This window comes from Rhinolophus sinicus, linkage group LG10 (assembly GCF_036562045.2).
Source record: "Rhinolophus sinicus isolate RSC01 linkage group LG10, ASM3656204v1, whole genome shotgun sequence".
Lineage (NCBI taxonomy): Eukaryota > Metazoa > Chordata > Mammalia > Chiroptera > Rhinolophidae > Rhinolophus > Rhinolophus sinicus.
In genome coordinates, this window is record NC_133759.1 from 67897421 (window position 1) to 68023687 (window position 126267).

Sequence of the window (126267 nt, forward strand, 5' to 3'; positions counted from 1 at the left end):
GTGGTTACCCTTAAGTTTATGTAAAAGAAAGTTTGATATTTAGAGTATTCCGTTTTCTTCAGCATGCTTACTTTCTCCATTCCCATATTCCGGTTCAGGCCTTTACTCTCCCCTTTTTTATGTTTTGGTTGCCACAAATTGTCCCTGTTGATGACGGTCGAATAGCCTCCTTTAGTATTTCTTGTAGTGCAGGTCGTGTATTAGAAAATTCCCTCAGCTTCTGTATGTCTGGAAAGGTCTTTATTCCTCCTTCATATCCAAAGGATATCTTTGCTGGATATATTATTCTTGGCTCATAATTTCTCTCTTTCAATAGTTTGAATATTTGGTTCTACTCCCTCCTGGCTTGTAGAGTTTCTGCTGAAAAATCTGATGATAATCTAATGGGCTTTCCTTTGTAAGTTACCGTCTTCTTTTCCCTGGCTGCCTTGAGGATTCTTTCTTTGTCGTTGATTTTAGACAGAGTCAATACAATGTGCCTTGGAGAAGGCTTGTTGGGATTGAGGTAATTAGGTGTTCTATTTGCTTCTTGGATTCGAGGGTCCAGTTCTGTCCACAAGTTTGGGAAGTTCTCATCGACAATTTGTTTGAATATATTCTCTGTTCCCTTCTCTCTTTCTTCTCCTTCTGGTATGCCCATTAGTCTTATATTGCTCTTTCTGATGGAGTCAGACAGTTCTTGTAGAGTTCTTTCATTTCTTTTAAGTCTCAAGTCTCTTTCTTCTTCCATCTGTGTAATTTCTAGGTTTCTGTCTTCGATGTCACTGATTCTTTCCTCCATCTGGTCAACTCTACTACCTAAGCTGGTTATTTCATTCTTAATTTCTTCTATTGAGTTCTTAATCTCCAGAAATTCTATTTGGTTCTTTTTTAAAATTTCAATCTCTTTCGTAAAATGCTCATGCTGCTCTTTGTGTTTCTGAGTTCATTTAACTGCCTATCTGTGTTTTCTTGCATCTCGTTGAGTTTTTTCAGAACTGCAATCTTGAATTCTCTGTCATTTAAGTCACATATTTCTGTATCTTTAAGTGCCTTTTCTGGAGATTTTTCACTTTCTTTCTGAGCTATCTTGTTGCCTTGGTTATTCATGGCAATTACTGATTTACTATTTCTCTTCCTAGACATCTACAGGAGTGGCTTCTGCAACAGGTTGATATGAAGCGGTCTTTCTTTTGTTTTCCAGTACTTATTGGTAGAATGTTTTATTTTTTCTCCAACTGCAGCTTATTTTTCTTCTCCCACATGGTAGTGCTATGTTTTCTCTGCACTATTCCAGCTTCTTACACAATGGGGGGATTCCCTGGGAGACGGGCTTCTGCTCTGTTAATAGTTCTCCTAGGTCACAGGGCACAGTGTCCTGGTGGGTATGCGGAGAGCTTTTGATGTTCCAAAGCTCTTCCAGCTCCAGATTCAGAGCCCGTATGTTTTAGCAGCTCTGTTTACTCCTGCAGGGATCCACCCAGATAGGTGGGGTCAGGGGCAGGGTGAGTTGTGAGAGGTGGCCCAGAGCAATGGCGGTGACCACCACCACAGCCGGTCCTGCTTCCACAGCTCCCTCCCCTTTGCCGGAACTAGTTGGGGTGCGAATCTGTGTCTGCGGTCCACAGTTCTCAGAACAGCAAATATTCTGTTCTTTTGATCTGACACTGCTACTGTTCCGCTTCTAGCACCGGGCAGGTGGGGGTGGGGCGAGCTCTGGGAGGGTAGGGAGGGGGCGGCTAGTCTCAGTGCCTAAGGTTTCCGTTCTCTGCTCGGCAGTGAGGGCTTAAACCACCGTTTTCAGCCTTCTTCCCTCAGTCTTTCCTCCGAGGTCTCTGCCATAAGCGTTGGTTTCAGCCGTGTTATATGCTGCCCCCTTAGCCCTGTGGGGCATAAGCGGAGCCCTAGCAGTCCGAGGTCTTCCCTCTCCCGCAGCTGCGGTAGTTCCGGGAAGCAGTGAGCTCGGAGCACTGAGTTAGGTCTGCGTCCTGCCCCCGCGCGCCTCCGTCACCACACTTCTCCCTTTCCTCCTCCCCCCATTCGCGCGATTCTCCCAACTGTAGGTGACTTTGGTAGTGGGCCTCTTCGTCTTGCCTGTCTGCTGTGCAGGGAGTCCTTTGTGGAGTTATTGTTGTTCGATTTGTTGTAAATTCCATGGGAGCTTTATGGAGGCTCACCTCACGCCGCCATTTTTCCTCCTCACTCACTAGTATTTCTTTAATTTCTAATGAGACCATAGTGTGTCCTTATCACCCATCTCGACTGAGTGTGTCTCTCTGTGTCTCATTGTGTCTGCGTGTGTTTCTGTATCTGTGTTTATGTGTGTTTGTGTGTCTGTGTACATCTATGTATATCTATTTGTATTTGCATGTTTGTGTGTGTGTCTATGCATATCTGTGTGTTTGTGTATCTATATGTGTGTGGATGTGTTCTAGGTGTGTCAGTGTGTCTTTGCGTGTCAGGGTCTGAGTGTCTGTGTGTGTCAGTTTGTGTCTGTGTGTTTCAGTTTGTGTCTGTGTAAGCATGTGTTGATGTGTGTCTATGTGTGTCTGTGTGTTTGTGTGTCTGTGTATGCTACATGTGTCGGTGTGTTTGTGTGTTTGTGTGTCTGCAGTGTTGGTATGTGTATGCATCTCTGTGTGTCTATGTGTATGTCAGTGTGTGTGTGTGTGTGCTTGTGTGCGTTGGTGTGTGTCCAGAATGCCCTCCAACTCCCTTGCCGGCTGGTTAGGAAAGGACCACAGTGCCCCTGTGCTAAGGGGCACAGACCTGAGGGTGCTGGTCTCAGGGGCCATGGGTTCAGAGAGCCACCCACAGAGGGGTCACAGAGAGGAGAGACAGCAGGGAGGGTCACCAGCTCTTCAGTTCATTGCCTGGACTCCCCCCAGCTCCTCCGCTTACCCCAGCTGACCACTGCACGCAAAGGAGGAGAAGTGTTTGGGGATAGCAGCAGAGCAAATGTCCAGGTAAGCACTACCCCTCCTGAGATACTAGAGTGAGTTGGATTGTGGACCCCAAAAGACATTCCCACCTGGGACGTCAGAGTGTGGCCTCATCTGGAATAAGGTTCTTTGCAGATGGAATAAACTGAGGATCTGGAAATGAGCTGACCCTAGGTTAGGCAGGCCCTGCATCCAATGACAAAGGTCCTTACAGAGCGAGGAAGGGGAGATTTGAGACATAGACATGGGGAGAGGAGGATGGAAACAGAGATGGGGTGGCATGGCCACAAGCACAGGGACACCTGGGGCACCAGGAGCTGGAAGAGGCAGGAAGGACTGTCCCTTGGAGCCCCCAGAAGGAGCTCAACTCTGTTGACACCTGGCTTCCATAACTGTGAGAAGATACAATCTGTTGTGAACCACGCAGTTCGTGGCAATCAGCTGGGCAACCCCAGGAACCGAGTACACATGTCTTTGAGTCTGAGTTTGTGCAGGATGGATGGGCCTGTCCACAGCAGGGCACAAAGAGCAGGGACACCTTTGGCCACATCTGTGCCAGAAGAATGAGATGCCGGGATTTGTTGGATCTGGGTCACAGCTGTGAAGCAAAGGCCCATAAGCATCTGTCCCCAGGATCCCCACGAGGTCCTGGGTTTCCACCATTCTGAGAAGCAAGTGCTCAACAGCCCTTTCAAAGCTCTTATGTGTCCACCTGAGGGGGTCCCGGGTCCCAGAGTTTGTGGGTGTCTTGAGGGGGGTGATTCTGGATGAGATTCACGTTGAATCAGGGGACTGAGTAAAGCAGATCGTCCTCCACAGTGTGGTGGGCCTCGCCTAATCAGGTGAGAGCCCAGATAGAACAAAAGGACTGTCCTCCCACAGTGATAGGGGATTCTGATTGGCCACAAAAAGCTTTCTTTCTGCCCTCACACTTGAATTGAAACATCGGTTCTCTTGAGTCTCCAGATGACCAACTCACCCTGCAGAATTCATGACTTCTAGCCTCCATAACTATGTGAGCCAAATATAATAGATACTTATATAAATATATAAATAATAAATTATTTATTTCGATGAATATAAATAATCTATAAATATTTGTACAAATATTTATATTAACATATAAGTAATAAATATTTATATAAATATTTATAGATTATATTTATCGCAACACATAAATATAAATATTCATCTACATATGTAAATATAAATGTTTATATACATATTTATAAAACATTTATATTGATGCAAATACATTAAATTGTTTATGTTTATATAATTACATAAATATAAATAATAAATATTTATAAAATTAAATATTTAAAAAATTAAAATATTTATATGCATATAAATATAAATATTCCTTATAAATAACACATAGAAATATCCTATTGGTTCTGTTTCTCTGGAGAACCCTAATCCAGCTATTTTGGGTTGAGTTGGCCAGTCTGTTTCTATTGTTTTCTAGTAGATTGGATACTAAAAAGAGAGACCCCTATACTCAGGAATAGAAACCAGGTTTGTGCCTCCTGCCTGCAGTAACTTGCAGTTGACACAGGGTCCCCCAGGTGTGTCCTGTGAATAGAGAAACAATTGCTACCAGCTGGGGAGCACTTCCTTGAATTCAGTAATGACTGAAGTCTACGACATCTATCATGGCTCCGTGCCAGGCAGACTGTGGATGAAGACAGGACAGACCTTTGTGTGAGTGTGTGTGTGTGTCTGCATGTGTCACATTTTCTTTATTTATTCTCCCCCAGTGGACCTAGGTTGCTTCCTTGCTTTGGCCATTATGAAATTATGAATAATGCTGCAATGAACGCAGTGGTGTATCTCTCTCTTCAGTATAGTGATTTTCTTTTCTTCGGATAAATACCCTAACTGGAATTGCTGGGTCATAAGGTAGTTCTATTTTTAATTTTTTGAGGAACCTCCATACTATTTTCCACAGTGGCGGCACCAATTTATAATCCTACTAACAGTGCATGAGGGTTCCCTTTTCTCCACATCCTCACCAATACTTGTTGTTTGTTGATTTATTGATGATAGCTGTTCTAAAATAACAGGTGTGAGGTGATATGTCATTGTGGCTTTTATTTGCATTTCTCTGATGATTAGTGACACTGAGCTCCTGTTCATGTATCTGTTGGCCATCTGTATGACCTTTTTGAAGAAATATCTACTCAGGTTCTCTGCCCATTTTTAAATTGTTTTTAATTTTTCTGCTATTTAGTTGTTATTCAGTCTTTTTAAAAAAGGAAACCCTGCCATTTGTAACAACATGGATGGACCTGGAGGACACTATACTAAGTGAAATAAGCCAGACAGAGAACAAATAACCGCATGATTCCTCTTACATGGGACATCTAATATAGTCAGATATATAGATGTGAACAACAGAATGATGCTACCCCAGGACGGGGGTGGGGGTATTATTCAATGTGCAGAAACGTGAGTAAATTACAGAGTTCTGCTGTCCAGCACAGTGCATGGACTTAACAATATGCTACTGTACCCTTAAAATCTGTTAAGAAGGTAGATCTCGGGGTGGCCAGGTGGCTCAGGTTGGTTGGAGCCCGGTGCTCCTAACACCAAGGTCAATGCTTCCATTCCCACATGGGCCGGTGAGCTGCGCCCTCTACAGCTAGATTGAGAATAACAACTCTCCCTGGAGTTGGGCTGCCATGTGCTGCCAGAGTGGCCAGCAGCCAGCGTGAGTGGCCGGCAGCCAGCGAGAGATGCCTTGACCAGCTGGCCTGTGGCCAGCGACCGACTGGCTCAGCTGGGTAGAGCACAATGCTCATAATACCAACATGGGTCAGTGAGCTGCATCCTCCACAACTAGACTGAGAACAACGGCTTTACTCAGAATTGGGGGGAGAAAGAAGGGGGAGGGGGAAAAAAAGAAGGTAGATCTCATGTTATGTGTTCTTACCGTAATTCACACACACACACAACAAAGGAACACAGGAAACTTGAGGGTGATAGACATGGCTATTATCTTGATAGAGGTGATGGTTTCATGGGTGTATGCATCTGTCCAAACTCAGTAAATTGTAAGCTTTAATTATGTGCAGTTTTTTGTATAGCAATTATACCTCAATAAAGCTGGGGGAAGAATGTATTTGACCTCATGCTCCTTTCCTCATGTGATACATAATAAATATGTCTTGGACCCGGTTTCTCAGAATCATCCCGTGGGAAACATGGCTTGAGCCAACAAAGAGGTCTTCTAATTTCTTGAACACAAAATGAAGGTCAGTGCTTGAAGAACACAGGGCAGAACCACTGAAGAGCTAGTGCAGTCAGTCGGGAATGAGTCAATGGGAATGAGTCAGATCTGGTGATGACATTAATGAGAAAACAGGAAAAGAAAGATGAGAAGGTCTGTTTCAGATATTTCACTTCTGATGGCCAAGGTTCTAGGTCAACTGCCTTCCTAACTTTGTGATGCTGGACAAATCTCGTAACCTCTCTGAGCTTTAGTGGTTTCATCTGTAAAGAGGAGAAATTAGAAATTACTCATCGGGCAGTTGTGAGAATCAAATCAGATAATCCATGTAAAACTGTGCATGAAACTTAGTAAGAATTCCATCAATAAGAATTATTGTGATTTTGTTTACAATAATTCTGATCACCTACATGGAATGTCTCTAACTATTGGGTGTCTAAATCTGATACTTAGGGAAAGGGTGAGTTGTGCAAATCCTGATCATGCCTTTTTTCTGTGCTAAGGCCCTATATGTCTACCTATGACCACCAGGTGGAGACAGTGTCCTCCTTAGTCCTTCATTTCGCTCTAGGGCTCCATCCCCATGAAATAAGCCCCACACACGTTCTCGGGAGCCCACGACGCTCTGTTTTTGGTTCCTCATTGCTGTCAACTGCTGGCCACCTCCTCATCCTGTTCATGTGTTGGGTATTTTGCCACCTGGCTTATGGATCATTTAATCTGCGCATTCTTCCAAGCAACTTCATTCTGTTCATTGTCTACCTTGTTCAATCATTTCTTCATCACTTAAATCACCTAATATCTTTTTATCTTGGGAGTGTATGTTAGGTTCCCCACCAAGCCCAACTTGCCTCAAATCAATCGCCTGGGTTTACATCTCCTGTTTGGGGTCATTATCATCAACCCAATCACTCAAGCTAAAAAGCTTGGAGTCATTCTTGCCTCCTTTCTCTCCATCATTGGTTCACCACATCAAACAAATGATCGACTCCCCCCATTTTATTTCCAATGTGAAGGAGTGTATATAAATATTAAATGCACCATTTGTAAAACAATGTGGACACATGTGTAAAGGTGATGTTTAATTACACAGGTAAATTATATGCTTGAATTCTCCTTCCCACTGTCACAGTTGAAGTCTCATCTTTCCTCAAGCAAACTTCTTAAATTGTCTTCCAGCTCACCTCCCTGTCCCGGCCATATCCCCTCTCAGTCCCCCTTCCATGACTCTAAAGCCCAAATCTGAGCCACCACTTTCTCACTTGACATATCCAGACACTCCCCACTGACTCTGGACATGACCCTGAGCACTTTCCCTGCAGCCTTGGGTACATCTCCTGCCACCTCATCCTTCATGCTTCACTACTGGGCTCTCGAGTCCATGGGCCCATGACCATGGAGGAGGAAAAAGTAAACTTTTCATCCCCACTACCCTGTAATAAAAAGTTAGCATTTCTTTGGTTATGATTGTAAACAACAAAGTGCAGTAGGATTAGCAGTGCCTATGACTCTGTCACCCACCAACACCACAGACATCTCCATAAAGGATTTAAAATATAGTTATTGCAGATCTGTAAAAATAGCATTTGCACGCCTGGCTACTGAAACTCACATGACAACCAGGTCTGGCATATGCCTCCAGGGACCGCATCTTTTTGTCTGTGGGCAGCACCCAGGCAGAGCTATGTCACCAGATACGGAGTTCTGTGCTCTTCACAGATGGCAGGTCTATGCCTTCCGATGCTCTCTGTCTATAAGTTCTCCATTTGTTAATTTGAAAAGGGAGTTTTGTGAATACTTGGAAACTCCTCAGAGCTCATTTCTGTCTTGAGGGCATCAGTGGCACCAGGAACCTGTAGCACTTTTCTTTCTCACAAGGTACGGATGACGTTGCCAGGGTCAGAGATGAATGCCTCGACCTCAAGGTGGAATATTTACTGTAACTGAAATTCAATATCTGTGGCCATCACATCACAGCATGAAAATAATGGGTGGCCAACATGACGTGACTCCACACAGCTTGATGGTTTCATTCAAGCTAAGCACCAATAGTTTTCACACTCTCTTTTAAAATATAGATTTTAAATTGCCTATATTTTAAATGTGTCATCTTGTTATTTCATGAGTTAACAAAAAACACATACATGATATTACAAAAGCTGTTAAAATATATCACTGGTGAGGATGTATTTCAATACAATTGGTTTTTTGTGTTGTTTTTTTTTTTTAAAGCTCATGTATTTACTTTTGTTACCTGAATGTCAAAGGAACTGTTACACAGATAGATCACACTGCCACCTGTGGCCATAATCCCGCACCTTCCCCCACCTGGTTCTCTCTAGAGTGGGGACTGTCTATTCTAGAGGGTTCGTGGGTCCTCATCCTCCCCTGGAATGAGGTACTACTTATGTGTTCCTGTGACATCCTGTCACACTCTCCTACTGTTGCACCTAAAAAAATATTTTCCAATAGTGATTTTGTCAACCTGTCATCTACATCAGGAGAGCTGAGCCCAGCTATTCTTTCTTCTTCATCTTTGAGCACCCAACACCCATATCTAACCTGTCATATCATAGTTGCTACATATGGTGACAAAAGGGCGCTTTGCTCCAACAGAGACACAGAGCAGAGCAGACTATGGGTTCCTAGAAATGTGCAAAGTACCAACAGTAACAGAAGGATCCCAAAGTCTGAGACAGTGAAGGAAGGCCTGACTGAATCAGAGATTCAGGGTTAAAATTTTTTTTGGGGGGTTGCTTAGTCCCTTCAGGCTGCTATAACAAAATCCTACAGATTGTATAACTTATCAATACTCATTCCATAAAATAACAATGAAGAAGACAGCTGAGTAAACACCAGTAAATGGTATAAAAAGAAGCTGAGAACGCCGCAAGGACTCTACATGTTGACTACTAACAACTCTTGGTCTGCGGATGATGGCCTTTAGAACTCAGACAACTTCTCCCTTTCCATAGCTCTCTTTCCCCTGTAAAGAGCTTTTGGGACAGTGAAATGAGAATAGTGAAACAAAGCCCACTCCCCCACAGTTGTGCATCCCAAGCTGGGGGTTCTAGGGCGTGACACTGACGGGCTTGGAGGGTTTGACACACAGGTAGGTGTTGCGAGAGCCCCTGAGGTCAGCCTCACACAGATCCCAGCCACGTGCCTGGAGGAACCACGAATTTTCCGTAGGTCAGATGTATATGTGTGCAAGCCAGAAGACATGAGACCCAGCCTGGATTAGAGGGTCCCTCTGAGGAAGGCGGACAAATGCTGAGATTGAGATTGGGTTACAGAGCCAGCTGTGAGTCCTCACGTCCTCTGGGTAGTCACCTCAGTGTGACCAGGATCAGAGTCTAAAGTCATACTACCCAGGGCCGCTTATGAGCTGAGTGGCTTGGAATTCAGCTTTTATTTCTTGTTTTTTGTAGTCCTCATTTGGTAAAGGTGCTGTCACTGGCAATCACGTGTTTTGCAGAGCTGTTGAGAGGGTGAAGTAAGCTCATCTAAGTGATAAGGTTGAAATAGAGCTTGACACTGAGAATTGCCAAAATGCAATTCTTCGGCTCAGAATAGGGAAGACCTTTCTGACTGATAAGACCAGCTGACTATGGAAGGGCTACGCTGGGAGGCAGAAAGCAACCTGTCCCTGGGAGCCTTCTACCAAGATTTCTTGCTGACTTCTTCAGGAGGTGAAAGATATTTACGGTGTCTCTTTATGTCCCTATAACTTTTGTGGAAGTGAATCATTGCAGGCAAGATTTGGAGCATGGTAATGGCACTTGGCTCTCCCTTTCTTGGTTGCAAAAGGATGAGCAAGGTTGAAAGGACCATGTTGGTACTCCATGCATCTGTAAAGAATATGGGAAGTGGGTCACTTGTTTTCTCAGCCCCAAAATGTGTCCACTGACCGAGCTTTAGAAATTTATTAGTTAATAAGAGTATTATTTTATTTATTAATTAAAACGTAACATATGTGAACGCAAACTGACTTATGTCATTTTCATTTCTTACTGTCTATAATGTTACCCACACCATATATATTTTTTGAAATCTGGGTACAAATTGTGAATCCAAGAACAAAGAACAAACTACAGTACCCGTTTGCTCCGGAGAGGACGCCAAATGTAACAGGCATTGTTTGCCAAGGAAATCGGACCTTGTGTTTGTGGTTTTCAATCCGGTCGGACAGCTCCTTATAAAGTTAGGCAAGAAAATAGGCGCTGTGTTCTGTCGTTCGTGGCTCCCGTCGTGTCTACCCTTATAGGTGCGTCGAGGAGCGTCCGGGGCAAACAGCACACATCCAGCACGACAACGAGTTCCAGAGAATGATCGGTCTAGCATCCACCCGTCGCGTCGTCTTAGGTTGCAAGCGCTGTTGGAAAGCTGTTACCTGCCCTGACCGCGCTGAGCTCGCACAGCGGTCGGGGTCACGGAAGCGGTGTGGTCGCAGTCCGCGCCAGCATACACGCTCTCGGACCGGCAAGTGTCCCCTAAAGGGTTCTCAGGACTATCCGGGGCACACTTCCCAACTCCCCAGCAGTGCGTTTCTTTGGGCGAGGGTCGGTCCCGCCCTCAAGACTCCTAGCTGTGTTTTTCCCGTAGACTTTAGGGACTTTCTCATAGCTAGTGGTTTATGGTCTGCGAGTCCGTTCATCATCTGTTGAGGGAGCGGCCTCAGTTAACAAACTACTACAGTTTGACCGAGACTGGACTATTGTGTTCTGTTTTAGGCTAACCGAGCGGCCTCTGTCTGTTGTTTTCCATAAGGACCGCTGTGCCCCCTGCTGCGGACTGCGAGTGCGCAGGCAGGACCGGGTTCTGTCGGTGAAACTGGTCTTCGTTGGGTCAACCAATCAGTTTAGATTTTGTCAACACTTTATAAAAGTAAAATGTATAGGAGTAAAATTGAGGTTTCAAGTAGCGTTTACCACCGAAAGCAAAAACGGCTTTTAAATTTGGAAGCAGGGAAGTTGAGACTGGAGCGCGGCTCTGCCATTTGCAATGGCGAGATGACCTTAGCCAGCGCGGTGTTTCTGCCCCAGGTCAGGAGGCACCACCACGATCCAGGGATCCAGGGCGGGCAAAGCCCATGAAAAGCAAAACTGGAGTCCCAGAACAAAAGTTCTTCACATTTAAAGTTAGGAATCTTGTATTTAAAATGTCACTTAGAATGCATGCCTTAGATATGAGAGGCGAATTTGGGTGTTTTTTGTTTGTTTGTTTGTTTGTTTGTTTTTAAGGTAATGTTGAACTCCAGCCACCTGAAAGGCGCTAGTGAGGAATTTGTCACAATGTAAATGAATCCAATCCAGCATATACATAAGAGTGCAAGACTCCAGTATAGTCTGCATATAGTTTGACAAACTCACAGCAACTATTTTCTGTGAGAGAAACAAAAGCCAATTCATCAGCTCTCCAGGATGGACGTCATGCATGTTTTAAATTTCAATAACTTGGTGTCTTGGTTCGAATGGGAAATCAAGTCATTCGGACTGGAGAATCAGTGAAGAAAAGTCACAGCTACTCAGATCTACCTGCAGATCTTGACACCATTGTCCCCAATGAGACAACTGTCCTCCAGATCTGGACCTGAAAGAATTACAGACATGTTATGAAAAAGAGACAGAGCAGCCTGGGCTCTCCTTGACTCCACTCAGAACCATCATCTTTGTCTAGGTCAGATATGTTGGTTCTGCAGACCAGAATAGGTGAGACCCAGCAGCTCAGGCATGAGATTTGTTGGCCCATCAAAGCACATGGTGATTTCTCCTCCAGCTGCCAGCAAATATCCAAACTTCACCAGGCCTGAGAGAGACAAGGAAGTTCCGGTGACTTACCTCTGCTGAGACAACTGTGCCATCATCTCTCTGGCCTGAGAACCTGGCCGTTTTCTTGGTTGCAAAGCACCCATCCTAGAAAGGCTGGAGAGCAGCCAGCCCAGGTCAAGAGGTGGTGGAAGGGGATGGATGTGTGTGTTAAGCATTCCAAATATGCTTGAGGACACCATCATGATGAGAAACCAGGAAGCAATAGGAGCAGAGGGAAAACAACACTGAGGCACAGTCTCTGCACACAGCAAGTGAGTTGTGCAGACATTTCTTGGCCACCAGGAATGAGGATGATCGGAAGGTATGTGCCACCAGGGAGAAATTCACAGCTGAAGTAGGGCTTTCCTGGTGGCTGGAGGGTGGGGTTTGAGTGGGTTAATATTATGCATGAAGCAAACACTGAGAAATGTGTCTTGTGCTGTTCTTTATTCCTGGAACATGCTTCCCTTTATCAACCCACAGTTCTTTTTATTCTGAACTGAAAGCTTTCCTGGTATTTCTAGATATGAGCCAGCTGCTCTTTTCTGACACTGAAAATTTCACGCTCCTTTGGGGACCACACAGTGGAGGATTCATTGGTTTTAAACTACTACTGCTGAGTGACTATTCACCCACGCTCCCATTGCAGATTGAGTGACACTTCTGTGTTTCTGACCGAAGTGTTGAGTACCCTGCTGGGCATAAAGCACAACACTTTCCCCCCACCCTCCCACCCCCGCAGGCACCCACAGGATGGGCAGGGATGGCCAGCCCGAGAGCACTTGGACCTTTCCTGGGCCCATGTCATTTTGGGCCCTGTGTAGGAATCCAACAGCCAAGGGTCATTTCAGCAGTTATCTGCTTTTAAAGACTGAAAAGTCAATTTCCTGAGAAATGCAGGTTTTGCTCAGCCGTTTAGTTAGTGGTAGTCCTGATTCCTGTGATTATTCCATCCTCTAGGTAAAAAATCAAAACCTGCTTTCTCTTCTCCAGCTATTTAGAGCAAAACCCTGCAACAAATATCTTAATTGATAATATTTTATTGCTTCAAGCTTTCTACCATTTCTCGCTCTTAAACACATAGTAAAATATACCCCATTTTTTCTGCTTTACATGATTATCAGCAGAATCACAGTGCAAACTGTACACACATGGGACAAGAGTTGTAATGTTCAATAACTCCGTATTTCCTGTGAATGTGTGGGTACTGCTAATTTGCTAATGTTAAAAACAAAGTTTCTTAGACAAATCAACTTTTAGTCCATGTAAAAGTGCTAGCGAGGCAACCAGAAAGGTTACCATAGGTGTGCCAGTGCAGAGGGGATGAAATGGACAGGCGATACAGTTGAGAAACAGAATGCTTACAAAAGCAGCCAACTGACAAAAGAAAGGAGAAGCAGCAAATCAGATCAGGATGGCAGTTTTGTTGTCAAGACAATAAAACAGCTTGTTCTAATCAGTTATCAGGAGGAAGCCTTGGAGCAAGGTGTTCTGAGAAGCCAGAAATGTTGGCTCTTCCCCAGGAAAATAACTACATATATAAATATAAATGTGTGTGTGTGTGTGTGTGTGTGTGTGTGTGTGTGTGTGTGTGTTGCCTCTGAGACTCTCAACTGGTCCTCAGCTGTTTTTCAGCCCAGTGAGCCTGGAAGAATGCCACTGTCCTGAGGCAGGACGCTGAGCGGGCAGGAGCAAGTTTGGGTTCCAACCGAGCTGCTGACACTGAGTCTTCTCAATCTTCAAACCAAGTTATGAAAGGCAGTTTGCCCATTTCATAGTTTCGGAACAATTTTGTTTTCCTTGGCACTAAGTATTATCCATGAAACTTGTTGATAATGCACCAGAAAGTTAGCTCATCTATTCGAGTATGAATCCAGTATATTCGGGTAGCCTGTCCTTTGGTCATTAGCCAGGAGCAAACAAATTTCATGGTTTTCTCTTGTAGTACTTAAGCCTGTGGCTTCATGTCCAGTCCCTCCCATAAATGTAAGATGCGGGATTTCCAACCTCTAGTGTTCCAGCCCTTGGGTGTTAAATTCCCCGTGGAGCCTGGTCTAAAGCCACATCCTGCAAAGTCGTACTTTAGTCATTCCAAAGCAGCTTCACATACAACAACCCAGTAAAGTTGGTAACATTTATCCCCACTTTTACCAAGACCTAGATGTTTGGTGGAGAGGGGGTATAGGGGTCAGCCGTAGGCAGAGAGAACCCAGCCTCCAAGGCCTGTTTCCCAGGCCCTGTGCGTAGCAAAGGGATGAAGGTGGTCTTCCCAGGATGCTGGCTCTCCAGCTCATACACAGCAGTGCCTAGCTCATCGAGGCCACTAAGCATTGTTAATAACACAAGTCTGGAACTGACTTTGAATTTGTGACTTCAAGAAGGTCCCTCCATCTTTCTGGACCTTCACTTCCTCATCTATAAACTAAGTGGGTTTTGCCAATATCACTGTAAGGCTCTACGTTTCATTTTTTTCATGCATTAAGCATCTTTGATGTGGCAGATAGCAGCAAACAAAACATGCCAAAAGTTATTTTGTTTTGTTTTAATTTTTAAAGCCCTGCCCTTATTCTACAGGTGGGAATTTCAGTAACTGAATTAAATTTGTTCATAAATAAAGCAGTAGGTGGTGATAAGTGCTGTAAAAATGTACAGAGTCTAAGGGGGAGGAGAACAAGGAAGGTAGGACTTTCAGTGGAGAGGTCATGGAAGGCCTTGCTGATGGCACCTGGTCACACACCTTGGGGAGTTGACCCCAAAGTCAGCCAGAAGGGGTAGAGCAGAAGGGAAGTAACTCAGGAGGGCTTGGGCTTCCAAACGATCTGAGCTGGGCCAACAGAAGCTGCCCCAGGTGCCCGAGCCTATGACAAAGTTTACTTGTCCCCACTTGCAGCCTCACCTGACTTTATTCCCTCCTGGCAAATTGGGCAGGCTTTGAGGATAAAGGAACCAAATATCCCACTGTAAACCTAATCCTGGGACCAAAGGTCCCCTCGGCAGGGCTGTCCCCTCTGCGCCGGGAAGGGTCGGAGGAGGCTGCGCACCTGCCTCCTGCCACATCTTATGCTTTTATGTAGGTGCTCAGCACCCACGGCCCCCCTCCCAGACATCTGACTCCCCAGCTGGAGGGGTGCGAGGTCTGAGAGCAGAGAGGGCGACCATGCCAGGACGGGGCAAGCCGCACGCAGTCTCTTCTCAGAAGCCTGGCACCTGCAACAATGGTGAGGTGCATGCTGCAGTTGGTGCGAGCTGGGACTACACAAGGAGAGATAATGGGGTGGCCAAGGCTGGTGTCAGGGCACCGGCCACTCCTCGGGGGTCAAGTCCACAGTGACCGTGTACATAGGGGCCAGGATGCAGTGTCCTGGCCGGCAGGAAGCTGGGCTCAGATGGGTCTCCATGGAAACCACCCAGGGTCACCCAGAGGGAGGCTAAGTACGAAAAGATGGGGGCCAGGGGCCCAGATGAAAACTTAAGTGATATATATATATATATATATATATATATATATATATATATATCAAATATCTTGATTTATGTATAGTATTTTTATATATGCTATATGTTTTACATATAAATTCTCTCAGTATATATATACGCGTATAAGCAAGAGTGTTCTGGAAGAAGAGACCTACAGGTCACGTGGAAGGCAGTGCCATTATACTAGGATGCGGGACAAATGCAGAATGCAAAACCAGGACCAGTGGCAGCTGGGTGAAAAAGCCATGCAGAAAAAAATTAAGCAACTGTTAAAAGGAAAGGGAAAAACAGATTAGCGCTACCCTACCTACATAAGGCCGTCTGGCTGCCTGTAGTTGAGACACACACAGGTTAGCACAAACCTTTCAGAAAGTTTCAGGTTCAGATATGACCTGTAGAATGCAGAAGGGGCATCTAGCCGGAGAGCAAGAGCAGCTGAAGCACTAGGGGCCCAGGAAACCAATAGGAGGCAGAGGAGCGAGGCCCTGGAACTACTCGTTTTAGTAAAAGCCTGTTTTTTCACAGACTGGCGAGCTGCCCTGTGTTCCTAGGTTTCTTAACTAACTCCCAGCATTGGATGACGGGCGCCTACAGATTCTCAGCCTCTGTCCAAGTTCAGGACCTCCCAACATGAGTCACAAGGGAGAGGAAGATTCTGGAAGAGCTCAGACCTTGAGTGATGGGGACACTGGAGGTCAGCAGTACAGAGTAAGGTCGTCTGGACAGCAGTTTCTGTGTCCTGCTAAAAACAGTTTTATCCCTTATGCATGAGACACCATCCTGGAAGCTCAGTTTCCGGCCTAAACTTTCTTTGCCCTCGCTTTGCCTCCCTCTACCCAGTGGGGCCTACTGACTCCAGGAAGGGGGTTACACCTCTGGGGTGACTGGTAGCAGACTTCCTTCAGGCCATGGTCAGGTCTACATCGTAGGGCTCTCAGCTTCGTGGTTCACAACACAGTGTGGGAAAAGAAGGTGCTTGAGTGTAGGTGAAGAAAAGGTTTTCCTTGACTCTCCTACTGTCCCTGTTTGGGTCTGAAAATTAAACTGACAGATTAACAGGACAAAGGCCTACTAAGTTATTTAAGTTTTATGGGACGTGGGGACCTTTGTAAGGAGATACAGACCCAAAGAAACAGGCCTGTGAGTTCAGAGAGTGGGCAGTGGTGGAGGGCTGTAACAGGTCAAGGAGTGTGAGGTAAGATAGTGAACAGGGAACTTAGAGAGGCCTGTTAGGACTCTTCTTGGTGTCCCTTTTGTGTTCACTTGAGGGTTCAGGGCCTGTTTCAGGGGAGAAGGGCCAGGTGGAGGGAGGTCAGTGACCTTCCTGCTTCTGGCATTTCCTCAAACTCCTTCAGCTTAAGATATTCAATATGCAGAAGTGCTGTGTTTGGAAGTGCCGTGTCCTAAAACCCTCCAGGAGCTAACAGAGAGCTTTATATTATAGATGTGGGCATTAAAAAGAAGCATTAATGAGAAAAGTGTACGTGAACCAGTAGGAGAGTGGAGCCCAGCGCAGAATCTGGCACTGAGCCAAACTTTCTCAGGAACGACTTCTGCCCTAAGTTCGTTTGTAGACAGACCCAGGCCATGGAGGGCACCCCTTGGGTGGAAAGTAAAGCACCCCGGGGAAGCCCATTCCATACCTCTGCTGTCTCATGCCCATCCATGTCCCCGACTCCACACAGCATTATTCACGGTGTCTGAGGCGCACAACTCGCCTCCCTAGTCCCGGCCCAGAGCACCTGCTGTGCGTCAAAGGTGATGCGTATACCAGTCCTACCTAAGGGCTAGGGCCATTGCCAGCTCGTGTGCCAGAAGCAAGGTAGGACGGGCGAGAAAAGACTGGACGAGACGCAGAAGCAGCTCTTCTCCTGCCCGTGTGGGTGGCTCTGAAAAGAGCCTTTGGTGTTGTCGCGGCACTATGGCCTGGATGTTGGGCAGGACGCCTCCTTGCGCGATGGTCACGCAGCCCAGAGCTTGAGTTCCTCCTCCTTGCAGACGGCCAGCTGCAGGTGGCGCAAGATGATGCGCGTCTTGTTGGCACGCGCCCCGCGGGTCTACTTTCGGAGGCCCGATTCAGAGGCCGGACCGAGGGGAGACGAGAGGGGCGTTTACATTTCGGGAGCGCGCCTCTGTCCTGAGCCTGCCAATGGGATGAAGGCGCCCTGCAGCCCGGGAGCCCCATTGGTTGCTCTGCGGCTCGAGGAGCCCTGCAACTTTTCCAATCAGGTAAGCCTTGGAAAGTCACCTCATTTGCGTAGGGCCCCAGAGCACCGCGCTCTCGGCGTGTGCAGGAACAGGTCCTGAGATGACCGAGGCCCGAGAGCCACATGAGGCCCTCTGCTGACTGGAAGGCCGAAGACTAGGCCCTTCTATTCACCCACACTACTCAGACCCCTCACGCTCTGGTTTTCTCCGGCGCCGATGGACGGCTGTGGGCAGGTGACGCGCACGGAGTCCCCCTGGGCTGCGGCCGGGAAGGGCTTTCAAGCAACACCGTGGAACCCCAGCCGGGCTGGCCTCGCCCATGAATGTCATCTTACTATTGGGCACCGGATCCCTGCTGGTGCTGCCTCAAGCTCTCGGCAGAGGCGCTGTCAGCCCTGCGCTCCGCGGGGCAGGGGAATTCCCCGTAGCCCGCCGGGTTTGGGGAGGAGAAGGTAGTGGTGTTCCGGAGCTCAGCCGTGAGACTCAAGTAAGGGAGTCTCTGGGCAAAGGCAACCAAGAGAGATGACCTGTGTAGAGGGACAGACACCATTTTTGGGTCACAACGAATTTGGTGGCTGATTCAAGGTGCGGGCCTGAACTTTTACAAGAGGACAGCCTTGTTCTGACAAACACGAAACGCAAGGAGTCGTTGTTATGTCTATGACCAACGTGTTCCTTTTTCTGTTAATTTTTATTTAAATCTGCTCACTCTAATTTGTGCAAAACTATCTTGTAAAAAACAAAAGTAGAGGGTGGCCAGATGGCTCAGTTGGTTAGAGCGCAAGCTCTCAACAAGGTTGACAGTTGGATTCCCACATGGACCAGTGAGAAACAATGGCTTGAACTTTGAAGCTGAGCTGCTAGTGCAACCGGTTGGCTCAGTGGTTGGAGAGCGATGTCCCTAACACCAAGATCGCAGGTTCGAGTCCCACATGGGCCAGTGAGCTGTGCCCTCCACAACTAGATTGAAAACAAGGACTTGACTTGGAGCTGAGCTGCACACCCCAACCCCCACAACTACCCTGTTTTCCCGAAAAATAAGACCTAGCCAGACAATCAGCTCCCATGTGTCTTTTAAAGCAAAAATTAATATAAGACCAGGTCTTATTATATTATAGTAAAATAAGACCCGGTATTATTTTATTATATTATTATGTTATACCCAGTTTTATATTATAGTAAAATAAGATTGGGTCTTATATTAATTTTTGCTCCAAAAGACACGTGAGAGCTGTTTGTCCAGTTAGGTCTTATTTTCAGGGAAACTGGGTAGATTGAAAAACAACTTGACATGGAGTTGATGGGTCCTGGAAAAAAACACTGTTCCCCAAATATAAAGTAGAGGTTAATACTGTGTCCTGTTAAAGTTTAGTTCTGATCGATTGAGTTAATCCTGTGGTGTTGATGACAATGTTTTAACTGACACGTCTTCACTGCCAAGTGGTTTCAAAAATACCTGCAAATCACTATCACATCCTTCTTCAAAAACGGAAGTTTAATAAAACCTAACAAGCCCAAAAGATTATCTTAAAAAGAAAAAGGAACCTCGGGGTTTTTGCCTCATTTAAATTACCTGTCTAAATTGAGTAGGATTCCTGCTAGGAAATGAGGCACCCCAGCTCTGAGCCACCTGACTTGAAGGTGAGGCGGGTGGGGCTCCAGTTCCGCGGATCCACTTTACCGCTCCTCTCCTCTCGCCGCGTGAACCTGCGGAAGCTCCCTGCCCAGTCACGTTCTGTTACCTCTTCAGTCTCAGCCCCTCCCCCTCCCAGGCCCAGTCCTCCCCTGAGAAACGCCGGTGGCGTCGGGCGGGTCTTCTGACCACCGGCGGGAACAGCGGCTTCAGCCCCTCGCACAGCTGAGCAGAAGCGGGGGACTCCCGAGGCGGATGGCCTCCAGATCGCTGTCGCTGGGGCTGCCACAGGGTCGGAGAAGTTCAAGTTAAGGTGGGGGTGGGGGTCTCAAAGTGGGGACCCAGAGAAAGTGCCCCTGCAATCACCCGCAATCCGAGTGACGTCGCGAGGACAGGGAGACCCGCCAAAACCCAACCAGTGTGCTTGCAAATTAGATTAAGGAAAGCCTTTGCTGATGGCAGGGACCCAACCGTTTCCAGGACGCACACCGCTTTAACGTTCCAGACCTTCTAAGGCCTTACTCACACTGGCGCGCATGTATTTGATAGGGAGATAGTTACGGGACTAGTTAGCCATTTTTACATAAAACCCTAAGGGACTTAAGTACCATGCAGCCCGGTTTTCTTCCCTGAGTCCTGAGGGAGGGCAGCCCCAGGACGACCCAGAGAGTCATCTCCAGGCCCCTTTCCCACTCGCGGTCCTTCCTGTATCCCCTCGGTTCTTTCCTATTTTGTTATCCCGTTCACCACCCTGCCCACCCCACTGACAATTACCGCCAACAGGCCCCGTTTGTCAGCTTTTTAGAGTGTTTTTACAACCATGAACTGTTCCGTGTGATTGCATTTCAAATTTAGGTTAGTGAGGTGTTTTATGCTTTACTTTCTCAGCACGGTGCCCTCAGTCCCACTGTGTTGCCATGTCGAGCTCCTGTGTCCCAGGAGTTGGGCATTCTCCATGGCCGGCATCCCCTATTTGATTTCCCACTTCCCCCAATGGGGGAACCCACACCCCTCTGCCATCTTCCACCACAATGCATATACTCGCATATGCAGGGGGCCAGGAGAGGAGTATGATGGGAATGCCTAGGAGTGGGGTCGCTGGGTCTGGGGGTCATTAAGCCCTAAATAGGATGACATCTGGCAGCCGGTGCTGCAAAACCCAGCAGCAGTGCAGGACCTGGCCAGGGACGGACAACTCTCCCATCTCCTGGGGTCCAGCAGTGAGTCATTACTTGTGGGCTTGTGATTTTCCACAAAAACCTAATGCTTTTGACCCTCCCCCTGGGCTTCTGGCTCCTCCTCTCACTGGTCTGTCCACACCCTGGACTGTGCTCCCTCACTCCTGCTGCTTTAGGCTGATTTGTAGTACTTCCTTCCCTTGTCTCAGTATGAACCACTACAAATAATTTCTACTATTCTGTCTTTACTCTTGCCCTGGTACGCTTGGTTGAGCAGAAGAGGCATTTTTTATAAGCCTAACCACCTTAACTGTGTAAACCATTCCAAGCACCAGGTGGCCCCAGGTGGGTCACTGGTGGCAATAAAGCAATAACAGCATTCTCATCAAACCACTGTGGGCAGTTCAAATGTTCCGTGATCCCACTCCCGAGGGCAGGGCAGAGCTAGGGGTACACCCTACCACCAACAGCCAGAAGTGGGCACCAGTTGACAGGTCTGCAGGGTGGCCTGCTTCACCTCCCCTGCAAGTCCTACTCCTGCCTGAAAGACAGGACTGCAGCTTAGCCTCTCCCAGGTGTTCTCTGATCCACTGGGGCATGCATGTCTGGTCCGGGCAGTCGGTGCACCCATCTTTCAGCAGAACCAGTTCCACTGCACAGCTTCCGGTACTGGCAGCCCTGAGTCTGCCTTTCCACTCCCTCAGTACTGGGGACCGGTTCACCTCCAACATCTTGACATCACAAACTATTCAGTAATCGTCCTGTGCTTGCTACCCAGTGCTGGGATTGTCACACTGCAGGTAACAGGGCACACTGTGTAATCAAGTGCCCTGCCTGGTAGAAGTATGCCTGGGGCATAGGCCAGACTATGCAACTGGGATGGGCGCTTTGAGTTCTGCACCTGAGAGGCCACCGGCTGACTCCACATGGGGAGTCAGCGTGCGGCTGCAATGACCCAGTGAGAGCTCTGGACACCAAGGCTTGGGGAGCTCCCCCTCAGGCAGGCCGTGCTCCATACAGGTGGTCACTTGCTGACACTGGCAAAGCACACTGTCTTGACGCCAGAGAGGACAGTGGAAGCTCCTGGTTTCCCACATTTCCTGCTCGGCACGCCTCTCCCTTTGGCCCATGTTAACTTGTCCCTCTCCCTGTGATAAACGTCACCATGAGCAAAAGGCCTTCAGTGAGCTCTGGGAGCATTTGTAGTGCATTATTGAGCTCCAGGGTGCTCGGGGAAACCCTGGAACTTGCACATGGTGTCAAGAGCAAGGCCAGCCTTGGGGACTGGTCCCAAGCTCCTGCTGGCCTCTCAGTTTGACTCTCCTGAAGGGCAGCACCAGCCCACGCCACTCAAGGTGTCCTCACTTGTATCATGTATCAAGGGTGTGAGCATCCCCTCAGAACCTGGTGAAATAACACCCCCACCAGGAGTATGGATTTGTCTCTGCTCCCCTTGGACTAAGGATATGAAATTGAAAATGGGCTGCAGGTCCCACTTACCCGCGACTTTCCCACTGAGCTCTGATAACAAGGAACTGCACCTCGGCACTGAATACGTGAACCAGTAAATAAAAAGGCCATCAGAAAGAACTCTCACCGCCAACATTCATTCAGAGGAGCTGTGACCTCTCTGGAGCCCAACGCCATTCATGCTGGAGGCGTCCCAACCTACTGGACACAAGGCAGGCGGCTCCATCCTGGGTCTCACGTCAGGTGACAGGGACAGGGCCAGAGGTGCCAGTACTGCTGACCCCTGATCTGAGGGGTCAGGATTACTTATTAGGGTTATTTGGCCAAGGGGATGACTCTCTCTTTTGATATACAACCAGGCCGCTTTCGCTCTCTGCCCGTCATCCTTACACAGACAGCATGTGAGAGTGGAAAGACACCCGACACACCGTCAAAAAGCAAGCAAGTCCATGACAGCATCAGGACCTCCCATCTCTTCCCAGTACCTAGTACCACTGGACACTTTCTGGGCTGCCCCTGGTCTCCAACTGAGAGTGGAAGAATGGACAGGCCTCCCGGCAGGTGTCTATACACAAAAAGCAGGAGGCAGACAGCTGAGGCTCAGGCCCAGGGGGCCTGGGGAAGCTCTCTGAAGTCACATGGTGGAAGTGGGAGGTGGGGTCCCATTAGAGAGAAATCTCACCTGCAAAAGCCCCATTGGAGATGGAGGGATGTGAATAAACCCTCAGTCCTGGGCTCAAGCACCAGCCCTCAACTCACAGCAATGCGAGGTCAGCACCACCCAAGTCTGAGAGGCTCTGTCCAGAAATGGCCTGCTGACCACAAAGCCATCGTTTAGGGTGAACACAGCCCCAGCCATCCTAAACAACCATGTGTGCCAATGTGCTGGGACCCTCATCCTGTCACTGTGCAATGCTCTGCCACTTGGACTCATCTACACATTGACACTGCCACTAAATCACAGGGCTTGCTAAATTCACCTATCGGAGGAATTACAAAGGAAGGGGAGCTAGGGGCATGGAGAGACTGACAGTGCAGAGAAATGCTCAGGTCAGCAAGAGACGACAGACAATTGAGAAGTGAGCATGGCAGGCGGACACACTGAGAGGCGCAGGGGAACAGAGCCTCGAAGTGAGGTGCCGGAGGCTGACCACCCAGACCTACAAGGTCCCAGGAGCTGTTCCTGCACACAGACCGCGAGTTGTGGGTGGTCTGTGGGGGACACACGCTGTCAGCGCCTCGAGCAAGAGTGACAAGTTGACCTGTCCCCCCACCTGCCCTACCTGAGAGTCCTGGGCCTCTTTCCCTTGAGGTTCACCCCAAATTTAACATTAACTCGTGTGCCCAATGTTCAGGAGGGGGTCTGTGGGCCTGGATCGGACAGGCCGAAACGGAGCATGTGCTAGGTCTGAACAACCTGGCTGTCCCGGGGCAGAGACGACAAGACTCCAGGCAGATCTGACGAGACTCTGGTAACGACAACAGCTTTATGAAGAGATGGAACAGGGGACACACTTGAGTTACCAACCCACCCCACTCCCCCCCTTTCAGAACTCCAGAGAGGCATTTACAGCCTGGAAACAGGAATACCCAAGGAAAGAGAACACAGACACTGCTGAGGGTACAACCCAAAGTGGCACCTACGGTAAGCAACCCATCCACACCTAGATGTAGGCCCTCCAGGGTCCTGAAGGAGGTGGTCCTGAAGGAAGGAGCTGCTGGGGGGGTGCTGGGCCAGGGTGGGGCCAGCTTCCTCTGCCTGGCATCACTGCAGGGAGACAGAGAGGGAGAGAAGGAAGAGAAGGGAAGGAGAGGATGGAGAGGAGGGAAGGAAAGGAGGGGAGGGAGGAGGAGAAGGAGGGGAGGAGAGGGAAAAAAGGGAGAGAAGGGGGAGTGAGGGAGACGGGAGCTGCTGTCCTCAAACCAAGGCAACAACACCCCACTTCCACCAGCCACAGATGTCTCCGAAGGCTGAAGCCTCACTCCCCACAATCATCATCCCAAACCCCCACCCACCAGGAGCTGATTACCCAGCATTCCTGGAGCAAAATGACACCTCTCCACCCAGAGGGAAGGCTGGGGGCTGCTGGCTAAGGATCAGAGAGGGCGCAAAGAAACCAGAGCCTTGAGGTTTAGGCAAGGCCTCAGACAGAGGCTGTGAGGACATGAGGGCCAGATGGCCGCCGCCCTCCTGGGGATCCCTATGCTCCTGGACTCCACAGCCAGCTACTGCCTGCAGTGCCAAGGCAGGACAGGGGCCCGGTCCTTCAAGATTGGGGTGCCACCCCCCTCATGAAACGTCCCCTCCGACATGGAGGCCGGGAATCTCCTGGATCCCTTATTCCTGAATTTTAGCCCCAAAAGGAGGCTGGGCCTAGCCTTAAGCCCTGTCTTGCTAGCTGCCCCCTGCATCTGGCCCGCGGAAGGGGGTGGGGGCTCACCTGGAGCAGCATGCTGAGGCCCAGGTTGCGGTGCCTGCACTCCAGGTCTGACAAGGCCTGCAGCAGGGACCTGAACCTCTCGGCAGGGTCCACATCCTCATCCTCGGGTGACCCCTCCTCTTTCTCTGCCTCATGCAGGAAGCGCTCCTCCTCCTCCACAAAGAAGGTCCGCAGCTTCTTGTAGTCGGTCAGGGCCTTCTTCCTACGGTCCATCACATGTCCCTGCAGGACACGCAGCAGGGAAGGACACCTGTGTCCTTGGACCACACCCAGGACCCCAGCCCCATGTGACCACCTTGAGGTGTGCTGCAGAAGGCTCAGCTGTGTCCCAAGACCATGCCAGATAGAGGCAGGGTGCACACCTCTGTCCCCTCATTCACGCAGACCCCAGGCCCACCTCCACTTGCCTTCCAGACAGCAGCAGCGGACTCGGCCTGGCCATGCAGGTCCCGAGCATCATTCAGATCTTTCCTCATTATCTCCACGGACCCCTTGTTCTCCTGGTGAGAGATGCTGGTTACCAGGTGGGTGGCCACACCTGAAGGTCTGGGACATCTTCCCCGTTAGCCCAGTCTGGGGGACACTGCACCCCCGAGTCCACTAACAGTCTGACCAGAAGGCCCCACCAAGTGGTCCTGGCCTACCAGACTCATGAAAACAGGCTGCAGATACCAGAGGGGTCCTAGCAACTTCACTAAACTTGCTCCAGGAGGAAGGCTCATAGAAAAAAACCCCATTAAGAATCTAACCAGATAATGACATGAGATTCCCCTGGGGTCCCCAGTGTTACTGTCACCAGCACAAGGATGGAGAGTGGTATCTGCCAAAAGCACAGCCACCTCATCTTTTCAGGAGGAACGGCACTGGCAGTCACTCTGGAAATCCCACATGAACCAGCACGAGGCCTCTATGGGATGGGCACTGCCATGCCCAGGGCCTGCCCAGCACTGGCTGTGCACTGGTCCCACCAAGCAGGAAGAGCCACCAACAGGAGGAGCGCCCAGCTCCAGTGGGCTGGGTATTCTCTCATTAATAATGCTGAGCCCCCTCAATCCACAAGGGCAGGTCCCTGAATCCCGGGTTGGTGAGTTTCCACCCAGGGTCAGGTGCCACATGCAATGCAGTTCAAGTACCAGTATAGAGTAGGTGGAAGGACCCTAGGAGGGCTGAGAAAGCGTGAGAAGGTAGACGGGGTGGGGGTCACACCTGACTACAAGCCTCTCTGTTAACACATTTTGTCGGGATGGAGGGATTTACCCACGGGGTGGGGTAAGGGTGCCTCAGGGTGACATCACGCCCATAGGCGGGGCAGTGAGGCGCAGGGGAGCGAAACCGGCTGCAGGATGCTTTCTGCGGATGGGGGGAGGGTAAGGACAGTCCTGAGAATGGGCGTGAGGAGTGGGAGGGACCACAGACACCTTTGGGGAAACAGGGCACTTGTCCGAGGGTGGGGGTTGTGGGGACCAGGATGTCTTCCGGAGAATGGGGAAGGGGTTACACTGCGCCGTCCGGAGAAGGATGGGGGGAAGACAAGACGCCGTCCGCAGGGGGATAGGGAGGCTCAGGGCACCGCCCGGGGGGGCGGGGACTCAGGTCGGGAAGGGGATGGCAACGCACAGGGCGCTGCCCGCGCGCACCTTGCCGCGCAGCGCCTTCCTCCAGCGGGGCTCCCACTCCGGCGGCTCCGGCCCTGCGGCCATGCGGCAGGCGGCGCACAGCGGGCCCGCGTCGGCGCGGCACAGTAGCTGCAGCGCCGCCTCCGAGGCCGGGCCGTCGCGCGCGGGCGCCGCGGCCGCCTCCTCGAGCGCCAGCAGGCGGCGGCTGAGCGGCGGGCGGCCAGGCTCCACGGCGCGTTGCCAGCAGTCGTCGGCACACTCCGGGCACGGGAAGGGCCCGTCCTCCTCCGCCCAGAAGCGCACCACGCACGCCCGGCAAAAGCGGTGGCCGCAATCGGCAAGCACCGGCTCGCGGGGCGCGCGCTGGCACAGGGCGCAGGCGGCCTCGGCGGGGGCCGCGGGGAGCGCCAGGGCGGCGACCGGGGCCCTCGGGAAGGGCGAGGGCGGCGGGCGGAGAGGCCGGAAGACACGAGCCGGGATGGAGACTGGGAAGGAGAGCGCCGAAGCAGCGCAGGACGGGGACAAGGATGGCGACGGGGATGCGCGGGGCGAGGACGGCGGGGCGCTGCACGCACGGTCCTGGCAGCGGTGTACGCTACCCGCGGGTCCTGGCAACTGCGCTTCACTCTCTGTACCCGTGGGCCTCCCACCCAGTCGCACTCCGATCTCTTGCAGAGATTCTCACCCCATAAGTGACTCGTGGGCGAGAAGGGGAACAAGTATTATTTGGAGTTCAGTTTAAGTCTCTTTAAGCTGCTAGGACCTGAGCTGCAAGCACGGCCTCGCCACCGCCCCGGCGCAATGCCCACGGGGGTGGGGGCAGGGCTCAAAAACGCGTGCGTGCCCCTTCGTCGAGCGATGCTTTGCACGCTCCTCCCGGATGCGGGAGGGAAGGCCTGTACCCGCTGTTTGCGGAGCGGAGGAATCCATTGATACAGAGTGAAGGTGTCCCGGGACACCCAGAGCTACAGGCCCAAGGGCACTTGTTAGCATTTCTTCAGTAAAAAAAAGGTTTTCAGGAGCAATTTTTTTATTTTGAGCACAACCAAACATGCAGGTTTTTGTTTTTTTAAGTCACTATTTAACACTACGTAATTTAAAAAATTTTTAAAAACGAATTCGCTATTCCATTCAAGTGCAAAATCTTTCAAGATACTGCTTTTCGATTTTGCGGGTTTTTAAAAATCTGGTATAGACTTGAAAATGCAGGAAGCCGGAGTCTGAAGTGCTACTGGTAAACCCAGGTTAGTTCTCTGGAATAATGGTCAGAAGGAGGAAAGCGCTTTAAGCCCAATTAGCCGATTTGTTGTGTAAACTAGAAAGTAGTAGAGAAAATAATAAAAGAAAAAAATCAATTGAGGAAAGTCCGTGATAATCCTGTGAGTAGGAAATAAGCAAAATAATTATAGACAAATAGCCAAACTACGAAATTCCAGCCACAAATACAGAAGAGTTCATTAATTTGGTACAGAAAAGTACAAAGCAAAGATCATCCCCGTGAGATTTCTTAATTCACCAAGAAAACATAAATGCTGAATAGACACACAAAAAACCAAACACATACTTTGACCAGTTACTAAGAAATAGGAACATATAATGAAACTCCTTTTTTTCACTATTGTTAGCAGACACGCCCGCCCCTTCCCCCCCCCCCGTAAAAAAAAACCAATTTTGCAGATGCTGCTTCTATATTAAAGACCTTCAGATTTTCATTATCTTTGGCATTCCTTTTCTCAAGATACACTATAAATATAACCTAACATGGAAATAAAGCCTTTTGTGGTTTGGTTTGGAGAAATGTTTGTGATATCACTACATGGAAGTGTCGTGCAGGGCGACCTGCGGGGCCTCTGGTCCCGCTCCCCACATAAGAACGCAGGATATGGCTAGGCTTAAAAGGAACACCCACGGAGACATAGGTAGGGGAGTCATACCACTATAGTCTCACTAGAGGCTGGATTCACACAGTGTGCGACCTGCTGTCTGCTTCTCTGCCTGCCAACCAACCGGCTCGACTCACCAACCAGCGCAGCCACGTCAGTTATATCAGTGGCCAATTGGCTAACCGGCCACAGCTGACGGCCAACTAGCCACAGCCCACGGCCATCTACTAACCGAGCCAGCACCTTTCCACGTGTGATCGAGAGCCTGGAAACTGCTCTCTGGGGCTCTGTCCCCACACTCCACCCCTCCAGGGGCTCGCCTTACAATCTATGCAACAAGCATAGAAAAAAGCATTGGCCAAGTCCACTACATAGTGATATGTTCCCAGGCAGACAGACGATCCATCAAATCATGTATTGAAGGTACTACCACATGCAAAAGTGGCGTCACCTTATTTAACTCCCTATAGTCCACAGTCATTTGCCAGGTTCCATCTGGCTTCTTGACAGGCCATACTGAGGAGTTAAAGGGACTGTGGGTTGGCCTCACAATATGTGCCTTCTCCAATTCCAATATTGTACGACCAATCTCCTCCTGCCCTCCTGGCAGGCGGTACTGTCGCACTGTAACCACTCACCAGGGCTGTGGCAACACTTGAGGAGGGTGGTGAGCATGCCCGCGTGTCACTGCTTTCACCACCCAGATCCGGAGACGGAACTCTCCGACCGACGTCTGCAAGCTGAGGCCATGTAGCACGTCCACCCATAGAATATACTCCGGAACGGGGGAGACATAAACCTTGTAGGTACGAGGAGGGAGCCTTCCTATACCCAGTGGTAAGGAAACGGCTTTCACAGTCACAGTTTTTCCCCCGTAGCCATCAATGCAGATTGCTGGTCTGGGGAACAGGTCTGGGCTCCCATAAACGAGACTGCAGTCTGCGCCAGTATCAACTAGGGCCAAAACCCTCTGCATATTAGAAGGGAACCAATGTATGGACACTTCCACGTAGGACCTCCAGTCCCTGCTGTCCCCTCTGACTGGGTACCTTGGCCCCACCCCTAATCAAGCTGAAAGGAGTCTGCCTCAAGCGGGCCGCATGAAGTCCTGAAGGGACACGGGTCGCGCTTTCCTAGACTTCTTCTTTAGGCTTCTCCGGAATTGCTGTTTGGGATGCAACTGTTTCCAAAGTTCCAACAAGAGTGCATTGGTTTGTCGGTCTATTTTCTCCCGATGGACCCCTGCTGCCACGAGATCACACCACATCTGTGCACGTGTTACTCTCTGAGGCCCGAGACCTCGCCCCTTTAATTTTGATTTGGGCTTCCAGGTCTCAACTGTGCGGACCTCCTGTCTTAACTTCCTTCGCCTCCAGATTTCAACATCCCCTAGGGTGGCCATGGCAATTGTAACTTCATGGATCCGCCACCCCACATAGGGCGTAAGAATGGCAACCAAGCATCCAAAAGCACTCCAGGTGCTGTATCGAAAATCAGATCTCTCATGCTGGCTGTAAAGAGCTCGTCATCCGGCCCCTGCATATTAGAGTTGAAAATATCACGTCTCATACCCATTTCACGGATGATTTGAGTAAGTTCCGTATATGACTGCCATTGACTCACAGTGTCTGGCAGCTCGCAAGCCTGTTCCCAATCTGTGCGTACCACAGCAGTGAGCCATTCCATTAGAGAGTGTTGCCCTGGTCTTGGGCCAACCTATGGCAGTTCTGTAACCTTTGTCCCAGGGACAGATGCACTGTCATGAAGGCTAGCTTTTCCATCTCGCCTGGGGAGCAGAGAATGTTGTCTGCTCCCTCCTCCCATAAACATAGTAGCCAAGCTGAGACTGGCTCTCCAGGGCACTGTCCGTACCACCGCCCCAGCTCCTGCAACTCAGTGGGAGTGTAAGGGGTGTAGGTTGTGAACTTAGTCACAGCTGGGTTGCCCCAGGGCCCAAAGGTTGCTCGTGCTTTAACTTTTGTTTCAAGACTGGCCCAGCTTGGGGGTTAGGAGCTACATTGTCTCCACTCACTTCCTCTGCCTCTCCCTCAGAGTCTCCACCATGGAGCCCCTCTTCTAACAGGCGGACCTGAGCTTCCAGCACCTCCAAGTGGGACACCAGGTCCGGCACCCGGGCTATTTCATTAGGCGCGTTTTCCGTGTTGAGACTCAAGGCCATGAGGAACATCCAGCCCATGCGGGCAGCTGTAGCTTTCTCCTCCTCCAGCAACTGCTCAGCCAGAGCCTGCAGGGCCCTCTCCACCCTGGCTGGAGAGCCATCCATGTCCTCCCATCCCTCCTTGGGGGTCCAGCTCCTGAGAACAGTGGCCATCGGGCACCACACACTGTGTGGGGGTCACACATCCTTCTGCCCAGAGTCAGATTCCATTCCTACCTGGCCAGAATTTTGCTCGCCATGCCAGGCATCTGATTGGGTGGAGGCCTCAGTGCAAGATGTCCGCAACCCTTGGTGCCTACAGCAGCAGCACGTTACTAAAAGGAAGGTGACGTCTTCTATGGCCAGGAGGGGAGGTGTACCATCTGGAGGCTCGAGTCTCCCAGGCAGACCGCGCCTCCCATTCCTGGTGCAACTCCTCTTGGGCCTTCTGAAACTGCACTTTTACACACACAAACTGCTCCACCATGCTTTGGTAGGTGTTGGCTGGCACCATACCCTGCTCGCTGCGCCATTTGTTGTGCGAGGTGGCCTGCGGTGTCTATGGTCCCGCTCCCCACATAAGAACGCAGGATATGTGTGGGGACAGAGCCCCAGAAAGTAGTTTACAGGCTCTCGGACTCACATGGAAGGGTGCTGGCTCGGGTGGTGGATGGCCGTCGGCTGTGGCTGATTGGCCGTCAGCTGTGGCCGGTTAGCCGCTAGTATAACTGCTGCGGCTACGGAGGAGAGCCGAGGACTGCCGAGGATTGCCGAGGAGCCGAGCAGAGGCGAGGAGAGCGGAAGAGGAGAGCCGAGGAGAGCAGAAGAGAGGAGAGGAACAGAGTCGAGAGAGTGGAGGAGAGTCGTCGGTCGGTTGGTTGGCGGAAAGGCGGATGGCAGGTCGCACGTCCAGTGGGCCCAGCCTCCAGTGAGACCATAGTGGTATGACTCCCCTACCTATGGCTCCGTGGGTGTTCCTTTTTGACCTCACCATATCCTGCGTTCTTGTGTGGGGAGTGGGAGCACAGGCCACACCGCCTGAAAAATGGCGCAGCGAGCAGGCCTCCGCGCACGACAAATGGCACAGCGAGCAGGGTCTCCCGCACGACAAATGGCGCAGCGAGCAGGGTACGGTGCCGGCCAAAACCTACCGAAGCATGGTGGAGCGGTTTGTGCGTGTGAGAGCTCAGCTTCGGGAGGCCCATGAGGAGTGACACCGGGAACGGGAGGCGCGGTCTGCCTGGGAGACTAAAGCCTCCAGCTGGCACACCACCTTCTAGGCCATGGACGGCGTTGTCCTCCTTTTGTTGATCTGCTGCGGCCTTAAGCTCCGAGGGTGGTGGACATCTTACAAGGAGGCCTCCATCCACTCAGACACCTGGCACAGTGAGCAAGATTCCGACCAGGTAGCAATGGCGTCTGACTCTGGGCAGGAGGACGTGTGGCCCCCACACAGTGTATGGTGTCCAGTGGCCACTGTTCCCAGGAGTTGGACCCCCAAGGAGAGGTGGGAGGATATGGACGGCTCTCCGGCCAGTGTGGAGAGGGCCCTGCAGGCTCTGGCTGAGCGGTTGCCGGAGGAAGAGAAGGCTACAGCCGGCCGCGTGGGCTGGATGTTCCTCATGGCCTTGAGTCTCAACACGGAAAATGGGCTGAATGAAATGGCCCAGGTGCCGAACCAGGTGTCTCGGTTGGAAGCGCTGGAAGCCCGGGTCCGCCTGTTAGAACAGGGGCCCCAAGGTGGAGACTCTGAGGCAGAGGCGGAGGAAGCAAGTGGAGACAATGTAGTTCCCAACCCCCAAGCCCTGCCAATCTTGAAGCAAAGGGTAAAACGTGAGCAACCTTTGGGCCCTGGGGGCGTTGCTGCTGGCAACCCAGCTGTGACTGAGTTCACGACCTATACCCCATACACTCCCACTGAGTTGCAGGAGCTGGGGAGGCAGTACAGACAGCGCCCTGGAGAGCCAGTCTCGGCTTGGCTATTACGTTTATGGGATGAGGGAGCAGACAGCATTCTCTGCTCCCCAGGCGAGATGGAAAAGCTAGCCTTCGTGACAGTGCATCCGTCCCTGCAACAAAGGTTACAAAACTGCCATAGGTTGGCCAACAACTAGGGCAACCATTCTCTAATGGCGTGGCTCACTGCTGCGGTACGCACCGTATGGGGACAGGCTGGTGAGCTGCCAGACACTGTGAGTCAATGGCAGTCATATACAGAACTTATGCAAATAATCCGTGAAATGGGTATGAGACATGCTATTTTTAACCTCAACATGCAGGGCCCAGATGACGAGCTTTTTACTGCCAGCATGAGAGATCTGGTTTTGGATACTGCACCTGCGAGTGCTTTTGGATGCTTGGTTGCTATTCTTACATAGTATGTAGGGCGACGGATCCATGAAGTTACAACTGCCATGGCCACTCTAGGGGATGTTGAAAGCCGGAGGCGAAGGAAATTAAGACAGGAGGTCCGCACAGTTGAGACCTGGAAGCCCAAACCAAAGGTAAAGGGGTAAGGTCGCAGGCCTCAGAGAGTAACACGTGCACAGATGTGGCGTGATCTCGTGGCAGCAGGGGTCGATAGGAAGAAAATAGACCAGCAACCCAACGCACTCCTGCTGGAACTTTGGAAACAGTTGTGTCCGGAACAACAATTCCCGAGAAGTCTGGGAAAGCGCGACCTGTGTCCCTCCAGGACTTCATGCAGCCACTTGAGGCCGACCCCTCGTAGCTTGATTACGGGTGGGGCCAAGGAACCCGGTCAGAGGGGAGGAGCAGGGACCTGAGGCCCCACATGGAACTGTCCATACATTGGTCCCCTTCGAATGTACAGAGGGTTTTGGCTCTAGTTGACACTGGCGCCGACTGCAGTCTCGTTTATGGGAATCCAGAACTGTTCCCTGGACCAGCAGTCTGCATTGATGGCTACGGGGGGGAAAACTGTGACTGTGAAAGCCGTTTCCTTACCACTGGGTATAGGAAGGCTCCCTCCTCGTACCTACAAGGTTTATGTCTCCCCCGTTCCAGAGTATATTCTATGGGTGGACGTGCTACATGGCCTCAGCTTGCAGACGTCGGTCGGAGAGTTCCGTCTCCGGATCTGGGTGGTGAAAGCAGTGACACGCGGGCATGCTCACCACCCTCCTCAAGTGTTGCCACAGCCCTGGTGAGTGGTTACAGTGCGACAGTACCGCCTGCCAGGAGGGCAGGAGGAGATTGGTCGTACAATATTGGAATTGGAGAAGGCACATATTGTGAGGCCAACCCACAGTCCCTTTAGCTCCCCAGTATGGCCTGTCAAGAAGCCAGATGGGACCTGGCGAATGACTGTGGACTATAGGGAGTTAAATAAGGTGACGCCACCCTTGCATGCTGCAGTGCCTTCAATTCATGATTTAATGGATCGTCTGACTGTCCGCCTGGGGACATATCACTATGTAGTGGACTTGGCAAATGCTTTTTTCTCCATTGACATTGCACCCGAGTGTCAAGAGCAGTTTGCTTTTACGTGGGATGGGCGGCAGTGGACTTTTTAAGTCCTTCCACAAGGATACTGCACAGCCCCACTATCTGCCACGGGCTCGTGGCCCAGGATTTGGCACAGTGGGATCACCCATCCTCTGTGGCCTTGTTTCATTATGTTGATGACATTCTGTTAACCTCAGATTCTCTTTCTGATTTAGAGCAAGCAGCTCCCTCTCTTCTCCACCACCTGAAGTCACGCGGCTGGGCGGTGAATGAGGAAAAGGTCCAAGGCCCTGGCTTATCCGTCAAGTTTTTGGGTGTTGTGTGGTCGGGTAAGACAAAGGTTATACCTGAGGCAATCATTGATAAGATACAAGCCTTTCCCGGGCCGACCAAGGTCTCTCAACTGCAGACATATTTGGGTCTGCTAGGATATTGGCGGGCATTTGTACCCCATTTAGCACAAATGGCAAGGCCCTTGTACAATATGATAAAAAAAGGGGTCTTCATGGGATTGGACTGAGGCTATAGAGCAAGCCTTCATTGCCACGAAACGGGCAGTGCAGCAGGCACAGGCTCTGCAAGTAGTGGACCCCGGCCGCCCATTTGAACTTAATGTTCACGTACCCCAAGAAGGGTACGGATGGGGCCTCTGGCAACGGCAGGAGCGTCTCCAGTTGCCAGTGGGATTTTGGTCCCAATTATGGAAAGGAGCGGGGGTCCACTACTCTCTAATAGAGAAACAGCTGGCTGCTGTGTATGCAGCCCTAGTGGCCACAGAAGCCATCACAGGAACGGCACGCGTGTTGGTTAGAACAACGTATCCTGTCCAGGGGTGGGTCCGTACGTGGACCCAGGGACCCAAAACGGGGGTGGCACAGACCACCACCCTCGCCAAGTGGGGTGCCTACTTGGAGCAACGTAGCACCCTTAGTTCAAGCCCTTTGAGCACAGAGCTACAACAGGTCCTGGGGCCTGTGGAGCTTGTAGCCCAGGCTGAGCCAAGTGCTCTGCCTAGAGGGGAGGACTTGGAGCCCTCGCCCTACAAAGAAGGACAGTCCCCAGTACCTGAGGATGCCTGGTTTACTGATGGCTCTAGCCGAGGGGCTGCAGCTGTTTGGATGGCTATTGGTGTGCAGCCCAAAACAGACACCATTTGGTTTGATACTGGGACAGGCCAGAGTAGCCAGTGGGCTGAATTACGGGCTGTGTGGATGGTAACCAGCCATGAGCCTGGGCCCCTAGTTATTTGCACTGACAGCTGGGCGGTGTTCCGGGGCCTAACGTTGTGGCTCCCTACATGGAAACACCAAAACTGGTTGGTGGGACACTGTCCACTGTGGGGTCAAGCCATGTGGCAGGACCTCTGGGACCTAGGGCAGAGAAAGGAGGTGACCTTAATGCATGTCACAGGTCACTCCCCCTTAGTGTCCCCAGGTAATGATGAAGCAGATGCCCTAGCACGGATACGATGGTTAGAGCGGGCTCCTGCCACTGATGTGGCCCACTGGCTGCATAGGAAATTGCAGCACGCTGGAAGCCGAACCATGTGACAGGTGAGAAGACGCTGGGGCCTGCCTTTGAAATGGTGGGAGATAGCAGATGCCTGCTATGACTGTGCCGTCTGTGCCCAGGACAGCCCCCAAAGGCGGAGGCTCCCCTGGGAGACACAGCAGATTACGTGAGAGAGGGTGCCCCTCACTCGCTGGCAAGTGGATTACATTGGACCCCTGCCTAAGGCCCGCAATGCGATATATGCATTTACAGCAGTGGACACTGCTACGGGGTTGATGTTTGCTTGGCCCTGTCCGGCTGCGGATCAGCGGCATACAGTGGTCGCCCTTACACGGCTGTGCGCCCTCTATGGGCGCCCCCAAGTCATTGAAAGTGACAGGGGTACCCATTTTACGGGGCAAGAAGTGCAGCGCTGGGCTGTCAGGATGGACGAGCAATGGTTGTTTCACACCTCATACAATCCACAAGCAGCTGGCATGATTGAACACCACAACGGCCTTTTGAAGCAAGGTCTCCGGGTGTCAAAACACCCTCCCACGATGCGTGACTGGGCCTCGCATCTATGGGACGTCCTGAGAGTCCTGAATGAGAGACCACGGAAGGGAGGGCCTGCACCAGTAGAAGCTCTGCTACATCGAACGGCTGCTCCCATTCAATTACAAGTTACCACGAGTGAGACTCTGTTAAAGCCAGGCTACGGCAGAAATGGGAACATTTTGCTGCCAGCACCCACATGCTTGAAAGCAGGGGAACGGCAGCAATGGACTTGGCCCTGGCAGGTCAAAAGCCCCCACTGTCGGTGGTTGGGCCTGATAGCCCCATGGGAGGCCGGTTTGACTCATGATTTGCAAGTGACGCCAGAGGTGGTGGCTGAGTGGCCACCGCAAGTGACTGTAGTATACAAAGGTCCCGATACCGGGATGATTTTGCGGGGAACCTATGTGCTCTCACTGCGGCCTATTATAGGGTCCCCTGTTCTGTTACATGTTGAAACTATGCAAGGGACCCCAAGCACTGCCATAAAGGTCTGGTACCACAAACCGGGAAAGGTGCCAGTGGCAGCAACCTTCCTTTCTCAGGACAAAAAGCTAGCGTGTATCCTCTCAGATGGAAGGGATTTGCCATTGTTGGTTCCTAAGACTACCATTTCTTTTCGTCCATAGGTGCCTGTAGGCTAACATGGCACAGGGACCCTCGCGGAAGACGCTTGTCCCGTAGATTGTGAGGCGAGACCCTGTAGGGGTGGAGTGTGAGGACAGAGTCCCAGAGAGCAGTTTCCAGACTCTCGGCCTCACGTGGAAGGGTGCTGGCTCAGGTAGTAGATGGCCGTCAGCTGTGGCTAGTTGGACGTCAGCTGTAGCCGGTTAGCCAATTGGCCACTGATATAACTGCCGCAGCTGTGGTGGAGACTCAAGTCGTTGGTCAGTTGGCAGAAAAGCGGACAGCAGGTCACACATCGTGTGAATACAACCTCCCATGAGACTATAGTGGTATGACTCCCCTACCTATGGCTCCGTGGGTGTTCCTTTTTGGCCTCACCATATCTTGTGTTCTTGTGCGGGGAGCGGGAGCTGAGACCACGCAGGCTGCCCTGCGTGACAACTGCATAAGTTCCTTCTCACAATTCAGTCTGTTATAATGATATTAATGAACTTCTGGGCACATGCATGATATTATAATGATGGTATAATGAGGCCCAAGTGAAATGAAGGTCATTGTGGGCTTTACTGTGCAGGTGTGAGTGGCCGGTTTAATCTAGTTGGGTATTTTGCACCCATTTGTTTCCTCATAGAGGTAGATAAATACAATGAGAAGGGGTAGTTTTGGGCTGAGAGGGGTCTTTTGGGCAGTCGCATTCTGTGGGTTGTGCAGGAATGCAGAGACCCGATGCCTGTCTCTAACTGCCTGCCTTGTGTTCCCCTTGAGAGACATGATCCTCATAAAATCTCTATGGGAAATCGAGGGACAGGAATTCTTTTCTTCTGTATCTGCTTCCTGCTGGGCAAGGGCATTGAGCTGTCCCTACCTATTGGAGGAGTCACAGAACTCTCTCCCTATCTGATCTTAGATAAGAGGAAGGGGTCTCAAGATCCACCTGGAAGACCGTACTGGCTTCTTTGGTTGGAACTGGTAATTTTGCTGGGGTATCTTCTGTATCCCCAAGGTCTCTAGATGAGGAGAGATCAATTTTGGTTAGACAGAGTTCAAAGTGTTGGCCCATGATGCAGGACCCAAAGCCATCGACGCAAGGAGGCTGTGTGATAGAAATTCTGTTTAGCTTCATGGAGCCAGTGGTCTTTTCCTCTGTTTAATCGGGTCATTCAGGTGGTGGTTTTCACCCAGGAGCTGGGCCTGGGATGGCCTCCAGCAGGGGCCAGGGGACTTCCTATGATTCAGGCTAGGAACAATATTCTGTTTAAGATTAAAAAGCTGATTTAAAAGGTGATTAAGATCAGGAACTATGGAGCTAAGAAACTGGGGGAAAGGAAATGTAAGAAAAGGGAAACTTAAAACCCTATAGGAAAAAAGCTTAAAATTTATTCAGTGGGGGGGGTAGAGGGGGGCTATTCCCTTGGCCCCTATCACAACGATGAAAACACATCCACAGTAGCCCTGGCTGCGTCCTGTCTGAGTCTGCAGGACGCTGTCTCCAGGCAGACCCTCCCTCCCTCCCTCTCTCCCAGCAGGCTCCTTGTATACCAAGTGTTACTTTAGCTATTCCAATACTGAAAGAATCAGCACTCCTTTGGGTAGGTGGTAAATAAAAACCAATGTGTCATTTGCTTGCCATTGCAATGATTCATTTATAGGAAATGTTTGTTTGTGATGTAAATGAAAAAGCATCCAGCTTAAGAGAAAGCTTATAAGAGTTTATTTGAGCCAAACTGAGGACAATTGCCAGGAAGCAAAGTCTCAACGGATTGAGAAAATGCTCTGGAAAATGGCCGTTTTTCAATTTATTTTATACATTAGAATCAAAGGAGGAGGGTTACATGAAATCCATTGGTTGTAGATTAAGGGGGTAGGAGAAAGCAAACCAGGGAAATCTCTGGGATTGGATAAAAAGCAAAATGGAGACACACACATTTCTTTTACATTGGTGGGTACAGGATAGTTAATAGCATTTTACAGCACAGAGAGATGGTATTTGGGGAATAAGATAACAATGAGGGATTTTGTAGTTTCCTGCTCTGGTGTGGTGGGTTGTGCCCCCGGGGGGTCCAGAAAAGGAATTACCCTGACATTCCAAGGGTATGTTATCTTAGATGCAAAAAGACAACAGATGGACTCACTTAAGGTAAAGACTGACCTTTGTCAAGGAAGCTACAGGCCAAGGATGTGACTTCCCGCTATGGCCCACCTTAGTTAGGAATTTTTGTGTTCACGCCATCCTATGTGGTTATTTTCAGTCTCCTGAGCTTGTTTGGTTTCACATGTGGCCCCTTTTCCGTTCACAGTGAGAATTTACAGGGACCTGGCAGAGTGAGGAGGGAACTAAGTGCACATCGCCCCAACCTAGTAGGAAAGGATGCTGCCAGACATCCAGGCTGGTGAAATGTGCTCTTCATGCTGGTTCAGCATCTCTACCAGCACCAGGCACTAGAACTGATAAAGGGGGCAGAATGTGGGGTGTTTGTGGTTTTTGTTTTTCATGTTTTTATCATCCAAACTCCTAGTTAAGTTAATTACTCTTCTAGGTCATTACTCCCAAGCACAGCTGTCTGTCCCTGGTGGCTAAGCCACAGGCCACAGTTTCCTTGCTTTCCTTTCTTTTCCTGCTCTTTCTTAGCCTTTTCTCTCCATCCCACCCCACCCCCTTTCTTTCTTTCCTTTACTTACCCTTTCTTTCCCTCTCTCGGAATCTCTGGAAAACCTGAAGCTTGCCTTATGCTGTTCCTTCTGTCAAAACCTCACCTCTTAATTCACCTGGGCTGCTGTAACAAAGCGCCACACACTGGGCATTTAAACATTTACTTCTCACAGCTCTGGAGGCTGGGAATTTGAGATCAGGGTGGGTTCTGGTGAGGGCTCTCTTCCAGATTGCAGACAGCTGCCTCTTACTGTGTCCTCACATGGGGGAAAGACTAGGAGGACGAGAAACAGCAGCAAGCTCTTTCCTGCCTTATTGGCAAGCCACCAACCCCACCATGGGGGCTTACTCTCATGACCTTGTTCACAAAAGAAATGTCCAAACCTGTAGAGAATTTTTATGTCAACAATTTCAGGAAAGCAAAATCTCAACGGATTAAGAAAATGCTCCAGAGAATGGCAGTTTTGCAGCTTATTTTATACATTAGAATCAAAAGAGGAGATCTAAGGAGGTTTTATGTGAAATCCACTGGTGGTAGATGAATGGGGTGGGAGAAAGCAAAGCAGGAAAATCTCTGGGACTGGATAAAAAGTAAACCAGAGAGACACATACTTTTATGCAGGTGGATACAGGATAGATAATTAACATTTTCAGCACAAAGAGATGGTATTCGGGGAACAAGGTAATAATGAGGAGTCCTGTGGTCTCATACTCTGGTGGGCAGTTGTGCTCTGAGAGGTCCAGAAAAAAGGATTACTCTGACATTTCAAGGGTATGTTATCTTAGATGCAAAAAGACAATAGACAGGTTCACTTAAAGTTTTACCTTTGTCAAGGAAGCTACAGGCCTAAAATGACTAACAGCCATGACCGCTTTTGGGAATTTTTATGTTCAGACCATACTATGTGGTTACTTTCCGTCTCTGAGTTTGTACAGCCCATGTGGAGACAGAGCCAGGAGTGTAGTATCCAGGCCCTCAGTCTCACGTGGAAAGGTGCTGGCTCGGGTAGTAAATAGCCATCAATTGTGATCGGACGGCCATCAACTGTGGCTAGTTGGCCATCAGCTGTAACCAGTGAGCCATTGGCCACTAATATAACTGCCATGGCTATGCTAGTAGATGATAGTGGCTGGCAAGTGTGGATTGCAGTTGGCAAGTGAGGTTGGTTGGCAGAGAAGTGGACGGCAGGTTGCAGATCATGTGGCTCCTGCTTCCTGTGTCTCCAACCCAGCCGCCAGTGAGAAGCTAGTGGTATGACTTCCCTATCTATGGCTCCGAGGGTGTTCCTTTTTGGCCTCATCATATCCTGCATTCTTGTGTGGGGGGCAGGAGATGTGACCCTGCATGACAGCTGTTGTGCAGGGCGGCCTGCAGTGTCTCTGGTCCCGCTCCCCACATAAGAACGCAGGATATGGTGAGGCCAAAAAGGAACACCCACAGAGCCATAGGTAGGGGAGTCCTATCACTATGGTCTCACTGGAGGCTGGTTCCACCGGACGCGCGACCTGCCATCCGCCTTTCCTCCAACCGACCGACGACTCTCCTCCACTCTCCTCAACTCTGTTCCTCTACTCTCTTCCGCTCTCCTTGGCTCCTTGGCAATCCTCGGCTCTCCTCGGCAATCCTTGGCTCTCCTTGGTAGCCACAGCAGTTATACTAGCGGCCAATCGGCTAACCGGCCACAGCCGACGGCCAATCAGCCACAGCTGACGGCCATCCACTAACCGAGACAGCACCTTTCCACGTGAGGCTGAGAGCCTGTAAACTACTTTCTGGGGCTCTGTCCCCACACAGCCAACTTGAGTTGGCTTCCCCTGAGCTTGTCAGGTTTAGTATGTGGTCCCATTTTCATTCACAACCTGATCACTCTCTAAGTTCCCACTTCCTGTACCATCGTCTTGGGGGTTAGAGTTTCAGCATATGAATTTGAGGGGTACACAAGCATTCAGTCTATGAGATTCTAGTCCTGATTTCCTGGCACTAAATGGCTTCCATGTGGGGCAGACCAATTCCTAAATCTTAGCTCCTACATAGTGTATAGAGCATTAATTATGAACACAAAATGGACTGTAATAATTCTGACAGTTATGTCAGTCACAAAGTAACAGTCATGTCAGAGCATCACATGAAAGGTGAATGCCCTAACCAGATAACTCCAGGTGCGGGATGGAGTGTGACCATCTGGACAGCTTTGTCAGACTGCAGATGGATGCACTGGAACCAGTCTAAAGCGTAAGATCAGAGCTCTGACGGCTTCTAGCTCAGCCCTCAATGGCCGAGCTGGCAGCCACACCTGCATTCATCCCAGACAGAGCGCTTGAAACCTTGCCTCCTGACCATCTTACCAGCCTTGCCTGAATCTCGACACTATACAGCCTGTGTGGGGACAGAGTCCAGAGAGCAGTTTCCAGGCTCTCGGCCTCACGTGGAAACATGCTCACTGGGGTAGTAGATGGCCATCAGCTGTGACTAGTTGGCCATCAGCTGTTACTGGTTAGCCATTAGCCACTGATATAACTGCCGTGGCTATGTTGGTTGGTTGGTTGGCAGAGAAGCGGATGGCGGATTGTGCATCGTGTAGATCCTGCTTCCTGTGTCTTCAACCCAGCTGCTAGCAAGAATATAGCGGTATGAATTCCCTATCTATGCTTCCGTTGGTGTTCCTTTTTGGCCTCACCATATCCTGTGTTCTTGTGCGGGGAGCAGGAGCTGAGTACCTGCACGACACACTGGCACCATAAGGACTCTCACCGGACACAAGACTCTCTCATCCTTCTTTTGTAAGACTGTTCACCTTGCCTAACCCTTTTGCTTACAAAATGTGTGACCCTCTTGTGTAAAACTGCTCTACCTTGACTATTGGAGACTACTCTCTGGCCAGAGCCTTGGTTGATGCCCATGGGAATCCGAGTCCGTAGGACTAGATCCATGGCTTTATTCTAATCAAGTTTGACATTGTGGGAAGACACAAACGTGTGTGAGACTGCTACTTTGATAGCCACGTCCTGCTCACAATATATAGAAAGATAACTTCTTACCCAAACCGTTCTAGAAATGCTCGCCTCCTATCCCGCTTCAAGGAAGCCAAAAAACCTCACAGGAACCAGTGGGAGCACACCGCTTCTCCAAGGGCAGTAGAACCTGGGCAGGCATGGGACCATGGGTGCATAACAGCTGGGACCACCTCGTCCTGCACCAAGCCCAGACCAAGGGGCATCCAGGCCCAGCTCATGGGCCTGCACCAGGGTGGCCTCAGAAGCACCTTATGCTTGCTTCAGTGCTCTGTGTGGCCCTCTTGCAGTTCTTAACAGTCTTTGGGAAAAGTGCCCACATTCTTATTTTGCTCCAGGCCCTGCAAATCATATCGCTGTCATGTAACATTCCCCAACTACCTCCTCCCCAAACCTCAAGCCCAGATGTCTGGGATGAACACCTTTGCTATGAAGGAGTTCAGAACATGCCACTCCAAAATTTGCTGCATTGTAATATTGATTATTTTGAGCTGAAGGCACTTGAAAAACCACAAACGTTGGGAAAAACTTTCTCTGAAACCCCTTTATCCACCTAAGACAGATCCTCCAACATGAAATCAACTGCCAGCAATCCCCTCCTGGAGTTTCATCAACTTGACTCTCATCCTGACAGGAGACTAAAGTTGATGTCACACCCTAATAGACTTTGTCACAAACTGTCATACCGCCTGTCTAGTTTCCTAAAGGCCCAGTCATCTTTCCTAACATCATTTGCTCTCTCCTAAGAAGCCTAAATCCCCCTTCCCCTTTCCCTATAAAGACTTACGCAAGCTCTCAAATCTCATTGTTTTGGGGGGTATTCACATTTCCCATGATACCGTAGGCACATTATATTTAAATTAAATAAATATGTATACCTTTTGTCCTATTAATCTGCCTTTTGTCAGTTGATTTCATGGACCCCACCATCAAACCCAGGAGGGTGGAGGGAAAGTCTTTCCTCCCCAACATTGCAAACTTATTAACCATTTCAATGTCTACCAACAAGCCTCTATTGAGACAGAAAGACCTACTCAAGACAGTGAGTTTAAGAATAGGAGGCAGCTTGAGGCCAGAGCCTGTGCCAATTAGATCTACAGGTGAAAGGAAAGAGGTTTTTGCTTTAAGTGAACCTCCTGTGTGAGACCAAGCTTCGAAGGTGTTGGGGATGTGTGTGACATTAACCGTTTTACACACTGATTATTAAGTCTCTGGTATAAAAATAAATGACGGTCACAAAAATGGTTTGAATAAACAATCCAGAAGCAAACTTTGTCTACTTTTTTTTTCTTTTTCTTTTTTTTTTTTTTATTGGAGAATGGTGTTTTTTTCCAGGACCCATTGGCTCCACGTCAAGTCGTCATTTTTTTCAATCTAGTTGTGGGGGGTGCAGCTCAGCTCCAAGTCAAGTCATTGTTTTCAATCTAATTGTGGAGGGCGCAGCTCACTGGCCCGTGTGGGAATCGAACTGGCAAGGCAAGCTTGTTGTTAAGAATTCATGCTCTAACCAACTGAGCCATCTGGCCGCCCTCTACTTTTTTACACTGCCTTGTAGTCTAAGAATGTTTTTTGTTTTGTTTTGTTTTGTTTTTTAATACTGACTCTATGGCTGTGGAATTGAGTGCAATTTCATCTGTAGTACTTTCATGTTTCTACTTTGGTAGAAATTTTAAGATTTCTGACTGTTTTTCCCCCCAGAAACTTAGACACAGAGCAATCCATTTTAATTTTGTTAATTTTTTTTCTACACATCACATCATAAGTATTATTCCCCTTCAAAACAAAATCCAATATCCAAAAAGTGAAAAAATCTAGGCAGTGGTTAGCGCAGAGCTTGGCACCAGCCGGCCTGACTTTCCAGGGCCAGCATCAGCTGTCTCGGTTGGGTCATGTTTTCTTCAGCCCTTTGCTACCCATGTGTAAGATGGAGTTAATAATAGTGCATACTTGGAAGGGCTGCTATGAGCACTAAATTGAAGTATTTATTAAATGGTTACCTAGCTCATAATAAGCTGCAAGAAATGTTTATTAAATTAATTCCACATTTTTAAAGTAAAATGGTTAATGCTGAGGATGTCCAATGCAGCTTAGGGGACCTACAATCTCTCGTTGCCTGATGGACCTCAGAGGACAGTCTTGCATGTAGATGCCTTTACTGTGTTGGTACCTTGAAAGCAAAGTGCTAACAGCTGTTGTCTGTTGGGGGTCACCCTTAAGTCCCCTGGCCCATTTGGTAATGCCATGATAGTTAAAGTAGGCAGGTAAATGACTTCTCAAATTGTATGTGCATATGAATCTGTATAAATGCACATTCTGACCCAATACATTTGGAGTGGGGCCCAAGATTCTGCATTTCTAACAAGCTCTCCAGGTGACGATAAAATAAGTGAAAAATGTGAATTCATTACACCTTATTTTTCCAACCTTGGAGTTAACATAATAAGGAGACTTAACCTTGTGTATTTAGGAATTAATTTAATAAGAGAGGCAACTGGGGACTGGTGACTTCTGTTAACAAGACAACAGGCCCCAAATGGAGCCACTTCTGCTAAGTCTCACATCACCAAACTGAGACAACTTGATTTCAGTTTCAGCTCTCTCAGGAATGGAATCTTAGACCAGCCCATCAGGAATCTCCTGTCCAGCACTAGTGAGGTATCTGCATGAGAAACTCCTTCTATCCCCTGAAGGAAAGCAACCTTGCAATACCCACCCTCTTTGCCTAGTGTGACTTTGACTTCCTGTTTCTGCTCCCTCTGCCTAGAAAAGGCTTTCATTTTGTACAGCTCCTCAGAGCTCCTTTCTATCTGCTGGACTGGAGGCTGCCCAATTCAAATTGATTTTTGTCCAAATAAAATCTTAAAGATTGTAATATGCCTCAATTTATCTTTTACCAGTTCCATAAGCTTGTGTTCTGAGGGAGAGAACATTAATACTATTTAACCTGTGGATGTACTAGGAAGCTGGATGAGATCTCACATATCAAGCACTTAGCACATGGCTGTCACTTCAAAGGGGTTTGGTTAGTGGACATTAACAACAGGGACTAGTGTTTCCTTGGAAACCCATTCCAGTCCTCCCTCCAGTTAAAAGTCAACCCTGTTGCTACAATTCCAATGTAAGCACCTTAATATATCTTCAGCACTATCTTCTGTTTCCTAAAACACAGTGTGCATTTATTCTCGAATTATGAAAGGAATTCATCTCTTTGGACTTTGCGTGGTTGTGGAGAATGATGGAAAAGAAATGGTTAAGGCAGTTGGGAGCAGCCATTCTCATTCCCTCTGCTGAATAAGCATGAACTTCCCCCTCCTGGCCTCAGAAAGAAATACCCCCGCCACCGTATTTGCCTCCTATACAAGGAAGATGTAGACGCAGGTTAAAACGGGTTACTTTTTCTTTTCTTTTTTTGCTACGGCCAGACACGGTGAATAAACAAATACTCCCTTGGGTTACAACAAAAGGTTTGAACGTGATTCTATACGTTCGGCATACGTACCTTTGGATTGGTTGCACTATCGTCCAATAGAAAAGTAGGGACGGCATCTGCTATTTACATAAATTCCTCGAAGCTCAGGCTGTGCTCAGCCGGCTGCCCGATCCGAGTTTAAAATTTTGGAGCTTTCGTTTGAACATGGGGATAATAAATAGCGCTGCCCTTGGCTATTATCCCTGGTCACACCGACCCGCAATTTGTGATTCTGCCTGTTTTTCGCTTGGCACCCAAGAAGGGCTGCAAGAAGACCATCGCTAAGCCACAGAAGGAAGACTGCAACAAGCCGAAGCGCAGCCGCAAGGAGAGCTATTCCATCTAAGTGTACAAGGTGCTGAAGTAGGTGCACCCGACACAGGCATCTCATCGAAGGCCATGGGCATCATAAACTCATTATTCAACAACATCGTTGAGTGCGTCGCCAGCGAGGCTCCCCGCCTGACGCGTTACAACAAGCGCTCAACCATCACATCCCGCGAGGTGCAGGTGGCCGTGTGCCTGCTGCTGCCGGGGAAACTGGCCAAGCACACCGCGTTGGAAGGCACCAAGGCTGTCACCAAGTACACCAGCTTCAAATGAGACGCTGTAACATCCTCGAACACAGGCTCTTTTCAGAACCACCTCTGTGCTCAAAAAGGAGCGTGCCCCCCTCTAGTCTTGTGCTGTTTGGTCAGGGTTGTGGGGGAGCTGCAGTGTGCCATGGGGGCGCAAATTCTGAAATAAACCAAATCAAATATCCCACAGTATTAGCGATTCCTAAACCATGAAAAACACCCGCCCCCACCCGCAGGAACCCATTCTCCAAGGGGGAAAAGCCTCCTGCGGTTTGAATTCGCGACTTCGTCGGATGAAGTCTGACTCCTTGGAGGCTTAAATCTCTGGTGTCCGCCACACATTCGTCAACATTTAACCTCGTACAGTAAATTTGTCTTGCGTTTAGTTTCTTAAAGGAAAGTTTTTCCTCCCTCTAAAATCTTTGGTTTACTCCGTGATGATTAGCAAATTTGACTGGAAACTTCTAGCTGGGATGGGAGAGGGGTGTCTCTTAAATGCATCTCAGATTGCATTTGTGAAATCCCTCAGTACCTTCCAGATCTTTAGTAAGCATTTACCGCTTATTTAAGACCCAGAAAATGTTGCCCGTTGTGTTGAGTCCTAATTCACTTAGCCTCTATACATTCTCAAATATTTGGTAAACCACTTCATTTAACCTTCAACACTTGTGGTTGTAACAACATTATAAACATGTGTTCTGCATACAATTTCTCTCCACTTATTTGATTATAAAATTTCAATAGCGGGGACTCTGTCACCTGCCTCTTCCTTGAGATTACCGTCAGAAAAAAGGGCCAAATCGGACCCCTTCTGTTTGCCGGCTGCCTTTTCGGCCTCCACTGCACCTGTTCCTCAAGTAGAGGCGGCCTTTTTTTACTTCAAGCTAATTCCGTGTCAGGGTAGTCAAAAGGACTGAGAAATTTATTTTACATTATCCACAGCAAAATGTATTTTTATAGAACTCTATTTGGAAGTTAATACCATGTTAATTTTGCTTCCTGGTCTTATTTTTGGTACTAAGCAGTATTAAATATTATTACCTATTGTTAGGACAATCTAACACACTCTGTTGGAGACAAAGCATCATTTTATTAAACCTAGGTTTTAAGCTCATTAGGGTAGAGAATCACGTGGATCTGAGACCAATTTCATGTGACTATACTGACTCCCAATTTATTTTGTTGGAGGCGCCTTAGGGCTGGACCCCGTGTGCAGTCGATTTCATGGTGGAAAACTGGACCTTGTAGTTTTGAATAGGAATCAGATATCTCAAAGAATTAAAGGTGTTAACCCTTGGTGACCTATCACTGTTTAATTTTCGGATTATAACCAGGAAAGCAAAGAATTGAGTAAAAGGCTGACAAAATTTCCATTCTTCTGTATTTTTGTAAATACTGTTTCAGAGCATATACCTACAAACTAAGACAAAGGAAGAGAAATGCTGCTGTCTACTGCTATCATTGTAATCATAACAAGACTATATGTGCCCAGGGGTGCATCAACTGAAACAGGGAAAGAGGGAGGGACCACCATCCATCTCATTAAGAGGCAGATTTTGCTAAAATTTTGTTTCATTAGTTACCAAAACCTGTTTTAAACAATTGTGTGTACTGTCCAGATGATTTTTTAAACACTGAGTTTTGGTCAATTACAAGCATTTTTAAATTTCAATTTACATAATTTTTGTAAGGAAAGGTGGTAGATAAGACACTGGTAAACAAAAAATACGTCTTACATTAGGATGAAATTCTGACGTAGAAGTGGAACGCAAATGAGTTCAGGAAGGAAAAAAAAAGCTACATTACCTCACTGCTAACGAATAAATTGATGGTGTTATTTTATAAATTATGTCACTAAATTGATATTCCAACAGATACTTTTTAAAGGCTGATGTGTTTAAAACGTCGTATGGTGGGATTCCTACCCTTGCAAGTATTTCAGCTAACCATAAAAATATTTTAGATGCCTAAGATTTAAAAAATTCTTTTGGAGTGGTCCCACAGGAAAAGGCTTCGAATTGAGGGGCAGAGGCTTCCAGTCGCAGTATAGCGGAGGACGCTCGGTGACTCTTCCTCCCCAGCCCCGCCTGCCACCCGCTTTTGTAGAGCGTTCAAAGGGGATATTCAGCATCACTACGCTTCACAGAAAATGTGGCTGAAAGGGAGAAGAGCTAATTTGCTCATAAAAAGGGAATTCTTTCCTTTAAAACCTATCAGCTCCATTCCGCCCCCACTCTGAAGAGTTAAAGCTACCTGTATCAGGGGTCAGGTTACTATACCCTTTCGGTTTCAAACATCCGGCAATTTCAAGATCCAGCCACGCAAACAACCTCCTGGAAATGTTCATAAAGATGTCTGGTCCACGCAGGGGGTACAGCGCCAGATGCCACCGCCAGAGCTCCGCTACAACACACCGGGGTCTCACTAAGGGCGTCTTGTAGAGCACCTCCGCCCCTCACCCACACAGGCCGAGCCCAAAATTGCACTCTTCAGCCACCAAAGTACGTTCCGGCTGGAGGTTCCTCCTCTGCCTGGCGATGAATAGGCCTGGGCGGCGGTCAGCATGGACATGGGGCCTTACACCACTTCGCCAAGGTTTACATCGCAGGCCTCTGCATTCATTTTCACTTTCTGCACCCCTGCGCAAGCGCGTGCACACGACTGAAGCGGGACCTCTACCAGTAATCATAACCGCTGGAGCTCAGAGACAGAAACGGTTTGCTGTGACATTTCACCGTGTTCAAAACCCTCCCTTGACCATGTGGATGGCTCTGAAAAGAGCCTTTTATGTTCCTGGGCATAGCGGCGCCTCATTTGGAGCTGGTGTATTTGGTGACAGCCTTGGTGCCCTTCCGACACAGCGTGCTTGGCCAACTACACTGGCAGCAGCCGGCGCAGGGCCGTCTACACCTCGCGGGACGTGATGGTCCAGCGCTTGTTGTAATGCGCCAGGCGGGAAGCCTAGCTGGCGATGTGCTCAAAGATGTCGTTGACGAACGAGTTCATGACGCCCATGGCCTTCGATGAGATGCCTGTGTCCGAATGCACCTGCTTCAGCACCTTGTACACATAGGTGGAATAACTCTCCTTCCGGCTGCGCTTCCGCTTCTTGCCGTCCTTTTTCTGGGCCTTGGTGACGGCCTTTTTGGAGCCTTTCTTCGGCACCCGGCGCAGATATACAAGGATCAGGGATGACAGCAGGTCTCTTCAAACAGAACGCTTGGAGATGAAGAACTACTCTATTTATACGTCCTATATTCAAATAAGGATAGGAGGACCTAGTTTCTGATAGGGACAAATGCCACACAACGTCATCACTTCGAAAGGCGCATGCAAATTAGGGTATGGCGACTCCTTTTTCTGATTGGCTACCGTCGCCATCCAATCGGAGCACGCCATCTCACCTACCACCTGAGCATATAAAAGAGATCGCTGTGAGTAGGAGTTTGGTTGTTTCGGATTTGCTTTTTTTATTTTTGGTCTTGCTAGTTTTGTGTTCAGAGATATCTGGCCGCGGCAAGCAGGGTGGTAAAGCGCGCGCCAAGGCGAAGTCTCGTTCTTCGCGGGCCGGGCTTCAGTTTCCTGTGGGCCGCGTTCACCGCTTGCTCCGCTAGGTAATTACTCCGAGCGCGTGGGTGCCGGCGCACGGGTATATTTGGCAGCGGTATTGGAGTATCTGACAGCCGAGATCCTGGAGCTGGCAGGCAACGCAGCCCGCGACAATAAAAAGACGCGCATCATCCCGCGCCACTTGCAGCTGGCTATCCGCAATGATGAAGAGCTCAACAAGCTACTAGGCCGCGTGACCATCGCTCAGGGCGGCGTTCTTCCTAACATCCAGGCGGTGCTGCTGCCGAAGAAGACCGAGAGCCACCACAAGGCCAAGGGCAAGTGAGGCCACAGAGGCGGGCCGAGAATGGCCGTGCGCCCCGGGGTTTCGTGACACCAAAGGCTCTTTTCAGAGCCACCCAGTTTCCAGAAAAGGGCTGTACCGTGCGCTCTTGTTTGTAGCGGGGGCTGGCGGGGGGCGCCAGAGGAGCCAGGCCCGAACGTGGTCGGGGAGTGGGCTAGGCCATGGCGGGTTCTGTGCTCTGAGCTGCAGGAAGTGGTTGACCTTTGGTCTGGAATCTTGTCCCCAAAACCTGGAGTTTCAATTCCGTTCGTTCTGAAGGTACCCATACTACTATTTTTGGCTCCACAAAGTGTCAGTCGGTCATAGACACCAAGTACATTGTTTTTACCTCGGTAGATTCATCTAAACTGGTTCCCAGTCAAAATATATGCAAGCTTGTGAGCTGAGGTGCTAGCTTTTAGAGAACATAAAGTACATCAGAATAGTCTCAAAGGATTGTTTTACTACAGGCGTTTTCAGTACTTAGAAATAAATTTCTGAAGGAGGTGTAAACTTTTTAAGGGAACTGAATCATAAGTGAAATAAATGAATTTAAATTGCTCAAATTGGGTAGGTCAAGCAAAGATCTTAAATTAGCTAAAATTAGGATAATTGGTATATTGAGTGTAAAGGATAACTAGGTTTTGTGAATTTAGTAAATGTAAAGTATGTTAGGACCATACTGTGTAATATCTGGCTATTTCAGAAGATGAGTGTTCATGAGCTTTTCTGTAATAAAGCAGGGTTAGAGTCCCAGAGATGGTCCTGCAGTGAGCTCAGAAATGGGAATGTTAACAGCACCTACCTCATGGGGGTGGAGGGATTAAATGAGTTAATCCATAATAATCCCTTCAATGCCTGGCACAAAATAAGTTTGGTAAATTATTCCTGTCACCATTACCCTTACTGTTGTCAATTTTTTATTATAACGATAATAGGCAGTAAGACAATTCAGAAATATTACAACATTAATCTTCCTAAAATGAGGTCTACTCAAACGGGCTCCCTAGGTAGCCATATATCTGCTGGTCTTTAGGAAATACCCCAGGGCTACAAAGCTATTCACCCACTAAAGATTGAGAGCAAGGGCTCTTCATGTGGATGGAAACAACCGGCTCCCCTCAGTGGCCCCATTTCAGGAAACAAACTACCAGGACTGTCCAACAGACTCTAGTGCCTTCTGGAGGTGCTGCCAGCTTTCCAGTGACAGCCTACAGTTCCAGCATAAATTTGTGTTCATGCATTGATACTCACATAGGTCATTTTATGTCTTTAAACCCTTCGGTGGTATTGAAAGGCTTTTCAGGGGCTTGGATTTAGGTATTCTAAGTGTCACCACAGATATTCCTTCAGTTTTTGTTTAATTCCTCAAGTGTGGTGTCTGGGGGGAGGCTGTGAGGTGGGAGGTGCTCTTGGATAGCACTTCATTTGTCACCTCTAAGGCTGAGCTGTCCCATATGCAGCCACAAGCCACAGGGGCTATTTAGTTTTTCAGTCACCCTAGCCATACGTAGCCACAGGCGACCATAATGGACAGCACTATCTTCACAGAAAGTTCCTACTGGACAGGTCTGGTCTAAAATCTGACCATATGTCAGGTTATCAGGTTAAGAAACATGAAATGTCCAGAGCTGCCTGCCTCTGCAAGAGAAGCGCCCCAAGGGCTCCAAAAGAGCATATATTATTCATAACATCCCAAAGGTAGAAACAGCCCAAATATCCCTAACAGATGGGTGTATAAATAAAATGTGGTCCATCCCAGCTCTGGAATATTATCCAGCCATAAAAAGGAGTGAAGGTGATTCATGCTACAACATGAAGCTCGAAAACTGTTCAGTGAAAGACACCAGCTGCAAAGGGCCACGCAGTGTATGATCCCATTTATACTAAGTATAAGTAAATATATTCATACCAGAATAAGTAAATCCACAGATGGAAGTAGATTAGTGGTTGCCAGGAGCTGGAGGTGGAGGGAGGTAATGAAAAATTTCAGAATTAGAGGTGATGGTTCCACAGCACTGTGAATGCCACTGAATTGTTCACTGTAGATGGTTACTTATAGGTTATGTGAATTTCACCTTAATTTAAAAAGAAATCTGCACCTAATAGATAGTTATGCACCAAAAAGAGGAGGAGACTGGGTGTCTCCATCACTATCCAGTAGGTGAAAGGTGGGGGGACAGGCTGGCCTGCCTGCCTGCCCAGCACCCCTTGGAGACCACGTGGGAAGAAGGGCATGGAGTCCCTCTGGGTGGCCTTTTCCAGGCCCACTGGGCACATCACAGGCTCCAATCATTGGGTTATCTCAGTCACTTCCCACATCCGTATGGGGTGATCACTTTATTGAAAGACGAGAGAGAGGTGGAAGGTGCCAGAGGAAGAATGCAGTCCAGCCAGCCTCAGAAAATTTCACACCCACCACAGGTAGTTACACCCGTTTCTAGAAGTCTTGGTTCAACCTGGCCACATCCCATAGCCCATCTCGCCGCTCTCTGGAGTAAGGGTCTGTCTCCAGTCTGCCCCATGTCTAGTCTCTCCTTGATGCATCAGTCACCCTGCTGCATGACCCCAACCCTGGTCATCAGAACTTACCTGTGCACTGCTCACCAAGACTCACGAAGGCTTTTTTCTGATGCCCACCCATCAAAAGTTCTAAAACTGCGCACACACACACACCCACCTCTGCCCACTTCCCTCCCTCCCTCCCGGTCCTTCAGTCCCAATATCTCCTATGCAGTTCTCTGGGGACACAAGGTCCTGCTGCTGCTTCTCCTCCTTCACCCGCAGCCCTCCTGCCAGCACTGCCCTTGGGCCCCCAGGTCGCCTCCATTGTCTGCACCCATCACTTCATCCCAACCCCGTGCATACCTCCTTGGGTCATGTTATTACAGTTCTATCCTGTGGATGACACATCAGCCTGCTGGTGGGTCAGCAGTTGGAGTGAGGTCCCAGGAAAGCTGGTGGTCAGTGAGCATACTGAAGGCTGGCTCCTAGGCATTTGGGGCCAGTGGGAGTGGGAAGGTCAGTGGAGGGTCAGCTGGAGGTCAGTGGAGGGTCAGCTGGAGGTCAGTGGTGGGTCCGCTGGAGGTCAGTGGAGGGTCAGCTGGAGGTCAGTGGTGGGTCCGCTGGAGGTCAGTTGGGTGTCAGTGGCAGGGCAGCAGTTGATCAGTCACAGGTCAGTGGAGGTCCCTGGGAAGGTGCTGGTTCAGTGACCTCCCTCCCACGGGCCTTGGTTCTTCTCAGCTTCTCTCCATGGCTAAGTTGGGCTTCCTTACACAATTCTCAGAGGACAAAGAGTGCCCTGGATGCCTCAGGCCTAGCCTACATGCTGTCACTCATGACCTGTGCCGGAGGTCATAGCAAGTCGCAGGACCTGGCCTGTGGACAAACAGCCACCTCTGCATGCCAGGAGTCCAAGGGCCATGCTGCTATCCCTACAGGTCCTGTGGCTCAAGTGGAGGCATCCTCTTTCCCCTCACCCATCTGAGCCAGGGCCACAGTGAGGCCCATACACCATCCACACAGCCGTCTTCATGGGGAGCCGGGCTCCGGATCCTGCTTGGACATACCCACTGGTGGGGTAGCAGCATCAGAGGCACAGCCATCTTCACCACATCCCATCATCCCCAATTGAGTAACTGGTCCTGTGACCCACCTGTGACTCAAGTAAGTAAATAGACAAATAAAAGTTGCCTTGATCCGTCCCTCTCCATCCTTGCCCACAGGGAGACCAACAGCCAGTCAGGGATTGTTGGATGCAGGCCCTTCTCTCTATGTCAACTGTTACCACCCCAGTAATGGATTCCACCTACCATGGGAAGGAGGGTGCACCCCAAAAAAGATATGCCCATCTCCTAATGCTTGGAACATGTGATATTGACCTTATTTGGGAACAGGTCTTTGCAGGTATAATTCAGTTAAGGACCTTGAAATGAAATCATCCTGGATTGAGGTGGCCCCTGAATGCAATGACAGGTGTCCTTATAAGAGACAGAAGAGAAGACAGAAAGACACAGGAGAAGCCATGTGAAAGGAGACAGAGATAGGGGTGATGTGGCCACAAGCCCAGTATGCCTGGGGCACCAGGCCCTGGAAAAGGCAGGAAGGACCCTATGCTGGAGCCTGCGAGGGAGCGAGGGAGCATGGCCTGCCCACATCCTGATCTCCTGGCTCCGGACCTGAAGAGCACCACACTCCTGTGGCTGCAGGTCCTGCAGCTTGTGGGAACTTGTTCCAGCAGCCAGGAAACTCACACACCATCATCTCTTACCTGGGCTATTAATCTCCACTACATACATCGCAACATAAATATGATGCTCAAAAACTCAGTTCCCCTGCTTGAGAAGAAAATCTACAGAAAATCAATCAATGGAATCAGCCATATCAACAGACAGGAGGAAAAAAGAAAAAGTATATCTTACTTGATGCAGAAAAAACATTTGACAAAATTCAATAGCCATTCATGATTAAAAACAACAACAACGACTCTCAGCAAACTAGGAATAAAGAACTCCCTCAGCCTGATAACAAGCATCTACAAAATCTTCCAGTAACCACACAATGAATGGTGAAAGACAGAATACTTTCTCTCTGAGATTGAGAACAAGGCAAAAATGTCCACCTTACCTCTCATTCCATATAGTGCTGCAAGTTCTAGCTGGTATAATAATAATAATAATAATAATAATAACAAATGAGAGAAAGTGAGTGGGGAGGAAGATGAGGCATACAGATAGGACTATAAAAAGTAAAACTGTCTCTACTTGCAGATGACATGATTGTCTACATAGAAAATCTGGAGCAATCTACAAAATAACTCCTAGGATTAAGAAATGAATTCAGAAGGCTTCATGATACAAGATCAATGCAAAAATCAAGTGCATTTCTATACATAAACAATGAACATGTGAAAACCAAAATTAAAAACAATACCATGTAAAATCACCCTAAAGAAAACGAAACACTCACATAAATATCTAACAAAACACATATAGAGCCTGTCAGCTGAAAATTACAAAATGATGAAAGAAATCAAAGATGACCTAAATAAATGGAGAAACATATCATGTTCATGGATTGGAAGGCTCAATTCTCCCCACGTTGGTTTGCAGGTCTAACACAATTCCTATGACAATCCCAGCAAGGCTTCTTGTAGGCAGAGACAAGCTTATTCTAAAATTCATATGGAAAGTCGCAGGCCCTGGAATAGCTACACAGTCTTATTAAACAAGAAGAAAGTGGAAGAATCACTCTATTCGACATTAACGCTGCTCTATACCTACAGAAATCAAGACAGCGTGGTATCCAGACCTCACACACAGAGTGATGAACAGAAGAAAACAGAACCCACAAACACAACCACACAGATACGTGCAACTGATCTTTGACAGACGTGCAAAAGCAATTGAGTGGAGGAAGGAGCCTTTTTAACAAATGGAACTGAAACAACTGAATGTCCACAGGGGAAGAAACCTCGACCTAAACCTCACACCTCAAGCAGAAGTTAACTCAGAAAGGATCAGCAATTTAACTGGAAAATGTAAAATTATGAAACTTGTAGAAAAAAATGCATAGAAGAAAATCTACAGAATCTAGGGCTAGGCAAAGGCTTGGACTTGACAACAAAAACATGATCCATAAAAGGAAACCAAAGTTGGGCCTCATCAAAATTAAAACTTTTGCGTTGGGAGGAGAATGAGCAAACAAGCCAGAGTGGAAGAAAACATTTGCAAACCATCGATCTGAAAAAGCACTAGAATCTCCAACATTTAAAGACCTTTCAAAACGCCACAGTGAAAAGCACATTTGGTTCTTGTTCGAATTCCTAAATAGGCCGAGCCTCTCATTGCCTCTCCCATACCCGCTCTGCGACCACTCTCCAGATCTCTGCCTGACTGCCACCTCCTGGAACAGGCACTTATTCTATTGTTTTAGAATATTCAATTCGGCTAGAGAAGACAAGAAAAAAAGGTGTGTGTAGCTGGGAAGGAATGGATGACTTTCCTAGCAGGTGTTAATATAAAGTATACAATGGGCACTAAGCCTTCAGGACCCTGAGACATCCAGGTTAAAGACCCAACAATATTTTTGTGCACAGCACGAGCGCCCTTCCCTTACCTCCGACCACGCCCACTTCCACGGAGTGGCTTCTTCTACCCTCTGCTGGCCTCTGTGCTCCAAACCCTGGCGTTCCACCATCGCCAGAGCACACACAGCAGGCTCTCCACCCCCCACCCCGAGGACCTCGGAGTGTCCGCTCGAATGTCAGTCCCCATCGTCCCCGGAAAGACGTCCCAACCTCTCTTTCTAGTCAGTGTGTAAACCTCCACTCTTTCACCTTTACAGACCGTCGCCTCCCTCACTAGATGCAAGCTCCAGGAAGGCATTTTTCTTCCGTGTCCACCCCCGCCCAGGTGCTCAGAGCTGTCCAGGCACACAGGATGCTCAGTGAATATTGGTGAAATTTAATCACGCACGGCGGTGTGGAGGTGGGGCAAATCCTCTGCCTTTAGCCAATGGAGACAGAGAAGGCAGGAAACAGCTGCAAAGGCCACAAGGCCAAAGAGCGCTGAGGGCGTGCTCCACCCCACTGCTGAGCGCCTCCAGGCCCCCCCACCCCCCACCCCACCCCGTCACTAAGTAACTGCCCTACCGGATCCTTTTCCACAATGGTTAGCGAGCCCGACTCTGGCTTTGGATGGGAAGAAGTTACCAAGAAAAGCAAATTAGGGACCCAAGGATGAGGGCCACCCTCCCTCGGGCTCCGGGATGGGATGCGATAGCAGTTGCAAAGGGACTGAAGGCCTGGCCTCTTCAGAGGCTATCCCGGCTGGGAGGGCCTGGGTGCTTTTACTAAAACGTAAAAAGAGACGTGAGTTTGATGTGATTTGGAGCCCTGGTCGCCATTCCGGCTCACTCCCTGTGGGGACAGAGCCCCAGAAAGGAGTTTACAGGCTCTCGGCCTCACGTGGAAGGGTGCTGGCTCGGGTGGTGAATGGCCGTAGGCTGTGGCTGATTGGCCGTCGGCTGTGGCCGGTTAGCCGATTGGCCGCTGGTATAACTGCTGCAGCTACGAAGGATTGCCGAGCAGAGCCGAGCAGAGCCGAGCAGAGCCGAAGAGAGCGGAAGAGGAGGGCCGAGGAGAGCCGAGAGAGAGGAACAGAGGAGAGAGTGGAGGAGTCGTCGGTTGGTTGGCAGAAAAGCGGACGGCAGGTCGGCGTCCGGTGGGCCCAGCCTCCAGTGAGACCATAGTGGTATGACTCCCCTACCTATGGCTCCGTGGGTGTTCCTTTTCGGCCTCACCATATCCTGCGTTTTTGTGTGGGGAGCGGGAGCAGAGACTCCGCAGGCCGCCCCGCCTGAAAGATGGCGCGGCGAGAAGGCCTCCGCGCACGACAAATGGCGCAGCGAGCAGGGTCTCCCGCACGACAAATGGCGCAGCGAGCAGGGTCTCCCGCACGACACTCCCTGTGGATGTGGCACATATGTTGGGGATCCATGGGTGTGACGGGAACGCGTTGGGCGGGGTGGCGCACAGGCAGGTGACCACAGAGTCCCTTCAGGTAGACCTGGTGCCTTTTGTGGCGCCATCACGGTGGAGCACAGTTTTGGGGTTCTGAGCCGTAGGACGCCCCGGGTGCTGGGAGAGCAGTGCGTAAGCCGGGGGATCCGCTGATTCCTAGCGGCAGCGGGGCTCGGGAGCGCCACGGTGGGGGATGCCAGGCAGCAGGGTTGAGGGGATACAGGGGTGCAGGAGTGCAGAGTGCAGGGAAGGAAAGATAAAGAATGCGGAAATAATAGGATACAGGGATAACGGGTTCAGAAGTGCAGCAGGCGCGTATACCACGGTGCGGCTGTGCGGGGACGCAGGAGGCGGTCTACGCGTTAATGGCGCGCCTGCCACAAGGTGAATGAGTGGAATCTTGGGCTGGGTGGTTGCCGCGTGCTGGTCGCTGGGCTCGCTGCAGAAGACACTAAAGCCCTTGCCGCGGTATTTACACTCGGGCGCGTTTCCATGTTGGTCAGTTCAAAAGCTCTAGGCCTGACCGCATTGGTTTCGCATCCTCTTGGCCTGCGGCGCTAACCGCCACCCTGCGCCCCACGGACCCGCCTTCTCTCCTTCCTGGGCTCTCCAGGTTTTGCACACTGAAGTCTCTGATTTCTCGAGGGCCGCGCGTTCCCTACATGTTAGGTCTATGACCAATTCTTCCTGAAAGGGGAGCCTTTTCTCCCTTGTCTGGGGATGTATTACCTGATGTTTTTGTTCGTGTGAGCGCAGGACTGGAACTCCCCAATCCTTCCAGAGTTTGCAGGGCTGCAAACTCTGCTTGCTCTCCCCTCACCCTTCCCAGGCGCGTTTTCTCCTCCTCCCTCTGCGTGGCATGCATCAGGTTCTAGATGCTGGGCTGTCTCATCTTTTTGTTGGTGTTTCCTGCATGTAGGGTTACACACACGTCCACATCTAAACCTTACAGGTATGTGCTTAAGAAATGCCATATACCAGATCTGACAATTAAGTTTGCGAACTCATCCTAGAAAAAGTGCTATATACCTCATTGCTGAATATACAATGGGTCACCTTCGAAGTACTCCCCTTGGGAAGCTGTGCACCTAGTCCACCCTTCAAAGCAATTTTTGAACTCTTTCTGGAATGGCCATCAGGGCTGTTGTCACAATACCCTTTATGTTCTGAATGTCATCAAAATGTCTTCCTTTGAATATTTCCTTTATCTTCAGGTAAAGAAAGAAGTCATTGGGGGCCAGATCAGGTGAGTAGGAAGGGTGTTCCAATACAGTTGTTGGTTTACTGGCTAAAACCCCCCTCACAGACAGTGCCGCGTGAGCTGGTGCACTGTTGTGATGCAAGATACATGAATTGTTGGAGAAAAGTTCAGGTCGTGTAACTTTTTCATGCAGTCTTTTTAGCACTTCCAAATAATTCATTGGTGAGTTCCTTTGGGACCATTTTTGTACACACCTTTCTCATGCCAAGATTTTAAGTTAAGATTTTCCTAACTGTTTCTCTATTGATGTTTACTTGGTCTGCTATGCTTCTCACAGTCAACTGATGATTTTGATGTACAATTCAACAAATTTTTGCAATGTTTTCATCAGTTCTGCTCTTTTCTGGCCGTCCTGACCTCTCTTCCTCAGTGGCACATTCTCTCCCTTCAGAAAAATGTTTAATCCATTTGTACACTGCTGTTTTATTCATGGTGTCACATGGGGTGTCAAGCTGTGGCTCTGTTCCCGCTCCCCACATAAGAACGCAGGATATGGTGAGGCCAAAAAGAAACACCCACAGAGCCATAGATAGGGGAGTCATACCACTATATTCCCGCCGGCGGCTGGGTTGGAGACACAGGGAGCAAACATCCGCTAGTACCCCAATAAGGGGTCTTCCTGCACCCCAGTCTCTCTGGTGGTTGGGCGAGACTCACACACAGGAAGTAGGATCCACATGATCCACAATCCACTGTCCCCTTTTCTGCCTGCCAACCAACCAACAAACCAACGCAGTCACAGCAGTTATATCAATGGCTAATTGGCTAACAGGTTACAGCTGATGGCCAACCAGTCACAGCTGATGGCCATCTACTACCTGACCCAGCACTTTTCCACGTGAGGCTGAGAGCCTGGACACTGCTCTCTGGGACTCTGTCCCCACACATGGCATTGTCCCCATAAACTTGGACTAACATGTCCCTAATTTCACTTCTACTCTTGTCAAGTTTAACAAGAAATTTAACGTTTGTTCGTTGCTCTAATTCAAACTCAGACATTCTCTCAATGGCACACAAAAACACACAGCAACAATAATGAATGCCACTTAGCAAGATACCACCGACACGAACACAGCTGTGAGACACTGATGTACCAAGGTTATGAAACCTTACCAAGGAACCTGTCGAAGACTTCCGGAAAAATGGCGGCGTGAGGTGAGCCTCTGTAAAGCTCCCCTGGAAATTACAACGAATCGAACAACAAAAACTCCACAAAGGACTCCCTGCACAGCACACAGGCAACACGAAGAGGCCCACTACCGACTGAAATCACCTACAGGTGGGAGATTCGAGCGAGTGGAGGGAGGAGGAAAGGGAGAAGTGCGCGGAGACGGAGACGCGCGGGCGGGGGACGCAGACCTGGCTCAGTGCGCCGAGCTCGCTGCTTCCCGGAACTACCGCAGCTGCGGGAGAGGGAAGAACTCGAATTGCTAGGGCTCCACCAGGGCTCCACAGGGCTGAGGGGACAGCATATGACACGGCTGAACCCAACGCTCACGGCAGAGACCTCGGAGAAAAGACTGAGGGAAAAAGGCTGAAAATGGTGGTTTGGGCCCGCACTGCCAAGCAGAGAACGGAACCTTAGGCACTGAGACTAGCCGCCCCCTCCCTCCCCTCCCAGAGCTTGCCCTGCCCCCACCTGCCCGGTGCTAGAAGCGAAACAGTAGCAGTGTCAGATCAAAACAACAGAAAGTTTGCTGTTTTGAGAACTGTGGACTGCAAACACAATTTCACAGCCCAGCTGGTTCCAGCAAAGGGGAGAGAGCTGTGGAAGCAGGACCGGCTGTGGTGGTGGTTGCCGCCATTGCTCTGGGCCACCTCTCACAACTCACCCCGCCTCTGACCCCACCTATCTGGGCGGATCCCTGCAGGAGTAAACAGAACTGCTGAAACCTACGGGCTCTGAATCAGGAGCTGGAAGAGCTTTGGAACATCAAAAGCTCTCCGCATACCCACCGGGACACTGCGCCCTGTGACCTAGACGAACTATTAACAGAGGAGAAGCCCGTCTCCCAGGGAATCCCCCCATTGTGTGAGAAGTTGGAATAGTGCAGAGAAAACATAGCACTACTGTGTGGGAGAAGGAAAATAAGTTGCAGTTGGAGAAATAATAAAACATTCTACCAACAAGTACTGGCAAACAAAAGAAAGACCGTATATAATCAACCTGTTGCAGAAGCCACTCCTGTAGATGTCTAGGAAGAGAAATAGTAAACCAGTAATCGCCATGAATAACCAAGGCAACAAGATAACTCAGAAAGAAAGTGAAAAATCTCCAGAGAAGGCACTTAAAGATACAGAAATATGTGACTTAAATGACAGAGAATTCAAGATTGCAGTTCTGAAAAAACTCAACGAGATACAAGAAAACACAGATAGGCAGTTAAAGGAACTCAGAAACTCAATCAAAGAACAGCATGAGCATTTTACGAAAGAGATTGAAATCTTAAAAAAGAACCAAATAGAATTTCTGGAGATTAAGAACTCAATAGAAGAAATTAAGAATGAAATAACCAGCTTAGGTAGTAGAGTTGACCAGATGGAGGAAAGAGTCAGTGACATCGAAGATAGAAACCTGGAAATGACACAGAGAGAAGAAAGAGACTTGAGACTTAAAAGAAATGAAAGAACTCTACAAGAACTTTCTGACTCCATCAGAAAGAGCAATATAAGAATAATGGGCATACCAGAAGGAGAAGAAAGAGAGATGGAACAGAGAATATATTCAAACAAATTGTCGATGAGAACTTCCCAAATTTGTGGACAGAACTGGACCCTCGAATCCAAGAAGCAAATAGAACACCTAGTTACCTCAATCCCAACAGGCCTTCTCCAAGGCACATTGTATTGAAGCTGTCTAAAATCAACGACAAAGAAAGAATCCTCAAAGCAGCCAGGGAAAAGAAGACGGTAACTTACAAAGGAAAGCCCATTAGATTATCATCAGATTTTTCAGCAGAAACTCTACAAGCCAGGAGGGAGTGGAACCAAATATTCAAACTATTGAAAGAGAGAAATCATGAGCCAAGAATAATATACTAGCAAAGATATCCTTTAGATATGAAGGAGGAATAAAGACCTTTCCAGACATACAGAAGCTGAGGGAATTTTCTAATACACGACCTGCACTACAAGAAATACTAAAGGAGGCTATTCGACCACCATCAACAGGGACAATTTGTGGCAACCAAAACTCAAAAAGGGGAGAGTAAAGGCCTGAACCGAATATGGGAATGGAGAGACTAAGCGTGCTGAAGATAATGGAATACTCTAAATATCAAACTTTCTTTTACATAAACTTAAGGGTAACCACTCAAAATAAATCCAGAATTGAAATATATACTGAAATAAAAGAAGAAACAGAGGGAAACATCATAGAATACCACCACACAGAAATAACAGACAACAACAAAAGGCAAAGAAACAATGGAGACACAGCCTTACCAGAAAACTAAAGATAGAATGACAGGAAATCCTCACATATCAATAATCACCCTAAATGTAAATGGACTGAACTCACCAATAAAAAGGCACAGAGTAGCAGATTGGATCAAAAAACTAAACCCAACCATATGCTGTCTCCAAGAGACACATCTCAGCTACAAGGACAAGCATAGACTCAAAGTGAAAGGGTGGAAATTGACACTCCAAGCAAATGGTACCCAGAGAAAATCAGGTGTAGCCATAATGATATCAGATGAAACAGACTTCAAGGTGAAAAAGATAACAAGAGATAAAGATGGACATTTCATAATGGTGAAGGGGACTGTACAACAAGAAGACATAACAGTCACCAATCAGGGAGCACCAAATACACCAAGCAACTACTAACAGAACTAAAGGGAGAAATTGACCAAAACACAATTATACTAGGGGACTTAAATACATCATTGACAGCTATGGATAGATCATCCAAACAGAAAATAAATAACGAAATAGTAGCCCTAAATGACACATTAGATGAAATGGACATAATTGACATTTATAGAGCACTTCATCCTAAAACATCAGACTATACATTCTTTTCTAGTGTACACGGAACATTCTCAAGGATAGACCATATATTGGGACATAAAATCAGTCTCAACAAATTTAAGAAGATTGAAATCATACCATGCATATTCTCTGATCACAAGGCTTTGAAATTGGATATCAACTGTAAAAAGAAAGCGGAAAAACACAAATACATGGAGATTAAACAACATACTTTTAAAGAAGGACTGGGTCAAAGAAGAAATTAGAGGAGAGATCAAAAGATACATAGAAACAAATGACAATGAAAATACATCCTACCAAAATTTCTGGGATGCAGCGAAAGCAGTTTTAAGAGGGAAATTTATCTCATTACAGGCCTATCTCAAGAAACAAGAAAACTCCCAAATAAATAACCTCATGTTACACCTTAAAGAACTAGAAAAAGAAGAACAAGTAAAACCCAAGGTCAGCAGAAGAAAGGAAATAACAAAAATTAGAGCAGAACTAAATGAAATAGAGAACAAAAAGACAATAGAAAAAATTAATGTGACAAAGAGCTGGTTCTTTGAAAAGATTAACAAAATTGACAAACCCTTGGCTAGACTTACTAAGATCAAAAGAGAGAAGACACTGATTAACAAAATCAGAAACGTAAAAGGGGAAGTTATCACGGACACCACAGAAATACAAAGGATCATCCAAGAATACTATGAAGGACTATATGCCACCAAATTCAACAACCTAGAAGAAATGGACAAGTTCTTAGAAACATATAGCCTTCCAAGGCTGAACCATGAAGAACTGGAAAATCTAAACAGACCGATCACCAGTAACGAAATTGAATCAGTCATCCAAAACCTTCCCAAAAGCAAAAGTCCGGGACCAGATGGCTTCACTAGTGAATTCTACCAAACCTTCAAAGAGGATCTAATACCAATTCTGCACAAACTCTTCCAGAAAATTGAAGAAGAGACAGTACTCCCTAACTCATTTTATGAGGCCAACATTACCCTGATACCAAAACCTGGTAAGGACAGCACAAAAAAAGAAAACTACAGACCAATATCTCTAATGAATACCGATGCAAAAATCCTAAATAAAATTCTAGCAAATCGAATACAAAAATGCATTAAAAAGATTATTCATCACGACCAAGTGGGGTTCATCCCCGGGGCACAAGGATGGTTCAACATCCGCAAATCCATCAATGTGATACATCACATAAACAAAATAAAGGACAAAAATCATATGATTATATCAATTGATGCAGAAAAAGCATTTGACAAGATACAACATCCATTTATGATTAAAACACTTAATAAAATGGGTATAGAAGGAAAATACCTTAACATAATAAAGGCCATATATGACAAGCCCTCTGCTAATCTCATAATTAATGGAGAAAAGCTGAAGCCCTTTGCTCTACGTTCAGGAACACGACAGGGATGTCCCCTATCACCTCTGCTTTTCAACATAGTGTTGGAAGTCCTTGCCAGAGCAATCAGGCAAGAGAAAGAAATAAAAGGCATCCAAATTGGGAATGAAGAAGTTAAATTATCACTCTTTGCAGATGACATGATGCTATATATAGAAAACCCTAAAGACTCCACCAAAAAGCTACTAGAAACAATCAACGAATACAGTAAAGTTGCCGGCTACAAAATCAACGTACAAAAGTCCATTGCCTTCCTATATACTAACAATGAAATCTCAGAAAAAGAAATACAAAAAACAATTCCTTTTGCAATTGCAGCAAAAAGAATAAAATACCTAGGAATAAACTTAACCAAGGATGTGAAAGACCTATATGCTGAAAACTATAAGACATTTTTGAAAGAAATTGAAGAAGACACAAAGAAATGGAAAGACATTCCGTGCTCATGGATTGGAAGAATCAACATAGTTAAAATGGCCATATTACCCAAAGCAATATACAGATTCAATGCAATCCCCATCAAAATCCCAATGGCATATTTTAAAGAAATAGAACAAAAAATCATCAGATTTGTTTGGAACCACAAAAGACCCCGAATAGCCAAAGCAATCTTAAGAAAAAAGAACTATAATGGAGGTATCACACTTTCTGACTTTGGCCTGTACTACAGGGCCACAAAAATCAAAACAGCATGGTATTGGCAGAAAAACAGACACATAGACCAATGGAATAGAATTGAGAACCCAGAAATAAAACCACATAAATATGGACAGATAATTTTTGACAAAGAAGCTAAAAACATACAATGGAGCAAAGACAGCCTCTTCAATAAATGGTGCTGGGAGAATTGGATAGCCACGTGCAAAAGAATGAAACTGGACTGCTATTTGTCACCATGTACCAAAGTTAATTCAAAATGGATCAAAGACTTAAGCATAAGACCTGACACAATAAACTGCATAGAAGAAAACATAGGTACTAAACTTATGGACCTTGGGTTCAAAGAGCATTTTATGAACTTGACTCCAAAGGCAATGGAAGTAAAAGCTAAAATAAACGAATGGGACTATATGAAACTTAAAAGCTTCTGCACAGCAAAAGAAACCATTGACAAAATAAAGAGGCCACCAACTGAATGGGAGAAGATTTTTGCTAACAGTGCCTCCGATAAGGGGCTAGTATCCAGAATATACAAGGAACTCATGCAACTCAACAACAAAAAAACAAACAACCCAATTGAAAAATGGGCAGAGGACTTGAAGAGACATTTCTCCAAAGAGGACATACAAATGGCAAATAAACATATGAAAAAATGCTCAACATCACTAATCATCAGAGAAATGCAAATCAAAACCACAATGAGATATCACCTCACCCCAGTCAGAATGGCTATCATCAACAAGACAAATAGTAACAAATGTTGGAGAGGTTGTGGAGAAAAAGGAACCCTCATACACTGTTGGTGGGAATGCAGACTGGTGCAGCCGTTATGGAAGGCAGTGTGGAGGTTCCACAAAAAATTACGAATAGAATTGCCGTATGACCCAGCAATCCCTCTCCTGGGTATCTACCCAAAAAATCTGAAAACATTTAGAGATAAAGACACGTGTGCTCCAATGTTCATTGCAGCTTTGTTTACGGTGGCCAAGACATGGAAACAACCAAAATGTCCTTCGATAGATGAATGGATAAAGAAGTTGTGGTACATATACACAATGGAATACTATTCGGCAGTGAGAAAAGATGATATAGGAACATTTGTGACAACATGGATGGATCTTGAGAGAGTAATGCTGAGCGAAACAAGTCAGACAGAAAAAGCAGAGAACCATGTGATTTCACTGATATGTGGTATATAAACCAAAAACAACAAAAGAACAAGACAAACAAATGAGAAACAGAAACTCATAGACACGGACAATAGTTTAGTGGTTGCCAGAGGGTAAGGGGGGTGGGGGGGGAGGTGAGGGTAAGGGGGATCGAATATATGGTGATGGAAGAACGGACTCTGGGTGATGAACATACAATGGGATTTATAGATGATGTAATACAGAATTGTACACCTGAAATCTATGTAATTTTACTAACAATTGTCACCCCAATAAATTTAATTAAAAAAAAAAAAAAAAAAGAAACCTTACCAAGCTGTTTGTACAGTGTTGCCAATATATGCACATAGTGCATGGTGGCAAGTTCGTGAACTTAATTGTCAGACCTCATAGTCTGTTTTAAAGGTGGCTGTGATTCCGTGTTTCCCCGAAAATAAGACCAGGTCTTATATTAATTTTTGCTCCAAAAGACACATTAGGACTTATGTTCAGGGAGTGTCATCCTGAAAAATCATGCTAGGGCTTATTTTCTGGGAAACACAGTAGTTTGGGCTAATAGAAAGGCTCTTGGAATTTAACTTAAAAATAAGCAGCCCCCTTGCAGCTAGTGAACTTGGAAGAGATCTGGGCACTTTTGACACAAAGTCACCAGGCCTTGCTCCATCCTTGTAAACATCAGCTACACCTCACGCAAAACCTTCCTGGGGGCAAAATTGCACTTCCAGTGGAGACAGCAAGTCCTTGAAAAGGCAGATGGTGCAGCCAGTCTTATTTATATGGCTTACATTTAAATGAGGCCTTGGTTGATTGCATCATGTGATTGGATTAAATAGAACATTTAAATGAGCAGCAGCGGGCCGGCCCAGTGGCTCAAGCGGTTAGAGCTCCATGCTCCTAACTCCAAAGGTTGCTGGTTTGATTCCCACATGGGCCAGTGGGCTCTCAACCACAAGGTTGCCAGTTCAATTTCTCCAGTCCCACAAGGGATGGTGGGCTCCGCCCCCTGCAACTAAGGTTGAACACGGCACCTTGAGCTGAGCTGCCTCCCAGATGGCTCAGTTGGTTGGAGCACGGGCTCAACAACAAGGTTGGCGGTTCGACTCCCGCAAGGGATGGTGGGCTGTGCCCCCTGCAACTAGCAATGGCAACTGGACCTGGAGCTGAGCTGCGCCCTCCACAGCTAAGACTGAAAGGACAACAACTTGAAGATGAACAGCATCCTCCACAACTAAGTTTGAAAGGACAACAACTTGACTTGGAAAAAAAAGGCCTGGAAGTACACACTGTTCCCCAATAAAGTCCTATTCCCCTTCCCCAATAAAAAAAAAAAATCTTAAAAAAAAAAAAAAATGAGCAGCAGTATTCATCTCTCTAATTGGATAAAACAGCTGGGTATATCAGCCAATCAGAACACAGATATCTCCAGAAGCCCTCAACTAGCTTCCACCAGAAACTCCAGCCACCAAATGAAGGTGGGTTACTCCCAGGTATGTGGTGACTTTTTAACATGGGGAAATATATAAATATAACTGATATTACTGGAATTTTTAAATATATATTGGATAGTTATCTTTCTTTAATATAGTAAGCTTTTAGTAAAATATAATAAATTCATGATTCTTTAAACTGATAAAAACAGATAGCTTTCACACAACCCCCAGAATGATGTATGATGGTGACACACATCATTCGCTCAGTGACAAGGAAGTCCATTAATACTTTTATTCTGGAACATTAGAGAATGTAATAACAGAGGTTTTTTTGTTTGTTCACTTGTTTTAAGGTAAATGTTATACATTTCAAATTATTTAAGAGTATTTAATACCTGGTGTAGACCCTAACAAAGAAGATACCTACTAAGGGCTCCTGGTGGCTAACTGGGCTCAAATTTTTAAAAAGCAGCAGCCATTTCTACACAGAGGCCTCTCCAGCAAACCAATCTTCAGGGAGAAGCCTACACTGAATTGCCTGCGGCACTCTGTTCCTGTCATGTGCGCCACCCTTTATAAAAGAGTTCCTGGAATAGTATTTCAACCAATAGGACTTAGGCTTTCCCCATCCAATCAGAGCTGTGCATCTTATCAACCAATCAGAGTGGCTCCATTCTAACCAATCAGGACAGTGCTTTTTGTGCCAATCAAACTGTAAGGATTTGAATTCCTTATTTTCATGAGGACAGACCAATCAGGGACCAGGGGCAGGGACTTCTGTCTGTATAAATCAGTTTTCCTCTGCTTCTAATACCTTTTCTCCTTATAAGAAAGACCACTTTTCTGTAGTTGCATCTGAAGTATTGAAGATGAAATGTCCAGATTGTCTCACCAGCAGACCAGAGCTGAGCTGAACAGAATTGAGCAGAGCTGTCTAGCCTGAGAGGAGCCTCACCCCCAGAACCTCCTCACAACCATGCTAATCATAACTGAGCTATAACACTATTGAGTTGTTTGCACTGATAAAAGTCTCTGCTATGCCCCAAATTGGGGATTTCTGTCTGAGCTGAATTGGCACCAAGGCCACCACTTGACATTGGAAATGCTAGAGCAGTGTTACCACAGTTGTTCTGGGCCAGTACCTTCAAGGTCACTTGGAAACTTGTGAGGAATGCAAAATCTTGGGTTCACCCCACAGACCCACTGAATCATGGACTGGATGAGGCCTAGCCATGTGCTTTTCAATGATCTCCAGGTGTTCCAATGGACATTGATGTTTAGAGTCAGTGCCTTACAGAAATGACCAAAACAAATGAAAAAGTGCACTCAAATTCAGCCAAACACATCTTTCCTGTCTATAAATGAATCCGTAGAAAATTTAATGGGAAATGCCACGGTAGTAAATAACAATCAAGAATAATACCCCCAAAAAGGAAAAATTATTTTGATGAAAACTGTAGTAGTTTATTGACAGGTTGATGGAGAACATTTAAATGGACCAACTTTTAAAATATTTGGGGGGGAAATGCATTTTCCCCTAAATTGATCTGTAAGTTCAACATAGTGCCATTAGGATGTTGTTTGTTGGAAAAACAGAAAGTGTGAAGATCCTCTAGAAGGAAATAGAGAAGTGGTAGGAAAAATTTTTTTTAAGTCTAATCATTTTCAATATACAAGATCATGTCATCTACAAATAGTTTTATTTCTTACTTTCCAGTCTGGATGTTCTTTTATATTTGAGGTCCTAGGGACTGTCACCAAACTGTTTATAATCTAGGTTAATGATGGCTTTCTCATTTTTTCTTATAAGTATCTCTCCTAAAAGAAAAATTTTAAATTGCCCTGTGATATAGCTTATCTCTTACAGAAAAACTAATAAAACGTTCACATGTGCTCATAACTAATTACTGTTAAGTATTTTAAATGAGTTAAAGATTTTTGAAGGCCTGAAGAATTGAAAATATGCCTGGCACCCAGGCAAATTACTGTGAAACTATTAAGAAATATAAAATTCTACTAGTAAACAAATTTCCCCAAAATAATGAAAGAAAGCCTATTTTTTTCTTATGAAGAAAATGTAATGCTGCTATTAAAACAAATGAATATGATCCACCAAAAAAAAGTACAGACCAGCATCACATATAAATAGGGAAATAGAAATCCCACTTTAAATGTTAGAAAAATGATTCAAGTACATTAGAAGAATGATGATGACAAATTGGGTTTCTTGAAAGGCTAATAGTTCGGTATTGGGGAAAATATGAGCCACCTTATTTAGGTCTAATGAGAAAAGTCATTTTTTAATCTTTTATCATTTTTGAAAATTAATAATTTTTATAAATTAGGATCAGTTAGAGCCTAGCACCATGTTGCTGGTAAATGACTTTAGTGTGATTACACTAGAGGTGGAACAGATTGGAAAAGCCCACTATCACCATCCTTATTCACCATTACCCTGGAATATTCGTTGTCACCCACTATTTTGTCAAGAGCAAAACTTCCAAGGTTCCCAAAGTGCAGTGTGCAGTTGCCCAAAGAGAAAACGGTGCCAATTCACTATTCAACTGCAAGAAACAGAAAATGTGATGAGGAAATCCCATTCAGTGTGGCAAACAAAACACCAAGAATCTTGATGGAAATGTGTGCACGATGGAATGAGGAAATGTATAAAAATCTGTAAGTGGTTAAAAATGGTTTGAAGGAGCAGGTCCTGCCTCCCCAGCCAGATTCGAGGGTGTAAAAAACGTGCCCTGAGAGTCATTTGTCAATTTAAGCCAATAGACTTATCTTTAAATTTTGTGATTGAAAGGATCACCAAAGAGAGTGGGGGAAGGGAGCGCTGGGGGGAAACAAGGGAGCTGTGCAAAATGAAATGACACCCCCGACTATGCCCAGGCGACGGGACCCCAGCCCGAAACCCATATCGGAACTACGACACCGCTATCAAAGGGGATTTTAGCAGGCCCGCGAAGCCTCAGACTTCCGCAGGACTGAGCAACGACACCCCAGCGACACGAAAATAAGGAACAGGCAGCTGAGCAGAGCGCCCTATGGACCAATCAGAGCACATCCTGCCATCGCGCCACCTGGAGGCCGGCCAATGGGGAGATGGCAGCCTCTATAAAAGCAGGCGTGCCCTGCGCCTGGCACAGTCGAGGAGCAGCATTGGAGGTGATAGCTGAAGCACTGTTGGTGAAACTGAGGACATGGCTCGTACCAAGCAGACCGCGCGCAAGTCTACTGGTGGCAAGGCCCCACGCAAACAACTGGCCACTAAGGTGGCTCGGAAGAGCGCCCCGGCCACTGGCGGAGTCAAGAAGCCGCACCGCTACCGGCCCGGAACTGTGGCTCTGCGCGAGATCCGTCGCTACCAGAAGTCCACCGAACTGTTGATCCGCAAGCTTCCCTTCCAGCGTCTGGTACGTGAGATTGCGCAGGACTTCAAGACCGACCTACGTTTCCAGAGTTCGGCTGTGATGGCGCTGCAGGAAGCGTGTGAGTCCTATTTGGTGGGGCTCTTCGAAGATACCAATCTATGCGCCATCCACGCCAAGCGCGTCACCATCATGCCTAAGGACATGCAGCTGGCACGCCGCATCCGCGGAGAGCGCGCCTGAACCCATTGCACGAGCAATGTCCCGGCCAGAATCGCCGCTCTTAACCCAAAGGCTCTTTTCAGAGCCACTACCTGCTCAGAAAAGGTGCTGTGGCAATTCGGGTCCTCCCAACTAGCTGTGTCTTCTCCACCTCCACGTAGCCCACAAGTTTATGTGGTTGTGTGGCTTCCTTGAAGACTATTAAAAAACCTCAACCCTAACTACAAAGAGGGTGCTTTTCCATGGATGTTAGCTGAGCAGTGCTTGGCCCATGTGCCCGCACGTGCAAACAAGATTCCCAAACCCCCAAATTAAGGATGTGGGTGGCCCGCGGATAAGAGGCATGAGACTAAACCTGAGGAAACCTTGCAGCTAGGTGGTTAGCCATAAACCCAGGCATGAGGCAGAGTTAGGGGAACCTGAGTGGCTGAGGATAAAGGAGGCATTTTTTTTTTTCCCTTGTGCTGGTTGAAGTGTTTATTAGGGTGTGGGGACAGCCAAGAGTGCAGTTTCCAGGCTCTCGGCCTCACATAGAAAGGTGCTGGCTCAGGTAGTAAATGGCCATCAGTTGTGGCTACTTGGCCGTCAGCTGTAACCAATGAGCCATTGACCACTAATATAACTGCTGTGGCTACGCTAGCAAAAAATGGGGGCTAGCAAGAAGATGGTGGCTGAGCCTGCAAGCGGCGCAGTGAGGGTTGAGAATTGTGCGGCTCCTGCTTCCTGTGTCTCCAACCCAGCCGCCAGCGAGAATATAGTGGCATGACTCCCATATCTATGGCTCCATGGGTGTTCCTTTTTGGCCTCACCATATCCTGTGTTCTTATGTGGGGAGCGGGAGCAGAGACCCCGCCGGACACCGCGCACGAAATAGGGCTTTATTAATGCGATGGAAGCTGAGTACTGCTGGGTGTGCTGATAGCAGGGATAAAGTCCATCCCTCTGGGTCTACACTTTCAAGGTGTTTACAACTGTTTGAATGAGCCGGGTATGTAGGAACAGTTACAGTGAAACCTGACAGGCTACTCAGGGTTATCAGCTTGCAGTGCTGTATTTTTTCTTGAGCCCAATTTGGTATCTAGTAGATTCAAAGGCTTCATCAATGAAAGTAATTCATACAGAACTGTTTTGAAGGTTAAGAATAGTATCAAATTTTATGATGTATGTAAGTCAATGGGTGACAAATCTTTGAAGGGCCACTCAAAAAGCCTAGATTGTTTAGGGACAGCCATGTTCTGATGCAAAAGTCAACTAACCATCAATGCTAGGCTCCTTTTTAATACATTTGAGTGTGGACATTGTCCCTGTGCAGTTTCATGAAGCCCTTATCTTAGCAAAGTTTTGCCCAATGTCAGCTAAACCTACCTGACCTGTGTATCTTGCTGAATGGCCTGGGGTAGGAAGGAAATTGGGCAACTAGCTGTTTTAAGGGAACTGGATGCAAATTATATGTTCTTGGCAGCATAGCCCTGGCTGGACAATCACGATAAAACGTGGTTCATAGGAGACCACACCACAGGTGGAACTATGTCATTCTATTTGTATCCACAGCAGGGGCTGACACTGTATGTTCCACCCAACTTTGCTAACTTTTCCTGTTTAGTGGGTGGGCCAGTGCACGAATAGAGAGGGAGATAAAGATAGGAAACTGGATGATGGGGCAATTGGTGTCTGAGAACTGGTTGGTGCGCTTGTTAAAGACTTGAGGTGAGGAGCAAAGGAAAGAGAAGTGGGGACACAGGAAGAAAGTACCTGAAGTCCCTCAAGATCACATAAATGGATAGTCCAGGAAGCCTCTGACATGTTTGAACATACACAGCTGTGTCCATGTTGGTCCTCACATGAATCCAATAAGCAAAGCCACTGAGACCCAAAGCTGGAGCAGGAGACCTAGGTAGAACAGATGGCTGCTGAAGGCGTGTCAGTTAGCATCCTTGGGGGAGAGGGGGCACAGTCTCACTCTCCAGAGAACATTCCAACCCCTTCCCAACATGGCAGCGCACAAAAGAAGATGACTTGGGAAAGGAGAGAGCACCATCACTGGAAATGCTGGGAGTTGTCTCGTGTGGTCTGACTGGGATTGCTCAGTAAAGATCTAAACACAGCAAGTGAATGCTGTCATCTGAAATACAACATAATTGCGTAAATGTTTCTTTAAGAGCTTCTAGGTGTCTGTAACAAGAACCAATTTTATGTCACCCAAAAGATTTGAATGTATTAACAAAACTATTACAATTAAGACATGAGCCTCTGTCTCTGTGTCTGCCAGTCCTAATCCCATGGGAAAATGAAATGGAAACATCTACATATATTGGCCTTGTAACCACATCAGTGAGCCACATGTCCACCACAGAGAGAGTTTATGAGGAGAATGAACCAGCCCGTTAGCAAATCAAGAGCCAAAGTTCTCAAAATAAATGACAGAAAGGAGACCAGGGCATGACCACTGGAGTTACTCAAACAAACCAAACTACACATTTGATGGGAAAACACAAATATGTGGTAGAATTGGAAAGCAAAGCTAGGGGATGAAAAGTCAAAATAGTAGTTAATGGCGGGGAGTGGAGGAGGCTCTGACTATGTGCCCTAATTCATTGGAGGGATGAGGGACAGGAGGGATACTCACTGCCTGAAACATTGTCAATATAACTCCAGCCCCCCTTACCCCCCAAAAAATGCTTCACTGAAAGAGAGGATGGGACCTGGAGAATCTAGTGATTTGTGCAGGGAATAACATGGTTCCTGTATTGGGAGCCCCACTGACAGGTCATCATGAGGGAGAGGTCGCAGCACATGGGTATGTGGAGGGTATGGGACTTAAGTAGCTGAGACTGCACACAGACAGGGCAAAGCAGGAAACAGGTGTGCCTCCACTTCTAAAACTCCAGTGGACAGGTAGGAGGAGTCACAGGACCCTCCTCTGGGGGCCTCTCTCACCTTTTCTAATGGGATGATTCTTGATTATCTGCCAGACACACCATATGCAATCCCCAGCCACATGCTTCCCACTGGGCATTTGTAGGAGATGCTCACCTCTTACCTCAGTCTGGCTCAGGTACACACCTGCCATGAGTTGGCATAAGAACATCTGTACCTAGCTCAGAGTGTTATCACAGAAAATCACATGAGACAGTCTAACTAAGGGGATGCTCAGTATGTCCACTATCTGTCATGAGCAAATAATGTCTCCCAAAAATTCACATTTTGAAGTCCTAATACCCAGGGTCTCGGAATGTGACTGTATTTGGAGACTGGGCCTTTAAAGAGGTGAGTAAGGTAAAATGAGGTAATTAGAGTGGGCCCTAATCCCACAGGATGTCTTTGTAAGAAGAGATTGGGGGGGGGGGGAGAGAGAGAGAGAGAGAGAGAGAGAGAACCATTTGAGGACACAGGGAGAAGACAGATGTGTTATTGTGTTTTATAATAAGAAATAATGTATTTACTCTTTGTCTTCTTTCCTGGCACAGAGTTCCTAAAACCCTTGGAATTTCCTGTGATGAGGATAAAGGTGTCTTGATATTCATAACATGAACCCCTATCAACCACCCCTGAGTTTATGTGAATGAGGTGATTTTGGAAAATCCCTAAGGATGGGGCCTTGTTGCCAAGGAAACCAATCATGTGATCAGAGGGTTGGAACTTTCAGTCCTTCCCAGGAAGGGAGAGGGGCTGGAGGTTGAATCAATCACTAATGGCCAGTTACTGAATCATGCCTGTGTAATGAAGCCTCCACAGCACCCAAAAGGATGTGGGTTCGGAGAGCTTCAGGTTGGTGAACACATGAAGATGCAGGGAAAGTGGTGGGCTCAGAGAGGGCATAGAAACCCCTCGTGCCTTCCCTATACTTTGCCCTGTGCATCTCTTCTATCTGGCTGTTCCTGGGTTATAGTCTTCATAACGAACCGGCAATCTAGTAAATAACAAGTTTCTCTGAGTTCTGTGAGCTGCTCCAGCAAATTAATAGAACCAGAGGAGGGAGTTGTGGGAACCTCTTATTTATAGCCAGTCAGAAGCACAGGTGACACCTGGATTTGCCATAATCATCCAAAAGGGGCGGGGGGCTGTCTTGTAGGACTGAGCCCTTAACCTGTGGAACCAGAGGCCATCTCCAGGTAGGTAGTGTCAGAACTGAGTTAAATTGTAGGACACCCAGCAGGTGTCAGAGAGTTGCTCACTGTGGGGAAAACTCCCAACCACCACCACCCCCACACACATTTGATGATCAGAAATGTCAGAAAAATTAAAGAATTGAGAGTAAAGGACACACACAGTGTGTCTTTCTATAGCAATTACCATCTGCAGGCCAAGAAGAGAAGCCGCAGGAGAATCAGCCCTTGGACTTCCAGCCTCCAGGACTGGGGGCAATACATGTCTGTTGCTTGGGCTACATGGGCTGTGGCATTTGTCACACAGCCCAAGGTGACTAATACACTATCATTATAATTAAAATTGCCATTAGTATTATTTATTTCTGTCTCTCCCACCCAAGGATAGGTTATTGGATTCAGGGACAAGAGAGAATTGCTTGACTCTTGCTCTGGTGGATAAAGTTAAAAAGCATGAGACTCTGGAGCTGTTGGTCACAGCATTTACTGTCACATGGAAAAAGCCAGAAACAAACAGTGGGCACTGAAAGTGCAGAGGTGGGAGATGAAGAGTTTAGGAGCCTGGCACTGGTGAAAGTGATATTGTTCCCAAAGCCCTGCTTGGTGAGATCCCCAATATCTTGTAATAAATGTGCCATATATTTGAAACCAGTCAAATTGGGGTTTCTGTCACTTGCAACCAAGAATCTTAGGAGCTATAATACAGTCTTTAATGTGACAGATAGTGGCTGGGTTGTTTTATTCTAATGGTTCATAGCTGCAGAAGGTAAAGGACTTAAATAAACACATGGTAACTTCAGCACAGCGAGCCCTGGGGCCAGTACCTGCAGTATTCCCACCAGAGGAAGGTTAGTATCAGTGACAGGCATCCACTCTGACCACACGCATGGCTGCAACTGTTGAGAAATTGTAATTTTAAAAAATTTAAAGTGAGAAGAAAAATAGTTCTCTATTATTCACTAAGCATGAGACCAGAATGGGGTACACAGCACAGGCCACCCACTAAGAGATTGCAAAGACAGGCAGAGATCTCACCCCTTCACAGAACTGAGTGGATGCACCTACTCAGCACTTTAGGTATCTTTTGCAGGTAGTAGCTGAAGTTAGGCCCATCTCCTCCCAGGAAATTGGGAGATGGGGTATTATCTTCCTTGATGATCATGAAGGGAATGAAAATACACCACCTTAAAATATTCCACTTCAGCATATGGATTATTTTGAGCTTGCGGCAACTGAGAATCAACATATGCAGAAAGAAGAGTTTTTGGAGCTTCCCTTATCTGACTAAAAGCAGAAACTTCTGAGAAATGAGGACTGCCATGAGTCCTCTCTCTGGGGGAGTTTTATGGCATAAAGAAGACTGAAAGTTGGCTCTGAGACGAGTGCACAAACACACCTTACTAAACACTTGCCAACTATATACAAGGTCTGACAATTAAGTTCGTGAACTTGTTGCAATGATGTTGTTAACCTTTTTTGATATCAGAGGGATTAGTCATTATGAATTTGTACCAACTGGACAGTTAACCAAGTTTACTATTTGGAAGTACTGAAAAGGCTGCATGAAAAAGTTAGACAACCTGAACTTTTCGCCAACAATTCATGGTTCTTGCATCACAACAATGCACCAGCTCACATGGCACTGTCTGTGAGGGAGTTTTTAGTAAATAAACAAATAACTAAATTGGAACACAATCCCTACTTGCCTGATCTGGCCTCCAATGACTTCTTTCTTTACCACAAGATAAAGGAAACGTTGAAAGGAAGACATTTTGATGACATTCAGGACATCAAGCATAATACAATGGCAGCTCTGATGGCCATTCCAGAAAAAGTTTCAAAATTGCTTTGAAGGGTGGACTAGGTACTAGCTTCAGTGCATAGCTTCTCAAGGGGAGTACTTTGAAAGTGACCATAGTGATATTCAACAATGAGGTATGTAGTACTTTTTCTAGGATGAGTTCGCGAACTTGCTTGTCGGACCTCATATTTCCTAGTCACCTTCCCACAATTTATGCCTCTTGCTAAAATGATATATAAGCTACGGAGTCTAACCACTTCTTGGACTTTCACTTCTTTTCTTCTTTTCTGTGAGTCCCCCATGCATGTAAAAGTATTAACATCAATAAAATTTGTATGCATTTTCTCCTGTTAAGCTGTCGTTTGTCAAGTTAATTTGCAGGCCCCAGAGACTGAACCTAAGAGGGTAGAATAACATATTTTTCCTCTTCCACAATTACATTTCAGAGATGGCTCCCAAGTCCTTGAGGAAATCTTTCTGTATGAGACTGGCAAGTTTAGCCGTTGAGAGATTTACATATATTTGAAAAGGACAGAGGAAGAAATTCTGAAAGAAAAGGGAGAAGGGGGAAAAATGTTTTCCCTTAATTTCAATAGGGAGAATTAGCCTCTTGTTTTTAATTTGTATTTGCCTTTACACAACAAGTCAGTGCCTGTCATCCCCATATCAGTATGATGTGCGGCATTCAAGAAATATTTGAGAAATGCTGCATCAGCCCAGGAAATTCATCAAGCTCTATTTAGAGGCCCCTCATTATTAGGCTGAGAAATATATCACCTTCACAGTAAAATCATTGGAAATAATCTTAATAGCCTTTCAAAAGGGAAAATTATGCATTCATTAGGGAAAATCAGGTAGATTTTACATGTTCTGATAAATTTTTAGTTTTGCCAAAAGGCAAGTTGAAGAACAACATATGTCATATGACACCATTTAGGTAAAAAAAAAAAAATTAGATGATTGTTTATGCACCTCTTGAAGAATATACAAGAAATTCTATCTCAATAGACTAGCAACTGAGGAATCTCTCAATTGAAGGAGACTCAATTTTCACTACACACCCTTTTGGAATTCTTAGATTTTATTCCATTTCCATGGAGTGACTTTTGAAAAATAAATAAAATGTTTAAGTAACATCAGCAATGTAAATTCTGAAATATGCCTTAATTCTGTGACAAGGTATCACTTGAAATTACTGAACTCTTAGTGGTACCCTTTCAGTCTGATATTCTTCTCTTCATCCCTCATTCAGTTACTGGCATTGCAGAAAAGACCACAGAGAAAGAACTGAGCCCACACTGCCCAATTACCTCTTCTACCAGGCTGTCATATGCCAGGTTACTGCCCACTCGCCCCAATCACCCCAGGGCCAGGTACCAGACAACTAATGACAGCCTCCGCCCCAGTTACTCAAACAGGTCAAACCTAACCCACTCGCCCTTCCTAAGGAAACCACAGTAAAGACCTCGCCTACGTTTTCCTCCTTCCATCTGCCTCCAGACTGACCCTGGTGATTCCCCTGGTGGTCCTGCCTGGTGTGCATACCCCATTACCAGGGATCGGTGAGTATTAAAAACTTCTTCCTTCATGACAATCACCGCCATGTCTCTGTGTCTTCCCATACCGGCATAAAACGAATGCCTGCTTTTTCAGATGTTCCTTTTTTCCTGTTTCATATCTAACAGGCAACATGATGAACTTACTAAAAAATAAAAATTGGAGTGACATCATCAAAATGGTGGCATGAGGTGAGCCTCTGGAAATCTCCCCTGGAATTTACAACAAATTGAAAAACTATAGCTCCACAAAGGACTCCCTGCGCAGCAGACAGGCAAGGTGAAGAGTCTAACTACTGAATTCACCTAAAGGTGGGCAAATCGTGCGAGCGGGGGAGGAGGGAAGGGAGAAGTGCGGAGACAGAGCTGCGCAGGACGCAGACCTAGCTCAGTGCTCCAAGCTCGCTGCTTCCCGGAACTACCACAGCTGCGGGAGAGGGAAGGACTCCGACTGCTGGGCTCCGCTTATGGCCCACAGGGCTGAGGGAACAGCATATAACACGGCTGAACCCAGCGCTCACGGCAGAGACCTCAGAGCAAAGACTGAGGGAAGAAGGCTGAAAACGGTGGTTTAAGCCCTCACTGCCCCAGAGAATGGAAGCCTTAGGCACTGAGACTAGCCGCCCCCTCCCTCCCCTCCCAGAGCTTGCCCCACCCCCAACCTGCCCAGTGCTGGAAGCGGAACAATAGCAGTGTCAGATCAAAAGAACAGAATATTTGCGTTCTGAGAACTGTGGTCCGCAGACACATATTCGCAGCCCAACTAGTTCAAAGGGGAGGGAGCTGTGGAAGCAGGACTGGCTGTGGTGGTGGTCACCGCCATTGCTCTGGGCCAATTCTCACAACTCACCCTGCCCCTGTCCCCACCTATCTGGGTGGATCCCTGCAGGAGTAAACAGAACTGCTGAAACACACGGGCTCTAAATCTGGTGCAGGAAGAGCTTTGGAACTTCAAAAGCTCTCTGCATCCCCACACAGACACGGTGCCCTATGGCCCAGGCGAACTGACATAGAGGAGAAGCCCACATTCCAGGGAATCCCCCATTGTGTGAGATGCCGGGATAGTGCAGAGAAAACAACATGACAGTGTGAGAGAGAATAAAAGGCTGCATTCAGAGAGAAAATAAAATATTCTACCAACACCTACTGGAAACAAAAGAAAGACCTCTTTCAATCATCCTGTTGCAGAAGCCACTCCTGTAGATGTCTAGGAAGAGAACTAATAAATCATTAATTGCCATGAACAAACAAGGCAACAAGACAGCCCAGAAAGAAAGTGAAAAGTCTCCAGAAAATGAACTTAAAGATGTGGAAATATGTGACTTAAATGACAGAGAATTCAAAATTGCAATTCTTCGAAAACTCAACGAGATGCAAGAAAACACAGATAGGCAGTTTAATGAACTCAGAAACACAATCAAAGAACAAAATGAGCATTTTACCTAAGAGATTGAAATTTTAAAAAAGAACCTAATAGAATTTCTGGAGATTAAGAACTCAATAGAAGAAATGAAGAATGAAATACCCAGCTTAGGTAGTAGAGTTGAGCAGATGGAGGAAAGAATCAGTGACATCGAAGATAGAAATCTGGAAATGACACAAATGGAAGAAGAAAGAGACTTGAGACTTAAAAGAAATGAAAGAACTCTACAAGAACTTTCTGACTCCATCAGAAAGAGCAATATAAGAATAATGGGCCTACCAGAAGGAGAAGAAAGAGAGAAGGGAACAGAGAGTATATTCAAACAAATTGTCGATGAGAACTTCCCAAACTTGTGGATAGAACTGGACCCTCGAATCCAAGAAGCAAATAGAACACCTAATTACCTCAATCCCAACAGGTCTTCTCCAATGCACATTGTATTGAAGCTGTCTAAAATCAACGACAAAGAAAGAATCCTCAAGGCAGCCAGGGAAAAGAAGACGGTAACCTACAATGGAAAGCCCATTAGAATATCATCAGATTTTTTAGCAGAAACTCTACAAGCCAGGAGGGAGTTGAACCAAATATTCAAACTATTGAAAGAGAGAAATTATGAGCCAAGAATAATATATCCAGCAAAGATATCCTTTAGATATGAAGGAGGAATAAAGACCTTTCCAGACATACAGAAGCTGAGGGAATTTTCTAACACACGACCTGCACTACAAGAAATACGGAAGGAGGCTATTCGACCAGCATCAATAGGGATAATTTCTGGCAACCAAAACATAAAAGGGGGAAGAGTAAAGGCCTGAACCGGAATATGGGAATGGAGAAAGTAAACATGCTGAAGAAAATGGAATGCTCTAAATATCTAACATTCTTTTACATAAACTTAATGGTAATCACTCAAAAACAAATAAAAAATCCAGAACTGAAATATATAGTGTAATAAAAGAAGAAAGAGGGCAAAATCATAGAATACCACCACACAGAAAGAATAGACAACAACAAAAAAGCAAAGAAACAATGGAGACACAGTCTTACCAGAAAACTAAAGATAGAATGACAGGAAATCCTCACATATCAATAATCACCCTAAATGTAAATGGACTGAAGTCACCAATAAAAAGGCACAGAGTAGCAGATTGAATCAAAAAACTAAACCCAACCATATGTTGTCTCCAAGAGACACATCTCAGCTACAAGGACAAACATAGACTCAAAGTGAAAGGGTGGAAATTGACACTCCAAGCAAATGATATCCAGAGAAAATCAGGTGTAGCCATACTGATATCAGGTGAAACAGACTTCAGGATAAAAAAGGTAACAAGAGACAACGATGGACATTTCATAATGCTAAAGGGGACTATACAACAAGAAGACATAACAGTCATCAATATTTATGCCCCCAATCAGGGAGCACCGAAATATACCAAGCAACTACTAACAGACCTAAAGGGAGAAATTGACCAAAACACAATTATACTAAGGGTCCTAAATACATCATTGACAGCTATCGATCGATCATCCAGACAGAAAATAAATTAAAAAATAGCAGCCCCAAACGACACATTAGATGAAATGGACATAATTGACATTTATAGAGCACTTCATCCTAAAACATCAGACTATACATTTTTTTCTAGGGTACATGGAACATTTTCAAGGATAGACCATTTATTCAACATAAAACTAGCCTCAGCAAATTTAAGAAGATTGAAATCATACCAAGCATATTCTCTGACCACAAGGCTTTGAAATTGGATATCAACTGCAAAAAGAAAGCAGGAAAAAAAACAAAACCTGGAGATCAAACAACATACTTTTAAAGAACGACCGGGTCAAAGAAGAAATAAGAGGAGAGATCAAAAGATACATAGAAACAAATGAGAATGAAAATAAATCCTACCAAAATTTTTGGGATGCAGCAAAAGTAGTTTTAAGAGGGAAATTTATATCACTACAGGCCTATCTCAAGAAACAAGAAAACTCCCAAATAAATAACTTCACGTTACACCTTAAAGAACTAGAAAAAGAAGGACAAATGAAACTCAAGGTCAGCAGAAGAAAGGAAATAATAAAACTCAGAGCAGAAGTAAATGAAATAAAGAACAAAAAGACAATAGAAAAAAATTAATGCAACAAACAGCTGGTTCTTTGAAAAGATTAACAAAATTGACAAACCCTTGGTTAGACTCACTAAGTAGAAAGAGAAAAGACACTAATAAACAAAATGAGAAATGAAAGAGGGGAAGTTATTACGGATGCCACCGAAATACAAAAAATCATCCAAGAATACTATGAAGGACTATATGCCACCAAATTCAATAACCTGGAAGAAATGGACAAGTTCTTAGAAACATATAGGCTTCCTAGGCTGAATCATGAAGAATTGGAAAATCTAAATAGACCGGTCACGAATAAGGAAATTGAACCAGTCCTCCAAAACCTTCCCAAAAGCAAAAGTCCAGGACCAGATGACTTCACTAGTGAATTCTACCAAACCTTCAAAGAGGATCTAATATCAATCCTGCTCAAACTCTTCCAAAAAATTGAAGAAGAAACAGTACTTCCTAACTCTTTTTATGAGGCCAACATTACCCTGATACGAAAACCTGGTAAGGACAACATGAAAAAAGAGAACTACAGACCAATATCTCTGATGAATACAGATGCAAAAATCCTAAACAAAATTCTAGCAAATCGAATACAACAATGCATTAAAAAGATTATTCATCACGACCAAGTGGGGTTCATCCCCGGGGCACAAGGATGGTTCAACATCCGTAAATCCATCAATGTGATACATCACATAAACAAAAAAAGGACAAAAATCATGTGATTATATCAATTGATGCAGAAAAAACATTTGACAAGATACCACATCCATTTATGATTAAAACACTTAATAAAATAGGTATAGAAGGAAAATACCTTAACATAATAAAGGCCATATATGACAAGCCCTCTGCTAATCTCATAATTAATGGTGAAAAACTGAAGCCCTTCGCTCTAGGTTCAGGAACACGACAGGGCTGTCCCCTATCACCTCTGTTTTTCAACGTAGTGTTGGAAGTCCTTGCCAGAGCAATCAGGCAAGAGAAAGAAATAAAAGGCATCCAAATTGGGAATGAAGAAGTTAAATTATCACTCTTTGCACATGACATGCTGCTGTATATAGAAAACCGTAAAGGTCCACCAAAAAGCTATTGGAAACAATCAACGAATACAGTAATGTGGCCGGCTACAAAATCAACGTACAAAAGTCCATTGCATTCCTATACACTAACAATGAAATCTCAGAAGCAGAAATAAAAGTAAATTCCTTTTGCGATTGCAGCAAAAAGAATAAAATACCTAGGAATAAACTTAACCAAGGATGTGAAGGACCTATATGCTGAAAACTATAAGACATTTTTAAAAGAAATTGAAGAAGACACAAAGAAATGGAAAGATATTCTGTGCTCATGGATTAGAAGAGTCAACATAGTTAAAATGGCCATATTACCCAAAACAATATGCAGATTTAATGCAATCCCCATCAAAATCCCAATGGCATTTTTTAAAGAAATAGAACAAAAAATCATCAGATTTGTATGGAAACACAAAAGACGCCAAATAGCCAAAGCAATCCTAAGAAAAAAGAACAATGCTGGAGATATCACATTCCCTGACTTTAGCTTGTACTACAGGGCAACAATAATCAAAACAGCATGGTATTGGCAGAAAAACAGATACATAGACCAATAGAATAGAATTGAGAACCCAGAAATAAAACCACATAAATATGAACAGATAATTTTTTACAAAGAAACATAAAACAATGGAGAAAAGACAGCCTCTTCAATAAATGGTGCTGGCAGAACTGGAAAACCATGTGAAAAAGAATGAAACTGGACTGCTATTTGTCACCATGTACCAAAATTAATTCAAAATGGATCAAAGACTTAAGCATAAGACCTGAAATAATAAACTGCATAGAAGAAAACATAGGTACTAAACTTACGGACCTTTGGTTCAAACAGCATTTTATGAATTTGACTCCAAAGGCAAGGGAAGTAAAAGCTAAAATAAATGAATGGGACTATATCAAACTTAAAAGCTTCTGCACGGCAAAAGAAACCATTGACAAAATAAAGAGGCAACCAACAGAATGGGAGAAGATTTTTGCAAACAGTGCCTCCGATCGGGGGCTAATATCCAAAATATACAAGGAACTCATACAATTCAACAACAAAGAAACAAACAACCCAATTGAAAAATGGCAGAGAACTTGAAAAGACATTTCTCCAAAGAGGACATACAAATGGTAAACAGACATATGAAAAAATGCTTAACATCACTAATCATCAGAGAAATGCAAATAAAAACCACAATGAGATATCACCTCACCCCAGTCCGAATGGCTATCATCAACAAGACAAATGGTAACAGGTGTTGGAGAGGCTGTGGAGAAAAAGGAACCCTCATACACTGTTGGTGGGAATGCAGATTGGTACAGCCGTTATGAAAGGCAGTGTGGAGTTTCCTCAAAAAATTACGAATAGAATTACCATATGACTCAGCAATCCCTCTCCTGGGTATCTACCCAAAAAATCTGAAAACATTTATCCATAAAGACATGTGTGCTCCGATGTTCATTGCAGCTTTATTTGCGGTGGCCAAGACATGGAAACAACCAAAATGTCCTTCAATAGATGAATGGATAAAGAAGTTGTGGTATATACAATGGAATACTATTCGGCGGTAATAAAAGATGAAATAGGAGTATTTGTGACAACATGGATGGATCTTGAGATTATAATGCTAAGCGAAATAAATCAGACAGAAAAAGTAGAGAACCATATGATTTCACTGATATGTGGTATATAAACTGAAAACAACAAAAGAAAAGACAAACAATTGAGAAACAAAAACTCATAGACACAGACAATAGTTTAGTGGTTGCCAGAGGGTGAGGGGGGCGGGGGGTGGGAGGTGGGAGATGAGGGTAATGGGGATCAAATATATGGTGATGAAAGGAGAACTGACCCTGGGTGGTGAACACACAGTGGGATTTATAGATGATGTAATACAGAATTGTATACTTGAAATCTATGTAACTATACTAACAATTGTCACTCCAATAAACTTTAATTAAAAAATAATAATAAAAATCGATGTTGCCCTTACTGTTGCTGGCGGTTACCCAGCTATCCCTCCATCTGCGCTCTCACTGGCCCCTCTTCACGGTACTAAAGTCAGTCTAAGTTCATCCCAGAAAATATTTCCCGAAGGTTTGCAGGAACACTGACGGTCTCTCACCTGGTGGAGACATCACTGAAGAGTGTGCAAGTGACACTCAGCTCCCACAAACCATAGGGCAACTTGCAGCACCCCAAAATCTTACTGCAAACCCCAGGACAGATTCCCCCGTGGGCAGGGCACAGTTTCTATGGGCATTCCTCCAGGAACCGTAAGGTGAGAGGACAGGCTGTTCCAGGATCAGCCCAGCTCCCCAACCCAACAGCAGCTTAATTCAGTCCAGAGGCTGAATACATGATGGGACCATAGCCAGACCATCTATAAAATAGAATTGAGCCACGACCAGCAGCAGCCTCATCTCAGTAACTCTGCTATTACAGAACACCAGACTAGGGGCTTATACACAAGATTTATTTCTCACAGTCTGGAGGCTGGAATTCTGAGATCAAGGTATTGGCAGAGTCAATGTCCAGTGAGGGCCCCTTCCTGACTCATAGCTGGCCAACTTCTTGCTGGGGCCTCAGGTGATGGAAGGGTCTGGAGCTAAGGGGTCTCTTTTAAAAGGACATTAACCCCACCCCATGACCTAATCACCTCCTACAGTCCCCACCTCCCAACACCATCACATTGGGTATTAGAATTTCAACCTATTAATATTAGGGAGACAAGTTCAGTGTATAGCAGACCTGCTCAGGAAACCAGCCCACCATCCCCAGCAGCCCACCTGGGAAATCGGCTGCCATGAATCAACCTTGAGGGATGTCAGGCTGCTGCCTCTTGTGACAGAGAATCCAGGACGCCCACTTCCAGTCAGCCGCCAGCTCCTGGCGCCACAGCCCGACAGGGCACACCTGGAGCCTTCCCTGTCTCCACCGGGCCTGCAAGGGTCTCTTCTCTCGAGTCATGGTGGCCAAGTCCATTCCTGCAGTGAGCTCTGAGCAAATAGCCATTCTGTCTATGGTCTCCATTTGTTTCCACACTGGAAAGAAATTAGGGGTGTTCTGGGGGCAGAAGCTGCCTTTAGGAGCTTCTGGAAGCATGTTCTGTGCTGCTACTGGAACCATCTGGGGGCATGTGTCCTGAGAGGCCTCAGGCCCAGCTCGTTCCAGAAGCCCACAGGAGACCAGCAGCCTGCTCCCTAGAGCCTCCGCATGGCTGCAAGGCTGTGGCCCACAGTCTCCCTCCCTCATGTTCCTACCAGTGACCTCAGAGTCTCCAGCCCTGTGGCAGGCTTGGTTAACAGCCTCACAGGTTCCTTAAGTCTGGTTCCGTAGCACTAGCACCCCTCCTGCGCCTGTGGCCAGGCCTACCATGCGGTGTTCTTGACAATAGCATTTGCCTGAAGCTTTAGACCAGGGGTGTCTAAACTTTTTTCAACGTTTTTCACCAAGGGCCATATGCGGTAAAATATACAAACAGCCGGGCCACTCACTCGAGGTGAAGTACGAATTGCTTCACCTGGTTTATTTAAGTAAGCTAAATATATTTTTGTAATTTGCTGAGGGCCAATTAAAAATGGATTGCAGGCTGCAGTTGGCCTGCGTGCTGCCATTTGGACACCCCTGCTCTAGACCCTTAGTTCTCAACTTTGGCTGCTTGTTACTGCTGAGGAAATACAATGTAAATGAAACCTGCTATGGCCGGACGGACAGTAACTGCTCCACAAAGAGGGAAGAGAAAGGAAAACAGTTTTGTTCCTGAATGCGCATTCAGCCAGAACGTGATGCTGCTCACAAGCACCAGCTGAGGGGACAGCAAGGCCCACCAGATACAACCATTACATCCCTGTCCTCACAGTAAAGTCCCAACTTCTTTCCTGAGGTTATGACCCCTGCGATCTGAAGTCAGGTGACAAGTCAGGCCCATCACCTCCCAGGACCCTGGGAAATGCTTACACTTCAGAGATGCTCCCAGGTTCCCAAGGTGTTAGCAGGGCCAGAGGCTTATTTAGCCACTAAAAAAAACTTTACATACATTTGAAAAGAACAGAGAAAGAAATTCTGAAAGAGAAGGGGGTTTCTCTTATTTTCCACAGCGAGAACTAAGTCCCTTATTTTTAACTGTATTTGTTCTTACAGTTGGACGCTCTCCTGGAATTTAAAAAAAGGAGTGTCAGTCCCCTGCACAGAGATGCTGAGCTGCCCAGCACTGATGCTGAGTTGTTAAAAGCCCCTCAGGGAGAGAGGGAAAGACTCATAATGTCTGCCCTAGAAAGAACTTCCCTTGTCAAGAAGGTCCCGGGATGGTGGGACAGAATCAGTAACACTGTAAGGAGCAAGGAGACAGATCCCTATAGTAGGGCTGCTTTGTGTAGGGTGTCTGCCCTAAGGTATGTAGCCACTGGCATCAGGAAGATGATGATGGAGGAGAAGAAAAAATATATAAGGAAAAGAAGAGGAACCACATATTTTAGTCCTGAAAAACCTAACCACCTCATTCTGATCCTGATTCAAACAAACCAATTTTTAAAACAAACACTTTTGAGATAATAGGTGAGATTTGAATAGGATCCAGAGGTCAGATAAAACAAGGAATTGTTATCAATTGTGTGAGACGGGCAAAACCTTGTGGTTATGTAAGAAATACCAATAGTTTTAGAGATGAGTGGAAGTGTGGAGTCCATTCCAAACCCCAGAATTACCATAAACATTATTTTAAGAAGATATTGGAGATTTGACAGATATGGAAGAAAACCTCCTCAGAGCTTCCCTTATTTGAGTAAAAGCAGCAAATTCTGGGAAATAAGGCTGCCATAAATCCTCTTTCTGGGGTAATTTTATGGCCCTGAAGAAGGTGGAAAGACCACTTATATCTGTATCGACAAGCATTATTACACATTTTCTTATCTCTCTTCTGTTGTAAAAACCCTCTTGTCCTTCCTAAAGAAATCTGGAGGCCATCTCTTCCCCTCCCTTTTCCCTACTAAGTTTTGTATATAAGCCTTTAACTATTTAACAAGCCAACTACTTCCTTTGTTGACTCCCAAATAACATAAAAACTAAATACAGTTTTCTCCTGTTGATTGGGCTTTTGTCAGTTTAATTGGCAGGTCCCAGCCACTGAACCTAAGAGGATAAAGGTGAAGTTTGTCCTCCCTTGCAGAAGCACATAGAGATGAATCTAGTGATGTCTGGGATTTGTTTTGTTGTGTGTGTTTTTTTAAAAAACAAAACAAAAACTCTTCAGCCAAAACAAACAACAGGACAAATGAAGTAAACACAGTGAAATGCTGATCTGGGCAATTTATATATGAGGCTCATTGTTCTCTTGTGTGTTTTCTTGACTTTTGTTTTAAAGTTTTTAAAATTCTGTGATTCTATTTTCTAAATTGAAAGAAACCCTCAGCCCAGAATCTCTTCATATGCAGAGACGGGGTCGGGGGCTTGGGTGGATTACAATTAGCAACCGGTGTTCCCTCTTTCAGCAGGTCGTCAGCCCCCATGCACTGCCCAAGCACACGCAGGGCTGGGCTCCTGGACTCTGTCCTAATGTTCTAAATAGGCGGTATCGCTCAAGAAACACACCCAGCCGGCTTGGGAGGAAAGCCAGTGGTCCGCACACGCGCGCACTGGAGCTGGCGAGCTTCTGTTTCTCCGCCTCCTGCGGTGGGCCGAGCTTCAGTTTCTTGTTCTGTTCACCCTCCAGGGGCTAGAACACGGGGTTCGCGCAACCAGTGGCCAGGGCTAGGTCAGGGCTGGGGGGCAGAGACCTAGCAAAACCACCTCTGGGTACCCGCAAGACCCCCGGGGACCCACCCTGCCCGGTGCCCTGCTAGTTCGGTGTCCGAACGCCTCCCCCTCCCCCACCCGGCGCTGCTGGAGCCTCCAAGGACCCGCGACGCAATTACCTACCCAACCGGGCGCCAGTCCCTGCTGCCTCTTTTGCTCTTATCTCCCACTCAATGCCCGGTCCTCCTTCCTCCCACCCCTCCACCCCACCCCACCCCCCGCTGCCCACAGACCCCTTTCTCCGGTTCCCAAAGATTCCCTCATCCCTCACACCAGGTGACCCATCCCCTGCCCCAAAACTCGCCTACATCCCCTCCCAGGACAAGGCTCCAGCCCCAGTCCTACCCCACTTCGCCCGACACTTCCACCTTGCACCCCTGCCAACTCTGCGCCCACCCCCTGTCCTTCAAGAGGCTCCGGCCCCATCCCCAGGCTGTTGCTATCTCCCCACAAAACCTGCCAGCCACCACCCCCACCCTGATAACGAACCCCCCTCCCCCAGTCCCTGTGACCTTCGGGCTCCTGCTGAAGCCACAAAGCCCTGCGTCCCTGAGCCCCCGCGGCCACTGCCCGCGACGGTCTCCGGGCGCAAACGCAGGCTTCCCGGGCCCTGCTTGAGCGCGTGGCTGGGAGCATCTCTCGTCGGTGAGTACCAGCCCCTCGAGGCGCTTCTGCCCTGAAGACTGGAGTTCCCGCTTTTAAGGTGGTTATCAGTAAGAAACAGATGGGTCATCTGCTTTAGCCTGAATTACACAGGAGCATCCCGGGACACGCCGCGGCCCGTTTACCGTCACTAACCCAGAGCCCTTGGAGGGCTTCCCGCCAACCCCCCTCCACCCTCCCACCCCCATCCCCCACCCCCCCACCCCCCATCCCCCACCCCGCCCCCAGCCTGAACCAGGCTGGTGCCCACCACACCTTCCCACGCTCAGCCGGTTTGGGGTGGGCAGCAGTGTGGCTTCTGGGCAGGCGGCCAACAGCAGAGGACCTGACTGACCCCAAGGGCTCTGCGCAGAGAGGCAGTTTTCACAAAGTGAAACCACAGTGTCTGCGGAATCAGAGTCATGGTTCCTGCTCTGGGTGATGGCAGGGACAGGAGGAGCCCCAATAGTGCTGTGGTTGAGAAATAATGTTCAGGTCCTCTCTAACTCACCCTGGTGACCACCTGTGAGGTGCATGGAGAGACTGTGGCTCTGCAGTGCATAAGGCTGTGAGTATTCCATCACCAAAGTGTGTCTGTATGCATGTGTGTGTGTGCTTCTTTGTGTGTACATGTTTGTGTACATGTGTGGTTTATATGTATATGTGTGCATGGGTCCATGTGTTTGTGTGCCTGTATGTATGTGTGTTTGTGTATGTGTGTACACATGAATGTTCATGTGTCTTTTCTGCACTGCATCTTGTCAAAAAAACCAGGGCTGGACAGTAGTTAGAGCAGTAAAAACATTTTTTAGGGCTATGGCCAAGGAGCAGGGTGGGATGGGTGACAGGAAACATCCGGGTAGGGTGCTCTGGCTAAACCCATATAGTGGGATTCTTACTAAACTTGGACAACGCAGACGAACATGGAAGCCCAGGGCCTGTTTGGAAAGTTCCAGGAGCCTGAGCAGAGTTTGGTCAAGCAGAGAACTTTTGCCAATCCGATTTTTCCTCTTAAAGTCCCCCATTTCTTTGTTGCACAGGTGTTCTGTGAAAGAGAAACTGATTCTGACACTTGTTAACTGGTAAGAAAGACTTTATACATGGCTATTGAAATAGGGGAGGGACATAGGGTCATCTCCCAATGCAGCTGACACAGCGGGATGAATGGCCAAGAGCAGGGTAAGGGGGTCAGTGACAGAAAATCACTAGGAAGAGACATCTTCTTGCCAAACTGATCTAGCAGGATTCCTGCTCAACCAGTTGGGTCAAGACTGCACATTCATCACAGGTAGGTGGGGAATGAAGGGCTAGATCAGATCTTGGGTGGGGTGGGGCTCTAAACCAAGTAAGACCGGGCATGGCTAGGCAGAGATAGATGGCAGCTCAGGGGAGCCTGGCTGGGGTTTGGCTGGTGGAGAGGGTCTTTGTCAACTTTCTAGAGGCACTTGCGTCTCTTACTGAAGATAAGTCGGGTGCCCGAACAGGACCCCGTGTTCAGCGCTATCTGCAAGAGGATGCCTTGAGTGCCCCAAGCTTTGGGCAGAGGGTGTGGTGGGACACTCTGTTCCTTCCCCAGGACCATGGATGCCATGGAACTTGCCAGAAAGCTACAGGAGGAGGCCACATGCTCCATTTGCCTCGACTACTTCACTGACCCCGTGATGACCACCTGCGGCCACAACTTCTGGCACGAATGCATCCGGCTGACCTGGGAGAAGGCCAAAGGCAAGAAGGGCAGGAGGAAGCGCAAGGGCTCCTTCCCCTGCCCCGAGTGTGGCGAATTGTCCCCCCAGAGGAACCTGCAGCCCAACCACCTGCTGACTAAGGTGGCTGAGATGGCATGGCAACACCCTGGCCTCCAGAGCAGGGACCTGTGCAAGGTGCACCAGGAGCTGCTCAAACTCTTCTGCGAGGATGACCAGAGCCCCATCTGCGTGGTCTGCAGGGAGTCCCGGGAACACCGGCCCCACAGGGTGGTCCCTGTGGAGGAGGCCATGCAGGAGCACAAGGTGGACCTGGGCGGAGGTGGCAGGGGCCAAGGAAGCCCAAGTGCATGTGTGTCAAGGGGTATATCCATCAGGCAGGAGAATGAGTGCTGTAATAAACAGCCCCATACACAGGACCCCAAGGTGGAAGCATCTGCATGCTCCCATGACAAAGTAGGCATGTGGCTCGGCCAGCAGGGTGTCCCCTCCACTGTTATTGAAGAGCCCAGGCTGACGAAGTGGCCTCTACAGCCATCTGTGTGGGCAGGCCAGATGACCCTCTGTAGGGGAAGAAAAAGCCCTTTTCTTCCACCCACCTGAGGGTCTCTGGCTGGGGGCCCCTAAATTAAGTTGAGCAAAGATGGATCAAGAGAAAGGCAAACTGTTAACACATGTGGCCAGCACACACCATGGGGCAGAAACCACAGTGATGAGTAAAGGGTGGTCAGAACCTGGGCTTCCCTGGCATCTGAACGAGGCATTTGGAGAGAAGCAACAAAGGGAAAGGCGACAAGCTCCCAAGGGCTGCCAACTGGGAAAGTGCCTCAGTCCTTTCCAGCTGCTGTCACAAAACACCAGACTGGGCAGCTTATAAACAGCAGGAATTTCATGCGTACGATTATGGAGCCCAGAAGTCTGGGATCGGGATGCCAGCACAGTTGGGTGGGGGCTCCTTCCTGGTACAAAGACAATGACTTCTCACTGTCCTCATGTGGAGGCAGGGGCTGAGAGCTCTCTAGGGTCTCATAAGGGCACTAGCCCCATTCCTGAGGGCTCCATCCTCATGACCTTATCACCTCTCAGAGGCCCCACCTCTTATTTCATTACCTTCGGGGTTAGGATTTAACATGAATTTTTGGGGACATTCAGATCATAGCAGAAATTTTGGGGAAACTAATGGAACATAAGCGTTATCAGTACAGGTCCCTCTTGGTGCCCACTTTCCACCTCCACAGCCATAAACTTCCTTGGGAGGCAGACTCGTGGCAGCCCTCACTTCGCAGCAATTTATACTTCTGGTCACATAGCAGGAGCCCTGGAAAGCACCTTTCTACATTTGTTCTCATTTGCCTTCAGCTCAGAATAATCCTCCTGCCCACCAGGCACATTTTGGGATGGTCTTTCCAACCCCTTAGGGTGGGCTTTTTGTGGTGCATGCAGCTTCACATGGCCCCTCCCTACACTGGTGTGCAGGCCTCTGACCCCTATCCCGTGGTCTGTTGTCCGCAGCTGAAGCTAGAGGAGGATATGGGGCGCCTGCGGGAGGAGATGGCGAAGACCCAGAAGCTGCAGACCAGGGAGCAGCAGAACTTGGCCAAGTGGCAGATGCTGGGGCTGCGTGGAGCAGGCGCGAAGGCCTGGCCAGCCCCCAGGGCACGGCAGGGCGGGGCCTCAGGAACCTGTGGACCCTGGGGATGGGAATGTCATGTGTGGATGAGAACACAGGACCCCAAAAAGGCGTGGGATTCCCTCCAGAAACGGGACTGAGAATGTGCATTCAGCCCAGATTGGCCACTTCAGAGACGCAGGGAGCGAGGCCATAAGGAGGCCTGGGTGCTGCCATTTGGGGCTCAGGGTGTCACTCCACAGTGACCGGCGACTCTGCATGGCCCCGGCTCCGCCCCCCAACCGGTTGTACTAGCTTTCTGTGGGTCACCAGGGTCCAGGGAAACGTGCTAGAATCCCTGGAGAGGCCCCTCCAACCTGGTGGGCATGAGAGTGGACACTGTGACAGTCCCCGGGCCGTGGCTCACCTCCGGCCCCCACCCTGCATGAGAAGGTGGAGGACCGGAGAAGGCGCATCCTGGTGGAGTTTGAGAAGATGGATGTCCTCCTAGTAGAGGAGCAGCAGCGCCTCCTGCAGGCTCTGAGACAGGAGGAGGAGCTCACGGCCGCAAGGCTCCGGAAGAGCGCGGAAGCGCTGGGGCAACAGCGCCATGCCCTGGAGACGCTGCTGCTATGGCTGGAGGGCCGGAGCCAGCGAGGGCCGCTGCAGATGCTGCAGGTGTGGCTCCTGCTTACCTGGCTGAGCCGGCGGGCGAGAGCTCGGGTTCAGGTGTGGCCGACCAACAGGGAAGGCTCTGTCTCTGTCACCTCCGGCTGTGTGACAAATGCCACAGCCTGAGGGCTCAAACAACAGACTTTTACTGCCTCCCAGTCCTGGAGCCTGGAATCCGGGATCCAGGTGTGGGCAGGGCTGGTTCTCCTGAGGCTTCTCCCTTTGGTGTGTGGGTGGCTGTATCCTCCCTGTGTCCTCACATGGTCGTCCCTCTGTGTCCTGATCTCCTCTAAAGACACCAGTAACATTGGATTAATGACCTCTTTCACCTCTTAAAGGTCCCCTCTCCAAATACAGCCCCATCTGAGGTCCTGAAGGTTGGTTGGACATGTGGATTTGGGTGCCACAATCAGCCAGACGGGCTCTAGGCCTAGACAACTGTGTTCTGCATCCCCTTCCTAGCCTCGGGGCAGACCCAGGGGCAGCAGTCATCCATGTGATGATGTGGGGCAGGGACACATGGGCCAGGACAGGACCCTGTGACTTCACGGCAGGAGCAAGTCATGCGATCCCACCTGAGGGGGATGAAAGAGCAGCAGGCCTGCCAGGGATGGGCCTGCATGCCGAGGCCTGGGAAGGCTGACAAGTGGGTGACTGGCTTGTCCAGTGTGTGGAGTGATGGAACCTGTAGCATAAACTACATTTCACATTGCGAGCCATCATACACACGAGTGTTTATACAGCCATGTGCAGTCAGCCCCTTTTATGCCTGTTGTCCTGGCATCTTGGATTTTGTTCCCAGTAAGTGGCCTGATTTAGATGACAGACTATGCACGTGCCCCAACTGTTGGGGAATACTTCATCTTTTAGTAAAAAGCAGCCTGTTCACCACCCAGTAAACATTCCTAACCCGCGTAAGGCCCGCAGTGTGGAAGCCGCCTGGGAGCCCTGTGCCTTTCCACCTTGCATGTCCTGATTCATGTGCAGGGGAGAGCAGGAGGCCTGGGTGACCCAGATAGGGCTCCACTCTGGGGACAAGGCCATGGAAGCATTACAAAGCGTCCTTGCTTTGCAGACCAGAAATGTCCACACAGCGTGCTTGCGGAGGCCCCAGATTCCTAATGAGTCCTCGCCCATCTCCCTCCCTCTGTTTTTGCAGGATATGAAGGATCTCCTGAGCAGGTACATGGCCACCCCAGGTGGAGGCAGTGATGGGCACAGGGAGGGCTCCGCATGGGGCCAGAGGGGACAGTGACACCTGTGTCCACTGGAGGAAGAACAGTGTGAGTGTGCAGTATCCAGAGACCACACCCACCATGCTGAGGACGGTCTGCAGGGTCCCAGGGCAGATAGACGTACTCAAGACTTTCCAAGGTAAGTGGGGCCAGTTCTTTCGGCTGGAGCCACCACTGAGGGGCTTGACCTTCACTGGATATTCACACTATACACTTACCGACCGCTCCTGGGAGATGCTCAAATGGTCCCCAGCTCATCTCATTGGCACTATCAATATCAACAGCTGGGGTATGGCCTGTGCAGTGACCCAGGCTCACAGCTGGACTCAGCATAGGCAAAGCCGGGGTGGAGAGGTGGGGGTGGGGGGATGATCAGGGAGAATAGGGGTGATTCGGTCCCTGTCTCCTCGGCCGGGCCGGTTTGCAGAGGATGTGGTGCCTGACCCTGCCACAGCATACCCCTACCTCCTCCTGTACCAGAGCCACCAGAGGCACTACCTGAGCACCCCGCCAGATGGCACTCCCAGCAGCAAGGACAGGTTCCTGGCCTATCCCTGGGGGGGCGGGGGGGGGGACACCAGACCTTCTCCTCAGGACGGCACTATTGGGAGGTGGGCATGAACCTCATTGGTGATGCATTTTGGGCCCTGGGTGTGTGCAGGGACAACGTGAGCCGGAAGGACAGGGTCCCCAAGTCCCCCGAAAATGGATTCTGGGTGGTGCAGCTGTGTAAGGGGAAGAAGTATGTGCCCCTGGTGTCTTCCCCGACCCCCAGCACACTGACCGAGCCCCCCAGCCATATGGGCGTCTTCCTGGACTTTGAGGCGGGGGAGGTGTCCTTTTACAACATTAATAGTGAATCCCACCTGCACACCTACCCCCAGTCCACCTTCCCAGGCCCCCTGCAGCCCTTCTTCTGCCTTGGGGCCCCCAAATCCGGGCAGATGGTCATCTCAACAGTGACGCTCTGGGTGAAGGGGTAGGCATGCAGGTGGGGGAGACATGGGCACCCCTTTTTCTCCAAAAGGTGAGGTGCTCAGCACCACGACCGACCCTGATTTCCTCGGGTGGAGCAGTAGAGAACTATTGCTATATGGGGTGGGCTCACCAAGTCTAAATATAATCATAATTAAGAGTTATACGTGAATAGACTATATTCACAGGTGCTTCACAGAGGGAACCTGTACCAATCTCTATACATACCTATGGACCAGGCGAGAGTGCAGTATTTTTATTTAGTCATGTTCCCCTCCACCCACCCACCACTCACTGGTTCCTGCAGGGTCCAGGTTATTATAAATAAAGCTGTGGCCTCACGGGTCCACCTCTGTCATCAGCAATTCCACATTTGGGTCCTTTGCAGGGGAAACTTTTCAAGCTGAGCCCCTAAAAAACTCAGAGCTGCCCGCCCCCATGCCTTTCCACCCCCTTAAGTTGCATCTGCAGGGCGAAATTCAGAGAGTAAGCACTATACCCTGACCTGCCGCTCCTGGGAGATGGTCCGATGGCCCCCAGCTCATCTCATTGGCACTATCAATATCAACAGCTAGGGTACTGCCCAGTGCAGTGACCCAGGCTCACAGAGGGACTCAGCATAGGCGAAGCCGGGGGTGGGGTGGGGGGGGGGGTGGTCAGGGAGAATGGGGGTGTTTTCATTCTCTCCCTACCCCACCCCCGCAGTTTCAGGCGCATTAACAGTCCTGTATCAGTCACTAGCACACCAGAATTCCAGTCAATGTACTCCTAACCCAACAAGATCAGAGTCCCCGCGGGTCGAACCTCTCATCCCATTCATTCTGATCGTGCCCGACCCGGGTTGCCTGCCCGGGGATGCACGGTGGGTGACTTGGGGATCCCCCAGTCCTCGCGGTGGCAGCACTGCGTGGGGAGCCCAGTGACCGTGCGGGGCGCCCTGCCGGCCGGGCCCCTGAACTCCATCCTTCCCAGGGCCCGAGGAAGACGCCGGGGCACGAGCCAAAAGCTAAGTGGAATGACAAGTGCTTGCCGGCGGCGGCGGCGGCGGCGGCGGCGGCGGAAGCGACGCAAGGTCAGCTAGCGTCTCGCCTCCAATTGTGTCCGGCCCGCGGGCCGCGTGACACCCGCAGCCAATCCCGGGCCAAAGTGGGTTGTTTCAAAAAAAAAAAAAAAAAAGTGCTTCCTGCTTCCGCCGTCCCCTCTTTCTGTCGGAAAGGAGCCACCGCGCCCTCTCGGAACATTGGACCTCTTGTCCACTGCGTCCCGTGACCCCGCAGCCTCCGCCCGCCCCCCCACCCCCGGAACCCTGCTCTTTGTGTTCCCAGAGGCCCCGCGCCTCCCGTTCCCGGGAGCCCCTGGCCCCCTCGCGCTCCCCAAACTTCCTGCGGCGGCAGGCCAGTGCCAGTTCCACCGCGCTATGGCCGCCCCCGACCTGTCCACGAACCTCCAGGAGGAGGCCACCTGCGCCATCTGCCTCGACTACTTCACGGACCCGGTGATGACCGACTGCGGCCACAACTTCTGCCGCGAGTGTATCCGGCGCTGTTGGGGCCAGCCCGAGGGCCCATACGCCTGCCCCGAGTGCCGCGAGTTGTCCCCGCAGCGAAACCTGAGGCCCAACCGACCGCTTGCTAAGATGGCCGAAATGGCGCGGCGCCTGCACCCGCCGTCGCCGGTCCCGCAGGGCGTGTGCGCCGCGCACCGGGAGCCGTTGGCCTCCTTCTGCACCGACGAGCTGCGCCTGCTGTGCGCGACCTGCGAGCGCTCCGGGGAACACTGGGCGCACCGTGTGCGCCCGCTGCAGGATGCAGCCGAGGACCTCAAGGTATATCGTGGTGTCACAGCAAGTCCGGGGGATGTTGGGATGCGGCCTGGCCCAAGTCTGGTCAGGGTGGGTAGGGCGCGCGGCCTGGCCTGGGGTTTTGGGAGCTCAGCCTGTCCTAGATTGGCACTTTCGCGGGGCTGGGGCATCGCTCACCAGTGCGGCGCCCGCCTGGGGACCTGGGAGAGAGAGCGTGCTCTTTGAGGCCGAGGTCCCGCTATGGAGGGTACTGTGACTGAACAGTGGCCAGGATGGAGCCCAGAACAAAAGTGGGAAGAGAACCTCAGAGGTGGCCTTCGCTTAGAGGTGGGACGGATGAGGACTGTCATCCCTGGTGAGAAGTGAGTTGTGGCTAAGGCCGGGTGGGGCCTCAGGCAGTGCTGAAGTCCTGGTGAGAAGGCTGGCAGGAACCTGCTGCAGAGCCCCACTCTGGGAACGATGGTGGACAGAGCCATTGCCCTGGGAGGCAGACATCAGGGCCCACCAGATTTTTCTTTCTGAGTGGAGTACTTCAAGCTACCACTGCCATCTGATAACGCCAGAGCTCAGCTGCACTTGGATCCCAGGCTAAGAAGCCTTGTTTTCCTGTTCCAGAAATGCATTTTCTTAAAACCCAAACTCATACCAGCACTTCTCCCCCTGCCGGGAGCCTCAGGGCAAGTACTCTGCTGGCCCACCTGGCCTGCTGCCTGTACAGGGTGTGTTCTGGAGACTCATCTTTCAAACTTTTTGACTAGCTTGCAATTGGCTTCATGGCCAGTAGCATGTGTCTGCTGAGGTTCCCCCAAGTACAGTTTTTAGCCAGCATTAGAGTCAATACTTGGTCAGTCAGTCACTATCATAGAATAAGCTTCTGGAACACCAGAATAAACCTATTCCCCAAACCATGTCAGTGGGCTTGTTTTGACATGGATTCTTGTGGTTTTCCTTCTCACTTTGAGGTATAACATGCATGCAGGAATGTCCACTCCACATACCAGTCTGGCAGGTTTGCACTCTCACCAAACATCCCAGTCAGGGTGCAGAAAGTGATCGTGAGAGCAGAGAGTGACCAGTAGCTCTCCAGAGGTCCCTTCTGGCTGACCTGATAAAGTCTCATGGGACAGCACTTAGCCCTTTCCTTTTGTAGGGAGAGGAAAACCTTCCCTCTTATTCTGTTAGGTTCTGTGCCTGAGGTTTGCAAATTAAAGTGACAAAAGACAGATTAACAGATGACATAATTTTATTAGTTTTTTTAAATTTTACATGGCACAACAACTTCACAGAAGTGAAAAACCCAAAGAAAGTGTTAGACTCAGGAACTTATATTCCATTTTAACGGAGATGATAAATTGTGGAGAAGTGACTAGATAGGAATGGGAGTTTGGGTTTCTAGGGCCAATAATTTGTGGAAAAGGAACTAGAAGCTATATGGGGGGGACTGCTGGAAGGTGGGCGTTGTTTTAGTAAGGTCTGTTTAGGCAGACTCCTCAGTGATGACACCTCATCTCTGGTGAGGAGTGTGCTCCCTTTCTGGTACCTGGAGGCCACCTTTCTCCCGGGAAATCCTTTTTCTTGCCTTTAGGCAGGAAGGAGGAGGGCAGAGGGCTCTTCTGCATCTCCTGTTTCTCTGTCATCCGTAGCACTAAATAATTCTGATGCTAAAGTGGTCTGTCTTAGGGTATCATGTTCTGATTTCCTTTACTGTACTGGTGCACACTTTGTCTTCTTGCTGGGGATGCCCCAGCAAACGTGGTAAACAGGGTTGAATTAAACAGTTGGGTGTTGCCTGAGATCAGACCCAAGGTGGCCATATCCGGTGCACATCCCTTGTTCCTGGGGCTGCTTCTGGTAAAGCTAAACAGTGGCAAGCTTAGAATAGGCACAGAAGAAAAAGGGGTGGGGAAGGTTGGCGGGAAATGAGGGGAGGCAGGAGAAGAGGCCAGGGGTCAGCTTGGGGGGTGGGAGGCTGTGCTGGGTAGAGGGTGTCTCCTGGCAGATTGAGTTTGCCCCGTCCTTTGTGTTCCAGACAGGGTTTCCCACGACTGGCGCCCGCCTACCAGGTGTAGGCTCGGCTGGGGCTGGGCAGCGGGAGCGGGGACAGAGCCGGGCGGGGTCACTGGCTGGCCTCGCCTCCCTGCAGGGCAAGCTGGAGAAGTCCCTGGAGCACCTGCAGAAGCAAATGGAAGACGCACTGCTGTTTCAGGCCCAGGCGGAGGAGACCTGCTCTCTGTGGCAGGCAGGTGGCTGGGCGCCGATGTCCAGGGGATGGGGGGAGGGAAGCACCAGAGCCCTCACCTTGGAACACCACCGTTCATACTCAGCTTCTCATAAGGCAGCACCCCTGCCCCAGACCCTGCACCCCCGGGGTGGGTTTGCATTGGAGACCCCAATGGTGGGTCTTGGGGTGCGGAGGCATGGCGTGGGGAGCCCTGGTGGTGGGTTTGGGGGATCCAGCTCTCCCTCTGCTGTGCCCCGCAGAAGATGGTAGAGAGCCAGCGGCAGAATGTACGAACGGAGTTTGAGCGGCTGCGCCGCCTACTGGCAGAAGAGGAGCAGCGGCTGCTGCAGAGGCTGGAGGAGGAGGAACTGGAGGTACTGCCCCCGCTGCGGGAGAGCGCTGCACGGCTGGGGCAGCAGAGTGCCCAGCTGGCCGAGCTCATTGCCGAGCTGGAGGGGCGCTGCCAGCTGCCAGCGCTGGGGTTGTTGCAGGTGAGCGAGCCTCGGGTGGGCACGCGGGGGTCTATCAGGATGGGATGTGGACGGGGAGCTGGAAAGGGGAGGAATCCCCGGGCGGAGCAGGCGGCCTGACTTCGGCCTCTCCTGGACCTCCCGTGTCCTAACTGAAACGCTGGGGGTAGAGGCTGAGACAGGTGTCACAGGTTTGACTGCTGGTCCCTGTAGATATGCCGTGGCCTGGGACGTTGGATGTAAATCCTGATCCCTGCCAAGAACTGCGGTTGTCACTGGCATCAGAACCCTGTTGGGGACTGGCCCTGCTGTGTGGTGGGTAGCATTCAGGATCCAGGGGCTGTGTTTAGAATAACTGCTGTCACTGCCCGGCCCTCTGAAGGTTCAAGCCACTGGGCTGAGAGGAAAGGCTAGCAGATCCATAGGAATCCAGTGTGGGCCCCATGCTGTCCGGAGAAACTGCCTGGCCCCTATCCCCAGGTCTTTGTGCCCCAGGCCAGAGTGAGGACACTGTATGTGCAGCCCTCCTGCTGAAAGTGATCCTTTGTGGAGCCTCAGAGCTGAGCATACCTTCAGGGACCACCAAGAGGCTCCTGGCTCTCCTGGGGTTTGAACTTGGTCCTTTGGCCTTTGTTGAGCCATGGAGTAGTTTTAAACCGGGGAAACAGAAAGAACCCAGGGCGAGTGTGGCATGGATTGCAGGTGGCAGAGGTGGCCATGGTCAGTAAAAGTGGGACTGGGGGGCCAGCCAGGAGGTGAGTAGCAATGAGTGGGGCTAGAGAAGGGGCAGGAGGGAGGTGGAGATTCTAGGAGAAGAGTCGACCCAGGAAGTGAGATAGGACCCATAGATCTGTATGAAATGCATTTCAGGGCCTCAGCTGAGGTGTCCCAGTAGGTAGGTGGTTTCGGCCAGCCTGGCTGCATTTCCACCAAGTAGTCACGTACTCCCCCATCTGTTGTCCATCTGCCCCTAGCCTTTCCCCACCTGCCCCCACTGTTCCCCACTGCCCCTCACATCCTCATGTATCCTGGCCCCTGGGTCCTCACCTCCCCATCTCCCCCAGCTCCCCTGACCTGTACTGGGTGGGATGGACCTGCTGTGTGGAGGGTAGGGGGCAGCAGCTATGAATTGCACCATGTTGACTGATGTGAGTGGGGAGGTCAGGTGGGTTTGCACATTCAGCCCACAGTGTTGGGCAGGAGACCTGCTACAGGGGCCATCCATGCTGGGGTCCTGACACCTGGGGTGGGACTGTGAAGACCTGAGGGAGGGCAGCCGGTGGAGGCCGGGCAGGATGCCTGGGGGTCAGAGGGAAGGTGGGAACAGGCGAGGCTGCAGGCACCAGATAGCTGGATGCCAGGAGCCAGGAGACAAGAAACACTGGGCAGGTGCAGGCCAGGCTCCCAGGACCCTGCCCTGCCTGCCTCCAGCATGCATGGGTGCTCTGGGTTCTGGGTGGGTGAGCCAGCAGCTGGACACCCCATGTCCTCCAAGCATGTGGAGGGACTGGGGCTGGGTCTGCAGGCCTGATTGCACCCCAAGCTTTTTAGTGTCCCTGTGTCTGAGCATGCTTGGGACGGCCCAGGGTCAGTTTCTGAGCCTGTGTGTGGGTGTGGGTATGTGTGCGGTTTTGAGAGACACGGGTGTGGGAGAGGGGGCCCAGGACCAGGTGACAGGTGCTGATGCCACATGTCTCTCCCACAGGATATCAGGGACACCCTGTGCAGGTAGGAGCCCGTCCTCTCCCCTGGGCAGGTGGCGTGGGTGTGGGTGGGCTTGCCCCTGGGGGTGACACCAGGCTGCCTCTCTAGGGTCCAGGACATGAAACTGCAGCCACCCAAAATGGTGCCCATGGAGATGAGGACGGTGTGCAGGGTCCCGGGTCTGGTGGAGGCCCTGCGGAGGTTTCGAGGTGGGTGCTGCGACTCATGGCGGGGGCGACCCCGCCAGCGGGCTCTGGTCTGCAGGAAGTGCCCATCCTGAGCTCCTGCTGGTGGCCAGGGCCTGTGGCTGTGGAGCTGGGAGGTGTCAGGACTGGTGGCTGAGGGAGGTCCAGGCTGGGCTGGAACACCGGGGATAGGAGGAATGGCCATAGAAAACACTTAGTTTCCTCCTGCCTCCTGAAGAATAATGAATGGCAGTGTGGACCACTTTTCAGAACATCCCGAGTTGCAATTGCAAGTGGTTAGGTGATCTTTTCAGGGGGGACGCGGCAGCGGGGGCAGATTAGCAGTCACTTTGGCCAGCTATGAGGCAGCCCGGGCAGGTTCCAGGTGTGCTGGCTGACGGGACCCCACAGGTGACCACTGCACTGTCTGCAGGGGACGTGACGCTGGATCCTGACACCGCCAACCCCGAGTTAGTCCTATCAGACGATAGGCGCAGTGTGCGGCGGGGCGACCTGCGGCAGGTTCTGCCTGACATCCCTGAGCGCTTCGACCCTGGGCCCTGCGTGCTGGGCCGGGAGCCCCTGATTTCCGGCCGACACTACTGGGAGGTGGAGGTGGGCGAGCGGGCCAGCTGGGCCCTGGGCGTCTGCAGGGAGAATGCCAACCGCAAGGAGAAGGGCGAGCTTTTCGCCGGCAACGGGTTCTGGATCCTGGTGTTCCTGGGGGGCTTCTACAACTCCTCCGAGCCCGCCTTCGCCCCCCTGCGGGACCCGCCTCGGCGCGTGGGCATCTTTCTGGACTATGAGGCTGGGCACCTGTCCTTCTACAGCGCCACTGACGGGTCGCTCCTGTATGCCTTCCCTGAGACGCCCTTCTCAGGGACACTGCGGGCCCTCTTCTCCCCGTTGTCCAGCAGCCCAACCCCCATGACCATCTGCCGGCCCAAGGGTGGCCCTGGGGATGGGCTGGCTCCCCAGTGAGCAAGCATCTCGCCCCCATCCTGCCTTTAGGTCTTTGAGGGTGTACTGAGCCACGGAAGGGGCTCCCAGTGTCGCTGTGTGTGTGTAGTAAATCCCTCTCCCCATCACTCCTGGGAAGTCATGTACGAGTGTGTGTGGAACCAGCGAGGTCCTCCCCTGGGGGACCTTTCACAGCCGTTGGGTGTCGATACCCCATTACCAGTGCATTGCTCACAGCCCTCTGCAGAGCCTGAGCCTGGAGCCCCTGCAGCTCTACTTCCAGGAGCCCCCGATGACTCTGGGGCTGCACCCCAAGAGAGCTGCTGTTCTGTGAGGCTGCTGGCAGGGAGGAGAGCCCACCAGCCTGTCTTGGGGTCTGGTCCTAGTAAATGGGGGCTGGGTGTGGTTGCCTCATTAGTTAGGGTACAGCAGTCCTCAGGAGGAGTGATGTGGGAAAGACCAGAGGAAGGGTACTGGGAGCGAAAGGTGCTGAATGAGGGGGCCGAGTAACTGGACACAGGCCCTCAAGTCCCACAGCGCAGGCCATTTGCAGCTTCTGCAGAATGTTTCTTCCCACCTGGGAGGTGTGCACTGGCTCTGTGGCTCCTGAATGATGCTCTGGTCCTGCCTGGGGGAGGCGTGAGACCTCGGAGAGCCCCCCCCGCCCTTGGCAGAATCCAGGATTCATTTTTTTGCTCAAGTTTTGGTGCTTCACTAGAAGTCGTGGGGCAGCATCTGCACCCCGAGATTTCTTCTGTTGTAAGGTCTGTTCTCACAGTAAATAAACTAACTTGTATATAATCCTGCTGTCTTGAGTGGGGTGTGGGGAAACCCACTGCCACTCCCAGCAGTCGGTGCCACAGCCCAAGCCCTCCTGTGCTGGGGAATTCCCCTGCCCCTGAACCTGGCAAACACTTGTAGGTTCCACAGTATTCAGGAGCTAAGTACGTTATGTGAATATATTCACTTGTTCTCCCATTGTTAGACTTTTTATTTCATGTATGTACCACTTTTTGAGTATTTTCAGTAACATTTCCTTCAAATGATGTACACATCAGTTTTTGTCAGTCAGACCTGGACTCGGGGCTTTTTTCCGGATGGAGAAGTGTTCCCTTCTTTTCCCAGGCAACTGCCCACTGTTTCACTTCCTGTTGAGAATCTGAGGATACTGGTTCATTCCTGCCTGGAGCAAGATTTGGATTTCCGGGATAACCACCAGAACCCAGGTGGAGGGACATCTCGAGGTGAAAGCTCTTGATGAGCACATGGCCACACCCAGAACAGCAGGGCAGATGCCTCAGTCGCAGCTCTGGAGCAAAGCTGGATACCAGTGTGAGGGAGGAAAACGTTCCCTCTACCTTCTGAGTCCTTGGCTGGATCCCTGTAATAAAAGGTTAACCAGAAAAACAAGTTCATGAACATGGACACCTTATGTGCGCATGGAAGATACCCAGGGAAATGGGATTAACTCAAGCAGCGACTCAGAATTCTGACTTCCACGGCCTCTGCGACGTGGAACAAGTTTGTGGAGAAATGATAGGCCAAAGAAAGCCGTTCAGGCCGGAACTTGAAAGGCAGCACCCACTGGCAGGTAAACAAGGGTAGAAAAGCTGGGTAGGAGGGTTATGTACCTTCAGCCAACTCCACACTGAGGGTGTCTAACGTCCCCAGCCACTGACTCAGTCCTTCCCAGGGGAGGGCAGGGGACTCGAGTATCTGCCGCCTTCAGCCCAAATGATCCTATTGCCAAAGTGGAGTGTTTGGGGGTGGAAAGTTCCGCTATCCTTCACCTTGTAACTAGAAATGGGCTTAGGTAACATGTCCACAGCACACCGTGAATGCACTTTTCACATGTTTCTACCTGCTGAGCCAGAGAACACATGGTAGCCCCACACTTCTAGGTGCAAGAGACCACAGTGAACACATGATCCTGCCCAGGTAGTTAACAATATAACAACTTAACACAGGTGTGTCAGCTCAAATAGTAGGCTTCTGCTACACTACCTACTGGTGGGTGTCTCCTACAAAGCAGTGGGTGAGTCCCACGGTAATGCCAAGGTACACCCAGGCAGCCCCTTCAGGAGCAGCTGATGAGTGTCTTGGAGAAAAGAAAGCTGGATGGACATAGAGCCAGGTGTGAGGATGTGGTCAGGCAAACCAGGCTTCCAAAAATCACTCTCCATGGAGCCTTCTTAAAATGCACAGAAACTGCCCCCAGGTGGCACAGCCGCCCAGGGGAGAGGGAGGAAAGCAAGTGAAAAACTTAAGTGAGCATTCTGGATGTGGCCAGTGCTATGAAGGAAACGCCAGACTGGCTTAGGGGAGAACTCCGATGTGTGTGGCTATTCTAATCCTTGCGGCATAGTACATGTGGTTTAAAGAAAATAAAAAAATAAAGACAGCCCTACTGGGCCTGGGTGGGTGTCTCCGACGTCCCTTTTCCTTTCCCTCCAACCCTCTCCCAGGTATGTCATGTTACCCACAAGGTTATGCAAAAGACAGGGTCTTGCTTGTTTTTTCCCCATTTCTCACGTCTTACTGGCTAATCTAACAGCAAGTCTGTGCATCCGCCCTGAACCAGCAGGAGAGGGGTAGGGCTGCCCCAACCGAGCTGGATTTTAAATGACTTCACCGTCCGCTTTTCATGCCCCCACTTTACTCATGGGAAACGGAAAATTCAGTGATTTAGGTAAACTCCCAGTCCAGACGCGTTGGAATCATGCCTGTCCCCGGTTCTGACGGGACCGCTTAGATCCTGCAGCGAGTCCTGTACACGGAATCCCCAGTGTCCGTAGTCCCGGAGGCCTACGCCCCAGCTGGGCCTTTTGGGGGGCGCTGCGGTGTTCCGCACCCGCTGCACGCGGACGCCTGGAGCTACGAGGTCTTAGTGGAGGACCACCCCGTCCACCTGCACTGCGTGCGACCACCCGCGTCGCGTCTCCCCTCCGCGACGCCCGCGTACATCCCGCGACCCTCCATCATCTCCATATCCCGCTCATCCCGCGCCTGCTCTGCGGTCCCCTGAAGCCCCCGTACCCTGCCTAAACCCGCGCCCCTCCACGTCCAGGCCCAATTACCTCCGTGCCCCACCTTCTGTGCTCCCTTCCCCCGTCCTTCCGTGCACCCCGTTCACCCCATACCCTCGGTACTCCTGTCCCCAACGTCTTGCGCCCCTCTGAGGCCAACCCTCACGCTCGCCCCTCCCCCACGCCACGTCCCCGCCCCCAGCAACCCCCTCCTACCTCTATCTGCGCCCTGCCTCACCCTCCTGGGCACCGGTATATCCCTGGCGAAGGCACCTGTGAGCCCACAGGGGACCCCTCTGCTCTGGTCCTGCACCGGATGCCCACCCTGGACCTGCCCTGCCCAGACTTTCCTCTCCCCATCACTGTTATTTTTTGTAACAACTTTATTGTGATATAATTTTCTCATAAAGTACAGCTGTTTCAAGAGCACAATTCAGTGATTTTTTTTTTTTGATTTTTTTTTACTACTAAATCCACCAACATCACAATCCAAGTTTAGAACATTTTCTGGTGTTCTTACTGATTTTCAAATGTTAAGCCAAGTTGACATTCCTGGGATAGATCCCATTTGATCCATTTAGTATGTTGCTAGATTCCGTTGGTTCAGATTTTGTTCAGGATTTTCACATCCATACTTCGGGGGATGTCACTCTGGTTTTCGCATGAGGTCTTCGTTTTCTTCTCCACTGTTTTCTGACATGTTTGTGAAGGATTGCAGTTTTTCCTCCACCGTTTTGTGGAATTCTCCACTGAAGACACTGATTCCATGCTTTTCTTTATGAAAAGATTTTCAAATACTATTTCAATTTCTTTAATTACTATGGGTATGTTTAAGTTTTCCATTTCTTATGTAATTTTTGTCATTCCAGGAATTTGCCTATTTCATTTAAGTTGTCTAATTTTCTGGCATAAAATTCAAAGTATTTCCTCACCATCCTTTTAATTATTAAAAGGTTGGTAGTGATGTCGCCTCTTTCATTTGTAATCCTGGTAATCTGTGCCTTTCGGGTTTTTTTTCTTGGTCAGTAAAACTAACATTTTGTCAAATTTACCATATTTGCCATGTATAATGTGCACTTTTTTGCCCAAATTTGTGAGGGAAAAATAAGGATGCACATTATACATGGGTAGTACTAATTCCATATCTATATAAATGTTTTTAATTCTTTTATTTATGCTTATGAGTTAAAAGTGTAACTCTAGAAATCAATAACGATATCCGTATGCAAAACAAGACCCTGGAATATGATCATCGGTTTTGTTGAACTTATGACGAACTTGCAACAATGAAGAGTTCTTGCGCCTCTATGATGCATAAATATCTTTAATTTGTTACCAGTACATAAAATTTCTTGTACCTTGTATATGTTATTGTGTTTTGTAATTATTTGTTATATAAAATTTCTTGTACCATAATATTTTAAAAAATAAATGCTAAAATTCCTTTACAATATAAAAAACAAGTACATAAATATAAACAAATAAAAATTTGAATTGAAAAATTAAAACAAAATATTTTTTCCCTGAAAGTTTGGGCCAGAAATGTGGGTGTGCATTATACATGGGAGTGCATTATACACAGCAAAATACGGTATTATGACCTTTTCAAAAATTTTTTTTTAAATTTCATTTGACATTTTCTTTTTTTTTTTAATTTCAATAATTTCCACCCTCATCTTTATTATATCCTTCTTTTTGCTTGTTTTGGGTTCATGTTGCTCTTTCTTTTCTATTTTTCTTAAAGTTGAAGCTTAGGTTATTGATTTCAGATCTTCCTTCTGTACTAACATATGTATTTGCAGCTTTAAATCTTCCTATTACTTTTTTTTTCTTCATTGCATTTCTTTTTTTTCCCTTTTTTTAGTTTCAGGTGTACAAAACAATGCAATAGTTAGACATTTCTCCCCTCACAAAGTGATAACCCCCTCCCCCAACCTATTGCCCCTCTGACATCCTATATATCTATTACAATTCCATTGACTGTATTCCCTATGCTATACTCCATATCCTGTGACTATATATATAAAATTACAGTTGACATACAATATTATTCAACTTCAGCTTCAGGTGTACAGTACAGTGGTCAAGCCACTACTCTGTCCATGAAGTGGTCTCCCTAATAAGACATGTTCCCATCTGACACCCTACAAAATCTTTATGACATTATTGATTATATTCCAAACTCTCTTTCATATCCCCATGGCAATATTGTACATAGTTACCAATTTATGCTGTCTAATCCCTTCCCCTTCTTCCTCATCCCCACCACCCTCCCTTCTAGCAACCATCAATTTTTCCTCTATATCTCTCATATTATTTCTGTTTACTTTGCTCATTTATTCACATCTTTAGATTCCACATATAAGTGAGATCATATGGTATTTGTCTTTCTCCAACTGACTTATTTCACTTAACATAATGTTCTCTAGGTCCATCCATATCATTGCAAATGGTAAGATTTCATTCTTTATAGCCGAGTAATACTCCATTGTATAAATGTAACACAGTTTCTTAATCCAGTCATCTACCGATGAGCATTTCGGTTGTTTCCAAGTTTTGGCGATTGTAAATAGTGCTGCAATAAACATACGGGTGCATATATTTTTTCGAATTAGCGTCTTGGATTCCTCTGGATAGATTCCTAAGAGTGGAATTGCTGGGTCATAAGGTAGTTCCAGTTCCAGTTTTTTGAGATACCTCCATACAGATTTCCATAGTGGTTGCACCAATCTGCAATCCCGCCAACAGTGCACCAGGGTTCCCTTTTCTCCACAACCTCACCAGCACTTACTGTTTGTTGATTTATTAATGACAGCCATTTTGACTGAGGTGAGGTGGTATCTCATTGTGGTTTTTATTTGCATTTCTCTAATGATTAGTGAGATTGAGCATTTTTTCATGTCTGTTGGCCATCTGAATCTCCTCTTTAGAGAAATGTCTTCATTTCCTCTGCCCATTTTTTAATTGGGTTGCTTGGTTTTTTTTGGTGTTGAGCTGAATGAGTGTTTTATAAATTTTGGATATTAACCCCTTATCAGATATATCATTGACAATTATCTTCTCCCATTCAGTAGGCTGCCTTTTTGTTTTATTGATGGTTTCCTTTGCTGTGAAAACAACTTTTAAGTTTGATGTAATCCTATGTGTTTATTTTTTCTTTTCCCTTGCCCAAGGGGATAGATCAGTAAAAATATTACTCAGAGTAATGTCTGCAAAGTTACTTCCTGTATTTTCTTCTTTGAGTATTATGGTTTTGGGTCTTACATTTAAGTCTTTAATCCATTTTGAATTTGTTCTCATGTATAGCATAAGGAGGTGATCCAGTTTCTTTTTTTGTTTTTCTTTGCATGCATCAGTTCAGTATTCCCAGTACCATTTATTAAATAGACTGTCTTTACCCCAATGTAAATTCTTGCTTCCATTGTCATAGATTAAATGACCATATAAGAATGGATTTAGTTCTGGGCTCTCTACTCTGTTCCATTGATCTATGTATCTGTTTTTATGCCAGTACCATACTGTTTTGATTATTATAGACTTGTAGTATGATTTGATGTTGGGTAGCATGATACCTCCCACTTTGTTCTTATTTCTCAAGATTGCCATGGCTATTTGGGGTCTTTTACGGTTCCATATAAATTTTAGGATTATATTTTCTATTTCTGAGAAAAATGTCATTGGTAGTTTGATAGGAATTTCATTGAATATATATATATATACATACATATACATATACATATACATATACATATACATATACATATACATATACATATATATATATATATATATATATATATATAGCCTTAGGTAGTATTAACATTTTAACTATACTAATTTTTCCTATCCATGAACATGGTATGTGTTTCCATTTATTTGTATGTTCTTTGATTTCTCTCTTCAGTGTCTTATAATTTTATGAGTACAGGTCTTTTACTTCTTTGGTTAAATTTATTCCAAGGTATTTTATTGTTTTTGAAGCAATTGTAAATGGGATTGATTTCTTGATTTCTCCTTCTCATAGTTTATTATTGGTGTATACAAATGCAACTGATTTCTGAATATTAATTTTGTATCCTGCTATTTTACTAAATTCGTTTGTCAGTTCTAATAGTTTTCTGGTGGAGTCTTTGGGGTTCTTTATATATAGTATCATGTCATCTGCATATAAAGACAATTTTACTTCCTCCTTTCCAATTTGGATGCCTTTTATTTCTTTTTCTTGTCTGATTGCTATGGCTAGCACTTCCAGAACTATGTTGCATAGAAGTAGTGAAAGTGGGCAGCCTTGTCTTATTCCTGATCTTAAGGGGAAATTTTAGCCTTTCCCTGTTGAGTAAGATGTTAGCTGTGGGTTTATCATATATGGCCTTTATTATGTTGAGATATGATCCTTCTATTCCCACTTTGCTAAGAGTTTTTATCATAAATGGCTGCTGGATTTTGTCAAATGCTTTTTCTGCATCTATTGATATGATCATATGATTTTTATTTTTCATTTTGTTAATGTGGTGTATCACGTTAATTGATTTGTGTATATTGAACAAACCTTGCATACCAGGAATGAATCCCACTTGATCGTAGTGTATGATATTTTTAATGTGTTGCTGAATCCGGTTTTATGTATTTTGTTCAGGATTTTTGCATCTATGTTCATTAGGGATTTCAGCCTGTAGTTTTCTTTTTGTGTCATGCCTTTGTCTGGTTTGGGAGTAGAGTAATAGTGGTCTCATAAAATGTGTTTGGGAGTCTTCCCTCTTTCTGGATATTTTTGGAATAGTTTGAGGAGAATAGGTGTTAATTCTTTTTTGAATGTTTTATAAAACTCACCTGTGAAGCCATCCAGTCCAGGGCTTTTGCTTTTTGGGAGCTTGTTGATTACTGATTCAATTTCTTTGGTAGTAATCGGTCTGTTCAGAGCTTCTGTTTCTTCTTGATTCAGTCTTGGAAGATTGTATGCCTCTAGAAATGTATCCGTTTCTTCCAGATTGTCTAATTTGTTGGCATATAGTTGCTCATAGTATTTTCTTAAAATTTTCTGTATTTCTGTGGTATCTGTTGTCACTTCTCTTTCATTTCTGATTTTATTAATTTGGGTCTTCTCTCTCTTTTTCTTGATGAGTCTGACTAAGGGTTTGTCAATTTCATTTATCTTTTTTAAAAAAAAAACCCAGCTCTTGGTTTCATTGATCTTTTGTACTTGGTTTTTTTTTTTGTTTTGTTTTGTTTTGTTGTCTCTAGTTCATTTATTTCTTCTCAGATCTTTATTATTTCCTTTCTTGTATTCCCTTTGGGCTTGTTTTGCTGTTCTTTTTCCAGTTCCCTTAAGTGTAAAGATAGGCTGTTGATTTGAGATGTTTCTTGTTTCTTGAGATAGGCCTGCATTACTATGAATTTCCCTCTTAGGACTACTTTCTCTGCATCCCATAGATTTTGGGTAGTTGTGTTTTCATTTTCATTTGTCTCAAGGTACTTTTGATTTCTTCCTTGATCTCATTATTGACCCTCTCGCTATTTAGTAACATGTTATTCAGCCTCCATGTATTTGTATGTTTTCCGGATTTCTTCTTATAATTGATTTCTAGTTTCATAGCATTGTGGTCAGAGAAGACACTTGATATGCTTTCAATCTTCTTAAATTCATTGAGACTTGTTTTGTGACCTAGCATGTGGTCTATCTTGGAAAATGTTCCATGTGCACTTGAGAAGAATGTATATTATGCCGCTTTGGGGTGAAATGCTCTAAAAATATTGGTTAAATCAAACTGGTCTAAAGCATCAATGAAGACCACCGTCTCTGTGTTGATTTTCTGTCTAGAGGATCTGTCCATTGGTGACAACGGGGTGTTGAAGACCCCTACTATGATAGTGCCACTGTTGATCTTTGACTTTATGTCAGTCATGAACTGTTTTATATATTTAGGAGCGCCTATGTTGGGTGCATCGATGTTTAATAGGGTTATGCACTCTTGTTGGATCAATCCCTTTATAATTATGTAGTGCCCTTCTTTGTCTTTTATTATAGCCTTCATTTTAAAGTCTATTTTGTCCAAAATAAGTATTGCTACCCCAGCTTTTTCCTCATTTCCATTTGCATGAAATATCTTATTCCATCCCTTTACTTTCAGTCTGTGTATATCTTTTGATCTGAGATGAGTCTTTTGTAAACAGCATATACATGGGTTCTCTTCTTATCCATTCAGCCACTCTATGTCTTTTGATTGGAGCGTTTAGCCCATTCACACTTAAAGTGATTATTGATAGGTACATATTTATTGCCATTTTGTTATTCGTATTTCTGGTTTTCCTTTGTTAGTTTATTTTCCCCTTTCTTCTATTTAGAAAAGTCTTTTTAACATTTCCTGAAATGCTGGTTTGGTGGTAATGAATTCCTTTAGCTTATTCTTTTCTGAGAAGCTCTTTGTCTGTCCTTCAATTTTAAGTGATAGCCTTGCTGGGTAGAGCTATCTTGGTTGTAGTCCTTTGTTTTTCATTAGTTTGAATATTTCCTGCCACTCCCTTCTGGCCTGCAGAGTTTCTGTAGAAAAGTCAGTTGATAGTCTTATAGGAGTTCTCTTGTATGTAAGCCACTGTCTTTCTCTTGCTGCTTTTAGCACATTGTTTGTGGGAAACGAGTAAACTCGTCATATCGCCTCTAGTTGGAATGGGCAAAAATTTTGCAAAGTAAATAAAGAGACCTCTTTTTAAACTAAAACACTGAAAGTTTCATAGAAAAATATCAAATAGATCGAAAGATATGAATATTTTACGGAAAGTCTAATTTTGGCGAGAAAATGTCAAAAAAGCCCCGCGTTACGACGCGATTTGGCGGGAAAATGCCCGCTTACAAAGTGTTAGCATTCTCTCTTTGTCTTTAACCTTTGCCATTTTAATTATAATGTGTTTTGGTGTGGGCCTGTTTGGTTTCATCTTGTTTGGAACTCTCTGCACTTCCTGGGCTTGTATGTCGATTTCCTTCACCAGGGTGAGGAAGTTTTTGGTGATTATTTCTTCAAATATTCTCGATCCCTAGTTCCTTCTCTTCTCCTTCCGGTATTCCTATGATGAGAATGTTGTTGTGCTTGATGTTGTCCCACAGGTCTCTTAAACTATTTTCATTGTTTTTTGTTCTTTTTTCTTTTTGTTGTTCCAATTATGTGATATCTGCTATCTTGTCTTCTAAATCGCTGATCCGATCCTCTGCTTCATCTAATCTATTTGTGATTCCTTTGAGTGTGTTCTTCATTTCAGTTATTGTAGTCTTTAGTTCTAATTGGTTGTTTTTTGTGATTTTTCTATCCTTCTTTATCTCCTCCCTAAGTTCCTTGAACATTCTTATCATCAGTGTTCTAAACTCTGTCTCTGATAGGTTGGATGTCTCCATTTCATTTAGTTCCATTTCTAGAGGTTTCTTCTGATCTTTAATTTGGGACATGTTTCTATTGCTTTTGATATTCTGTTTTCATTTTCATTTAGCTCAAACACTTTGGAATTTTCTTTGTGATTTCCCTTTCAACACTTGGGTTATTTAGAAGTATGATGCTTAATTTCCAAATATTTGTGGTTTTCCCAAATTTCCTTCTATTGTTGACTTATGATGAAACTCCACTAGGTCAGAATATATACTTAGTATGATGTTAGTTATTTTATAACCCAGCATGTTGCCCATCCTGGGGAATGGTCCATGTGCACTTGACAAGAATGTGTGTTGTGCTGCTGTTCAGTGGAATGTTTATTGTATCAATGATTGAACCCATGACATTTTAATTTATGGAGGTGACACCATTGAAAGAATAATTTATTATTTATATTTCTAAAGAGAAGGAAGCATTCCTGTGGATTTGTGTTACTGCCTGGTGTCAACTCCTTTCTCCAGAATAGCTCCATCTCTCACTCTTTTCTCTGTGCTATTATTGTTATATATGTTAAGACTTTTTATATTATAATCACAACAATACAATTTTATAATTATTGTTTTATGTGGTTGCCTTTTAAATCAGTTAAGAGAAAATTTTATTAACACTGTCTTTTATATCTACCTATGTAATTATCTTTACCATGCTCTTTATTTTTTCATGTAGATTTTTCATCTGGTTTCCATTTCTTTCAGTCTGAAAAATGTCCTTCAGTATTTCTTTAAGGAAAGTTTGCTAGAAAAAATTTTTATCAGTTTTTATATATATGGAAATATCATTATTTCATCTTTATTATTGAAAGATACTTTTGCTAGTTATAAAATTCTTAGCCAGTTTTCTTTTCTTTTAGCTCTTTAAGTTTGTTATACCAATGTCTTCTGCCCTGTACTGTTTTTGATGAGAAGTTAGCTGTTAGTCTTATTGAGGTTCACTTGTGTGTGATAAGTTATTTTTCTCTTGCTGCTTTCAATATTTTTTTTGTTTTTGACTTTCATTAGATTGACAATGTGTCTAGGTATGGATCTCTTTGTGTACATCCTTTTGGAGTTCATTGAGTTTATTGGATGTTTATGTTAGTGTCTTTCATAAAGTTTGGGGAACTTTTCTCCATTACTTCTTCAAATATTTGCGAACTTTTTCACTTTCTAGGACTCCTATTTACACATACTGGAGATGCCAAAAAAATGTTTACAAGAGGACAATTTGGTCAATGTTGCTCAAGCAGTAGTTCGCTGTAATCAGAAGTGTCTGGACACTGATGGTAACCACTTTGAGCACCTCTTGTAATTGCAGAAGTCAAACGTGAATTGTATTCATCTTTTCTTATTGGTACATATTGAGTATTACAATTTTAATACAGTTTTCCTTTCTTTAAATATGTATACATTTTTGGCACCCTGTCTTGATTGGTATATTTGTTGCTGTCTCGCAGTTCTCTGATGTTTTTTTCACAGTTCTTCATTTTTTTCCCTCAGATTGGATCAGCTGTATTGATACATCTTCAAGCTCACTAATTCTATCTTTTGCTAGCTCATGTCTGCTATTGAGCCCTCTTTATGAATTTATTTACTTCAGTTTTTGTAGTTTCCACCTCCAGAATTTTTTTCCTTTTTGTTTATAATTTCTATCTCTTAGTAATATTCTCCATTTGATGGATCATTGTCATCATTCTTTATTTAAATTCTTTTTATTTTTTGTATTAAGGTGACTATTGATTTTTTTAAAATAGGGGTAAATGCATATAACATAAATTGTCCCATCATAACATTTTTAAATGTACAGCACTGTAGTGTTAACAATATGCATGATGTTTTTCAACAGCACCAAGGACATTTTCATCTGCCATGCTGAAACTCTATGCACATTGGAAAACAACACCCCTTCTCTGCCTTCCCACCGCTGGCAACAACCATTCTACTTTCTGTTTCTACATTTGACTATTTTAGATACTGCATGGAAGTGGATTCATGCATTTTTTGTCTTTTTGTGACTGGGTTATTTCACTTAGCATAATGCCCTCAAGTTTCATCCATTATAGCATAAAACAAGATTTCCTGCTTTTAAAAGGCTAAATGATATTCAATTGTGTGTGTGTGTATCACATCTTCTTTATCCATTCACATGTCAATTCACATTTCGGTTTTTTCTACCTCTTGGCTATTGTGAATAATGCTGTAATGAACATGGTCATACAAATATCTCTTCAAGATCTTCTTTTCAAATATTTTGGATATATACCCAGAAGTGGGATTCCTGGATCATATAATAATTCTATTTTAAATTTTTTGAAGAGTTTTCCTACTGTTTTACATTGGAATGGTACCATTTTACATGGTAGCATCATGCACAAGAGTTCCAATGTCTCCACATCTTCACTAACACATATTGTTTTCTTTTCTTTCTCTTTTTTTTTAAATAGTGGCCATCCTAATGGGTGTGAGGTGATATCTCATTGTGGTTTTATTTTCATTGCCCTGGTGATTACTGATGTTCAGCATATTTTCATATGCTTCGTGACCATTTGTGTAGCTTCCTTGGAGAATTGTCTATTCAAGTCCTTTGTCCATTTTTTAAAATCTGATTATTTTTGTTGTTGAGTTATAGGAGTTTGTTCCATATTAACTCCTTATTAGATATATGGTTTCAAATATTATCTCCCATTCTGTAGTCACTTTTACATTCTTTTGATTATTTCCTTTAATGTGCAGAAATTTTAAATTTTGATGTAGTTCCATTTTTCTATTTTTTATTTTTTTTGCCTGTGCTTTTGGTGTTATATCTAAGAAATCATCACCAAATCCAATGTCATTAAGCTTTTCCACCATGTTTTCTTCTAGGAGTTATATAGTTTAAGTCTTCGATCCATTTTGAGATAATTTCTGTATATGGTGTAAGGTAAGGGTTCAATATTCCTAACACCATTTCTTGAAAAAGCCATACTTTCCCCATTGTGTAGCCTTGACACCCTTATCAAAGATCACTTGACCATATATGCAAAGGCTTATTTCTGGGCTCTCTATTCTGTTCCTTTGGTCTATGTCTGTCTTTATGCCAGTACCATACTATTTTGCTTACTGTACTTTTGTAATATGTTTTGAAATCAGGAAGTGTGAAACTTCCAGCTTTGTTTTTCTTTTCAAGATTATTTTTGGCTATTTGGGATACTTTGAAATTTCATATGAATTTTAGAAATTTTTTTTATTTCTGCAAAAAATGCCATTGAGATTTTAATAATATTTGCATTGACTCTGTATATCACTTTAGGGAGTAAGAACATTTTAACATTATCAGTTATCCCAGTTCATGAACATGGGGTGTTCTATTTATTTGTGTCTTCTTTAATTACTTTCATCAATGTTTTATAGTTTTTATTTATTTTTTCAGTTTTATTAAGAAATAATTAACATACAGCACTGTACAAGTTTACGGTGAACAGCACAATTACTTGACTTATGTATATTGTAAAATGATTACCACAATAAATTTAATTAACATCCGTTACATCATATAGTTTCAATTATTTTTCGTTGTAATGAGAACTTTTTGAATTTACTCTGTTAGCAACTTTCAGATATACCATATAACAGTGTTAACTATCATCATCATTTTGTACATTACATCCCCAGATCTTATTTATCTTATAACTGGAAGTTTGTACCTTTTGACCACCTTTACACGATTCCCCTACCCTAACACTCCACCTCTGATAACCACAAATTTAATCTCTTTTTCTATGATGAGATTGGTGTTTTTAGATTCCATATATAAGTGAAATCATGTGGTATTTATCTTTCTGACTTATTTTACTTAGCATAATGCCCTCAAGGTCCATCCATGTTGTTGCAAAGGGCAGGGTTTCCCTTTTTATGGTTGAATAATATTCCATTGTATGTATATAACACGACGTTTTTTATCCTTTCATCCATCAGTGGACACTTGCATTGTTTCCATGTCCTAGATGTTGCAATAATGCTGCAATAAACATAGGGATGTATATATCTTTGACCTAGTGATTTTATTACCTTCAGATATAGTCCCAGTAGTGGAATTGCTGGATTATATAGTAGTTTTATTTTTAATTTTTTGAGAAACCGCCATACTGTTTTCCATAGTAGTTGCACCATTTTACATTCCTACCAAGTGTGCATGAGGGTTTCCTTTACTCCACATCCTTGCCAGCATTTATCTCTTGTCTTTTTTATAATAGCCATTCTAATAGGCATGAGGTGATGTTTCATTGTGGTTTTGATTTGCATTTGCCTGATGATTAGTGATGCTGAAGATCTTTCTTGTACCTGTTGGCCATTTGACTATTTTCTTTATAAGAATGTCTGTTCAGGTCCTTCTCCATTTTTAAATTGTATTATTGTTGTTGTTGTTGCTATTAAGTTGTTTGAGTTCCTTATATAGTTTGGATATTAACACCTTATCAGATACATGATTTGCAAATATTTTCTAACATTTTGTATGTTGTCTTTTCATTTTATTGATCATTTCTTTTGCTGTACAGAAGCTTTTAGTTTGTTGTACTCCAACTTATTTATTTTTTTTGTTCGTTGTGCTTTAGGTGTCATATCCAAAAAATCATTACCAAAACCCATGTCAAGGAGCTTTTCTCCTATGTTTTCTTCTAGTTTTATGGTTTCAGGTCTTACAGTTAAGTCTTCAATCCATTTTGAGTTAATTTTTGTGAGTGGTGTAAGATACAGGTCTAGTTTCATTCTTTTATATGTGATTATCCAGTTTCCCTAGTGTGATTTATTGAAAAGACTGTCTTTTCTCCACTGAGTATTCTTGACTCCCCTGTCAAATATTAATTGGCCATATAAACTTGAGTTTATTTCTGGGCTTTTGATTCTGTTCCATTTATCTAAGTATCTGTTTTTATGCCAGTACCATGCTGTTTTGATTACTGTAGTTTTATAATATAGCTTGAAAACAGAAAGTGTGATGAATCCTTCTTTGTTCTTCTTTCTCAGAACTGCTTTGACTATTCAGGGCCTTTTGTGGTTTCATATGAGTTTGAGGATTTCTTTTCCTACTACTGTAAAAATTCAGTTGGAATCTTTATAAGCATTACATTGAATCTATAGATGGCTTTGGGTATTAATGGGCATTTTAACAGTATTAATTCTTTGAATGCATGAACACAGGCTATATTTCATTTATTTATGTCTTCACAATTTCTTTCATCATTGTCTAGTAGTTTTCAGTGTAGAGGTCTTTCACCTCTTTGGTTAAATTTGTTCCTAAATATATATTTTTATGCTATTGTAAATGGAATAATTTTTTTCCTTTTTAGATAATTTGTCCTTGCTTCCTTTGTCATAGATTAATTGACCAATTGACCATATAAGTGAGGATTTATTTCTGGGTTCTGTATTCTATTCCATATAAGTATATATGGAATATACATATATATAGTGCCAAAACATGTATACAAGTGGACACTTTGGTCAACATTGCTCAAGCAGTAGTTTGCTATAATCAGAAGTCTTTGGACGTTGATGATAACCACTTTGAGCACATCTTGTAATTGCAGAAGTCAAACGTAACTTGTATTCATCTTTTGTTATCAGTATATATTGAGTAGCACAATTTTAATACAGTTTTCCTTTCTGAAAATGTGTATACATTTTTTTGGTGCTCTCTCTCTCTCCTCTCTCTCTCTCTCTCTCTCCATATATATATATATATATATGTGCCATATTGTTTTGGTTATTGTAGCTTTGTAGTACAGTTTGAAATCTGGGAGCATGGTACCTCCCACTTTGTTCTTTCTTTGGCTATTTGGGATCTTTTATGTTTTCATATAAATTTTAGGATTAGTTGTTCTACTTCTGAGAAGAATGCCATTAGTATTTTAATAGGGATTGCATTGAATCTGTAGATTGGTCTAGGTAGTAAGGACATTTAAAAAATATTAATCCTTCATATGCATGAGCATGGTATAGCCTTCCATTTATTTATTTATTTATTAAACTTTTATTTACTTTTTTAAGGTTTTTTTCCCCAGGACTCATCAGCTCCAAGTCAAGCAGTTGTTTCAATCCAGTTGTGGAGGGCGCAGCCCACAATGACCCATGCAGGGATTGAGCCAGCAACCCCATTGTTAAGAGCACTGCACTTTAACCAACGGAGCCAACTGGCTGCCCCATCCTTTCATTTATTTATATCCTATTCAATTTATTTCTTCAATGTCTTATAGTTTTCAGAATACAGGTCTTTCACCTCCTTTGTTAAATTTATTCTTAGGTGTTTTATGCTTTTTGATGTAATTGTAGATGGGATTGTTTTCTTAATTTCTCTTTCTGATCATTTGTTATTAATGTATAGAAACGCAACTGATTTCTGTATGTTAATTTTGTATCCTGCAACTTTACTGAATTAATTTATTAATTTCAATAATTTTTTGTGACATCTTTAGAGTTTTCTATATACAGTACCATATCATCTGCAAACAGTGAGCTCTGCTCCTTCCTTTCCAATTTGGATGCCTTTTATTTCTTTTTCTTGTTTGATTGCTGTGGCAAGGACTCCAATACTATGCTGCATGGAAGTGGTGATAGTGGGCATCCTTGTCTTGTTCCTGATCTTAGAGGGAAGCTTTTAGCTTCTCATTATTGAGCACAACATAGCTGTGGGTTTGTAATATATAGTCTTTATTATGTTACTTCTATATCCACTTTGTTGAGTTTATATTACAAAAGGATGTTGACTTTTGTGAAATGCTTTTCTGAATCAATTGATATGATTATATGATTTTTATCCTTCATTTTGATAATGTATCGTGTTGATTGATTTATGTATATTTAATTATCTTTGCATTTCCTGGGATAAATTCCCCTTGGTCATGGTGTCTAATCTTTTAAATATATTGTTGAATCTGGTTTTCTAATATTTTGTTGAGAATTTTTGCATCTTTGTTCATCAAGGTTATTGGCCTGTAATTTCCTCCTCCTCCTCCTCCTGCTCTTCCCCTCCCCCTCCTCCTCCTCCTCTTTCTTCTTCTTTTTCTTCTTCTTCTTCTTCTTCTCCTTCTTCTTCTTCTTCTTCTTCTTCTTCTTCTTCTTCTTCTTCTTCTTCCTCCTCCTCCTCCTCCTCCTCCTCCTCCTCCTCCTCCTCCTCCTCCTCCTCCTCCTCCTCCTCCTCCTCTTCCTCTTCCTCCTCCTCCTCCTCCTCCTTCTCCTCCTCCTCCTGCTTCTTTGTAATGTCTTTGTCTGGTTTTGTTATTGGGTAATGCTGACTTTGTAGAATAAATTTGGAAGCATCCCTGCCTCTAAAACAATAATATTTAAAAGCACAGAAAGTAGTAAAATGTTGAGATAAAATATATATGCCAATATATATACACACATTTATTATATATATATATATATATATATATATATATATATATATGCCAAAAATATATATATACACATTTTAAGAGATGTTATCCATTTATTACTTTTTGAAGTTGTATTCAATTATGGTAGCAATGTGTAATATGATGTTCTCTCAAAAGATGGCATTAATCAAATGAATGCTAGCGTCACCATGTAACAGGCAGGACAGTAAAAAAAAAAAAAAAATGGCGGAAGCACAGTTGTCGTTCAAGGAGCATAAGACCATTTTGAAGTGGTATTTGAAATTCGAGAATGTTCTCCTGACTTAACATTCCCTGACTTCCACCTATGGAGGACCTTAAAGGATGTGGTGTACCATAGAAAACCGGCTACACTGGCAGTACTTTGGGAAGAAATTGAAATGGCATGTGCAGCAATACAAGTACACACTTTGGTCAACGTTGCTCAAGCAATAGTTTGCTGTAATCAAAAGTGTCTGGATGATGATGGTAACCACCTTGAGCACCTGTTGTAAATGCAGAAGTCAAATTTGACTTGTATTCATATTTTGTTACGAGTATATATCGAGTATTACAATTTTAATACAGTTTTCCTTTCTGAAAATGTGTGTACATTTTTTTGACATATATATACATATGTAAAAAACTATACAAATATATAACTCAAAACCACTGTAAATACATCAATATGGAATCTGAAAAAAATATTGAAGTAACACATAAAGAAGAGAACAAAAAGAAGAAAGAAACAGAAACAAAATAACGAAGTTAAACTTAACATAGTAAAATTACTTTAAATGTATATGGTGTAAACATACCAAGTAAAAGGCAATGCAAACATTAATTTAAAAAAATCAGGAAAGTATATATTATTAAAAGCTAAATTATACTGCATACCAAAGAAAATTACTAGAGACCAAGAAAAGCATCATGTAATGATGAAAGAATTAATCCACCAGGAAGATACAATGATTCTAAGTGCATATTCATCAAACAACAGAAACTCAAAACATATGAAGCAAAAACTGAGTGAGCTCAAAGAAGAAATATATAAGTCCACAATTATACTTGAGGATTTCAACACCCCTCTCTCACCAACTGATAGAATAATTAGACAAAAAATCAGCAAGGATATAATCTAAACAATACATTTCTACCAGCAGGATAAAATAACATGGATAGAACTCTCCACCCAACACCATCAATACATGAAACATTCACCAACACAGATTATATCTAGAGATATAAATCAAACTGCAACAAATTTTTAAAAATTGAAATTACTTAGTATATTCTCTGATCATAATGGTATCGAGCTAGGAAGCATAACAGAAAGGGAAGAGAAAAATCTGTAAACAAGTGGAAATCAAACAACACAGTTCTAAATAATGCACAGGTTAAAGAAAATCTCAAAGGAAATAAATATATAAAACTAAATAAAAATAAAAATACCTGTAAACTTGCAGGATGCAGCTAACGAGTGCTGAGAATGGACTTTGTGACACTGAATGCTCAGATTAGGCAAGAGAAAAAGGTCTCAAATAAATACTCTAAATAACAATCAAAACAGTACAAAGTGTCTGGCTGTCGGTGACAGGTTTGTTAAACTGTGACAGGAGTTAAACTGTGACTTTGCATGCTTCCTTGCCATTTGCAATTTGACAGTGAATTTGCTAATTTATTTTCCATATAAAACATTTATCTCATCTTTATGAACTACAGACTTCATTTCTTTCAGGCTGGCCTCTTTGGGGATTTACAAACTGACAGTGATTTTTGGTAGAGCCTTTCCACTGGCCAAGGTCTTGCTATTTTCAGAGAACTGAACACATCATGAAACTATCCAGCCCTATCACCTCTGTGATTGTTCAAAAGTAATAAGTGGTGTTCCTACATTTTAATATTTATTAGGAATGTGCCACATGCAAGGCACCAGAGAAGATTCAAAAGAAATGTGTGAGAGAGGCCCTGCTGTGGTCATGAAAAGGAAAATAGTTCTAGAGCAGCATGCAGTGAAAGGTATTGTATTGTGGGGAGCCATGGTTACAGCTAACTCCGAGCCATTTATGCTTAACCTGTTTCCTCCCCTGAGGCAATTGTCTCTCCCTGCACCTGGAGGGTGCTTGCAAGCTGCTAAGGAATGTGGGAGCGGCCAGTTCCCGGACACAGAAGGCTGATGCCTATCAGGGCAATTGATAGGATAATCACTTTTGAGAGTTTCAGTGAATTTTGTATCCTCTATGTAAAAGTTAAAGAATTTACATTTGTTAAGGTAATGCATACTTTCGTTGCTAAGTTGCACGTACTCAAACTGCTTATATGGGTGCAGTAAAATAAACTTGGTGGCTTCAGCATCACTGGAGTCCGCGATCGCCATCATCATTTGTGTGAGTATCTTTTATTCATTCCCACTCCCCCATTCGGGAACCGATCGACTTGTGGCGGCTGGCCCGTCACATTGTATTTCCCAGAAAATAAGACCTAACCAGAAAATAAGTCATAGCATGATTTTCCAGGATGCTCGTAATATAAGTCCTACCCCCAAAATAAGCCCCAGTTAAGATTGTCAGCCAGACGGATGCATTTAGTACGTCCATTGCAACACACGATGGACGTATTGAATTATAAAATAATATTAATATATAATTAAATATAAGTAAATAATATTATTGACATAAATACTTAAAATAAATGAGAATATAAATTATAATTAAGTATTTGTAAATACCCAAGCGGGCACCTTTGGACGAGAGGTAAACACCTATGTAAACAGATTAACTCGAGACTTACTGCCGAATGACCAATCAGAGTACAGACACAACTGCACAAATAACGTGCTCACTTGATAACGAACGGACGTGGTTGTGTCTAATATGAATCTTCATAATTCAATGCATCGTGTGTTGTAATGGACGTAATTAATGCACTCATGTGAAATAAAGAAACGTTTTCTGAATTTTGGTGCCTGCAATTTTTCGTCGCTTTTGTGTGGACCATCATTCTTAACTGTCATCATTTTTGTTGCCACTCCAATCTTGTAAGTCTTCAATTAACACTTAATTTAATGGTAGATTTAAAGGGAATAATATTTTGACCACCAGACAAGATGAGTGCAAAAAGAAAGAGCTATTCCATCGAGTACAAGAAAGGAATCGTGGAGGACTCACGGGGCAAGAATCTTACGGCTTTCTGCAAAGAGAAGAAGGTGGATCTCCAAATGGTCTGAAAATGGCGAGCAGAGTACAATAACCTCAGTCAACAGGTGGACGAGGGAAATGCTAAGAAGAGCAAGTGTGGATCAGGTCTTCAGCCATTATTTCCTGAGCTGGAAGACATCATCTGTGAATGGATTGCTGACAGGAGAGCAAAGGGTTTGGTTGTGCGCAGGGCTGATATTCAAGCATTTGCCCTCGCAATGGCACCACAGTTAGAAATATCCCCAGAAGAATTCAAAGCATCACAACACTGGTGTAGCGGGCCAGCCGCCACGAGTCGAACGGTTCCTGACAAGGGGAGTGGGAATGAAAAAAGGCACTCACACTTTGATGATGGCGATCGCAGACCCCAGTGTTCCTGGAGACGCTGAGTTTATTCTGTCCCCAGAATTTATACCTTCTGTGGACGTGCAGTTTAACAAGTACAAAAATGCATTACCTAGTTAACAGTGAATCTTTAACTTTAACACAGGAGACACAAAATTTACTGAAACTCCCAAATGTAATTATCTTATCAATAGCCCTGATAGGCATCAGCCTTCTGTTCTGGGAACTGGCCACTCCCACCACATTCCTGAGCAGCATGCAAGCACTCTCCAGATGCAGGCAGAGACAATTGCTTCAGGGGGAGGAAATAGGTTAAGTATAAACTGAGCCATTAAGGCTTTAAAGTTAACTGCAACCATGGCTCCCCACACACTGGCTGGATGACTTCCTTTAGCGATATGAACTGTCTCTAAGATTGACAACACTGTTCAAGCTGAAAGATACTGAAGTTATTAAACGTGCACTTGCATTCAAGTCCTTTGTTGATGGCATCGACTTTTCTAAATACCAACCCTCCAACATGATTGCTATGAATGAAACTGCAGTGTTTATGGGCCAAGGATCTCAAACGACAATTGATCAGAGGGGTGCCTCGTCAATCTACACTCCCTCCACTGGTTACAAAAGTGCACGTGTTACCTGTATTTTGGTAATTCGTCTGGATGGAAAGAAAGCCCCACCTCTAATCATCACTAAGGGCAAGAAAGATAAGGTTGAATGTGTTTCAGGCATTTATGTTCTTGAAACCGATAAAGCCTGGTGCACACAAGCAGTTGTAAGGAAGTGGGTCGATTTAATGCTGCCACTTGTTTTGCGAAGTGGCCAAAGAGGTCTGCTAGTCCGGGATTCAGCCAGCACTCACTGCGCTAAAGACATGAAGAACTTCCTTGTAGCGAGAAGAATAGATCAAATAATGATTCCCACAGGAACGACTGCCTATCTCCAGACGCTTGATATTGCAATTAACAAGCCATTCAAAGGACCATTTGCTCATGGAAATCAATGACTACATTGAAAATAGAATGGGGAGAAATCAGCATGGAAACTCTGTGAAGCCTAGCCTGCAAGAGGTTGTGACTTGGTGAAGAATTCCTGGGATAAAATCACTGACAGCTGTATTGCCAATGCACTACGAGCAGGCTACATGGACAAGTGCTCATTTAAGGAGAGCGCTATTGCTGGACACGAGAGATTGGGGCCAATAGTTCTACAGGACATGGAGTCACAAGAAATTCAAGCAGGAATTCCAGGTTTGGAGAGTTATGACAATGTTCCAGAAGAAGATGACATGACTATTTGAATAAATGTATATTTTTGTACATAAATAAATGTAGATTGTTGTACAGGAAAAAATAAGACATCCCCTGGAAATAAGTCCTAATGAGTCTTTTGGAACAAAAATTAATATAAGACCCGGTCTTATTTTTGGGGAAATAAGGTAAGTGAACTCAGCAAGTCCATGGGATAGGAGATAAACATACAAAGTTAATTGTGTACGTGTATGCTAGCAATGAACATGTTGACACTGAAATTTAAAATACAACATCATTTACAATTACTCAAAAAAATTGACTCTAACAAAATTTGTGATCTCTGTGCTAAATATTACAAAATTCTAATGAAACAAATCAAAGACCTAAATGAATGGAGAGAATGTACCATGTTCATTCAATGGAAGATTGAACATAATAAAAGTGTCAGTTCTGCCCAAATTGATATACAGGTTTAATGCAATTCTTATCAAAATTCCAGGAACATATTTTGTACATAAAGACAAGATTAATCTAAAATTTATATGGAAAGGCAAAGGAACTAGAATAGCTAAACAACTTTGAAAGAGAAGAATAAATTGGGAGGAACGCTACCTGATATTAAGGCTTAGTACGTAGCTAAAATAATCAAGATTATGTGATAGTTGTGGAGAGATTGACACACATGGATCAGTTGTACAGAACAGAGAGCACACAAACAGACCCACACAGATATGTTCAACTAATTTTTGACAAAAGTGCAAAAGCAGTGGAGGAAAAGTGTCTCTCCAACAATTGTTGGAGCAATTGGATATACATCAGCAAAAAACA

At 46.4% G+C, this 126267-nt stretch overlaps 5 protein-coding genes and 2 pseudogenes across 6 annotated transcripts; 5 read left to right on the forward strand and 2 right to left on the reverse strand.

Annotated features, from left to right (window-relative positions):
• Window positions 1-23388: 23388 nt before the first annotated feature.
• RNF187 (ring finger protein 187) lies at window positions 23389-30066 on the reverse strand. The gene is made up of 5 exons (XM_074314097.1): window positions 29959-30066; window positions 26008-26652; window positions 24778-24870; window positions 24371-24592; window positions 23389-23697 (listed from the first exon to the last, which is right to left on the reverse strand). Exons 1-5 carry the CDS (start codon window positions 30064-30066, stop codon window positions 23695-23697), a joined length of 1071 nt encoding a protein of 356 aa, XP_074170198.1. The 3' UTR covers window positions 23389-23694.
• Window positions 30067-45477: 15411 nt separating this feature from the next.
• Window positions 45478-46572, forward strand: LOC109446447 (histone H2B type 1-L; annotated as a pseudogene).
• A 669-nt stretch (window positions 46573-47241) lies between these two features.
• On the reverse strand, window positions 47242-49192 carry LOC109446446 (histone H2B type 1-F/J/L; annotated as a pseudogene).
• On the forward strand, window positions 49039-49902 carry H2AC25 (H2A clustered histone 25). The gene is given in 2 exon segments (XM_019729841.2): window positions 49039-49486; window positions 49489-49902. Coding segments are annotated over 2 exon segments (549 nt in total). The 5' UTR covers window positions 49039-49221; the 3' UTR covers window positions 49773-49902.
• A 20321-nt stretch (window positions 49903-70223) lies between these two features.
• On the forward strand, window positions 70224-71475 carry H3-4 (H3.4 histone, cluster member). Its single transcript, XM_074312177.1, has one exon. It carries the CDS (start codon window positions 70428-70430, stop codon window positions 70836-70838), a length of 411 nt encoding a protein of 136 aa, XP_074168278.1. The 5' UTR covers window positions 70224-70427; the 3' UTR covers window positions 70839-71475.
• Window positions 71476-89615: 18140 nt separating this feature from the next.
• TRIM17 (tripartite motif containing 17) lies at window positions 89616-96115 on the forward strand. The gene is given in 9 exon segments (XM_019729845.2): window positions 89616-89888; window positions 90361-90402; window positions 90897-91329; window positions 92536-92649; window positions 93083-93310; window positions 94464-94486; window positions 94578-94678; window positions 94967-95097; window positions 95100-96115. Coding segments are annotated over 7 exon segments (1449 nt in total). The 5' UTR covers window positions 89616-89888; window positions 90361-90402; window positions 90897-90900; the 3' UTR covers window positions 95523-96115.
• Window positions 96116-96704: 589 nt separating this feature from the next.
• On the forward strand, window positions 96705-105279 carry TRIM11 (tripartite motif containing 11). Of its 2 annotated transcripts, none has more exons than XM_019729823.2 (6): window positions 96705-97339; window positions 99459-99554; window positions 99797-100027; window positions 101712-101734; window positions 101819-101919; window positions 102329-105279. In XM_019729823.2, exons 1-6 carry the CDS (start codon window positions 96932-96934, stop codon window positions 102874-102876), a joined length of 1407 nt encoding a protein of 468 aa, XP_019585382.1. In that variant the 5' UTR covers window positions 96705-96931; the 3' UTR covers window positions 102877-105279. The 2 variants fall into 2 exon arrangements, with proteins under 2 accessions (XP_019585382.1, XP_019585379.1); XM_019729820.2 differs by having other exon boundaries at window positions 96714-97339; window positions 99345-99554.
• Window positions 105280-126267: the final 20988 nt, after the last annotated feature.

Excerpts from the sequence above, each read along its gene's own strand:
- H3-4 (XM_074312177.1), top strand. The coding sequence starts at position 70,428 with ATGGCTCGTACCAAGCAGACCGCGCGCAAGTCTACTGGTGGCAAGGCC.
- RNF187 (XM_074314097.1), bottom strand. The coding sequence starts at position 30,066 with ATGGGCTGGATGTTCCTCATGGCCTTGAGTCTCAACACGGAAAACGCG. Across the intron at positions 26,653-29,958 it reads TGGAGGTGCTGGAAGCTCAG|ATCGGAGTGCGACTGGGTGG; the intron begins GTCCGCCTGTTA and ends TCTCTGCAAGAG. Across the intron at positions 24,871-26,007 it reads GGAAGGCGCTGCGCGGCAAG|GAGAACAAGGGGTCCGTGGA; the intron begins GTGCGCGCGGGC and ends ATCTCTCACCAG.
- TRIM11 (XM_019729820.2), top strand. The coding sequence starts at position 96,932 with ATGGCCGCCCCCGACCTGTCCACGAACCTCCAGGAGGAGGCCACCTGC. Across the intron at positions 101,735-101,818 it reads ATCAGGGACACCCTGTGCAG|GGTCCAGGACATGAAACTGC; the intron begins GTAGGAGCCCGT and ends CTGCCTCTCTAG. Across the intron at positions 101,920-102,328 it reads GGCCCTGCGGAGGTTTCGAG|GGGACGTGACGCTGGATCCT; the intron begins GTGGGTGCTGCG and ends CACTGTCTGCAG.